Source organism: Salvelinus alpinus, chromosome 6, assembly GCF_045679555.1.
Source record: "Salvelinus alpinus chromosome 6, SLU_Salpinus.1, whole genome shotgun sequence".
In the NCBI taxonomy this organism is placed as follows: domain Eukaryota; kingdom Metazoa; phylum Chordata; class Actinopteri; order Salmoniformes; family Salmonidae; genus Salvelinus; species Salvelinus alpinus.
Window position 1 is genome coordinate 32,369,632 of NC_092091.1, and position 102,784 is coordinate 32,472,415.

General features: G+C 42.9%; 1 protein-coding gene across 3 annotated transcripts; it reads left to right on the forward strand.

Moving 5' to 3' along the window:
* Positions 1-35,801: 35,801 nt before the first annotated feature.
* kita (KIT proto-oncogene, receptor tyrosine kinase a) lies at positions 35,802-76,150 on the forward strand. Of its 3 annotated transcripts, none has more exons than XM_071406369.1 (21): positions 35,802-35,945; positions 48,473-48,727; positions 50,470-50,754; positions 50,839-50,978; positions 51,459-51,654; positions 51,865-52,051; positions 52,773-52,888; positions 53,678-53,792; positions 59,870-60,054; positions 63,805-63,911; positions 64,113-64,239; positions 64,815-64,919; positions 66,604-66,714; positions 67,072-67,219; positions 67,540-67,637; positions 67,812-67,942; positions 68,625-68,747; positions 71,266-71,377; positions 71,474-71,573; positions 71,999-72,104; positions 72,851-76,150. In XM_071406369.1, the coding sequence occupies exons 1-21, from the start codon at positions 35,891-35,893 to the stop codon at positions 73,052-73,054; spliced, it is 3,006 nt and encodes a 1,001-aa protein (XP_071262470.1). In that variant the 5' UTR covers positions 35,802-35,890; the 3' UTR covers positions 73,055-76,150. The 3 variants fall into 3 exon arrangements, with proteins under 3 accessions (XP_071262470.1, XP_071262472.1, XP_071262473.1); XM_071406371.1 differs by having other exon boundaries at positions 51,486-51,654; XM_071406372.1 differs by lacking the exon at positions 48,473-48,727 and having other exon boundaries at positions 35,809-35,945.
* Positions 76,151-102,784: the final 26,634 nt, after the last annotated feature.

A 102,784-nucleotide genomic window follows, 5' to 3' on the forward strand; every position in this document is an offset into this window, starting at 1 on the left:
ATCTTCTTGCAACTCCGAAACACTGAAATAAACGTTCTACACCATGCAGCTAAGATGCCTGCTCAAACATATTCTAAATATTTTCTTTCTATGGAATCTATTTTTATCTCTAGGAAATGTATTGACGTGTACGGGAGACCAATTAAACCCGAAACCCATGCATTTTGTGTCCTTCTAGCTCAGGGTTTGGTTAAGAGGGAAAATGGATTGTTAACACAAACAAAAATTGGTCCTGAAGATCAAGTTGAATCATTTGGACTGACCTGGCACCTTGGTCTGGGCAGTAGTGCTGGTGTTGCAGCACCTTTAGTGATTTAGCACTGGGCCAGCCATGGGCTGAGAAGACGCTCCAGGCGCTCCTTTCATCCACGTGCTCTTTCTTCTCATCCACGAGGAATGCAAAACTATCCCCCTTTCCAATTCCTTCCAGGTCCACTGCCTTCTTCTCAGTCCTCAGAGAAACAACATGGCTACCGTTTACTGATAGTAAAACTCATTGGTCCTGGTAGTTCTATTAGGCCTGCCACTTTTCTTAATTTTTTTCTCTGTCTTCACACTGTGGAGCAGAACAGTACTGTTTGTATATCAAACACTGTGTTGCACAGTCATAGTACAAAACCATTCAGACACACGCATCAACCTGATCTTCCCTACTGTCATGCTTAATAACAAAAGAAAATGTTACTAAACCTAGCTTCGACTTGTTTGCTAACAAATACCGAAACGAGGAAAGTCATTGTATGTGATGAATGGGAACTATTTAGAGTAATTATTCTCATACACTAATTAAGGAGGAAAGAGTTGGGTAGCACTTTATAATAGTTTATCCATCATTATGGATTTTTACATTTTTAAATGTTAGTAAGGTAGTTATTCACACAATTATAAACAACTTTTAAAGTATGTCAAAAATGATTAATAATTTAATTCATGAGATGTTTAATATAGGTCCTTAATAACCATTAATTAATCAATAGTAAAGTAATCTAAAGGGAGGGCTATATATAATTTATAAATACTTTATAAATGTTTGGAGTGACCAGTGTAGTTTCTCACAAAAAGATGGACATGCCTTTGGTAGAAATTCCAGCAGTACCTGATGCTCGTTAAAGGAAAAATAAAACATACAAAAATAAAAATGCTCCTGACGCTCCACTCAAAAATTATATTTTTGTATTTTTTTCATACAGTCCCAAAATATTTTGCATGTCAGCAGTCAAGTTTTCAAGATATTGGCCTTTCAAGAAGCAAAGTGTCACTTGCCACATCATTATCATGATGCCAAATGCATCATCATGTCTCAAAATAGCCTAGACCATATCAATTGTAAAATAATAAGGACAACACAGGAAAAATATTGAACACTTTATTCATAAAAACTGCTATAAAACAACTGTTTCAAGGACGTGAGGAAGAGTTGTAACGCAAATCTTTTGCTAGTGTTGTCAACCTCACGAATGTGAACTAATCATAAAACAGGGAGACAGTAGCTTACACAACAGCTGGCCGGACTGGAACGTTTTTCTTCATTCCTTCATTACTTTATTGCTTCATTACTTTTGATGTCTGATTGAGGTAGACATGTTACATGTATGATTTGCAGGTGGAAATGTGACATGTATAACCTTTAAATTCTTCCAATGCTTCAGTCTTTTAATGTCAATAGGTTTGTTTGATGTCTCTTGCACAAGGGTAGACTTAGTGCATGTTAGCTTTGCTGAATAGACAGAAGTGTAGAACTTATCAGGGTATTGGGACATGGCCACAAGTCTACAGCTGGTTTGTATGGGTATTTTGGCTGAGATGAGGTTGTATATCTGCTTAATAATAGTATTGGGAAGTATACCTATTTTTATTACAATTGCGGTTTTATGGTTTCATGTTTTTTTTACATATTGGGTTAGTTGTACACCTGGTCTGTAAGAATATTGGGGTTAAAGTACAAGTGTAGACCTGGTTTGAAGCTTGGGTACTGGGGTAGACCTGTTTTATATGAGAATGCACATGGATTTACCTGGTTTATATGAGTAATGGTGTGTAAGGATACAACTAGCTCTCACAGTCTCACATCAGAATTAGACGTTCATCCATGTTTCTCAAATGTCAAATTCTGAAGTTGTTGTAAACGTCAAATTTTGAAGTGTTTAAAGTTAAGTTTAGCCATTAACTCCGGATTTTTAAGGTTAGGGTGAAGTTTCAGCATTAACTCCGAAATATTAAGGTTAGGCATTAATTCTGAATGGTTAAGGTAAGGGTTAAGGTTTGGGATAGGCTTAAAACAAAAATCTCAAAAACAACTTTCTATCACTGGATTCAAAATTGTAACCAGAGCCAGATAGAAATAGATGGTGCTGCTTTTTAACTTTTTTTAACCAATCAACCAGAGCTTAAATATTCAACATGTAAAATGAAATGAAAGATATAATGTGAGTCATTGTAATCTCTAATGGATTGTGTCCCTTCTCTTTACAGAGCACAATGACAGTTTTACTACTGCAAAACCGCTGTGTGTGTTTGTTGTACTGTGGGAACTGTGGCATTACTGTACAGAGAGGTATTAATGTGAAATGAGACATGTTATTGTGCAGGGGCGTATATAATGCAGGGAAATAGCGCTTGCTATTTAAACTTCATGCATACTTTCACTCTATCTTCTATTTTTAATGCCTCTCCTATTAGGCCTACTCCCCCAAAGCCAGTGCAACAATGCTCTTGAGTAAAATCACATTTTGTAATTGACATCCGAAAGGCTGGTGAAATAATGTGACCCAGTGAAAATATGAGCTTAGTCTTTCACAATCACAGACACACATCGGTGGAAAACCACTGTGAATAAATGGATGAAATGCATTTGTTTGAGACAAATCCATTTTCACCACTTTGAGGCAGTAAGTAAACACTAGCACAGACTCCGCGGCTGTCAACAAGCTAAGATATGGTTCTAGGGTAAGATAATGCCTATTCTACCTCCAAAGTCAAAGTTTGAGAGATAGTTTCAATTTGGAAGAGAGAGAGAGATAGATAAAGTATATGCAGAGAGAGGTTACAACTGGATTTGAACTTGCAACCTTTGGAATCATAGGCAGATGCTCACAGGTGCAGACTTTGTTGGTATGTAAATTGGAGGTGAAGTACAGGTGTTGACCTGGTTTGTTTGAATATATGGACTGAAATGTAGGAGTATACCTGTTTGTAGACAATTGCGGTTTCAAGGAGTAGACATGTTTTTATATATATATATATATATATTGGGTTAGTTGTACACCTGGTCTGTAATTAAAGTACAAGTGTAGACCTGGTTTGAATTAATGTTGAGGCTTGGGTGATGGGGTAGACCTGTTTTATATGAGTATGCCCATGGATTTACCTGGTTTATATGAGTAATGGTGTGTAAGGATACAACTAGCTCTCACAGTCTCACATCAGAATTAGACGTTCATCCATGTTTCTCAAATGTCAAATTCTGAAGTTGTTGCAAACTTCAAATTTCAAAAGTGTTTAATGTAACGGTGGTCCTCCTCCTCTTCAACCGAAAAGGAGGAGTATTGAGGGAACCAAGGCGCAGCGGGTTGTGAACACATAATATTTATTAAAGACAAGACGAAAACACGAACTTCACTATAAACTAACAAAACAACAAACGGAGTAGACAGACCTGAACGACGAACTACATTAAACACGAGAACGCACGAACAGGGAAAATAGCCTACACATAAAAATGACGATGTACAACACAAACCGAACAGTCCCGTATGGTGCGACAAACACTGACACAGGAGACAACCACCCACAACGAACACTGTGAAACAACCTACCTAAATATGACTCTCAATTAGAGGAACGCCAAACACCTGCCTCTAATTGAGAGCCATACCAGGCAACCCTTAAACCAACATAGAAACAGACAACATAGAATGCCCACCCAAACTCACGTCCTGACCAACTAACACATACAACAAACTAACAGAAATAGGTCAGGAACGTGACATAACCCCCCCCTTAAGGTGAGAACTCCGGGCGCACCAGCAGAAAGTCTAGGGGAGGGTCCGGGTGGGCATCTGACCACGGTGGTGGCTCAGGCTCTGGACGAGGTCCCCACCCCACCATAGTCAATCCCAGCTTACGTTTACCCCTTATCATGACCACCCTCTTATTTCCCCCACCTAATTTAAGGGGCAACACCAAGATAAAGGACAGCTCCGGGATAAGGTAGCTCAGGACAGAGAAATAGCTCAGGACAGAGGGATAGCTCAGGATAGAGAGGTAGCTCAGGATAAAGAGGTAGCTTAGGATAGAGGGGCAACTCCGGACTGAAGGGCAGCTCCGGACAGAGAGACAGCTCTGGACTGAGGGGCAGTTCTGGATTACTATCCGCTTCTGGCTGAGGGGCAGCTCATGGCTGACTGACGGCTCTGGACGCTCATGGCAGGCTGACGGCTCTGGACGCTCATGGCTCGCTGACGGCTCTGGACGGTCATGGCTCGCTGACGGCTCTGGACGGTCATGGCTCGCTGGCGGCTCTGGCAGATCCTGTCTGGCTGGCGGCTCTGGCAGATCCTGTCTGGTTGGCGGCTCTGGCAGATCCTGTCTGGTTGGCGGCTCTGGCAGATCCTGTCTGGTTGGCGGCTCTGGCAGATCCTGTCTGGTTGGCGGCTCTGGCAGATCCTGTCTGGTTGGCGGCTCTGGCAGATCCTGTCTGGTTGGCGGCTCTGGCAGATCCTGACTGACGAATGGCTCTAGCGGCTCCTGACTGACTAACGGCTCTGACGGCTCGGGACAGACGGGCGGCTCTAATGGCTCGGGACAGACGGATGGCTCAGACGGCGCTGGGGAGACGGATGGCTCAGACGGCGCTGGGGAGACGGATGGCTCAGACGGCGCTGGGGAGACGGATGGCTCAGACGGCGCTGAGGAGACGGATGGTTCAGACGGCGCTGAGGAGACGGATGGTTCAGATGGCGCTGCGGAGACGGATGGCTCAGACTGATCCTGTCTAGCGGAAGGCTTTGGCTGCTCCTGTCTGGCGGAAGGCTCTAGCGGCTCCTGTCTGGCGGAAGGCTCTAGCGGCTCCAGTCTGGCGGAAGGCTCTGTAGGCTCATGGCAGACGGGCGGCTTTGCAGGCTCATGGCAGACGGGCGGCTTTGAAGGCTCAATACAGACGGGCAGTTCATGCGGCGCTTGGCAGACGGACAGTTCAGGCGCCATTGGGCAGACGGCAGACTCTGGCCGGCTGAGACGCACTGTAGGCCTGGTACGTGGTGCCGGAACTGGAGGCACCGGACTGGAGACACGCACTTCAAGCCTAGTGCGGGGAGCAGGGACAGGGCACACTGACCTCTCAAAGCGCACTATAGGCCTGGTGCGTGGTACCGGCACTGGTGGTACCGGGCTAAGGGCACGCACCTCAGGGCGAGTGCGGAGAGAAGGAACAGTGTGTACAGGACTCTGGAGACGCACAGGTGGCTTAGTGCGTGGTGCCGGAACTGGAGGCACCGAACTGGATACACGCACCATAGGAAGAGTGCGTGGAGGAGGAACAGGGCTCTGGAAACGCACTGGAAGCCTGGTGCGTGGTGTAGGCACTGGTGGTACTGGGCTGGGGCGGGGAGGTAGCGCCGGAAATACCGGACCGTGCAGGCGTACTGGCTCTCTTGAGCATTGAGCCTGACCAACCTTACCTGGTTGAATGCTCCCGGTCGCCCGACCAGTGCGGGGAGGTGGAATAACCCGCACCGGGCTATGTAGGCGAACCGGGGAAACCATGCGTAAGGCAGGTGCCATGTATGCCGGCCCGAGGAGACGCACTGGAGACCAGACGCGTTGAGCCGGCCTCATGACACCTGGCTCAATGCCCAATCTAGCCCTACCAGTGCGGGGAGGTGGAATAACCCGCACCGGGCTATGCACACGTACAGGAGACACCCTGCGCTCTACTGCGTAACACGGTGTCTGCCCGTACTCCCGCTCTCCACGGTTAGCCTGAGAAGTGGGCGCAGGTCTCCTACCTGCCCTTGGCCCATCACCTCTTAGCCCCCCCCCCAAGAAATGTTTGGGTATTACTAACGGGCTTTTCGGGCTTCCGTGCTAGACGTGTCCCCTCATAACTCCGGTTCTTCACTCCGGTAGCCTCTGCTCTCCTCAGTGCCTCCAGCTGTTCCCATGGGAGGCGATCCCTTCCAGCCAGGATCTCCTCCCATGTGTAGCAACCTTTACCGTCCAATACATCGTCCCAAGTCCATTCCTCCTTCTTGCGCTGTCCCTTACTCCGTTTACACCGCTGCTTGGTTCTGGTTATTTGGTGGGTGGTTCTGTAACGGTGGTCCTCCTCCTCTTCAACCGAAAAGGAGGAGTATTGAGGGAACCAAGGCGCAGCGGGTTGTGAACACATAATATTTATTAAAGACAAGACGAAAACACGAACTTCACTATAAACTAACAAAACAACAAACGGAGTAGACAGACCTGAATGACGAACTACATTAAACACGAGAACGCACGAACAGGGAAAATAGCCTACACATAAAAATGACGATGTACAACACAAACCGAACAGTCCCGTATGGTGCGACAAACACTGACACAGGAGACAACCACCCACAACAAACACTGTGAAACAACCTACCTAAATATGACTCTCAATTAGAGGAACGCCAAACACCTGCCTCTAATTGAGAGCCATACCAGGCAACCCTTAAACCAACATAGAAACAGACAACATAGAATGCCCACCCAAACTCACGTCCTGACCAACTAACACATACAACAAACTAACAGAAATAGGTCAGGAACGTGACATTTAAGGTTAAGTTTAGCCATTAACTCTGGATTTGTAAGGTTAGGGTGAAGTTTAAGCATTACCTCCGAAATATTAAGGTTAGGCATTAATTCTGAATGGTTAAGGTAAGGGTTAAGGTTTGGGATAGGCTTAAAACAAAAATCTCAAAAACAACAATGAAAGATAGAATGTGAGTCATTGTAATCTAATGGATTGTGTCCCTTCTCTTTACAGAGGACAATGACAGTTTTACTACTGCAAACTACAAACTACTTTTACTACTGCAAACCAACCTGTGTGTGTTTGTTGTACTGTGGGAACTGTGGCATTACTGTACAGAGAGGTATTAATGTGAAATGAGATATGTTATTGTGCAGGGGCGTATATAATGCAGAGAAATAGCGCTTGCTATTTAAACTTCTTGCATACTTTCACTCTATCTTCTATTTTTAATGCCTCTCCTATTAGGCCTACTCCCCCAAAGCCAGTGCAACAATTCTCTTGAGTAAAATCACATTTAAGCTCCTCACACGATAAGCTCACTTGTCTTGCCCACGTTAAGGGAGAGGTTGTTGTCCTGGCACCACACTGCCAGGTCTCTCACCTCCTCCCTAAAGGGTGTCTCATCGTCGTCGGTGATCAGGCCTACCGCCGTCGTGTCTTCGACAAACTTAATGATGGTGTTGGAGTCGTGCGCGTCCACGCAGTCATGGGTGAACAGAGAGTACAGGAGGGGACTGAGCATGCACCACTGAGGGGCCCTCGTGTTGAGGGTCAGCGTGGCGGATGTGTTGTTGCCTACCGTCACCAACTGGGGGCGGCCTGCCAGGAAGTCCTGGATCCAGTTGCAGAGGGAGGTGTTCTGTCCCAGGGTCCTTAGCTTAGTGAAGACTTTGGAGGGCACTATGGTGTTGAACGCTGAGCTGTGATTAATGAACAATATTCCCCCTAGGTGTTCCTTTTGTCCAGGTGGGAAAGGGCAGTGTGGAGTGCAATAGAGATTGCGTCATTTGTGTATCTGTTGGGGCATATTGCGAATTGGAGTGGGTCCACGTTTTTGGCATTGTGGTGTTGATGTGAGCCATGACCAGCCTTTCAAAGCATTTCATGGCTACAGATGTGAATGCTACGGGGAGGTAGTCCTTTAGACAGGTTACCTTGGCATTCTTGGGCACAGGGACTATGGTGGTTTGCTTGAAACATGTAGGTACAGAATGGGTCAGGGAAAGGTTGAAAATGTAATCTAAGACACTTTGCCAGCTGGTTAGTGCATGCTCAGAGTATGCGTCCTGGTAATACGTCTGGACCTGAGGCCTTGTGAAGTGATCATATAATTAATTTAGCTCGTCTGGTTGGTTCGCGTCACTGGGCAGCTCTCGGCCGGGTTTCCCTTTGTAATCCGTGAAAGTTTGCAAGCCCTGACACATCCGAAGAGCATCAACGCCGGTGGAGTAGAATTCGATCTTAGTCCTGTATTTACACCTTGCCAGTTTGATGGTTCGTCAGAGGGTGAACCGGGATTTCTTATACTGTAAGTGTCCGGATTAGTGTCCCGCTCCTTGAAAGCACCAACTCTAGCCTTTAGCTCAGTGCGGATGTTGCCTGTAATCCATGGCTTCTGGTTGTGATATGTACTTACGGTCACTGTGGGGACAACGTCGTCGATGCATTTATTAATGAAGCCATGGCTGATGTGGTAAACTCCTCAATACCATCGGATGAATCTCAGAACTTATTCTAGTTTGTGCTAGCGAAACCGTACTGTAGCTTAGCATCCGCTTCATCGGACCACTTCCGTATTGACTGTGTCACTGGTATTTCCTTTTTAAGTTTTTGCTTGTAAGCAGGAATCAGGAGGATAGAGTTATGGTCAGATTTGCCAAATGGAGAGTGAGGGAGAGCTTTGTATGTCTCTCTGTGTGTGGAGTAAAGATGATCTAGAGTTTTTTCCCTCTAGTTGCACAGTTGACAAGCTGGTAGAAATTAGGTAAAACAGATTTCAGTTATCCTGCATTTAAATCACCCACCACTAGGAGAGCAACCTCTGGATGAACATTTTCTTGTTTGCTTATGGCTCTATACAGCTCATCGAGTGTGGTCTTAGTGCCAGCATAGGTTTGTGGTGGTAAATAAACAGCTACAAAAAATACAGATGAAAACTTTCTTGGTAAATACTACATTCCACATCTTATCATGAGGTATTCTAACTCAAACGAGCAGAACCTCGAGACATCCTTAATTTTAGAGATTGTGCACCAGCTGTTGTTGACAAAGAGACCCCTCTCTTGTTCTTACTGGACTCTGGCGTTCTGTCCTGCCGATGCATAGAAAAACCAGCTATAGTTGTTCACATACACATACGTCATTAAAACTCGTTTTTCAACCACTCCACAAATGTTTTGATAAACAAACTATAGTTTTGGCAAGTCGGTTAGGACATCTGCTGTGTACATGACACAAGTCATTTTTCCAACAATTGTTTACAAACAGATTATTTCACTTATAATTCACTGTATCACAATTCCAGTGGGTCAGAAGTTTACATACACTAAGTTGACTGGGCATTTAAACAGCTTGGAAAAATCCAGAAAATTATGTCTTTGAGTCAATTGAGGGTCTACCTGTGGATGTATTTCAAGGCCTACCTTCAAACTCAGTGCCTCTTTGCTTGACATCATGGAAAATCAAAAGAAATCAGCCAAGACCTCAGAAAGAAATTGTAGACCTCCACAAGTCTGGTTCATCCTTGGGAGCAATTTCCAAACGCCTGAAGGTACCACGTTCATCTGTACAAACAATGGTACACAAGTATAAACACCATGGGACCACGCAGCCGTCATACCGCTTAGGAAGAAGACGCGTTCTGTCTCCTAGAGATTGCAAAAGAGTGCAAATCAATCCCAGAACAACAGCAAAGGACCTTGTGAAGATGCTGGAGGAAACAGGTCCAAAAGTATCTATATCCACAGTAAAACGAGTCCTATATCGACATAACCTGAAAGGCCGCTCAGCAAGGAAGAAGCCACTGCTCCAAAACCGCCATAAAAAAGACAGACTACGGTTTGCAACTGCATATGGGGACAAAGATCGTACTTTTTGGAGAAATGTCCTCTGGTCTGATGAAACAAAAATAGAACTGTTTGGCCATAATGACCATCGTTATGTTTGGAGGAAAAAGTGGGAGGCTTGCAAGCCGACGAACACCATCCCAACCGTGAAGCACGGGGGTGGAAACATGTTGTGGCGGTGCTTTGCTGCAGGAGGGACTGGTGCACTTCACAAAATAGATGGCATCATGACGTAGGAAAATGATGTGGTTATATTGAAGCAACATCTCAAGACATCAGTCAGGAAGTTAAAGCTTGGTCGCAAATGGGTCTTCCAAATGGACAATGACCCCAAGCATACATCCAAAGTTGTGGCAAACTGGCTTAAGGTAAACAAAGTCAAGGTATTGGAGTGGCCATCACAAGGCCCTGACCTCAATCCCATAGAAAATTTGTGGGCAGAACTGAAAAAGCTTCCAAATTTAATAAAGCATACGTGGTCCCGTTCCCATTGTATTATTTTTTGGGGTACATTTTCGTTGAATAAGGCAGCTACAAAATGCAGGTGTTTCAGCCACACTCTGTGCTTTCTGTGGTGGAGCGCAGAATGTTGCATATTGTTAACCGAGCCCATTTGGAACAGGCAGGCAGACGCACGCAGTATCGCAATATTGCAGAACGATTACTAGCTAGTTTACTCTATTAAAGTATGCTCGACTGCTGTAGTCTTCCATGCAATAAGAGCTAAAGATATCGGCGGTAGCCATTAACTGATCATAACCCAAATGTTATAACATTTGTGCGTGTGGCTCAAAACTAATTTCTGGGATTGGTTATTACTAGTGCATTCAATGTGTAGCCACTGTAGTGTACTGGTTTCAATGCACATGAGCTTTGATTGATTGACTTTGCCCCACCAATATTTTCATGTTAAAATTGCCACTGGTGCTTGTGGTAATTGTCTTGCTGGAAGATCCACTTGCGGCCAAATGTAAGCCTTCTGGAAGAGGCAACCAGGTTTTGGCTAAAATATCATGGTACTAGGTAAAGTTCATGATGCCATTGATCTTAACAAGGGCCCCAGGATTTCATGCTTGCTTAGTTTATTTTTTGTTTATACATTCTTATTTACAACAATGAGTAGGATTTAGTTCTTATTTTAATATAAGTTCTGATACAAATTCGGATATAAAAGCACCAACAAAATAAAAACGCTTCCTCTTTCAATGGTAACCTTTTTCAGTCACATCGCCATAAATGCCTCTTCATCCGAGCTAAAAATGACATGCCTGGGAAACTTCAGATATGACCCCTGTATGATATAATATATCATATTATCTGTCAGAAGTCACATTCACTGTGGCCCAGAGTACAGTACTATAGAGGCAGACCTCACTGCTACTTACTTTCCCTCTCTCATGGCAGTTCGACGTGTTAATTACTGCTCATTAGGCCCATGATGACGGGTTTACGACAGATAACAAACACTTCATTCTGTTGGGCAGAGATAGGGACAGGATCATTTTTACAGTACTATGGAAGAAGTTTGCTCCCGTACACAAATAGTGTTATAGCACTTCCTGCTATAGGTGTCTTTCTGTCACCTCAGATTAAAACGTATTTTAACACCAACCTCCTGTCCTTCACCTCTCTGTTTCTACTCTTTTATCCATTGAGTTGTGGGAGGGTGTGTGGAACACAAATATCTCTAGTAGTGTTTGGACAAGCGAGAGGAACAAAGAGGAGTTGTTCCTGTGTCAGATTCACAGCCACTGACACGGGACTGACGGGAGAGGAGACTCCTCGGTGGATGTTCACTAAATCCCATACACAACAACTATAACAAGCCCTATCTCCCCTTCTTTCCATTTCAACCATGTACAGCTTGCAGAATGCTGCTATTATGTTAACCATGGCAGCCATGTCACAATGCAGTACATACTGTATGTCTACAGGTTTGATGTTACTGTGGCTATGACGTTGTTACTAATGATCAACGTGGGGTAAACAGAGAATGTGAAAAGCGTTCCATCATTCATACCGGCGTGCCATGGAATCCTTCATGCAGTAGACTAGAGTAATGTATATTTCTTTGTATGTCGCCACCCATCATCACTGGTATTCATCACGACAAGACTGACTACCATGGTGTTCAGTTACAACATCATTTTTATATGTCTCTCACCCTGTTTCTCTTTGTCTTTCATTTTTCCTCTCCCTCTAACCAAACGCACACACATGCGTGCGCTGCATACATGCAGGCTGTGGGGATTGGAAAGGGTCATGTGAGAGAAGCATGTGGCATGAGGCACAGTAGAGGCTCTGTTTTAGGGGGGATAGTGGGCGGCGTCAATGTCCCCTCAAAGAAATGTCTTTACTTCATTTAAGTGTGCTTGCTAAAAGCAAAAACAACTTTAGAAGGCCGACATACTTCTTCTTATTATTTGCTGTAGCGCCAAAACCATAAAAGCTACTTTTCACACTACGACAATATTTGCATAAATCCCAATGCATTTCAATGGCCGTAGACTTGAATAGGAAAAATTCAGGTCGTAACTAGTCTTCAACCATTTAAGCTAGAAACGCCATTCAAATGTTAAAACATGCAGACTGGTCCAGAATAGGTTGCTTGTATAAAGATTTTTGATACCATTTATAAATGTGAACTATAACCTATTTATATTTGCATAAAAGCTCCATAGGCTTCAATGGGAAGTATTTGGATTAACCACTGCTCTTGAACTTTTAAAGCTTGATGGATTTTCACCCCTAAGGTCTAAATGGGGAACTGGACCTCATGTTTTTTCTAATAATGTGTCTAGACTTTAGCTGTGTCTTCTTAAGTGCGTGTCTACTCTAAATTTGTAGCCTACAGCACTGATGTTGTATGACAGTGTCTCACTTGCGCAGGTGAAATATATTTTAAACCTCCTAATCCAGGCACTTGTCATCTCCCGTCTGGATTACTGCAACTCGCTGTTGGCTGGGCTCCCTGCCTGTGCCATCAAACCCCTACAACTCATCCAGAACGCCGCAGCCCGTCTGGTGTTCAACCTTCCCAAGTTCTCTCACGTCACCCCGCTCCTCCGCTCTCTCCACTGGCTTCCAGTTGAAGCTCGCATCCGCTACAAGACCATGGTGCTTGCCTACGGAGCTGTGAGGGGAACGGCACCTCAGTACCTTCAGGCTCTGATCAGGCCCTACACCCAAACAAGGGCTCTGCGTTCATCCACCTCTGGCCTGCTCGCCTCCCTACCACTGAGGAAGTACAGTTCCCGCTCAGCCCAGTCAAAACTGTTCGCTGCTCTGGCACCCCAATGGTGGAACAAACTCCCTCACGACGCCAGGACAGCGGAGTCAATCACCACCTTCCGGAGACACCTGAAACCCCACCTCTTCAAGGAATACCTAGGATAAAGCAATCCTTCTGCCCCCCCCCCCCCCCCTTAAAAGATTTAGATGCACTATTGTAAAGTGGCTGTTCCACTGGATGTCATTAGGTGAATGCACCAATTTGTAAGTCGCTCTGGATAAGAGCGTCTGCTAAATGACTTAAATGTAAATGTAAACCAACTAAAATAATTCTACAAGGAGCTGTTCAACTACAGGAGAATAGCATCTAAAGTTTTTTCCAAATACTGGTACAGTAGATTCAACAAACAAAATAAAATCTCCAGCCCAGGAGACAGACCCCGTTGATAGTGGTACAATTCCTGAGGTACAAGGAAAAGGTGGCTGTTATGGAGAGCCCAGAATATGAAAGAAATCATTATCTTCCCCAACGAGAACTACTCTGAAGCTGTGATCCCAGCCATGAAGACTGCCAGCATGGGGACATACGCTACGACAGGCTCATCGTCCACCCTCCCTCCCTAAAGCCTGAAAGGGGTAAGAGAGCCAAGCCAAAGGGTCCATGGATTCAGCCCTGCATCCTGATTGACTGCTTGCTTGGTTTTATTTGTTTTCCATATCAGGTATATCTCTAAAAAGCTACCCATAACAGCCCATAATAATATATGTAGCCTCAGAAATAAGGTTAATGAAATCCAAAACTTGCTCACTTCATGTAACATTCATATATTGGGCATCACTGAGACTCACTTAGATAATTCCTTTGACAATAGGGCAGTAGCAATACAGGGATATAATACCTTTTGGAGGGACAGGAATACATATGGGGGAGGTGTCACTGTATGTTCAGAGCCATATTCCTGTGAAGCTCAGAGAGGATCTCATGCGAAAGGTTGTTGAAGTGTTGTGGTTGCAGGTTCACCTTTCAGGGCTCTTCTTTTGGGGTGCTACTATCAGTCACCAAGTGCTAGCAGTCAGTATCTGGGTAATATGTGTGAAATGCTTGATAATGCATGTGATGTTAACAGAGAGGTCTACTTTATGGGTGATCATGACCTGAATATAGACTGGTTTTCATCAAGTCGTCCGCTCAAGAGGAAGTTGCTCACAGTAACCATTGCCTGTAATCTGGTTCAGGTTATTATTCAACCTACCAACGTGTTTACAACCAGTACAGGAACTATATCATCCATGTGTATTGGTCATATTTTTACTAATGCTGCAGAATGTTGTTCCGAAGCTTTATCCGCACCAATTGGATGTAGTGATCACAAAACATAGTATCTAGAAAATCCAAAATTGTTAATCTTATGCTGAAGCTGTAAAAACTATTTTTTGGTCTGATGTTTGTAATGAGAGGCATCCAAATGCTGCACTTCATTGTGACAATAGCGCCAGAGAAGATGGCTGCCTTTTTACGGTCTCCTAACCAAATGTGCTATTGTGGTTTTTTTTGCGTTATTTATAACTCATTTTGTACATAATGTCTCTGCCACCATCTCTTATGACCAAAAAGAGCTTCTAGATATCAGGACAGCGATTACTCACCCCGTACTGGAAGAAGATTTTTTCTTTAACGAGTCGGATGCGAAGGATTTACTTCAGACACCCGACAAGGCCCTCATCCCTGTCATTTGCAGGAGAAAGAGACGGCGATATAGGGGACATAGGTCGGGGTGCCTTGTAAGGATGTAGACCATCTGGCAAGTGTCTTCACTGACATGCCAACATGTTTCAAGCAGGCTACCATAATCCCTGTGCCCAAGAACACTAAGGTAAGCTGCCTAAATGACTACCGACCCGTAGCACTCACATCTGTAGCCATGAAGTGCTTTGAAAGGCTGGTCATAGCTCACATCAACACCATTATCCCAGAAACCCTAGACCCAGTCCAATTTGCATACTGCCCCAACAGATCCACAGATGATGCAACACGCCGTATAGGACTCTGATCCTCAACATGGGGGCCCTTCAGGGGTGCGTGCTCAGTCCCCTCCTGTACTCCCTGTTCACTCATGACTGCATGGCCAGGCACGACTCCAACACCATAATTTAGTTTGCCGATGACACAACAGTGGTAGGCCTGATCACCGACAACGATGAGACAGCCTATAGGGAGGTCAGAGACCTGGCCGTGTGGTGCCAGGATAACAACCTCTCCCTCAATGTGAGCAAGACAAAGGAGATGATTATGGACTACAGGAAAAGGAGGACCGAGCAAGCCCCCATTCTCATCGAAGGGGCTGTAGTGGAGCAGATTGAGAGCTTCAAGTTCATTGGTGTCACCATCACCAACAAACTATTATGGTCCAAACACACCGAGACAGTCATGAAGAGGGCACGACAAAACCTATTCCCCCTCAGGAGACTTAAAAGATTTGGCATGGGTCCCCAGATCCTCAAAAAGTTCTACAGCTGCACCATCGAGAGTTGCATCACCGCCTGGTATGGCAACTGCTCATCATCTGACCGTAAGGCGCTATAAAGGGTAGTGCGTACGGCCCAGTACATCACTGGGGCCAAGCTTCCTGCCATCCAGGACCTATATACTAGGCAGTGTCAGAGGAAGGCCCAAAAAACTGTCAAAGACTCCAGTCACCCAAGTCAAAGACGGTTCTCTCTGCTACCGCACGGCAAGCGGTACCGGAGCACCAAGTCTAGGACCAACAGGCTCCTTAACAGCTTCTACCCCCAAGCCATAATTAATCAAATGGCCACCTGGACTATTTACACTGCTGCTACTCGCTGTTTATTATCTATGCAAAGTCACTTTAACCCTACCTACATGTACAAATTACCTCGACTACCCTGTACCCCCGCACATTGACTTGGTACCGTCCCCTGTATATAGCCTTGTTATCATTATTGTTATTTTATTGTGTTACTTTATTATTTAGCTTTTTTTTTTTTTTTTTATTAGATTTGATTTGAATTTGAATGTATAGTAGTAGGCATATTAAGATGGGCTATGTCAAGAATACAGTATACGTATACATAAACTGAGTGTACAAAACATTAGGAAGAAATTAATTGTTCAAACTATTGTATTTTTTCTCGTTGAGTCAACTACTCACCACATTTTATGCACTAGCTAGCTACATGCTAGCTAGCTACATCTTATGCTTTCAGTACTAGATTAATTCTCTGATCCTTTGATTGGGTGGACAACATGTCAGTTCATGCTGTAAGAGCTTATACATAGAGGAGGATGGAAACTAGCTATCCTCTGGCTACACCATGGTGCTACCCTACAGAGTGCTTTTGAGGCTACTGTAGACCTTAATTGCAAAACTGTGTGTTTTAATCAATTATTTTTTATATATGTAGTATAGTTTTATCAAAAAATTATAACTTTTTTAATTTTTCACTATTATTATTTGTATTTTATATGAAATTGACAGAGTTTTCTTCACGTCAGGGGAATTTACCTGAGTGTGCTGCACTCCATACTAGTCAAGGTTGCTCCCTTTATGTCAGGAGAACATAGCAGGAGTGAAATTTAGGTTAAACTCCATACAATATACAATGCCTTCGGAAAGTATTCAGACCCCTTGACTTTAAAAAAATGTTGTTAGGTTAAGCCTTATTATAAAATTGATTAAACAGTTTTTCTTTTTTTCATCAATCTACACACAATACCCCATAATGACAAAGCAAAAACAGGTTGTTACATTTTTTTGCAGATTTATATAAAAGCTCTGTCAGGTTGGATGGGGAGGGTTGCTGCACAGCTATTTTCAGGTCTCTCCAGAGATGTTCGATCAGGTTCAAGTCCGGGCTCTGGTTGGGCCACTCAAGGACATTCATAGACTTGTCCCAAAGCCACTCCTGCATTGTCTTGGCTGCGTACTTAGGGTCGTGGTCCTGTTGGAAGGTGAACCGTCACCCTGGTCTGAGGTCCTGAGCGCTCTGGAGCAGGTTTTCATCAAGGATCTCTCTGTACTTTGCTCCGTTCATCTTTGCCTTGATCCCAACTAGTCTCCCAGTCCCTGCCGCTGAAAAACATCCCCGCAGCATGATTCTTCCACCACAATGCTTCACCGTAGGATGGTTCCAGGTTTCCTCCAGACATGACACTTGGCATTCAGGCGAAAGAGTTCAATCTTGGTTTCATTAGACCAGAGAATCTTGTTTCTTATGGTCTGAGACTCTTTAAGTGCCTTTTGGCCAACTCCACGTGCATTTTACTGAGGAGTGGCTTCCGTCTGGTCACTCTACCATAAAAGCTTGATTGGTGGAGTGCTGCAGAGATGGTTGTCCTTCTGGAAGGTTCTCCCATCTCCACAGAGGAACTCTAGAGCTCTGTCATTGGGTTCTTGGTCACCTCCCTAACCAAGACCCTTCTTCCCCGATTGCTCAGTTTGGCCGGGCGGCCAGCTCTAGGAAGAGTCTTGGTGGTTCCAAACTTCTTCCATTTAAGAATGATGGAAGCCACTGTGCTCTTGGGGACCTTAAATGCTGCAGACAGTTTTTGCTACATTCCCCAGATCTGTGCCTCAACACAATCCTGTCTCTGAGCTCTACCAACAATTCCTTCGATCTCATAGCTTGGTTTTTGCTCTGACATGCACTGTCAACTGTGGGACCTTATATAGACAGGCTTGTTCCTTTCCAAATCATGCAAAATCTATTGAATTTACCACAGGTGGACTCCAATCAAGTTGTAGAAACATCTCAAGGATGATCAATGGAAACAGGATGCACCTGATCTCAATTTCGAGTCTCATAGCAAAGAGTCTGAATACTGTAAATACGGTATTTCTGGTTTAGTTTTTTTATACATTTGCCCAAAAATTCTAAAAACCTGCTTTCTTTTTGTCATTATGGGGTATTGTGTGTAGATTGCTGAGGATTTAATCGTTTTTATAATAAGGCTGTAACGTAACAAAATGTGGAAAAAGTCAAGGGGTCTGAAAACTTTCCGAAGGCTCTGTAATATGTGGTTTTGTTCACGATAGGGGAACTGAGCAGGAGTTAACAACTTTGGTGAAACTCCACATGATTATTGTATTTCCATTTTAGTTTTCGTGTGTTGCACATGCATTCAATTGCATCTATGAATCACATGATTATGCATAGTATTGTTGTCAATCGGAAGAACCAAGGACACAGATGTTTCCTGATGTTGTAAAATGCTGTCCGGTGTTTATAGAACAACTTGTGCTGTGAGATTAGGATATCAGGATTCAAGGTTGCTGTGAGATTAGGATATCAAGATTCAAGGTTGCTGTGAGATTAGGATATCAGGATTCAAGGTTGCTGTGAGATTAGGATATCAGGATTCAAGGTTGCTGTGAGATTAGGATATCAGGATTCAAGGTTGCTGTGAGATTAGGATATCAGGATTCAAGGTTGCTGTGAGATTAGGATATCAGGATTCAAGGTTGCTGTGAGATTAGGATATCAGGATTCAAGGTTGCTGTGAGATTAGGATATCAGGATTCAAGGTTGCTGTGAGATTAGGATATCAGGATTCAAGGTTGCTGTGAGATTAGGATATCAGGATTCAAGGTTGCTGTGAGATTAGGATATCAGGACCTGCTTAGACAAAGCAATTGTAACAGTAGAGCAAAGGACCACAATATATGGGGAAATTATTTGCTGCAGCATTGCTGTTATAATGAGCACATGATGCATGGAATGCCAAGGCATAAATGTATGAAAGCGTGTATTCTTTTTTTTTAATGTATGTAGTTCTGTCCTTGTGTTGTACTTGTCTATTAATGTTATTTATTATGTCATGTTTTATGTTTTGTGTGGACCCCAGGAAGAGTAGCTGCTGCTTTAGCAGTAGCTAATGGGGATCCTAATAAAATACTAAAATACTAGAAGCAGCTACGCATTTTAGCACTTTGCTCTTTCACCTTTTGTATTCTTTCGAGCATGGATTATATTAAGTATATTTTTGCATCTCTGCCTCTTTGGTTTTTCCTTTAAATGGCTTGATGGTGAGTACCTTTTGAACACTTCATTCTAGCCTCAGCGCAAACCCTCATACTTGCTTTCAACTTGCCCGGCTGCCATGGATTCCGTAACTCCATCCATCTTTCACTTAACAATGGGGCCTACTGGAATTCTTTGCAGCTTTGCTGTTTTCAACTGTTAAGATCCCTTGCCCTAGGCAATAGAGCAACCCTTAAGGTCAATCCCTGATTACTACTGCCGTCACTACTACTACCTCCTCTACAACTATTTCACAACTATAAATACTTCAAGACTAGCAGGCACACATATTTTCTTTAGGAAATGTTATTTTCTAGTTATAATTATTTTCATTAATTACTTGTTTAAAACATTTATGAAAAAGCAATAAATGTATGTCATATCTTAAAACTGTTCAAAACTGGTCCTATTCTGTAATATCTGATAGGCCTACATTTTGTATACTTCTGGCCCTTCTTTGGACACTGTATTAACTAACCTCCAGACGAGCTTCAATGCCATACAACTCTCCTTCCGTGGCCTCCAACTGCTCTTAAATGCAAGTAAAACTAAATGCATGCTCTTCAACCGATCCCTGCCCACAACTGCCCGCCTGTCCAGCATCACTACTCTGGACGGTTCTGACTTAGAATATGTGGACAACTACAAATACCTAGGTGTCTGGTTAGACTGTAAACTCTCCTTCCAGACTCACATTAAGCATCTCCAATCCAAAATTAAATCTAGAATCGGCTTCCTATTTCGCAACAAAGCATCCTTCACTCATGCTGCCAAACACACCCTCGTAAAACTGACTATCCTACCGATCCTTGACTTCGGCGATGTCATTTACAAAATAGCCTCCAACACTCTACTCAGCAAATTCAATGCAGTCTATCACAGTGCCATACGTTTTGTCACCAAAGCCCCATATACTACCCACCACTGCGACCTGTATGCTCTCGTTGGCTGGAACTCGCTTCATATTCGTCGCAAAACTCACTGGCTCCAGGTCATCTATAAGTCTTTGCTAGGTAAAGCCCTGCCTTTTCTCAGCTCACTGGTCACCATAGCAGCACCCACCCGTAGCACGCGCTCCAGCAGGTATATCTCACTGGTCACCCCCAAAGCCAATTCATACTTTGGCCGCCTTTCCTTCCAGTTCTCTGCTGCCAATGACTGGAACGAACTGCAAAAATCACTGAAGCTGGAGACTCATATCTCCCTCACTAATTTTAAGCACCAGCTGTCAGAGCAGCTCACAGATCACTGCACCTGTGCATAGCCCATCTGTAAATAGCCCATCCAATTACCTCATGCCCATACTGTTATTTATGTTATTTATTTTGCTCCTCTGCACCCCAGTATCTCTACTTGCACACTCATCTTCTGCACATCTATCACTCCAGTGTTTAACTGCTAAATTGTAATTATACTCTGGCCTATTTATTGCCTTACCTCCCTTATCGTACCTCATTTGCACACACTGTATATAGACCTTTTCTATTGTATTATTGACTGCATGCTTATTTATTCCATGTGTAACTCTGTGTTGTTGTTTGTGTCGCACTGCTTTGCTTTATCTTGGCCAGGTCGCAGTTGTAAATGAGAACTTGTTCTCAACTGGCCTACCTGGTTAAATAAAGGTGAAATAAAAATAATAATAAAACATCCAACTGATACACCAACAGATAGGCCTAATGGATTCTATTGTTTGTATATAAGCTGTCTTTTTCAATGGGGATGGTGCATATTTGATTGATTTGTATCACATCTGTTGAAATCCATTAGGAGAAAGATCTGTTTGAATAGTTACAGCAAATCGATGGTTGGTGACATGAGCGTTCATCTGAGGGGATCTAAAGGGGGGTTAATTGTATGAGATGGTCAGACTGAGTTGTAACAGGGGTCAGGTTTCATAGTATGTTAGCCACCTGACCCAGCAACAGGGGTCTGTGCTCAAGTCATCTAAACTGAGCTGAAGTGTTAGGTCCATAGGGGGAGTAGCAGCGGAGAGGAGGGAGCAGATAGCTGACCAGTGGTGGGTATTCAGCAGTCTGATGGTCTGGGGGTAGAAACTATTGGCCAGTTTTCCAGTTTTTGCCATGATACTCCTGTACTGCCCACATCTGAGTGATGGAAGCGGGGAGAACATGGCTTGGCTCAGGTGGCCGGGGTCCCTGATGATCTTCTTGGCCTTCCTGCGGCACCTGGTTACTGTATGTAGGTGTCCTGGAGGGCAGGCTGTGTGCACCCAGTGGTGTAAAGTAATTAAGAAAGAATACTTGAAAGTAATACTTAAGTAGTTTTTTTTGAGTATCTGTACTTTACTTTACTATTTATCTTTTTGACAACTTTTACTTCTACATTCCTAAAGAAAATGATGTACTTTCTACTCCATACATTTTCCCTGACACCCAAAAGTATTCGTTACATTTTGAATGCTTAGCAGGACAGGAAAATTGTCTAATTCACAGACTGGTCATCCCTACTGCCAATGATCTGCGGACTCACTCACATGCTTAGTTTATAAATTATGTCTGAGTGTTGGAGCGTGCCCCTGGCTATCCGTAAATTTAAAAAATCAAGAAAATGGTGCGGTCTGGTTTGTTTAATATAAGGAATTTGAAATGATTTATACTTTTACTTTTAGTTTTGATACTGAAGTATATTTAAAACCAAATACTTTTAGACTTTTACTAGGTGATTTTCACTTTTACTTGAGTGATTTTCTAATAAGTTAGATTTATTTATACTGAAGTATGACAATTGGATACTTTTTCAACCACTGTGTGCACACAAGGGGGCGTTCGGCTGCTCGTATAACCCTCCGAAGCGCCATGTGGTCCGCGGCGGTGGAGTTGCCGTACCAGGCTTTGATGAAGCCCAACAGTATGCTCTCGGAGGTGCTCCTGTAAAACACTGTGAGGGCCAGGACAAATTGAGGTTGAAGAGTCTCTGCCATGTCGTCTTCCCCATGGTGTCCATGTGGTTTGACCATTTCAGCTTCTCTGAGATGTGTACACTGAGGAATTTGATGTTATTGACCGTCTCCACAACGGCCCTGTTGATGAGGATGGGGGCGTGTCCAGCCTGGTTCCTCCTGAATTCCACAATCAGATCCTTTGTTTTGCTGGCGTTGAGGGAGAGGTTTTTTCCTGGCACCATGCCGTCAGAGTGCCTACCTCCTCCCTGTAGGCCGTCTTGCCATTGTCGGTAATCGGGCCTACTACTTGTGTCGTTAGTGAACTTGATGATGGAGTTGGAATTGTATGAGGCGTGGGTATACAGGGAATACAGGAGGGGACTGAGGACGCAACCTTGTGGGGCCACAGTGTTGAGAGTCAGTGTCAAGGAGGTAATTTTGCCTTCCTTCACCACCTGGGGGTGGCCCGTCCCCAAAGTCCAGGACCAAGTTGCATGAGGAGGAGTTCAGACCCAAGGCCGTGAGCTGTGTAATGAGCTGATAGGGCACTATGGTATAGAAGGCCGAGCTGTCGTCGATGATCAGCATCCTCACATTTGCATTCCTTTTGTCCAGGTGGGTAAAGGCAGTGTGCAGTGCAATGGTGATTGCGTCGTCCGTGGATCTGTCAGGGAGGTAGGAGAATTGTAGAGGGTTGAGTGTGTTGGGGAGGGAGGAGGTGATATGGTCTTTGACTAGCCTCTCGAACCACTTCATGATGACGGAAGTAGGTGCTACTGGTCGGTAGTCATTCAGTTCAGTTGCTTTCCCTTTCTTGGGCGTGGGGATGATAGTGGACATCTTGAAGCAGGTGGGTATAGCGACCTAAGCTAGAGAGATTTAAAATATCAGAGAACAGCCAGTTGGTCTGCACATGCTCTGAGGGCACAACTAGGGATGCTGTCTGGGCTGTCAGCCTTGAAAGGGTTAACATGTTTGAATGACTTACATATGACCTGATTTACAAGACTGTGAGTATGTAGCCCCCATTGTTATCAGGGGCTCTCCTCGGCAGCTCTGGGTCATTGTGCTCCAATCGTGAGAAAAAGGTGTTTAACTCGTCCGGTAGGGTGGCGTTGGTAACTGCGATGTGGCTGGCTTTCTTTTTGTAATCCGTGATTGTTAGGAGCCCCTGCCACTGTAACCGATGTGAAATGGCTAGCTAGGTAGCGGTGGTGCGCGCTAGCAGCCTTTCAGTCGGTGACGTCACTTGCTCTGAAACCTTGAAGTAGTGGTTCCCCTTGCTCTGCAAGGGCTGCGGCCTTTGTGGAGCGATGGGTAACGATGCTTCGTGGGTGGCTGTTGTTGATGTGTGCAGAGGGTCCCTGGTTCACGCCCGGGTTGAGGGGACGGATGTTTAGTTATACTGTTACACCACATACGCCTTGTGTCCGACCCGCTGAATTGCTCCCTATACTTGTGTTTCGCCACATACGTCGTATTTGTACTATTTAACCAAAGTGGTGTTCCTGGTAAACTTGCCTTGTTTATGAGCAGCATCTCTCTGTTTCAGTTTCCCTACAAGGCTGCCATCAATCCACATTTTTTGATTTGGGTAAGTTTTGAAAGACACTATAGGTATCACTTCATCTATGCATTTTTTGATGAATCCAGTACTTATTGATGTTATCTCCAGAGGCGACCTGGAACATATTCCAGTCCACGTGATCAGAACAGTCTTGGAGTAGGAATTCTGATTGGTTGGCCCGACACTGTACCGATCTGACCAACGGAACTTCCCTCTTGAATCTTTGTTTGTAGGCGGGGTGCACTTGTAGTCGATAACAAAACTTTTCTGTGGAAAAGCCAACGATAAAGGCCTGCGCCTTCATTTTATTTGTGTTGAGCTGTTGGCAGTAGGTGCACTTGATTCAGAAGCCCTGCACACCAGGATGGCAAAGTGTTCCCATTTTGAACGATTTCATTTGTCTGAAAAGACAAACTCAGCTCATCCTGTAGACGGAATATCTGTGGTTAAATTCAGTGTGCCTACTGTGCTGTAACTAGGAATCTGGTGCTGGTGTGCGGGTGGTGGAGGGGAGGAGGGGGAATAGTGTGTGCTGACCAATTCGCTAGCTCAAAAGCCTACAGCTTCCACTATCCCGGTCACAGCAAAGTTTGATACTAGCCTATGTGAGATTTCAGAACTTTTAAAACCATGACCAGAGACTGTCAAAGAATACAGCAAAGAGCTGCTGTTTTATGAGTGAGTTCATGTCAATTTTTTTATTTAGCACTGTCAACCCTGTTTTTATTCAACACTATTACAAACATAAAACGCGCTTCTCCCTACTTCCACTTGCATTGCAGCTGCAATGAATGAGTAGCCAAGTTTAAAGATAGCCCTGTGTTTGTATTATTATTAGCAACTTGTCATGTCTATTTTAATATCAAGGAATATTTCACTTTCTCTGGTCATAGGAACAACATGAAAATGTGCATAAGCCAGATGCGGTGTGACTCGAATTTTGCCATCAGGTGGAAAACAGTGTCCCCTCTCTCTGGTCAGTCTCACCAGAGGAAAGGAAGGAGAGCGCAGGGACCGTGAGAGGACCCTCTGTTGATCTCTACCTACCTCTGCTGAGAGTAAGGGAGTGTACATTATTTAAATAAGGGTTACCTGGAGAAAATCAGACCTCTCGGAAATAAAAATGGATGGCCCTCCCTTCAGCAAAATATATTTCAACTAAACCCTCCCTGAACGCTTGAAAAAAAAACAAGTGACCCTCCATTGTAACCAAAATAACTAAAATTTAAAGTGGATAGCAGAGAACATGCTTACTGTTTAACCCTCACTTCTGAGACAGACCAGAGACTTACATATACTGTTATTTGTCCTGTAAGCATTACATGGCAATGCAGGAATGTTGATAGTGCACAGGGCTGCGGGCCAGAAGGTTGTGGGTTCGCAGACCACCTTGGACAAGACCAAGGCTGGAAAGATCTTCTTTATGATAAAAGCATTGCATGAATATTTCATTCAATTCCACATCACTGGAGACCTTACATCGTACCCAAACCGGACGCGCGCCTGCGCCATCGTGCGCAAATTGATTTTGTCCCCCCACACGAAACACGATCACGACTCGCAGGTTGACATTTCAAAACAAACTCTGAACCAATTATATTATTTGGGGACAGGTCGAAAAGCATTAAACATTTATGGCAATTTAGCTACCTAGCTTGCAGTTGCTAGCTAATTTGTCCTGGGATATAAACGTTGAGTTGTTATTTTACCTGAAATGCACAAGGTCCTCTACTCCGACAATTAATCCACACATAAAACAGTCAACCAAATCGTTTCTAGTCATCTCTCCTCCTTCCAGGCTTTTTCTTCTGTAGACTTTATATGACGATTGGCATCTAAACTTTCATAGTATTACCATGACGACCGACGAACTCAGTTCGTCTTTCAATCACCCACGTGGGTATCTGCTTCTATAAACCAATGAGGAGATGGGAGAGGCAGGACTTGCACCGCGTTCAGCGTCACAAATAACAGACTTCTATTTTAGCTCTTGGCAACACAGACGCTCGTTGGCTAGCGCGAGCAGTGTGGGTGCAATAATTGAATACCATGTATGTGTACATTTATTTTGCAACGCTTGCGCACATGACGCGAGCGGTGTGGTCAGCATGTTAGCAGAATCTTTTTTTAAATTACAGGCAAAGAATGGACAGAGATAGGGCTATGCGTTCATCTTATCATATTTCTCCAATGCCAAATCAGTGTGTATTGTTTGCAATGAAATTCAATCTGAGACATCACCATGAATCTAAGCATGGTAGGCTACTTTCAAAAGTTAGGCCTACCTTTCCACTCCAAGAGTGGAAAGGTAGGCCTAACTTTTGAAAGTAGCCTACCATGCTTAGATTCATGGTGATGTCTCAGATTGAATTTCATTGCAAACAATACACACTGATTTGGCGTCATGTGCTACTGACATAATTATTATAATTTTTTAAATGTAAGCTTTAGCTGCTGGCTACTCTTCTTCTGTGGCTTATCCCAACAAGCGAAGCTCACAAGTGCTTCCCTAAAAGCTTATAGAAAGTGAATAGCTCAATCAATTGATAGCGACATAATTAGATGCAAAGTACTCCAAAGCAAAGTACATTTTGTGTCTCGCTATAGAAGGTTGTAGCTCAGGTAATGAATGTCATAGAAACTAAACAAAGATATCCCCATATGCATTCGGAATCTTTCCTGGGTATTTTACAGCTGTTATATATCACTTTATAGAATCGGATCCGTTTTATATTCTTCAAAATCTTAAGCTAATAAAGTGTAGGCCTATGCTTTTTGCCATTTTCTTTAACAAAGAGTAGGCCTATGGCATACCCTCTCATACCCCCACCATTAGAGTCCTGGTTTTTACTTCACTGACACGGAGGAAGGCATATACATTCCAAGATGGCGTAGCAGTCGGACGTGTGTTTTGTCTTGTCCCGTCTTGTCCCGTGTAAATAATCGTTTTCCTCGTTTTTTCCGTTTATATTTTAATCTCACTTTCCATCTACGGACTGAATATACTCTCCTGCAACCCCCAACACCCAATGTGGTACGGATCTGCTATTTTTATACTTTAGAACCGGAACCCCCATCAGAAGCTAGCCAGCTAACTAACTACTAGCTAGTTATCAGTTAGTCACTGCTAGTGGTCTTTACCGTTAACTCGGACACCAGCCAGCCTCAGCTTGGTCAATACATGCCAGTCTGCACAGCGCGATATCAACCCAGAGAATATCGGACTGCTTTTTCTCTACCAAATCTCCAGATTACTACCGCAAGCTCTGGACCTTTACACCGGATCACCGCAGATAGCTAGCTGCAATCTGAGTGGCTACTCCTGGCTAACGTCTCTGTCCCGAAGCAAGCAACAGTTAGCCTTGAGCTAGCCTCGAGCTAGGCCAATCTCCCGGCTAGCCGAAGAGGTCCTCCAGCTAATTCTTGTGCTACAATACATATTTTGCCAATTGGCCTGGACCTTTTTTTGCCGACACAGAGCCCTGCCAATCCATCACAACTGGTCTGCCGACATAATCGTCCGAGGTGTTTTCAACAGGCTTTTCCGTTGCGACATCGCCAAAGATCCATCTGCTGGCCACAGCCCGCTAGCTTTCTGAACGCCGTGTCTCCAGCTCGCCAAGCATAGTAGCGACTACCGAACAGCTCCCTGACTCACCTATTGCTGCTCATTGGACCCTATGATCACTCGGCTACTCATGCCTCTCCCTAATGTCAATATGCCTTGTCTACTGCTGTTTAAGTTAGTTATTATTATTATTATTATTGTTTTATTTCACTATAGAGCCCCCAGCCCCGCCCTAAATGCCTTAGATAGCTCTTTTGTCGCACCCTCCACACATGTGGAGACCTCACCTGGCATAACTGGTGCCTCCATAGACGCAAATGCTCTCATCATCACTCAATGCCTAGGTTTACCTCCACTGTACTCACATCCTACCATACCCTTGTCTGTACATTATGCCCTGAATCTATTCTACCACACCCAGAAATCTTCTCCTTTTATTCTCTGTCCCCAACGCACTAGACGACCAGTTCTTATAGACTTTAGCCGTACCCTTATCCTACTCCTCCTTTGTTCCTCTGGTGATGTAGAGGTTAACCCAGGCCCTGTTACCCCCAGCACCACACCTATTCCCAAGGTGCTCTCATGTGTAAAAGCCTTATTTCATGCATGTTAATATCAGAGGCCTCCTCCCTAAGTTTGTTTTATTCACTGCTTTAGCACACTCCGCCAACCCTGATGTCCTAGCCGTGTCTGAATCCTGGTTTAGGAAGGCCACCAAGAATTCAGACATTTCCATCCCCAACTACAACATTTTCCGACAAGATAGAACTGCCAAAGGGGGCGGAGTTGCAGTCTACTGCAGAGATAGCCTGCAGAGTTCTGTCATACTATCCAGGTCTGTGCCCAAACAATTCGAGCTTCTACTTTTAAAAATCCACCTTTCCAGAAATAAGTCTCTCACTGTTGCCGCTTGTTATAGACCCCCCTCAACCCCCAACTGTGCCCTAGACACCATATGTGAATTGATTGCTCCCCATTTATCTTCAGAGTTCATACTGTTAGGTAATCTAAACTGGGATATGCTTAACACCCCAGCTGTCCTACAATCTAAGCTAGATGCCCTCAATCTCACACAAATGATCAAGGAACCTACCAGGTACAACCCTAAATCCGTAACCATGGGCACCCTCATAGATATCATCCTGACCAACTTGCCCTCTAAATACACCTCTGTCGTCTTCAACCAGCATCTCAGCCATCACTGCCTCATTGCCTGCGTCCATAATGGGTCCGCGGTCAAACGACCACCCCTCATCACTGTCAAATGCTCCCTTAAACACTTCAGCGAGCAGGCTTGTCTAAACGACCTGGCCCGGGTATCCTGGAAGGATATTGACCTCATCCCATCAGTAGAGGATGCCTGGTTGCTCTTTAAAAGTGCTTTCCTCACCATCTTAAATAAGCAAGCCCCGTTCAAAAAATGTAGAACCAGGAACAGATACAGCCCTTGGTTCACTCCAGACTTGACTGCCCTTGACCAGCACAAAAACATTCTGTGGCGTACTGCATTAGTATCGAATAGCCCCTGCGATATGTAACTTTTCAGGGAAGTCAGGAACCAATATACAGAGGCAGTTAGGAAAGCTAAGGCGAGCTTTTTCAAACAGAAATTTGAAGTCCATGGAGAATAGAGCACCTCCTCCCAGTTGCCCACTGCACTGAGGATAGGAAACACTGTCACCACCGATAAATCTACGATAATTGATCATTTCAATAAGCATTTTTCTATGGCTGGCCATGCTTTTCACCTGGCTACCCCTACCCCGGCCAACAGCTCTGCACCACGCGCAGAGACTTGCTTAAGCCCACCCCCGGTTCTCCAGACAGCTGATGTTCTGAAAGAGCTGCAAAAACTTGATCCCTACAAATCAGCTGTGCTAGACAATTTGGACCCTCTCTTTCTAAAATCATCAGCCGAAATTGTTGCAACCCCTATTACTAGACTGTTCAACATCTCTTTCGTATCTTCTGAGATCCCCAAAGATCCCCTCTTCAAAGGGGGAGACACTCTAGACCCAAACTGTTATAGACCTATATCCATCCTGCCCTTCTAAAATCTTCGAAAGCCAAGTTAACAACAGATCACCGACCATTTCGAATCCCATCATACCTTCTCCACTATGCAATCTGGTTTCCGAGCTGGTCATGGGTGCACCTCAGCCATGCTCATTGTCCTAAACGATATCATAACCGCCTTCGAAAAAAGACAGTACTGTGCAGCAGTCTTCATCGACCTGGCCAAGGCTTTCAACTCTGTCAATCACCGCCTTCTTATTGGCAAACTCAACAGCCTTAGTTTCTCAAATGACTGCCTCGCCTGGTTCACCAACTACTTCTCAGATAGAGTTCAGTGTGTCAAATCGGAGGGCCTGTTTTCCGGACCTCTTGCAGTCTCTATGGGTGTGACACAGGGTTCAATTCTCGGGCCGACTCTTCTCTGTATATATAAATGATGTCGCTCTTGCTGCTGGTGATTCTCTGATCCACCTCTATGCAGACGACACCATTCTGTATACATCTGGCCCTTCTTTGGACACTGTGTTAACAAATCTCCAAATGAGCTTCAATGCCATACAATACTCCTTCTGTGGCCTCCAACTGCTTTTAAATGCTAGTAAAACGAAATGCATGCTCTTCAACCGATTGCTGCCTGCACCCGTCCGTCCGACTAGCATCACCACTCTGGACGGTTCTGACTTAGATAATGTGGGCAACTACAAATACCTAGGTGTCTGGTTAGACTGTAAACTCTCCTTCCAGACTCACATTAAGGATCTCCAATCCAAAATTAAATCTAGAATCGGCTTCCTATTTCACAACAAAGCCTCCTTCACTCATGCTGCCAAATATACCCTCGTAAACTGACTATCCTACCGATCCTTGACTTCGGTGATGTCATTTACAAAATAGCCTCCAACACTCTACTCAGCAAATTTGATGTAGTCTATCACAGTGCCATACGTTTTGTCTCCAATGCGCCATATACTACCCACCACTGCGACCTGTATGCTCTCACTGGCTGGCCCTCGCGACATATTCGTTGCCAAACCCACTGGCTCCAGGTCATCTAAAAGTCTTTGCTAGGTAAAGCCCCGCCTTATCTAAGCTCACTGGTCACCATAGCAGCACCAACCCGTAGCACGCTCTCCAGCAGGTATATTTCACTGGTGATCCCCAAAGGCAACACCAAATCGTGCCGCCTTTCCTTCGAGTTCTATGCTGCCAATGACTGGAACGAATTGCAAAAATCCCTGAAGCTGGAGACTTATATCTCCCTCTCTAACTTTAAGCATCAGCTGTCAGAGCAGCTTACCAATCACTGTACCTGTACACAGCCCATCTGTAAATAGCACAACCAACTCCCTCATCCCCAACTACCTCACCAACTACCTTATTAAATGTTTTTTGTTGCTCTTTTGCACCCCAGTATCTCTACTTGCACATCATCATCTGCACATCTATCACTCCAGTGTTAATGCTAAATTGTAATTACTTCGCCTCTATGGCCTATTTATTGCCTTACCTCCCTAATCTTACTACATTTGCACACAATGTACATAGACTTTTTCTATTGTGTTATTGACTGTACATTTTTTTATCCCATGTGTAACTCTGTGTTGTTGTTTTTGTCGCACTGCTTTGCTTTATCTTGGCCAGGTCTCAGTTGAAAATTTGAACTTTTTCTCAACTGGCATACCTGGTTAAATAAAGGTGAAATAAAAAATAAAACATTTAAAGAGTGCATGGTGGGTGGAGGAGTTGGCCGACAAATCTGTGTATAACAGCCTATAGCCTAATTTTGTCTGTCAAGCAGGTAAGCCTACCTCGTATTTCTTAAATAGGAAGAAACAGGCTCCAACACAAAGCCCTCTTGTTGTTCGTAAAGTTGAATTCAAATGAGGACGGTTTAAATGAATTAGGCCTACTCGAACGTCGCTATTTTCAGCACCATGACCTGTTCATTTCCAATTGATTGTGCTGCGGCTGCCGCTTGCAGTTTCAACACCACAATGTAAATTACTCGATTCCGGTTTATTGTGAGCTCAATAACTCTGATAAATACCTTCATCATGGGCAAGACAATTAGGCCTATTATTTTTATTTTAATCAATTATAGTAGTAACAAGCTATCAAATTTGACCTCCGTCCTTCTCATCTTCGCACACTCCCCCTCAAACTGAACAGAATATAGGCTAGTCCACGCGCACGATATAGATATTTTTTCTTACTAATCCTAAATTATTTTCGGAACAAGCCTTTGACCCTTCGCCTGTACTGCCACCGTAGGCCTACACAGCACAAGATTTTGTTCAGCAAGAGCAGAGTAGGCCGGTGCTCAGGGTTGGAATATCCATTGCAGAGTGTAATGCAGCCTAGTTTTATTTACACCATCCCAGCAGCGCAAAAGACTTGGAAAGAAAGTTAGTTTTCTTAGAAATATAACTTTGCTCTGTACTTCTTCGAGCATGCACTTCGTATTGCCTAGGCTATGGATTATTTGATTGAGACTACACTAAATAGCCTACAGGCGCACTTGATATTGCGTGTCCAGCGGAGAATCAGAGATGAGGTGCGGCATCGGGTACACATCGATATATAGCCTAGATAATAAGCAACTTATTCTTAAACACTGAGAAATATTGAAATTACATCAATTACAAATTATATGACCCTCCCCTGGATTAAATAACAAAAATCCTAAACCCTCCCCTTGACTGAAATTGAAAAAGCATGACCCACCTCCATTTTCCTCCAGGTCCCCATTCTGTACATTTTGAACCATCCATAATGCAGTGTTGAAAACAACTGGAAACTCAGAATTCAGAAATCTCCCCGACTTCCGACTTCAGTGCGTTCAAGACATCCGGGAACTCGGAAAAAAAGAGATCCGACTGTGAAAAATAATTTTGAATGGTCATCCAACTCGGAATTCGAAGTTGGAAACTCATTCCGACCTAAAGATCGCTGATGTTTTTTTTCCAAAGTTCCCAGTTGTCTTGAAAGCACCATGACCATCAGATGCAGGTACCATCAGTCAGCTGTGCCTCAAGTGCTACACCAACTGATCTATTTTCTTGTCAAAGCTTGAGTTTTGGAAAATGATCTGGTCTCAGAAGAACAATATTGGCAGAACAGACATATAGCCAATGTGCTGTGATAATGTATTTTTTATTTTATTTTACCGTTATTTTACCAGGTAAGTTGACTGAGAACACGTTCTCATTTGCAGCAACGACCTGGGGAATAGTTACAGGGGAGAGGAGGGGGATGAATGAGCCAATTGTAAACTGGGGATTATTAGGTGACCTTGATGGTTGAGGGCCAGATTGGGAATTTAGCCAGGACACCGGGGTTAACACCCCTACTCTTACGATAAGTGCCATGGGATCTTTAATGACCTCAGAGAGTCAGGACACCCGTTTAACGTCCCATCCGAAAGACGGCACCCTACACAGAGCAGTGTCCCCAATCACTGCCCTGGGGCATTGGGATCTTTTGTTTAGACCAGAGGAAAGAGTGCCTCCTACTGGCCCTCCAACACCACTTCCAGCAGCACCTGGTCTCCCATCCAGGGACTGAATATTAGGCCTAATGCACAAACTTTATTCCTACAGAACTGTTTTTATTAGGTTAATGTTACATTTTTAAAGTCATGTTTTTTTTTAAATGCTGATCAGTAGATCTCGGCTTGCTTTTTGACTGCGAAAGTGATCTTGACTCAGAAAAGGTTGGTGACTACTGGTCTATACACACCACATATTTAAATTCTGGATTCTCACACATGCTCACTCTAATACACATGCTTACTCTAATACACATGCTCACTCTAATACACATGCTTACTCTAATACACATGCTCACTCTAATACACATGCTCACTCTAATACACATGCTCACTCTAATACACATGCTCACTCTAATACACATGCTCACTCTAATACACATGCTCACTCTAATACACATGCTCACTCTAATACACATGCTCACTCTAATACAAATGCTCACTCTAATACACATGCTCACTCTAATACACATGCTCACTCTAGTACACATGCTCACTCCAGTATACATGCTCACTCTAATACACATGCTCACTCTAATACACATGCTCACTCTAATACACATGCCCACTCTAATACACATGCTCACTCTAATACACATGCTCACTCTAATACACATGCTCACTCTAGTAGACATGCCCACTCTAATACACATGCTCACTCTAATACACATGCTCACTCTAATACGCATGCTCACTTAAGCAGAGAAAACTGTGCAAAACACGTGACCTGGAACTAAAACTCTGCGGCAACAACGTCAAAGCCACAAAATTGGTCTACAGTCACTAATCTTTTCTAGATTAGCTTTGTTTTAGATGTTAAATCCCTTACGGAAAAAAACGGGATCTTAGGCACTTACAAATTCATAACATACAGTACGATTTGGAATTAGTAACATACCATACGAATTGCAAAAACAAAAATCTCTATATATTTTGTTTCTTTGCAAGACGTAACATACTGTATCAAACGAAATGGATGACGTGTAGTACAAAATTGTGCACGATGTTCAGGGACCCGTTTTGGCTCATGAGCACTACGTCAAAAATACTGGCTAAAATTATACAAAAGATCTGGAGAATCACTTTAATATGACTGTCTCAAGAGTATACCATGACCTAAGATTAAACAGCATTTTGGAAGTCCTCCAGGTTTGCATAAGGTGTTTCTAGATTTTAAAATTAGAACATGCCTAGTAAGCTATACCAAACCCTCATACTGTATGATTTTCGTTGTTTGCTCTATAACCTGTTAGTACATATGCCTTGCCATCATGTTATATCGGCCTAAGGCCGAGACAATAAGAAGGCACAGTGTCAGAATAAATTCAACCACACCTTTGTTTCATCACAAAACCGCAGAGCAACTTTCAGGTGAAGTCCACAAGGCATATTGCATATAACAAACAGTAACATGACCTATAGCGTGGTCAAGCAAGTTAATGTTTCCAACATTTTTGGACTACTAAACAACTATGGATTTAGAACCACAGAGAGTAACAGCAAGTCGCAAAGAAAACAGGATCTGCCTCCACTATTCCAGCACCATTTCATCTTCAACATTTCAGCATCATCAAAACACCTATGCTTAGTCTAATACAGTGACAACTAAAAGATACCAAAAACAATTTAATCCAATCAACGTAAGCTAAATATGATGTGGTTCTGATTTCTCTCTCTCTCTCTCTGTGTGTGTGTGTGTGTGTGTGTGTGTGTGTGTGTGTGTGTGTGTGTGTGTGTGTGTGTGTGTGTGTGTGTGTGTGTGTGTGTGTGTGTGTGTGTGTGTGTGTGTGTGTGTGTGTGTGTGTGTGTGTGTGTGTGTGTGTGCGTTCCTGCAAGTAGAAAAAACATGTTGACTCACCCTACTTGTAGAAACGCCAATGCCATCCTCCTTTCTTTTATCTTGACGAAACAGCACATGCTTTTAGTTGTTGTCCTAGGCTACCTGGCTAAAATGCTTACTCGCTAGCCTAACATCCTATCATGGGCAACGATGAGTCATCTAGTTAACATTAGCCTACTACATCTAGCAACATATTAAACTTCCATCCTCTCAGGCCAGGGGCACAATGTATTCATTTATGGTTGGATCATAATCACCATTATCATCATTGGCCAGTACGGAGATTTAAGTAAAACCACAAGTCCAAATCCCTATCGCCATCCATGGCTAATTTAGGAATGGGACGATTTTAACTAGCTAGCTAGGCACAAGAGGACAACAACACAACGAGATGCAACAATTCAAGTTTTTTCTGTCAATGACGTTTTGCTTTTGACGTGATGTGATTGGTGTGAAGCCAAATCCCGTGGACACTTTTTTTTTTGGTATGCCAGGACCATTCACAGTTGAGCTCACTCAATTTAGCTCGACGCTGACAGGCTATTATTTCATACTGTAATGACCTGACTATATCATAAAGGAACAAGATACCCCACAAGCCAACTGTGACCTTCTCTTGTGAAGCCCAGATGTAAGAGAGAGAACAATGGCTAAACCTGGTCTTAACTTCCAATGCAATACAATACTTTTTTTATCAAGGGAGGACAAATGCTCGCTGGCTTCCCTTGCACTTAATGCTACGGGCGGCAACAATGTCATACTCTTTTTGACCAGACAGCATCAGATAGATGGGCTACACATAGAGAGACAGGGGGCGCTGTTTCGCTTGGTCGAACGCTTTATCCTGTGAGATACATTCAGCCTCTTGCGAATTGAAGGAACATTCTGAAACACAGAGAGACAAAATATAAATGATATATATATATTTGTTGTAAATTTTTTGGGGAAGCCTGGATTCCCTTGGCAGCCATGAATACATGCCAATGTCTACTGAACCAGTCTATTGCATACACATTACTACTATCTGTCAGATCAACTATTGGTGGACTTTATCCCCAGGCTGCCAATGCAAATTGTGGCTGCAGGCAATGAATCTAATTGAAATGCTTGTTGTTATTGTTATAGCTGTCTGCTAACGACCTCCGGATTCAGTCCAACACAACGTCAACACCAGTTGATCCTAGTACTTCAACGCAATACCCCGCTGCTGCACTGTGTCTTTAAGACATTCAACTGCATGTGTAGCAAGCCTTCACTCAGCCATTTACAAGCGCGAGCACTTCAGAGAGTAGACACTGATAAAGCACCGCAATATAGATGGAATTGTAATAATGGAATACCACTGGGTACTGTTTTCTGTCTTGTTGCAGTTAACCTTCCAAACAGGTAAGGCATAATATTGGTCAACATTGTCTCTCTGCCAACTGTTGTGGGCTAGTTGTTGTTTTACAGAAGTTTATTGATCACACTTCACGAACATGATCACCTTGGTCACTACACTAAATTGCATTTTTGCCACTGTTTGGTTCATTGTAATTTTGTTAGTTTTTCATGTGGACTATAAATATGTAATTTCTATTCAGTTAAGGATTGTATTGTAGCCTAAACTACACACATTTTCAGCAGGTTATAACTTTGTATAGTCTATAATTTTGTCAACACAGGTCGTTCGGGATGTAGAGATAGCCTGCCTACCTGTTGGTTACCCTGTAACGTTACCTTGACAATTTTCAGTTAGTCACTGAAACCTAATGAGGAAATTGGATATTTGTGCGCTGAGCATCAGTTTGTGTTCCTCTCAATTATTAATCTAGCAGGCCGTGCACAGTACGGAGACATTGGCAAAAAGTAAATAAACAGCGATTTATTTATGGAGAGATTTATAATTGACCTCATTGTGGGGTAAAGTAAAGATTTAGACATTACAATTAGGAATCGTTCTTCTTAAAATAATGAAACTTGTTGTTTTGATAAACTATATGATTTGGGAATAGGACAGGTATCCTAGTCATAATGCACAACATTAGTTCAACAGCCAAGTATTAGGCGTATATGTATATGCTCGCTAAATTGCTATTTTCCAAGAGCATCGGGACATTGGCGTAGAAAGCGCTGCGCTGATCAGTTGCTGTTGTCAAGTCTTGTCATCTCAGGGATGACTGTAATTATGGAAATGTATACGAATTCCTTGGAAGTATGAAAATTAACACGGGCAGTGGAATTGTCGACAAATTGGTTTTGCATAGACCTACTGTCGGCCTGTGAATGTTTATAGATTTTTTGATAACCATTATACAGAGGCTTTTGTCATAATTTTTTATATCAACATTCCCACTAAAACTCAGTTTTGTACGCCTTGGAATGGTGTTTTGATGTTGGGACTTCAGGTGCCATGAAAAAAGTATTTGACATGATTTACAACATGCCTCACCTGTGAATGAGCAGTATTGAGCTGTGAGTGGTAGGCCTATCTCCTATGCTTGTAATTGCTTACATCGTTAAAGAATCAATCCAAACACCCACTTGAAAACACAACAGGCAAAGGCAGATACAAAATGTCAGTGATCCTGTGAAGGGATGGGGGAGTTTGTCTACAGGGTGGGTGGGGGTTGGTTTGTGGTCTGTTACAAAGAGTGGCGCGAAGTGCGTTGTCCCTGGTACGTCTTTGTCCTGGATGTACAGCCCAGGCAAGTTCTGCTTCTCGCCTGTGCAGGGGTTATTTTCACCAGTTGTATTCTGCAGGTGGAGTTTATTTTGTTCTGACTGCAGGTGATTTTCCTTTTCCACATACATTCTGCTAAATTCAATTTAGGCTGTATTCCAGTGGTGGTCAGGGAGGATTTATTTTAATTGTTATGAGTGTGCCCTTATTTCCACTACAGCATATTGGATGGCCGTCATTCATATTCCACTCACCCAGCTCAATGTAACATCAATAGGTTTAGACTACTACATGATACTATACTTCAATTAGCCCTATACCCATCATGAAGTTGCTACAACCTATCCTACAAATTAAAGTGTATAACGGTTGAGAGACAAATTGGAGTAATCAAGGTAACAGATAGAGACACATTCAATACCACCTTGCACAATCTTGCCTGCATCTATCTAGCCCAGGGATGGGCAACTCCAGTCCTCGGGGGTCTGATTGGTGTCACACTTTTGCCCCAGTTCCAGCTAACACACATGAGTCCAATAATCAACTAATCATGATCTTCAGTTTAGAATACAATTAGTTTAATCATGTGTGTTTGCTAGGGATGGGGAAAATCTGTGACACCACGCCGGCCCCGGAGAACTGGAGTTTCCCATCTAGCTGATCTAGGGTGTAATCATTAGTCCAAACAATGTGCCAAATTCAGTTAGGTCCCTCCCCATTTCGTTCCGTTTAAGAATTTGTTTTTGCAACAGAATCGGGGGAATGAATACACCCCTGATCACCCGCACATAGCAGTCACATACAGCATCATCACTTTGCTCGATGTCTAATTCCTTCTCAAATCTACGTGCTCTATTCCTCTCACCTTTTCCCTTCGTTTGTGGACTTCAGTGCACAACACAACAGCTGTCTGTGACCAGGCGCAAAAGCATATCCAAGACAAACCTTCAAACTCTAACTGCTAACCGCTACACAGTTTACACTGTTGTCACCAAATGAACGTTATAGTCAACAAACTAGCGCTAACGCGTCAGTAAACCCACAATCCAATCCATGTGTAAAATCACGCAGTACAGTGTACGGTAAGGAGTTTAGCAGTTACACCAGCTGGTCGCGGTGGCAATAAATTAATAAAATCGAAAGCTTATCTTGGCTTGGAAGAGTTGCAGTGTTGGATAGCCTTGGCCAGCTAGCTTTCATAAATAACATTCATCTCTGTTTGAGTCAGGTTGAGTAAATCAAATCAAATGTTATTACTTACAAGCCCTTAACCAACAATGCAGTTTTAAGAAAAATAAGAGTTAAGAAAATATTTACTAAATAACCTAAAGTAAAAAAATTCATGAGTAACAATAAAATAGCAATAACGATGCTATATACAGGTACTGGTACCGAGTCATTGTACAGATTGGTCGAAGTAATTGAGGTTATATGTACATGTAGGTAGGGGAAAAGTGACTATGCATAGATAATAAACAACGAGTAGCAGCAGCATACAAAAAAAAGGTGTGATGGGTCAATGCAAATAGTCCGGGTAGCCATTTGATTGGCTGTTCAGCAGTTTTATGGCTTGGGGGTAGAAGCTGTTAAGAAGCCTTTCGGACCTAGTCTTGGCACTCTGCTAAATTAGCGCCATTATCTAAGTAAGTGAAAGGTAAACTAAGAAGAAAATAAATCCAACTAAATCTCTCTCTCTGCTGCTTCTCCTTCATTTTTGAAGAAATGAATTTGTTCAAAACTGTTCAACTATTGTCTTTCCCTCCCTTTGAGTCAACTACTCACCACACTTGATGCACCACAGTGCTAGCTAGCTGTAGCTCAGTGAAGTCGTCATAATTGCTGTGTAAATCTATGGAAGGGGGTGAGAACTACAGATTAACATGGTTAACCGGGATCCCAGGACTGTCCCAGGAAAACTACACATTTCCCAAAAATTAAATGACACGACCTGGGAAATTTTCCCAATGTCACACTAATGCCATTCCACAAAATACACAACCTGCGCAGCAGCAGATGAGCAAAAAATAAAATAGCACATTATCCAAACAGGTTGTCACATGGAAGCCTTTAGCCTAGTGTATCTACTTCACACAGTCACAATCAATTCAAAGAACACGCATCATTGACACTGCAGGACTGCACATGCAACCCGCATGCAGATAGTAAACCCTACAGGAAACTTATACAGTATAGCCTATAAAATAGTGTGTGCCTCTTTGAGCTGTCATTGTGACTCTTGACAGTCACAAATTTGATAAGCCTATGTTAGGGCTGGGCTATATGGCCTAAAAATAATATCTCTATTTTTACTAACTTGTACAGTTGAAGTCGGAAGTTTACATACACCTTAACCAAATACATTTAAATTCAGTTTTTCACAATTCCTGACATTTAATCCTAGTAAAAATTCCCTGTCTTAGGTCAGTTAGGATCACCACTTTATTTTAAGAATGTGAAATGTCAGAATAATAGTGGAGAGAATGATTTATTTCAGTTTTTATTTCTATCATCACATTTCCACTGGGTCAGAAGTTTACATACACTCAATTAGTATTTGGTAGCATTGCCTTTAAATTGTTTAACTTGGGTCAAACGTTTCGGGTAGCCTTCCACAAGCTTCCCACAATAAGTTGGGGGAATTTTGGCCCATTCCTCCTGACAGAGCTGGTGTAACTGAGTCGGGTTTGTAGGCCTCCTTGCTCGCACATGCTTTTTCAGTTCTGCCCACAAATTTTCTATAGGATTGAGGTCAGGGCTTTGTGATGGCCACTCCAATACTTTGACTTTGTTGTCCTTAAGCCATTTTGCCGCAACTTTGGACTTATGTTTGGGGTCATTGTCCATTTGGAAGACCCATTTGCGACCAAGCTTTAACTTCCTGAATGATGTCTTGAGATGTTGCTTCAATATATCCACATAATTTTCCTTTCTCATGAAGCCATATATTTTGTGAAGTGCACCAGTCCCTCCTGCAGCAAAGCACCCCCACAACATGATGCTGCCACCCCGTGCTTCACGGTTGGGATGGTGTTCTTCGGCTTGCCAGCCTCCCCCCTTTACCTCCAAACATAACGATGGTCATTATGCCCAAACAGTTCTATTTTTGTTTCATCAGACCAGAGGACATTTCTCCAAAAAGTACGATCTTTGTCCACACGTGCAGTTGCAAACCGTAGTCTGGCTTTTTTATGGCGGTTTTGGAGCAGTGGCTTCTTCCTTGCTGAGCGGCCTTTCAGGTTATGTCAATATATGACTCGTTTTACTGTGGATACCTTTACCTGTTTCCTACAGCATCGTCAATAGGTACTTTGCTGTTGTTCTGGGATTGATTTGCCCTTTTCGCACCAAAGTACATTCATCTCTAGGAGACAGAACGCGTCTCCTTACTGAGCGGTGTGATGGCTGCGTGGTCCCATAGTGTTTATACTTGCATACTATTGTTTGTACAGAGGAACGTGGTACCTTCAGGTCTTTGGAAATTGCTTCCAAGGATTAACCAGACTTGAGGAGGTCTACCATTTTTTTCTGAGGTCTTGGCTGGCTGATTTCTTTTGATTTTCCCATGATGTCAAGCAAAGAGGCACTGACTTTGAAGGTAGGCCTTGAAATACATCCACAGGTACACCTCCAATTGACTCACATGATTTCAATTAGCCTATCAGAATCTTCTAAAGCCATGACATCATTTTCTGGAATTTTCCAAGCTGTTTAAAGGCACAGTCAACTTAGAGTATGTAAACGTCTGACCCACTGGAATTGTGATGCAGTGAATTATAAGTGAAATAATCTGTCTGTAAACAATTGTTGGGAAAATTACTTGTGTCATGCACACAGTAGATGTCCTAACCGACTTGCCAAAACTATAGTTTGTAACAAGAAATGTGTGGAGTGGTTGAAAAACTAGTTTTAATGAAAAAAAATGTTTTCCCTACACAAACTTTGTTGTACAGTTAAAGGTCAAATACACTGCATTCCAAACAGTGAGCAATAATCGAATTAATTCAGGGCATGTGAAATTATACCTACGCTAAGTATGAGCCTTCCACAACCTTAAGACCCACAATTTTTTTTATTTAACTAGGCAAGTCAGTTAGGAACAAATTCTTATTTACAATGACGGCCTAGGAACAGTGGGTTAACTGTCTTGTTCAGGAGCAGAACAACAGATTTTCACCTTGTCAGCTCGGGGATTCAATCTAGCAACCTTTCGGTTAATTGCCCAACGCTCTAACCACGAGGCTACCTGCTGCCCTAATAACTAAATGATTTTATCAAAATAGTTTAACCTGCTTTTTTGCAATAATCACTGATATGGCTTTCAAGTCTGTCTATTAAAATGCCTTTTTTGTTAAAAATGTAACCAGAACCATGCATAATGCACATTCACTAATAATGACTAACGTCTTGTAGCAGTCATTATAGAAAATTAACACCGGTCTCATAAACAATCTCTTAAGCACAAGCCCACGAGCTAGTGAGGAAGTAGCCAGGTAATCTTTATTTTTCAAGTTTAGCCCCCTTGGATCTACTTGCTAGCTAACAAGGTAGAACAGTTGAATTGTTATGAACACACCCTTCTGTCCATCTCCAACTGTTTGAACAGCATGCTAACCTGTCCACTTTGTTCAGATGTTGAAATCAAATGGCCTACATAATTTCTCAGAATAAGAACGAGTTGCCAATTTTTTGTATAACTATGCTTTATGCTTATTGCACATTTATAAAACACAGACTAGACAGCTAGCATAACGGTCTTTGTCTGAAATGCTGCTGTGTTACATGGTACCACAATGCCACGCGCGACAAACTGAGCAATAATTATCCAGAATCTATGTGAATTGATACTCCTGTTTTAGTAGTGTCTGCTCTCTATGCAGTTTGAGATGTTGCGACATAAAAAGGGTATTGTTAGAAATGTTAACCTGTCTGGGAACGTTCCGCTAGCGGAACCCCTCGCCAACAGCCAATGAAATTGCAGGGCGCCAAATTCAATCAACAGAAATCTCATAATTCAAATTTCTCAAACATACAAGTATTAGACACCATTTTAAAGATAAACTTCTCGGTAATCCAACCACAGTGTCTGATTTCAAAAAGGCTTTTCGGCGAAAGCACCACATATCATTATGTTAGGTCAGCAACTAGTCACAGAAAGCATACAGCCATTTCCAACCAAAGAGAGGACTCACCAAAAAGCAGAAATAGAGATAAAATTAATCACTAACCTTTGATATTCTTCATCAGATGACACTCCCGGGACAACATGTTACACAATACATGTATGTTTTGTTCGATCAAGTTCATATTTATATCCAAAAACCTCAGTTTACATTTGGCTTTGCCTCCAAAACATCCCGTGAATTTGCACAGAGCCACATCAATTTACAGAAATACTCATAATAAACTTTGATAAAAGATACAAGTATTATGCACAGAATTATAGATATACTTCTCCTTAATGCAACCGCTTTGTCAGATTTCAAAAAAGCTTTACGGAAAAAGCAAATCATGCAATAATCTGAGTACGGCGCTCAGAGACCAAAACAAGCCAAACATATAGCCGCCATGTTGCGGAGTCAACAGAAGTCAGAAATAGTATTATAAATATTCACTTACCTTTGATGACCTTCATCAGAATGCACTCCCAGGAATCCCAGTTCCACAATACATTTTTGATTTGTTCGATAACGTCCATAATTTATGTCCAAATACCTCCTTTTTGTTTGCGCGTTTAGCCCAGTAATCCAAATGCTCAATGCGCGATCGCTTAGTTCAGACGCAAAGTCAAAAAAGTAATATTACAGTTCGTAGAAACATGTCAAACGAAGTATAGAATCAATCTTTAGGATGTTTTTATCATAAATCTTCAATAATGTTCCAACCGGAGAATTCCTTTGTCTTCAGAAATGCAATGGAACTCAAGCTAACTATCATGTGAACGCGCATGGTCAGCTCATGGCACTCTGCCAGACCACTGACTCAATCCCCTCTCATTCCCCCTCCTTTACAGTAGAAGCATCAGACAAGGTTCTAAAGACTGTTGACATCTAGTGGAAGCCTTAGGAAGTGCAATTTGACCCCATAGACACTGTATATTTGATAGGCAAAGAGTTGAAAAACTACAAACCTCAGATTTCCCACTTCCTGGTTGGATTTTTCTCAGGTTTTCACCTGCCATATGAGTTCTGTTGTACTCACAGACATCATTCAAACAGTTTTAGAAACTTCAGAGTGTTTTCCCATCCAAATCTACTGATAATATGCATATATTAGCAACTGGGACTGAGTAGCAGGCAGTTTACTCTGGGCACGCTTTTCATCCAAACGTGAAAATGCTGTACCCTATCCCAAACAGGTTAACTTCTCAATGTGTTTGTGTCCATATGACCGATTCTGTTGGACCAAAACTCAAATGCAAATAGTGAGTTGAAACCTCTTGTCAGAGAGGAAGAGGTGACCTCTCATCTTTGTTGTTGTGAGTGGCAGGGGGAGGATCTTGGTGTGTGTGTGTGTGTGTGTGTGTGTGTGTGTGTGTGTGTGTGTGTGTGTGTGTGTGTGTGTGTGTGTGTGTGTGTGTGTGTGTGTGTGTGTGTGTGTGTGTGTGTGTGTGTGTGTGTGTGTGTGTGTGTCTGTAATCAGAAAGGAAGATGCAAAGCGAGAGGTTTCACTCCAAAATAAGCCCACTGTTGCCTGCCTTCCCGCCTTTGGGACAATGACTCCCATTGTTGGGGCGGAGACATGAACATCTCAACATTATATACAGATCTCTGGTGTAGGGAAGGCACAGAAAGGAGCAAAGGAGACGAGACCAAAAATACATGAGAAGAAACGGGCATAAACGCTCATAAAACATTTTACTCCCCAAAAAACTTGATTCTTGCGATACAGGCATTTGGAATTTAATGTGCAAAAACATACATTTGAATTAATCAAATGTATTTTATATATCGCCCTAGCCTATGCACAAAAACTACATAGGATCTCTGTCACAGACATGAAGCCTGTTAACAATTCAGAGAGGCATGAGGGAAAATTCTGTCTCCTGTCCTAGAGCCTATTTCCCTATCCAATCCCAATCCCACTGAAACCCAAAATCCTGACTCCTGTATTGCATGAACATTCCTAACCTTTTTCTGTAATCCATAGGTTATATTATCAAAGCATGTCTCTCACCTATGCATGTTAAAATACCGCTATAAGATGTCTCGTACTTGCTGCCCATATGAGAGCTTCGGTAGAGAATGTGTGATCAACAAACAGTATAATAGTAGATATGGATATTTTTTTTAACACCGTTGGTCCCCGTTAAGATACTTTTGGCCATGTTGTGTATCAAGGTATGTGGACATCTACTCGTCGAACATCTCATTCCAAAATCATGGACATTAATATAGAGTTGGCCTCCCCTTTGCTGCTGTAACAGCCTCCACTCTTCTGGGAAGGCTTTCCACTAGATGTTGGAACATTGCTGCGGGGTCTTGGGCTCTGTGCAGGCCAGTCAAGTTCTTCCACACCAATCTCGACAAATCATTTCTGTATGGACCTCGCTTTATGCACGGGGGCATAACATTTCCCTTCACTGGAACTAAGGGGTCTAGCCCGAACCATGAAAAACAGCCCCAGACCATTATTCCTCATCCACCAAACTTTACAGTTGGCACTATGCATTCGGGCAGGTAGTGCTCTCTTGGCATCCGCCAAACCCAGATTATTCCCTCGGACTGCCAGATGGTGAAGCGTGATTCATTACTCCTGAGAACGCGTTCCCACTTCTCCAGAATCCAATGGCGGCGAGCTTTACACCACTCCAGCTGACACTTGGCATTGCGCATGGTGATCTTAGGCTTGTGTGCGGCTGCTCCGCCATGAAAACCCATTTCATGAAGCTCCAGACAAACAGTTCTTGTGCTGACGTTGCTTCCAGAGGCAGTTTGGAACTCGGCAGTGAGTGTTGCAACTGAGGCACTCTGCGGCCCTGTTCTGTGAGCTTGTGTGGCCTTATACTTCGCAGCTGGGCCGTTGTTGCTCCTAGACGTTTCCACTTCATAATAACAGCACTTACAGTTGACCAGGGCAGCTCCAGCAGGGCAGAAATTTGATGAACTGACTTGTTGGAAATGTGGCATCCTATGACTCTTCAGTATTCTATCATTAGTAAATATCAGTTTCATTTGCTCTGTAATCTTTACATAGTGGTACAGCCAAGCCGACACAAAGGCGCAAGCGCTGGCATAGTAACCATATCTTGGTTTAAACGGTATAAATGGGCACTTATGTTTTTTGCTGTATTTCTCTGGATAAATATGAATTATTCCCGGTATTGAAACTTGGTAGATTTTCGGGGAAATATGAATCCCTAGTGAGAACAATGAGGAGGAGGATGGAAAATAGCTGTCCTCCGGCTACTCCGGGGTGCTACCCTAGAGGGTGTTGTTGAGCTACTGCAGACCATTGCAAAACTGTGTTTTAAATTAATCAGTTAGTTTGTGACGTGAATATATTTGGTATAGTTTTATCTAAAAAGGATAACTTTTTGAATGTTTCACTATTTTTATGAAATTCATTGAGTAATATGGTCCTCATCCTTGCTCGTCTGAGTAGCCTCCATTGCTATATTAAGTGATCTGGTTTTTACTATTTTATACAAAAAAGAAAAACATTTCAGTCGGTTTGAGAGCCAAAGGGTGCCTAGGGAATGGAACGGGAGAGAACTTGGTTGGCCTTCAAAGCAAAATCAATATGACTCTCTGCCAGTGCTGATATTGCTGCAGGTAGATTTCAAGTTGTGCTAAGAATTGTACATGGTGCATAGTTTTACATCTTTGCCAAAGCAATAACTCTCCTGACATTTTTCAGTCATGAAGTGGTGTCAATATATTGATGGGAGGGCTATGATAATGAGTTGTATTACTATCAAAATGCATGCAAAACAAGCTGAGATGAGGCTCTCATCTACCCATCCTCTGTATTGACATATATTTCTAACCGACTATTACTGTTGAAGTACCTGCTGTGCACTCTTTGCTGTTAAAGATACAGGTAACTGCTAAAATAAAGGAAATACTTGAGAAAAAGGGATACAAAATATATTGAAAGCAGTTGCTTCCACATAGCTGTGGTTCCTGAGTTAATTAAGCAAATAACATTCCATCATGCTTAGGGTCATGTATAACATTTTGGCTACAATGGCTAGAAGAAGAGGCCTCAAGTCTCAAAGGAGCATAGGGGGTTTAAAGGGTGTTTGTGTGTGCGTGCGTGTGTTAGAGTATGTGAGTGATTTTATCTATGTGTGTCTCAGTCACCAGATCTCAACCTAATTGAACACTTTTGGGAGATTCTGGAGCGGCCCCCCGAGACAGCGTTTTTCTACCACCATCAACAAAACACCAAATTATGGAATATCTCGTGGAAGAATGGTGTCACATCCCTCCAATAAAGTTCCAGGCCCTTGTAGAATCTATGCAAAGGTGCTTTAAAGCTGTGCTAGCGACTCGTGGTGGCCCAACACCCTATTAACACACTTTATGTTGGTGTTTCCTTTATTTTGGCAGTTACTTATTTACTCCGTTCTGTGAAACATACCTGTACTCTTAACGTTTTACCCATCTAAACACAAATGAGAGTGAAAGCCTCCCATGTACAGTAAAACTGAATTACCATTAGCCTATAGATACTGATCAAGGTCCATTGGAAACTAACTGTTGTCAGTCGTGAGGACTGTGTGTGTTATAATAAAATGTTCAGCAGTGGTGTAGTGGTGCCTGGAGAAATGGGTATACTCTAATTTTGCCCAGAATTTTCCAGCGAAGGAAAGGCGCCCTGTGTGAAAAATTCTATGAGAAAGAGTGACACACTGAATGACCTAAAATTATAAATCCCATGTTGGTCTTTCACAGTCAGGCCAATTCAAGCTGTACTGTGCAAGTAGACTTATAGTAGGCCTACTATTGAAACAGATAAATGAGGCTGTCAACTGAGTCAGAAATTCACCGGTTTCAGATTTTACAGGTTTTAATGTTTTTGTTCTCAAAGTAACACTTTTTTTAACAGAAAAACAACCAAATGGAATGTTCTAAGTCCATAACAATGCTTAAACCACATCAGGAGACCACTTTTAAGGTCTGGGAAAACTCAGAGAATTTTAGATTTTTTAGTGTAGTTACCCTTTAATTCAAGTGTGCAGGCACCTAGAACGGTTGTTTGGTTTGCAGTGTTTTGGTAGCACATGAAAAGGTTTGAAAAATAAATGCACACTGGATTGATGCAAATAATGATATCATTCTACTTTGTAGCTAGTTTAACTGAGAAGGTTTTTGGGAAAGCCTTTCCATCTACCAGAAGACTGTTAGGCCTATCATTAGCTATCACTATATTTTCCTGTTCCTTAATTGTTTGAAACCTGTACGTTTTACTTCATATTATGAGGCATGTCTTACCTTGCTTCAAAGTAACCTATAGCCAAAATCCCACCATAGAAATGTGGAGGCAATATATTTTAAAAAGACTTACTCATATGCATTCTCCTGCTCTAGGCTATTGGTTTTCATTAAACTTTCTTTCATTGTCTAGCAGCCCAAAGCATTATCCTAATCATATTAGCAACTCATGATAGTTGTTGCTTCTTTAAATCCCCCCCCTTTCCAATGGATACTTGCATCTCTGTCCATAAAACCGCTCACATGTGTTGGGTACATTTTAGAACGGTGTTTTCCTGCAAATTGCATTTTGGAACAATCACACGTAGGCCTACTGTCCTGTGTACATTGCTGCGCCTAAAATGTGAAGAAATAATAGTTTATCAACATGTTAAGCTAAACATTCTGATCTGTTCCATCAGCCCTATTCATTGATAAGGTGTATACCTCCACTATCACTACTTTGATATGTATCAGTGGGGATTAAGAAGTGGGTATACGCAATGCCCACTGAAAAATAAGTGGGTATACGGTGTATACCGGGATATACCCTGCACTACACCACTGATTTTCAGTGATTCTGTGTATGATATCCAGAGCACAGGAGGTTGGTGGCACCATAATTGGGGAGGGCGGGCTCGTGGTAATGGCTGGAGCAGAATAAGTAGAATGGTATCAAATACATCAAACACATGGTTTTCATGAGTTTGATGCCATTCCATTTGCTCCGTTCCAGCCATTATTATGAGCCGTCCTCCCCTCAGCAGCCTCCACTGGTCCAGAGCCTGTTTTATCTATACTGTACTGTAATGAAGATCCCGACCATGTTACTACAGGCAGCTCCAGGCCCACCATCACCCCCAGCAACCCCTACCTGGTCATTCCACTCAATGCCCCCTTCAGTCTGCGTTGCCAGGGTGACCAGGTGATGCGGTGGCAGAGGGAGGACCGTCCAAAGCTGAGGGGCGAGGTGCGGAGTAATGGGGCGTCTGACCTGGAAATCCCCAAAGCTCAGCCTGTCCACATGGGCCGATACATCTGCCTGGAGGAGAGCAGCGGAGAGCAGAGCTCTGTCTACGTCTTTGTCAAAGGTGTGTGTTTCTGACTGAACATACATGCCCACACAGGCACACAGGGCCATGAATGTGAGATGTGTATGTGAGATGTGATATGTTTGGGTTTTTATGTGTATCTGGGTATGAGGGAGTGAGGGAGTGAGTGAGCGATCAAGCAAGCTAGAGAGAGAAAGAGAGGGGTGGGAGAAAGAATGCACATGAGAAAGGTACTTGTTTTTCTCTGATCTTGTAAAACATTTTTTGAGGCAGAACAAGTGATAAAACCTTTTCTTAGAGGGGCATTGTTTGTGGTTGAGTTTGTGCATGAAGGTTTTTACAAGTGTCTCCTGGATTGATAGGTATTTGGATCAGTTTTCAACACTACTTAGACAAGTGCCATGACTGTAGGGCAGTACATCTAGATAGAACTGCTTATTACTTGGAAAGTGCCTACTGTGTGTGTGTGTGTGTGTGTGTGTGTGTGTGTGTGTGTGTGTGTGTGTGTGTGTGTGTGTGTGTGTGTGTGTGTGTGTGTGGTGTGTGTGTGTGTGTGTGTGTGTGTGTGTGTGTGTGTGTGTGTGTGTGTGTGTGTCAGTGATTGATTGATTATTGCCTAAAGAGCAAACTGGATCTGTATCAATGTTTGGCTAACACAATTAGCACTATCTCCTAATCTGTTCTCTCAGTATTATACATACTATCTCCTAATCTCTTCTCTCAGTATTATACACACTATCTCCTAATCTGTTCTCTCAGTATTATACATACTATCTCCTAATCTCTTCTCTCAGTATTATACACACTATCTCCTAATCTGTTCTCTCAGTATTATACATACTATCTCCTAATTTCTTCTCTCGGTATTATACATACTATCTCCTCTCCTAATCTCCTCTCTCAGTAGTATGCATATTATCTCCTAATCTCCTCACTCAGTATTATACATACAGTACATACACTCTGTACATCTTTCCATATACACTGTAAAAAAAAAGTGGAACAACGCTGATTGGAAGGATTGAAATCAAATAACACATTTGACAGATCAATGTGATTTTTGGAATTTAATTGAATGAAAGCTTCTGAATTGCTTCCAACACTTGTGGTGGGGGCAATGTAGCGGCGGCAGCCTAGCAGAAGATTTGGAGGCGTGGTTTACTGGGGGCATGGCTTTCAGGTTGTTCTTTTTGGCTACCCATGAGAGTGAATGTCATTCCAGTTTATGTGCTCTATTGTAATCGACATTCAAACTTAAACTTCTACTCTGCCAGGTTTTGTACTGATACTGGCATAACTGCATGTGATACTGAAGAGTGTTTGGTTACAATATTGTGGCTACTAAATATAAAAATATTTTGTAAAAAATGTTTGTAAACATTATTGAACAAACATTCTACATTTACAGGGAGTATAGTTAATTGCTTGTAACCCAATTGAAGAAATATGTAATTCCAAATAAAAAAATGTAACGAGATTTTGGACAACATTTGATGTATTTACATGAAATATTAGTTTGTATGTGTTATTTTGTAGGTTGAACCAAAGGGGAAGTGTTGAAAGAAAGAAATAAGTTGCAACTTGAAATATAGGTTTGATAATAATAAAAACAAAACAGTTGCCATTAAATAATATATTTGGTTTCAGAAAATGTAGTATTTATCAATTGAGAAAACCTAAGTGATTTAAAAACAAAAAGTTGATCCAAAGATAATTTTTGTACAGTCTACCTGTGGTTGTTTTCATACCACACTGTTGATTTTAAGTTGTTGTTTTGGCAGATCCTGATAATGCCTTTAGAAAGACTATGGTGTTCAGTATCCTAACTCGTGCGGGAGACAGCGCCTCCATCCCCTGCCTAGCAACTGACCCGGGCGTGGTCAACCTGAGCCTGGAGCCGTGTCATGGCGGTGCCCTCCCTACTGGCCTCCACTATGTTGCCAGCCTGGAGCGGGGCATGGTTATCTTCGACACTAAGAAGGCCTTCGAGGGCTGTTATATCTGCACTGGCAGACTTGGCGGCGCCCACGTTAAATCACATCACTATGATCTGACTGTGCGCCCAGGTAAAAAAACATGATATGTGTGTTATAGGATGTGAAGTACAGTATCCAGATCTTTTATTTGATATTCAACATTTTTTATCTCAGTCCCAGACGCCGCCCCTGTGATTGAGATGCGGGAACCCAAGAGGGTGATCCTGACACGGGGCCAGACTCTTACCTTGACCTGCAGCACCACCAACGTCAACGGAGACATCAAGCTGAAGTGGGCCGCTCCGCCGGGCACGGTGAGAACCCTTTGCCCTCTCTCTGGGGGGTTGGCCAGGGAAGCTGGAGGGATACCATGGACAGATCTCCAACAAATTGACTGAAAGAGAGATTGAGATTGGAATTTTATTGGAAAAGCTTAAAAGATACATGTCAAATTCGGGGATATGAAGTTATAACAAAAGCTCTCCGAATAATGTTTATAAGATTTAAAAGGGACTATACGAGTTATGAAGGGTTTACAAGAGTCCAAAACGCTCCAAGACTGAAACTTCAGTATCTTGAGAAACCAGTGTGAAGGGAGGTTGCAGGACTAAGTTTGTGTGTATATTTACTGAGTCTCAGGCTCGTCACGGTGAGGTGTGTGTTTACACCTGTGTGTGTGCGTGTGTGTGTGAGAAGTTAGCCCTCCTGTCCCCCTGGCCGGAGAGGGAAGGAATGCAGCCCAGGCCAGGATTAACAGGGTTCATCTCTAGACATCTCTGGGTGTTGATTGACAGGATGCCGTGTGGGCTTCGTATCCACAGCAACCGGCGGTGGAGAACGCCTCACGCATCCTGACTGAGCCCATCAAACACGTCCGTAGCGCTAGGCTCTACATCAACTCTGTCAGGGCACGGGATTCTGGGAGATATCGATGTGAGGGTCAGAATGAGAAGGGGATCAACTCTGAGTCAATCTGGCTGGACGTCTATGGTGAGTAAGGCATTACAGTGTATGGTCAATTATGTAAAACTACTGCTGATCAATATTGAAATTCTCAATTTGAATGGGTTGCATTATGTATTTCCATGACGTGAAGCTATCGCGACACTAATTTGAAAACCTAAGTGGAAATGAAGTGGTTTTGTTTAGAATACATCAAGGACATTGTGATGTCTGACGGGTGGGTTGTTTGTCTTCCAGATAGAGGATTCATTAATCTGACTCCGTCAGACAACGGTACAGTGCGTGTTCGTGCTGGTGAGAGTCTGTCCCTGCATGTGGACATGGAAGCCTACCCCAAACCACACACCTTCACCTGGAGCTTGTCAGGCCAGCAGCTCAGGAACACCTCCGACCATGTCATCACCACACAGAACCACCAACACAGGTACACACACACACACACACACACACACACACACACACACACACACACACACACACACACACACACACACACACACACACACACACACACACACACACACACACACACACACACACACACACACACACACAGTCTTGTGCAGCTAACCTTGTGGGGACATACAATTCAGTCCCATTCAAAATCCTATTTACCTTAACCCCTATCCCTTACCCTAACCTTAACACCAAGATGTAACCTTAACCCTAAACCTAACACTAGCTCCTAACCCTACCTCCTAACCCTAAACCTAATTCTAATCCCTAGAAATAGCATTTGACCAAAATGTCCCCAGTTGGTAAAATGTTTGTTTGTTTACTATTCTTGTAGGGACTTCTGTTCCCCACAAGTATAGTTAAACACATCCACACACACACACACACACACACACACACACACACACACACACACACACACACACACACACACACACACACACACATACACACACATACACACACACACACACACACACACACACTAGAAATGAATTAGTGCCTCAGAGCTTTAAGTGAGTGGAAGTATTGTGCAGCTAAACTGTGGGAAAAGAACTGTCTTTCTGGTGGTAAATATCCATGGGGCAGTTTCTGACCTAGGCAGAGCACTGGTGGCTTATTTAAAAGAAATCAGCTTCTATAACGTGAGTTGTTTTTAAAAATGTTGTTGTTGTTGATTCAATCACCAGGTACAACATTGTGCTGAGGCTGGTGCGTTTGAAAATGTCAGAGAGTGGAGTCTACACCTTTTATGCCTCCAATGGTGACGCAACAGTCAATCAGTCGTTTTCGGTCTACGTAATCAGTAAGTCGTAACATTATATTCTCTAAATGTTTTCTGTGCCCTGGAGCCACACATACATTATGTAAGGAAATGGGCAGTTAGAGACTTAATTTCTACATGCTATCAATATGATTTAATTAATCATTAACATGATGTGACATTTATGACTAGATTTTCACAGATCATTCACCATGTTAAAGCCCAACCACTTATTCCCCTCCTCCCACCAACCATCAAAACAGTAAATCAGAGCATTACAGTTAATTAATGTACAGGCCCATAACTAGGGAAAATAGTTGAAGATATTAGTTTGCCAATTTACTTCTAATCAATTTTTTATTGTCACATGCTTTGTAAACAACAGGGGTACACTAACAGTGAAATGCTTACTTATGGGCCATTCCCAACAATGCAGAATACAATAATTAAAAAATAATAATAATAATAATAGGAAGGGAAAAAAAAATAACACAAGGAATAAATACACAATGAGCAATGATAGCTTGGTTATATACATGGGGTACCAGTACCAAGTTGATGTGCAGGGGTATGAGGAAATAGGTAGGGGTAAAGTGACTAGGCAACAGGATAGATAATAGACAGTAGCAGCAGCGTGTGTGATGAGTGTGTGTGTGTGTGTGTGTGTGTGTGTGTGTGTGTGTGTGTGTGTGTGTGTGTGTGTGTGTGTGTGTGTGTGTGTGTGTGTGTGTGTGTGTGTGTGTGTGTGTGTGTGTGTGTGTTGGGGTGTAAGTATGTGTGAATGTGAATCCCCACCTGGCATCGTCACTAACATCTCTGTGCTCCTGTCAGGTAAACCAGAGATTGTATCTCACGAGGGCCCGGTGGACGGACAGGTGCGATGTGTAGCTAAGGGATACCCCGCCCCACAGATCACCTGGTACTACTGTGAACAGCCCTATATGAGGTGACAACACACACATACTCACAATTGCATGCTATGATTGGACTTCGTTGATAGATCAAGGGAATTTTGAAATGTAACTGTAATTACTTAATGTTACTCTGAGAAGATATTTGTTTCAACCCTCAGTAAGAGGGTTTCAACATGGTCTAATTATCTTGACCTTCCAACAGTAGAAGCAGATGTGGGATTGGACAAGCATGACTTGCTGGTGGACTGAAGGGAGATTACCCTTATGTGATTAAGGATTGGGCAGAGATGATTTGAGATTGGTTTGTTGGCTTTGCACGAGAGGACTGTGTTATGATTAGGGGATTGGACAGTATGTTCTAGGAAGTTCCCTTTCAGTCAGTCAGTCAGTCAGTATAACATACTATGGGGAGTCAACGACCAATCCTATTCAGCTAAAGCAAACTGAAATCACGCCCAACGGGGTTTTCAGAGTATGAATTGGATGATCTCAGTCCGGGGCAGCCAGAAGCCCCGGCTTTGGATTCGGCGGGGAGAGTGAACCATTGGTGGTGAATGCACCTTTGGTGTTTTTCTCCCCCTCAGTGGAGTTCCTCCAGGTTTGGGGGAAGGTGTTTACCTCCTGTCCCTGCAGCAGTGACTCGTTGCTTACCCCTGTTTAAAGATTCTGCCGATGAGTGGCGAGTTACTTAGCTCCAGAGGCTAACAAGGGGTCTATTCCTAGCTCAGAGGTCCCTGAACCGGGTGTGGGCGGGGTATCAGAACACCTAGTTCCTTCCCCACATTCGGACACGCGGTTGTCAAGAGTGGTGGATATATAATTTTTTTATTATCCCAGTCCTCAGGGTGGCATTCTGCCCCTTCAGGATATAATATATGGGAGACTGGCAGCGTGTTCTATCAAGTGGCGGGCAGGCGCAGTTTCACCATGGTTGATGAGGACAGTGGTGAGGGGCTACGGTCTGCAGTTCGCTGTGCATCCTCCTCCTTTTCGTGGCGTCATTACGCCATTGGTCCTCAAGGTCCTAGCGCCTGTCTTGAGAGATGCGATTTCCTCTCTCCTTCAAATGCAGGCTATTCGGGTGGTTCCCATGTCAGAAGTACAGAGCGGTTAGTGCAGCCTGTACTTCTTAGTTCCCTAGAAAATTTGAATATTGCATCCTAATCCTGGACTTACATATTTTAAACAAGCACATCAAAGTTCAAAATGCTCACACTATGCTGGCTATTGCAGTCGGTACATCCCAGCGATTGATTCACATCCATAGATCTGAAGGATGCATATTTTCATGTGCTATACATCCTCCCCACCTATCACCCCACACCTTTTCTATGGCGGTGGAGGTGGCTTTGGCACCGCTTCGGTGCCAGGGGTCGGAGTATTATCTGGACGATTGGCTGGTCATATCCGAGTCAAGTGAACAGGTGGAGCTCCACACTGCCACGCTGGTTTTGCATATTCAGTCTTTGGGGTTTATAGTGAATCCCCAGAAAAGTTGTTTGACTCCGGCTCGGCGGATTCAGTTTCTGGATCTGGTAATGGAATCAATTCTGAATTGTGTTTTTGTCCCAACAAAGAAGGGTCGCATTCAGGCTCTGTCTGGCACAGTTTCAGCTGGGGCACTTGGTGCTTTTCTTGCTTGTGCCTGTGGTTATTGGGTCTGATGGCCTCTATGATAGCTGTGTGGCCTCTGGGACTTCTGTTGATGCGTCTGTTTCAGCACTGGGCGCATCTCGCCACTGCCATCGGTTGCTCAAGGTATTCTGTCATGCCTAAGGGTGTTGACTCCTTGTAGTGGTCCGCAATTGCTGTTTCAGGGGATTCAAATGGGCCGGGTAGTGTCCCGCAGGGGTGATCACGACAGACGTATCCTTACTGGTATGGGGAGCGCTGTGTGTTGGCTACTCGGATTTGGTCAACAGCGCAAAGGCCGCTGCATATCAACTACCTAGAGCTACTGACTGTTTTGCTAGCGCTGAGGCATTTCCTTTTGATGTTGGAGGGCCAGCATGTGTTGGTAAGGTCCGACAACAGGACGGTGGTGGCGTACATCAACAGGCAGGGACGGACGCTGTCTCTCAATCTCCTAACCTGGCCCATTATCTGCTCGTATAGAGCCGTGTGCATGCCCTGTTGCACAGGGCAACATATACAGTGGGGAGAACAAGTATTTGATACACTGCCGATTTTGCAGGTTTTCCTACTTACAAAGCATGTAGAGGTCTGTAATTTTTATCATAGGTACACTTCAACTATGAGAGACGGAATCTAAAACAAAAATCCAGAAAATCACATTGTATGATTTTTAAGTAATTAATTTGCATTTTATTGCATGACATAAGTATTTGATACATCAGAAAAGCAGAACTTAATATTTGGTACAGAAACCTTTGTTTGCAATTACAGAGATCATACGTTTCCTGTAGTTCTTGACTAGGTTTGCACACACTGCAGCAGGGATTTTGGCCCACTCCTCCCTACAGATCTTCTCCAGATCCTTCAGGTTTCGGGGCTGTCGCTGGGCAATACGGACTTTCAGCTCCCTCCAAAGATTTTCTATTGGGTTCAGGTCTGGAGACTGGCTAGGCCACTCCAGGACCTTGAGATGCTTCTTACGGAGCCACTCCTTAGTTGCCATGGCTGTGTGCTTCGTGTCATTGTCATGCTGGAAGACCCAGCCACGACCCATCTTCAATGCTCTTACTGAGGGAAGGAGGTTGTTGGCCAAGATCTCGCGATACATGGCCCCATCCATCCTCCCCTCAATACGGTGCAGTCATCCTGTCCCCTTTGCAGAAAAGCATCCCCAAAGAATGATGTTTCCACCTCCATGCTTCACGGTTGGGATGGTGTTCTTGGGGTTGTACTCATACTTCTTCTTCCTCCAAACACGGCGAGTGGAGTTAGACCAAAAAGCTCTATTTTTGTCTCATCAGACCACATGACCTTCTCCCATTCCTCCTCTGGATCATCCAGATGGTCATTGGCAAACTTCAGACAGGCCTGGACATGCACTGGCTTAAGCAGGGGGACCTTGCGTGCGCTGCAGGATTTTAATCCATGACGGCGTAGTGTTACTAATGGTTTTCTTTGAGACTGTGGTCCCAGCTCTCTTCAGGTCATTGACCAGGTCCTGCCGTGTAGTTCTGGGCTGATCCCTCACCTTCCTCATGATCATTGATGCCCCACGAGGTGAAATCTTGCATGGAGCCCCAGACCGAGGGTGATTGACCGTCATCTTGAACTTCTTCCATTTTCTAATAATTGCGCCAACAGTTGTTTCCTTCTCACCAAGCTGCTTGCCTATTGTCCTGTAGCCCATCCCAGCCTTGTGCAGGTCTACAATTTTATCCCTGATGTCCTTACACAGCTCTCTGGTCTTGGCCATTGTGGAGAGGTTGGAATCTGTTTGATTGAGTGTGTGGACAGGTGTCTTTTATACAGGTAACGAGTTCAAACAGGTGCAGTTAATACAGGTAATGAGTGGAGAACAGGAGGGCTTCTTAAAGAAAAACTAACAGGTCTGTGAGAGCCGGAATTCTTACTGGTTGGTAGGTGATCAAATACTTATGTCATGCAATAAAATGCAAATTAATTACTTAAAAATCATACAATGTGATTTTCTGGATTTTTGTTTTAGATTCCGTCTCTCATAGTTGAAGTGTACCTATGATAAAAATTACAGACCTCTACATGCTTTGTAAGTAGGAAAACCTGCAAAATCGGCAGTGTATCAAATACTTGTTCTCCCCACTGTATTCCAAGTTTTCTCAAGTTTTCTTGAGTGCAGATTTACTTTTAAGGGAAGGTCCGGAGTGGGGACTGCACTCCTCGGTGGTGGCACAGATTTGGGACCGGGTCTGCATGGCCGATGTAGATCTTACGCATCGCGAGTAAACACGCATTGTCGTCTGTTCTTCTCAATGAGGGATCTGGGCGCTCCTTTGGAAACGGATGCGTTGGCGTATCAGTGGCCTGCTCTATGCGTTCCTCTAGGGGATCTGATTCAGGCCACCGTGCAGAGGGTCCGTCAGGAGGGTCTGTTATTGATTCTGGTGGCTCCCCGTTGGCCCAGACAACCCTGGTTCCCGGAGATCATTCGCCTGCTGAGCGGGGACACGTGGGGGGTTCCATGTCGTTGGGATCTATTGTCCCAGGCGCAGGGGAGGATTTGGCACCCATGACTGAACGGTTGAATTTGATGGCTAGGGGCTTACCCGCAAACGTGATTACAGTCGGCCTGTGTGCCTCTACGAGAGAGTTATATCTATAAGTGACCTGCATTACAGGGTTGGTGTCAGAGGGAGTTTCTCCTTTTCAGAGCTCTTTGGTGGACATTTTGATGTTCTTGCAAGAACTTTTTGAGCAGGGCCCTTCTTTTTCCACATTGAACATTTATATGCCAGCCATTTCAGCGTGTCATGTAGGGATGAACGGCTCTGCCCCAGGGTCTCTTCCTCTGGTGGTGCGGTTCCTGGAAGGCGTGTGTGCGCTCGGAGCAGGGTCAAAGCCTATGGCACTGACCTGGTGTTGGTCCTGGATGCTCTGTGTGAGCCTTTGTTTGAACCATTAGAGTCTGTGGACCTGAAAGTCCTTTCCTACAAGACTGCCCTGCTATTTATGGCCTTGGTGTCAGCCAAGCCCGTTGGGGGATCTCCATACGCTATCAATACACCTTTCCTATTTGGAGTTTGCGCCTGTTGACTCCAAAGTGAGTTTACATCCTAATGCAGTTGCTCCCTAGGTTATGCCTATGTCTTACACTTCTTCCCTTTCTCACCTTCTCTGTTTGCTTTGTAGCATGGCCTGTGTCCGGTGCACGCTTTACACACGTATATAGATTTGAACAAGGATGTCCGTGTTGCGAACAGCTTTTCACTAATCCAGCTCGGGGTAGGCCGTTTTCTAAGCAGCATCTTTCTCCCGGCACTGCGCAGATTGTGCATTCATCCGGGTTACCACAGTTTCCCTGTGGGGTTGAGCCTTGGGCTGCCGTGGTTCGCCGATGAGTCGGCCCACGAATGCGCATTATCAAGTTACTGCATTTTCCCTGTTGTTTTGGACAACGGTTCCTTGTACGAGTGTTGACCGTTCCTGTGTGTTTTCCTGTGGGCTGTCGTAGTTCATCAACTCTGGTCAATGTTATGCAGCTCGCGTGTGAGCGCTTTACCAAATCACCACAGGTGTTCTCGTTTTAGACTTGCGATTACAGGTACGAGTTCTGACATTTCAGGCTCGTAATGTAAGTATTGTTCTTGGAACCATGGGGTCTATGGATTTGGGTTGCAGTGACAGCGTGTCAGTGTACATAGCCATGTTGCACGAAGTTCTCATGTCCCCATAGTATGTTATACCGAGTGACCAACTGAAAGGGAACGAACAGTTATGAATGTAACTACTGTTCCCTGAAGGCGGGAACGAGGTATAATATTTTGGCCTGTGCCGTCAGGGGGTTTGGGTTCGCTGAAGAGCGGTATTGAATTGAGGAAATGGATGTGAGCCCCGGTATTATAGCCAGGAAGGAGGAGCTTCCGAGCCTGGCTCTAGTCATTATCCTATCGCTTTCAATTATGATCAAATCGACTTAGAGAGCTGTCCAACTCAAACAAACATGTGTACAGTTACCTTTGAAATGTTTGTTTACATAAGGCACAAGGGTGATGGTATGGAATGTACCCCCCCCATATATTTGTTTTATAGAGATTGTTTTCACTTCCTGTACCTCTAAGGTATTGTTGTTTTAGTAGATGCTGGAGGAACATATCCTTTAGTTTGGTGTGGAAGACTGGCATTGTATGGGGATGGACTGATTTAGCCTGGCACAGTGAGCTTTTATTTAGACATTTAAGACTGTACGCGTCATGCCCCAGTTCTGTCCAACGACTCTCTGTACCTGGCTGTTGTTTTGAGGGCACACATGGTGAACACATGGTCAACAATTCCTTAGTCTCCTGTTTGTTTACTCATAACAGCACCATCATCCTTTTTACATTCACAACTGCTGTGTTTATAGAGCCACATGAAACAAGCAACATTGCATTAAATCTACTAAGAATGACATCCAAATGCAGTCACATTAGTTTGGTTGACAGTTTGTCCCATCCCTCAGGTGCTCCCACCAGATGAACGCCACTCAGGAGGAGCAGGACATTGTCACAGTGACATTGTTGAGTCCCTCCTTTGGGAAGACGGAGGTGGAGAGCAGGCTGAACATCACCACGGGAAGATTCCACACGTTGGAGTGTGTGGCCACCGTGGAGGGAGAGCAGGCCTACACACTGTTCTCTATCAGTGGTGAGTTGTGGTGACATGCGCGCACACACACACATAGCAATATACAAATGAGTGGAGAGTTGTTGAGGGGGAGCTTGTAGATTTTTAAAATATATTTTTATAGATAATACTCAATACGAAAAAACTGAATTAATGTCAGTAATGCAGTACTAATTAAAGTCTAGGCTGTGTTACATTCAGGTCAATGTCACGTGTGCCTCCTCCCCGACCTCTAGGTCACCAGGCTGCTCGTTATGGCGCTCACCTGTCACCAGCGTTACTCGCATAATGACACTCACCTGGACTCCATCACCTCCTTGATTACCTTCCCTTTATATGTCACTCCCTTTGGTTTCTTCCCCAGTCGTCATTGACTCTGTTTCGTGTCGCTGCGTGGTTTGTGTTTCGTGTTTATTGTTTTGTTTATTTATTAATACACTCACTCCCTGTACTTGCGTCGCGACTCTCAGCGCACTCACTACAGTCAAGTCCATTCAGGTCGGACTGCTCAGCTCAGTCCTGCTCCCATTATGTCTGAGCTGAGGTGCAGCGTTACAGCTGGTTCTCTTTATGTGGCTCAAGGTCATGTAAGTGATCCGCACCATCAACACTCTTCAGTTCAACTCGAAGGATTTCGCAATTATAATCCGCTGAATGTTTACGAAAGACTTGGGTTTTTGACATAGATCTTTCCCATACACAGAGGTGCAATATTAAACATTGATTATAGGGCTGGAGTCTGTTATATAAACATAGGTGAGGAGAGATAACACAAACCTGTGTGATGTGTGATAATGTCTCATCACTTACTAGCAGAAATGATCATCAGTGGTAGGGGCATAGTGTAATTTTGGACCGCAAATTCAACTTTCTAGAACATCCTGATTATATACTGTCTGATGCGCTAGTCTAGTATGACGGCAGTTGAAACCAGAGTGAGAGGAGAGTTGTCTTAGCGTGGGTATGGAGAATGAGATTGTGATGGTGTAGAGGAGGAGGGGACGCTGCCTGGACACATCGGCCATGTGGGTGGCATTATGGACGAGGAGTGTGTAGCCAGGCAGGACAGGCTTGTGGGAGCTTGTGCCCAGGCCTTAGTGCTCATTGGAGCAGGGAAGACACGCAGAGACTTGCAGGGAAGTCTGGACAACAGTTGGAGTCTTTGCCACCCTGAATGTTTAAACACTGTGGGAATTTTGGACGTGGCCAGCCAAGGAGGCAGGAAGCTGTAGGGAAAGAATAAAGGGATGGAGGGAGAGCTTTAAAAGCCACTGACAGGTTTACAGAAGATTAGTTCCTGCAGACTCTGCATTCTGAGATGATTTGAAATGGAGAGAAATCCTCTTATGGCTAAAGAGCTTATTACACCTAGTGTACAGAGCTAGGAAAACAATAACACCACAAACCGCTACAGTACACAAAGGAACAGACGACTTATTATACAGCAGTTTTACACAACAACAGCAGCAGTACTGCGTCATGCTGCACAACACCACAGCATGCTACATACTGTGCAGTGCCTTCGGAAAGTATTCAGACCCCTTGACTTTTTCCACATTTTGTTTGGTTACAGCCTTATTCTAAAATTGATTAAATAATTTTTTTCCATCCTCAATCTACACACAATACCCAATAATGACAAAGTAAAAACTTTAATTTTATTTTTTGCTAATTTATTATAAATAAAAAACTGATATCACATTTAAATAATTATTCAGACCCTTTACTCAGTACTTTGTTGAAGCACCTTTGGCAGCGATTACAGGCTCAAGTCTTCTCGCCCTGACCCGGGCACGAACCAGGGACCCTCTGCACACATCAACAACAGTCACCCACGAAGCATCGTTACCCATCGCTCCACAGAAGCCGCGGCCCTTGCAGAGCAAGGGGAACCACTACTTCAAGGTCTCAAAGCGAGTGACGTAACCGATTGAAACGCTATTAGCACCACCGCTAACTAGCTAGCCATTTCACATCCGTTACACTCACCCCCCTTTCGACCTCCTCCTTTTTCCGCAGCAACCAGTGATCCGGGTCACGGCACCAATGTAACAATATAACTTTACGTCCGTTCCCTCGCCCCGGGCGCAAACCAGGGACCCTCTGCACACATCAACAACAGTCACCCACGAAGCATCGTTACCCATTGCTCCACAGAAGCCGCGGCCCTTGCAGAGCAAGGGGAACCACTACTTCAAGGTCTCAAAGCGAGTGACGTAACCGATTGAAACGCTATTAGCGCGCCCCACTGCTAACTAGCTAGCCATTTCACATCCGTTACACTGGCACACCTGTATTTGGGGAGTTTCTCTCATTCTTCTCTGCAGATCCTCTCAAGCTCTGTCTGGTTGGATGGGGAGCATTGCTGCACAGCTATTTTCAGGTCTCTCCAGAGTTGTTCGATCGGGTTCAAGTCTGGGCTCTGGCTGGGACACTCAAGGACATTCAGAGACTTGTCCCGAAGCCACTCCTGCGTTGTCTTGGCTATGTGCTTTGGGTCATTGTCCTGTTGGAAGGTGAACGTTCGCCCCAGTCTGAGGTCCTGAGCGCTCTGGATCAAGTTTTCACCAAGGATCTCTCTGTACTTTGTTCCATTCATATTTCCCTCGATCCTGACTAGTCTCCCAGTCCCTGCCGCTGAAAAACACCCCCACAACATGATGCTATCTCCACCATGCTTTACTGTAGGGATGATGCCAGGTTTCCTCCAGACGTGACACTTGGCATTCAGGCCAAAAAGTTTAACCTTGGTTTCATCAGACCAGATAATATTGTTTCTCATGGTCTGAGACTCTTTTGGTGCCTTTTGGCAAACTCCAAGTGGGCTGTCATGTGCCTTCTACTGAGGAGTGGCTTCCGTCTGGCCACTCTACCATGAAGGCCTGATTGGTGGAGTGCTGCAGAGATGGTTGTCCTTCTGAAAGGTTCTTCCATCTCCACAGAGGAACTCTAGAGCTCTGTCAGAGTGACCATTGGGTTCTTGGTCACCTCCCTTCTCCCCCAATTGCTCTTCCTAGATACAAACATTAGCTCTAGGAAGAGTTTAGGTGGTTCCAGACTTCCTCCATTTAAGAATGACGGAGGCCATTGTGTTCTTGGTGACCTTCAATGCCGCAGACATTTTTTGGTACCCTTCCGCAGATCTGTGCCTCAACACAGTTCTGTCTCTGAGCTCTACAGATAATTCATTCGACCTCATGGCTTGGTTTTGCTGTGACATGCACTGTCAACTGTGGACCTTAAATAGACAGATGTGTCCAATCAATTTAATTTACCGCAGGTCGACTCCAATCAAGTTGTAGAAACAGAGCTCAATTTCAAGTTTCATAGCAAAGGGTCTGAATACTTATGTAAATAAGATATTTCTGTTTTTAATTTTTAATAAATGAGCTAACATTTCTAAAAACCTGTTTTCGCTTTGTCGTTATGAAGATTTGTATTTATTTGATCCATTTTAGAATAAGGCTGTAACATAACAAAATGTGGAAAAAGTCAATGGGTCTGAATACTTTCCAAAGGCACTGTAACTATAACAGGAATTATGTCGGTAATAATATACAAAGACATTAACAAAATACAGAAAATAAAGTTTGACTCAAATAATAGGATTACTTTAGAGTGATTACCACATAGCACTCTCCACATCAGAAGCCTAATATAAAGCCAAACATTAGATCTGATCTCTTTCTGTGTTTCTGTCATTCTCTCCTCTCTCTAACGTTCTTCACTGATATCTCTTTATCTCTCTGTGTTGTGTGTTTGTCCCTACAGAGAGAACAGTGCCCCATGAGCTCTTCACCCCTCTGCTGATTGGCTTTGTGTCAGCAGCAGTCCTCCTCTGTGTCATCCTCATAGTGCTCTTCTACAAGTACCTGCAGGTAACTCACCTCTTCTCATGCATGTCACACCCACTTCTACTGCTGGTTACACACCTGAGTATAAAAATGACACACAGTAACTCACAGCCAACAATAAGGTACAGTAGCTCACCATAAACTGTGCTGAAGTACCATGATTGATGTGAGTTTTGTGGCATCCTCTGTGCTTCTCCTAATATAAACTCCCTGCTTGCCTCACAGAAACCCAAATACCAGATCCAGTGGAAAGTCATTGAAGGTATCCACGGAAACAACTATGTGTATATTGACCCTACCCAGCTCCCATACGACCACCAGTGGGAGTTCCCCCGGGACAAACTGCGTTTCGGTGAGTTCCTTGGCTTTCATCACACTCAGGAATATCACAGTTAATCATCACCAAGCAGGGAGGTTGCCCCAGACATTTTCTACAGTATATCCATCTCTAATACAGGACTGTATGATGTTTAGTTTGTTTTTAGTATTTCCCAGGTCTATTTAAGATGTGTAGTATCAAGCCATAGCAGCCATAGCTGTTGAAAGTCTGTTTTTGTTTTGGTATATGGAGCCAGCCAATGTATCTTTGCGGTCTCATAATGATGGATGCACACCCTATTTGCAGACCAATTGGTTACAGTTTTACACTTTTACAATAGCTGTGAGCACACACTAACTGCACGATGTATTTAATGTAGCTGTTTTCTTTTAAAAACAACCTCAACCCCTCCCTTTAAGCAAATGTTCTGTTGTTTAAAAAAAAAATTGAAACCACCCCAAACAGGATTCTGCGTGTCCTGGTGTCTGCTTGCCCCGCCCTTGCAGGGTAAACCTGGTGATCGTTGGTGCAGGAAGCAGGGGCTAGGATGTGGGAGGGGAACACGATGGAATAACATTAGTCTGTCTGTGTTCCATGTCTGTCTGCAGGGAAAACTCTGGGCTCCGGAGCCTTCGGGAAGGTGGTGGAGGCTACTGCTTATGGAATGTCCAAAGCTGATACAGTGATGACAGTGGCGGTCAAAATGCTCAAACGTAAGACCGAAGTGATGACACAAGTGATAATAAAACATTTCAGAGTAGCTGCGTTGACGAATTCTCTGGAGTCTTCTTCCGGATAGTTAAACAACCGAAGCTTCTGCGTATGAGCGGTATTCTCTCCCCATCCGCTGCAGCAACATATCAAAGACACGCAGGACACAGACAGGCAGTCTAAATAGTGATTTAATGTTGTTTTTTCATCATCATTGCAAACATTGATTGATTAAACAGGAGGCAGAGGCAGTCAGTTTTTAACGGTTCTATGTTAGTTGTGGTTAAAACGCTGATTGTTTTTGCCCCAATGCAATGTGTAGACTGTGTCCTGCTTGTGCTACTGACATATCCTTAATAACAACACACAGAGAAAGTTATAACCTACATCCTAAATTAGCCTACAAAATACACTGAGTGTACAAAACATTAAGGACACCTTCCTAATATTGAGTAGAGTTGTCTTAATGCTTAAAAATCCTTCTTTGGCCTCCTGAGTGGCGCAGTGGTCTAAGGCACTGCATCGCAGTGCTAGCTGTGCCACTAGAGATTCTGGGTTCGAGTTCTGTCGCAGCCGTCCGTGACCGGGAGACCCATGGGGCGGCGCACAATTGGCGCAGTGTCGTCCGGGTTAGGGGAGGGTTTGGCTGGCAGGGATGTCCTTGTCCCATCGCGCACTAGCGACTCCTGTGGCGGGCTGGGCGCAATGCACGCTGACACGGTCGCCAGGTGTACAGTGTTTCTTCCGACACATTGGTGCGGCTGGCTCCGGGTAAAGTGGGCATTGTGTCAAGAAGCAGTGTGGCTTGGTTGGGTTGTGTTTCGGAGGACGCATGGCTCTTGACCTTCGCCTCTCCCGAGTCCGTACGGGAGTTGCAGCGATGAGACAAGACTGTAACTACCAATTGGATACCATGAAAAATAGGGTAAAATACAATTTAAAAAATAATGAATCCTTCTTTAACCGGTCTCCTCCCCTTCATCTATGCTGATTGAAGTGGATTTAAGTGACATCAATAAAGGATCATAGCTTTCACCTGGATTTACCTGGTCAGTCTGTCATGGAAAGAGCAGGTGTCCTTATTGTTTTGTTCACTCAGTGTATATATATTTGTGGAACGTTCGTTCAAATCGCAGCTAGTTTTTATATCAGCTGTTCAGAAATAGAGACATAGGCTACATCATCATGTCGATCAGATGACTTGATGATAAGGGTTCAGAAGAGGGTGAGTAAAGTGAACACATGCGCACAACGTGATTCGGTTCTTTAGCTCTGGGGAAGAGGCTTCCAGGGTGGCGGTACGGGGTGGGTTTCCTTCGGTCGCGCAGCCTCAGACAAGTTTAATAGCAATAAAAAGAGACACATTTTGGTGACAAATCTGTTTATTTTATGGTGTCTGACTAATCAGACCTGGTCAATTCACAGTCAGAGACAACCCCTGGCCCTAATTATGAGTGGTGAACACCCTCAACAGATATTTGACTAAATATATTTCAGTAGCTATTGAGTGTGTGTGTGTGCGTGCGTGTTTGCATTGATGCATGTACGCTTGTGACACCGACAGCGGCCAGAGGTGTTTGTGCTAGCACGAGGTGAAACTAGCACAAGCAGATTTCCTTTGATGTTTTCTTTGATGATGACTTTGAAGCACTTTAAAATGATCACGTTCTGATGGTTTTTCCACAGCCAGTGCCCATGCCACTGAGAAGGAGGCGCTGATGTCAGAGCTGAAAGTTCTCAGTTACCTTGGAAACCACATGAACATCGTCAACCTGCTTGGAGCCTGTACTGTTGGAGGTAAGGGGCAGAAGGTCCGGAGGAGGAGAAGAAGAAGAGTTTATTCAAGACTAGAATTAGGGTTAAGTCTATGGTATCATCAATCTGAATGGTGTGGGTAACTGGTTTGTCAGAGGTTTTTGAGAAACAGTAATAACCTGAACACTCCCCCCTTTTATCACCTATGCTTGTATGGCTTGTTGAGCATTGGATCATGCTTTATGATGTAGGAGTGGTGATCCTGAAACTTGCTGTGATTGTATTGGTGTGTCTATACATCAGAGTATTTTGTTTATCTATGTTTGTCTTTTGTGTGTTGCTTCTTTGTGTTCTATTTCTACTCTCATGTGACATGGCAATTGTGCTCCTTGTCTTCAGGCCCAACCCTGGTGATCACAGAGTACTGCTGCTTTGGTGACCTCCTGAACTTTCTGAGAAGGAAGAGAGAGACGTTCTTTTGCTCCAAGCTAGGGGACGACTGCTACTACAGGAATGTCATGCTGCAGAGGGGAACAGCTACAGCTGGGTCAGTATGGACTTTTTACAATTACAAGGAGAGGGTGGTAGTTGAGTGGTGTATAATTATCACAGCACAGTATGTAAGGTATGTATGTACTGTTGCTTATGTCATCTCATAAGTAAATACCACTGTCGTTTTTGAAAATTCCCCAATTGAACTTAGCATGAAGCACTCTTTGTTGTTATTGAGAAAACATACTTACAGTAAATGTATCTGGAGATTCATAATTTATGTAAGGGAGGATTTCCTACCCAGTGTGTAGGAGTAATATGTAGTATTGGCATGGCAGCTGAACTGAGATCAGACTGCTCCTTTCCTCCTCACAGAGACAGCAGGAATGGCTATGTGGATATGAGGCCTTCTGTCACTGGCGTCCTGCCAAATGGCTTCTCCTCAGAGAAGAGGCGCTCGATGCGCAAAGCAGGCAAGCCATCCACTCTGATATTCATTGATAATTGTCACATTTATCATTTCAGAGTGAATTTATACAACCTGCAATGTATCTCCCTCTATAAACAATGAAGCTACCTTTCTACACAATGCTGTTCACTCTATACATCTCTCTAATTATTTTGCTCCACCTCTCTCCTTCTCTCAGGTGGTTCCAGTAGTGAGCCAGATGTTGTGAGTGAGATGCTCCATGAGGACGGTCTCTCTCTGGACACAGAGGATCTGCTCAGCTTCTCCTATCAAGTGGCCAAAGGCATGGACTTCCTGGCTTCCAAAAATGTAAGCCCTTCATGTCCTCACCGAAGATCTCCTGTCCTAATAAGCTCCTGAAACCCCTCACCACCAGCTTTCTAGAACAACAGGTCTATTTTGTACTCTGCAATTCAGTACAGCTAGTTAAGTCCATGATGGTAGATCATGTTAATGTCCAACCATTCTCTGGAAAGCACCCTTTCCACTGGTATTATTGGTTCATTGTATGAGATTGAATTTAGACACACACACACACACACACACACACACACACACACACACACACACACACACACACACACACACACACACATTAGTTCCATCCTCTTTCTTTCCAAACAACACCAGGATCACATTTCCATGGCTGGTCAACAGGTCCAGGATGCATGTTTGAGCATGCTACTGAAAAATGTATAAGGCATTAAGGCAAGCAGACACCAGACTACAGCCAGGCCCTGTATTAGTAGCTGGGTGTGTATGGAACAACTTTTGGGAAAGGAAATTCTCTGTCACAATGTATTAGTAGTATTGAGTGTTCTACAGTATGTTATGTTACCTTATGCTGTCTTATTGCATTATGTTTCATTGTGTGTGTGTGTGTGTGTGTGTGTGTGTGTGTGTGTGTGTGTGTGTGTGTGTGTGTGTGTGTGTGTGTGTGTGTGTGTGTGTGTGTGTGTGTGTGTGTGTGTGTGTGTGTGTGTGTGTTCAGTGCATCCACAGAGACCTGGCAGCCAGGAACATTCTCCTGACCCAGGGACGAGTGGCAAAGATCTGTGACTTCGGCCTTGCTCGTGACATCACCACTGACTCCAATTATGTAGTCAAAGGCAATGTAAGTCTGCCCCATCACTCGCTGTAGATCTCAATATGAGTTATAGATACTGCTTTGGACATTTTGCAGTGAAAACCGTCAAGCACAGGCACTGTATTGATATAAAGTGTGTTTGTCAGCTACAGTGCCTTCAGAAAATATTCCACATTTTGTTGTGTGACATAAAAATACAAATGTCACCCATCTTACACACAATACCCCATAATGACAAAGTAAAAACATGTTTTTAGAAATGTTAGCAAATGAAATACATAAATATCTCATTTACATAAGTATTCACACCCCTGTTATGGTTTCCCACATCATGGTTTCCCAAATCCAGTCCTGGGGCCCTGGGTGCATGTTTTGGTTTTTGCCCTAGCACTACGCAGCTGATTGAAATAATCAACATTTGATGATGATTGGTTATTTGAATCAGCTGTGTAGTGCTAGGGCAAAAAACGAAATGTGCACCCAGGGGGTGGGGGTCCCAGCACCGAGTTTGGAAAACCCTGCAATACATGTTAGAATCACCTTAGTCTTTCTGGGTATGTCTCTAAGAGCTTTGCGCACCTGGATTGTACAATATTTGCCAATTATTATCTTCTAAATTCTTCAAGTTCTGTCAAATTGGTGGTTAATCATTGCTAGACATCCATTTTCAAGTCTTGCCATTGATGTTCAAGCAAATTTAAGTCATAACTGTAAATCTGCCACTCAGGAACTTTCACTGTCTTCTTGGTAAGCAAATAAAGTGCAGATTTGGCCTTGTGTTTTAGGTTATGGTCCTGCTGAAAGGTGTATTCATCTGTTTCTGGTGGAAAGCAGATTGAACCAGGTTTTCCTTTAGAATTTTGCCTGAAAATAGCCTACTCTTCATGACTAATGTTCAAATTTAGACGTTCAACACTATCAAGGTTCTGGTCTAATGCTTCTAAAAATGTTAGGCATAACCGTGTTCATGGAGCTCTCAACTAGCCATTCCGTTTCTTTTTTATCCTGAAGCACTCCCTTCCTCTCCGGCAACTGAGTTAGGAAGGATGCAGACACCTGTATCTTTATAGTGACTGGGTGTATTGATATACCATCCAAAGTGTAATAATATCCCATGCTCAAAGAGATATTGAATATCTGTTTGTTCTACCCATCTACCAATAGGTGCACTTCTTTGCGAGGCATTGGAAAACCTCTCTGGTCTTTATGATTGAATCTGTGTTTCAAATTCACTGCTCGACTGAGGGACCTTACAGATAATTGTATGTTTGGGATACCGAGATGAGGTAGTCATAAAGAAAATTGGGTAGAATACTTATTGACTCATTAGATTTCAGCTTTTTAGTTTTAATACATTTGTAAAAATATCGAAAAACGTAATTCCACTTTGACATATGGAATATTGTGTGTAGGCCAGTGACACAAATTATTGACACCCTTGATAAAGATTAGGAAAAATTACTGTATAAAATAAATAATTCAAATACTGAACTATATTGTATGCCAAAAAATTTGGAAAATATATTATGGTATACTAATACATTTAACAAGTAATATTTGTATTTCTCAAAAGGTAAGGGTAAAAATGATTGACACCCTTTCAATACCTCACCTTGCGAAGGTAACATCACTGAGCCTTTAAAGAAAGGCTTAACTTAAGGTCAATGGCATCATGAACATTTTAGCCAAAACCTCATTACCTCTGCCAGGAGGCTGAAACTTGGCTGCAAGTGGATCTTCCAGCAAGACAATAACCCCAAGCACACAGCAAAATCCACAAAGAAATGGTTAATTGGCCACAAAATCTATATTTTTCAATGGCCAGCTCAGACTCCAGACTTGAACCCCATTGAAAACCTGTGGTCTGAATTGAAGAGGACAGTTCATAAGAGCAGACGAAAGGATATCAACTATCTGTAAAGATTCTGTATGGAGGAATGGTCTTAAGATCCCTCCCAATGTGTCCTCCAATCTCATGAAACATTTTAGAAAAAGGCTCGGTGACGTTACCCTCGCAAGGTGAGGTATTGAAAAATTAAAATATGACTTGTTAATTGTATAACATAATATAATTTCCCCCAAAATGGTGCATACAATATAGCTCAGTATTTGAATGTATTTTATACAGTCATTCTTGCTCATCTTATCAAGGATGTCAATGTTGGTTCCCAGTGTATATTTGGTGAATGTGGCATTTTAATGCGCACTCTGAGACAGCTGTGTGTTTCTGAATTACTTGAAATGTCACTGGTATGGGGTCACCAGATACAAATGTCTCAAACATTCAGCACCTTATGGGAGTTTTGACCTAGGAAACACATCTCCTCTCATACTAACACAAAAACAAGCAATGCTGAACATTGGTTTGAAATTCCAGATCAGCAGAATCTGCATGAACCATTTCCCCTCACCGGTCCTCAAGCCTCCACAGCTGAAGTGATGGAGATGATGGACTACCTCAATAGATTTGCTTTGATGAATTTTCTGAATACATGGAGTGCGTCTGACATATTTGACTGGCTGTGATGGTTTGTGTTCCACGCAGGCTCGTCTCCCAGTCAAGTGGATGTCTCCGGAGAGCATCTTTGAGTGTGTGTACACATTTGAGAGTGACGTGTGGTCCTATGGCATCTTGCTCTGGGAAATCTTCTCACTCGGTACTTACATACACATTATTCTCCGTGTGTGAGTGTGTGTGTGTGTGTGTTTCTTTTCATTTATTTTTATTACCTTATTTACTTTTTGGCCTATAGGAAGCAGTCCATATCCTGGGATACCTGTGGACTCAAAGTTCTACAAAATGATTAAGGAAGGATACAGAATGGATGCACCAGAGTTTGCACCGAGTGAAATGTGAGTGTGTGTGTGTGGTGTGCGTGTCTAAGTATCTTGAGAAAGAATCAGGGAGTAGGAGCAGTGTATGTGTGGGTGTACTATGCATGGGTGTGAATATGTGGGATTTGAGCAGATGGCAGATTTTATGAATTTGTCTTCACCATAAAAGTTCATATTAAAACAAAAAAATGTTACACTTAGAGAAAGAACAGGTGTGTGCAAATATTTTTATTATTTTAGTTAACTAAGTCATTTAAGAACAAATTCTTATTTTCAATGACGGCCTAGGAACAGTGGATTAACTGCCTTGTTCAGGGGCAGAACGACAGGTTTTTACCTTGTCAGCTCGGGGATTCGATCTAGCAACCTTTCGGGTTCCCGGCCCAACGCTCTAACCACTAGGCTACCTGCCGCCCCTGAACATGTGCGTGCTGTGGTTTCAGGTATGAGATAATGAGGTCGTGCTGGGAAGCAGACCCCTTTAAGAGACCCTCCTTCAGCAAGGTGGTGGAGAGGATCGAACAACAGCTGTCAGACACCACCAAACACGTAGGTCACTCTCATCTAACCTGCTTGTGTACACATGTTTACAGACTATGGATTTAAGCTATTCACCAGCAGTAAATTCCATTTCTATATTCTGAGATTTTTTTTTTAAGTGCCAAAAGGTCACCAGATTAGACGTAGAAGCACCTTGAGATTTTGCTGTATTTAATAGTAGTGAACTACTATACAAATTCAATAAAATATTACCTGCCGTCTTGTTTTAGTAGCATACAGAACATGACTGTGTGCTCCTCCACCGCAACCACCAAGGGCCACATGTTAAGGATACCACCAGACTAGTCAGCCCTCCATCTGTATAGCAGTTGACACACAGAAATGTGTCAACCCTCCATTAATGCACGCACACTCACACTCAGTACCCATTGAACGTGACACGAAAGCTAGAGGAGGAGATTAATATGATTGATCGATCACTCGTGCCATAATCACCTCACCTGTGTCATGTCCTTTCTGGTGCGAGTGACAGGGGTGTGAGGTCAAACTAACAGTGACGCCCTCAGGCCTCTCCTCATGAACTCGGCTCATCTCTCACTTCTGAAACATGCCAGTGAGCTCTGAACACAGAGCAGGTCTTCTCTTTTCACGTCTTCCCCTTCACACCTTCAGACCAGAGGGCTACACTGTCATCTCCTTTCCTCACCATGCTGCATGTTGCTTACGCAGTATGTAGAACTGCAATGAAAACACCTCTCCAACACTCTTTCGCTCTGTTTCTCTTCTCTGTGTAGATCTATCTGAATTTCAGCTCCAAGTTTCCGGTTACAATGGGGCCCCAGGGTACCAATGTGGACCAGGGGACACAGAACGCCAACGTCCTGCGTCTCAACTCGGTGGGCAGCAGCAATGCCTCCACTCAGCCCCTATTGGCCAGCGCCAGCGATGACGTCTTCCTGGAGGAGATGAGCACCAGGCTCAGGGTCCACCGGGTGTAAGGCCACACCCCCACGATGGCTGCCACATAAAGTGCCTGTTTAGTGCAGCCCAAACACCCCACCACACCTATCCCAACCATATACTATGTCTAGCTATTAGCCACCCCCTTCCAACCGTATGTCTAGCTATTAGCTTCCCCCTTCAGACAGAGGCTTGAAGAAGGACTAGGTCCTCTCGAAACCTCTGCTCCTGGCGCCTTTAGTGCATGGACGAGACCTGTCACCTACTGTCTCCATAGTATCTGGCCCTGTCTCTCACAAGCTTGGATATAGTCACACTGTCTTTACTCTCCAGGCCATTGAGCTACTGTGTATCACGTTTGTGCTGTTAGAAATGGACACTGTATTTTATAGCTCCATAGTAGTGCTATTTTCTGTGGACTTTTCTCAATGTTGCTTTCACCGTTTCTAAATATGTTTCATACAGTGTTTATGTTTGCTTCACATTTCTGTTGTCAATGTTAAACTGAATTACTTTGTTTTTTGTTGTTGTTTTGAATTACGTTTTATCTCAAACTAAATCATATAGCATTTTCAATGGTTGGAGTACAATTATTATTTGAGGTGAAGGCACTTAAATTTGAACATCATTCCAGATGTAGACATCATGTAATGACGCTTTCACCTTTTGTCTGTTCCACCTTTTAAAAATTAATGTCAGTATTATTCCACATGTTCAGTTTTGGTGACTATGTGATGGAGAGACATTTTGTCAGACATTTCTAGGGCCAATGGTTTAAATGATATTCAGTAGGCTAAGTCTTATCACTTGATTAGATTGAGATGTTTTAAGTATGGTACTATGACTTCAGCTTTTAGTTGATGTCCCTGTGTATATATGTACATATTGACCTTGGGTATGACTAGTAATAAGTGTATGATGTGAGAGGTAGCATTAGCTTAGATTCCGCCTGGGAGGCTGCCTGCTGGAGATTCCTTGTAAATATGTAAATATGTTTCTGGTGTCGGCACCTCTTCTGTCCTGTAGCGTATGTGTGACCCTTGTTTACATTTGTCATCAGACAGGTACTGCTGTATCACCGGGGTGTTTACTTAGTACAAAAACTGTCTCCAAAGATGGGGAAGGCTGAAACAGTGCATGGTTATAATGAGCATACTGTACAAGGAAACAGGCGATCACTATTCAAGGTATTAGCCATTTGATCTTTTCTACTCATACAGATTGTCAAAGAAGGCTTTCTGTTTTGAGGTGAAGCCAATGATGCTTGTTTCAAATGCCAATGTGGAGCTTGCAGTACAGACCAAAAACCATTAAGCTAACTGTTCTGAGAAAAAGCCAATTTGAAAGTTAGATGTTAGAGGTGTTTAGTCAGACCAGGTGGTGACATGTCTTATAGTTCCCAACAGTCCTGTGGATAGTAGCGTCAGTGCTCCCGTCCCAGCAGTCAGTAGCTGATTTCTCAGCCATCCCTCTACTCTTTGTGTCCAGCTGCTTCCTCTGATGGAAGTGCTACTTCCACCATCTCTCAACCAGGGCTCTGTATCACTCCAGACTCCCATCACTAGGACTTCCCTCTTCCCACACTGAGATATTGTTGTGAAGAGCACCTGGAAAATGCTGTCTGAATGACTGAAAGGGTGTGTGTGTGTGTGTGTGTGTGTGTGTGTGTGTGTGTGTGTGTGTGTGTGTTTGTGTGTGTCTGCATGTGTGCATCTGTGTGTCTGCATGTGTGCTATTTGTAGGTGCCACTGAATTAAATGTATGACATTTACCCAACAAACTGTTCAACCCTGTCCTTCCCAAAGCTGGATATTTGTAAATATGTGTGTGAATACAATGTAAGTAATGTGGATGCTGTCTTAATGTTTTATTTTATTTTCTATTGATATGGTACATTTAATGCACAACTCTGATATGCTGTAATATGAAAAATGTCTTACCAGAAATAGATGACACAGACACAGATGCGTACACCCACATAATATTTACTGTACATCTTCTTCTTTGGAGATAAGCTGCTTGTTTTTCTGTAGATGTGGTAACTACTGTAAACGTACTGTACCTATACATAGTCTTTCTTTGGGCTTTGCTGTAGAATGTATTATTCCTTGTGTAGTGTAATTTTCCCCTTGGCTTGGCACTAACCATTGCATTCTGTCTTCAACAAGCAAGCCAAAACATTTATTTCTTTTTAAACGCTTATGGACAGCTTTGCCTTACAAATCAAGTTGGTTTTCAACCCCAAAACAGGAATGCCTTGTACTTTCATGGAAATGGCAAATATTGTCTAATTTTGCTAATTACAAGAAAGGACAAGTAGAACTGGAGGGCAATAACTTACATCAATACTCTGCTCTTTCCTTTATGCCACATAGAATAGAAAACATAAAAATAGGTAATTACACAGTAATAACACTGTAGTTACATGGTTATATCTGTGCCATTCATCACGCTGTTAAAAAGCACAATCAAAATATTGTTTGATTATCCCTAACAATTTTACTCTATAACGGTTGATATAATATGACGGCTGATACAATATGACGGCTGATACAATATGACGGCTGATACAATATGACGGCTGATACAATATGACGGCTGATACAATATGACGGGTGATACAATATGACGGCTGATACAATATGACGGCTGATACAATATGACGTGGGATACAATATGACGGGTGATACAATATGACGGCTGATACAATATGACAGCTGATACAATATGACGGCTGATACAATATGACGGCTGATATAATATGACGGGTGATATAATATGACGGCTGATACAATATGACGGCTGATACAATATGACGTGTGATATAATATGACGTGTGATATAATATGACGGCTGATATAATATGACGGGTGATAAAATATGACGGCTGATACAATATGACGGCTGATACAATATGACGGCTGATACAATATGACGGCTGATATAATATGACGGCTGTTTTAGAAATGTTAGAACACTTGTATATTTCCCTATACAACGTTTATTTTGTGCATTTAGTTGTATATTTATTTTACAAGAGGCAATGTTTGTTGTGCACATTTGCAATGGGTTGCTGTCTCTTGTTACTGTAATATAAATAAAATAAACGCATACAATTGTTTTGTTAATCGTGATTTGTATTAGATTAGTATTTCTTTTTTCATGCCATTTATTTTATATGTGTGCAGGTTAGTTGTTTTGGGTGGCATTGCTGTCTTCTTTTTTGATACAGTTTGATAATGCGGTGGAGTCATTTTATTTAGACTGACATGTCACATATTGAATTGTCCCTCATAGATCTGAGGGACATATTGTCAGCCATCTGTGTCGAGCCTATGAGCAGGTGATGCCTCGGGGCACTGCCACTGACGAGCTCCTTCCCATGCTAGTGTACCGTCATTCTAGTGTATAGCCATGGACTGTATCTGTTTTTAAAATCATGTTTCCTGCTCCAGAATGGTCAGGGTCTTTGGCTTGGGTCCAGCAGGGGACATCTGGCTTTAGGGGAACACCGCGAGGACAGTGGTTTGTCCAGCAGGCCAGGCCGGTGTACGGACAGACGGAGGGGCTTTGTGCGTGTCACTGCGTGGGCTGAGTCCATTGTTCTAGCATATATCTGATATGAGGGACAGGAAATCCCGCCATTGAAACTGAGTGGTTGAATGAACACATTTGTGAGACTGAGTGGTCGCTTAAAGTAAAAAACAGCTGAGAGAGAGGGAAGAATCTTCTCTGTAATATTTCATCACATGTTTTGTAGATCATTGAGAGACTGAACTTTGACAGCAAACGCTGCTCACCCTTGAGCTACTGTACTGTGGGTCTGGTATGGATTTCTATATGGCCCAGTTGGGATTTTGATTGTATTGCTGTCACAATACAGTCCAATTAGGCTCAGTGTATTGCACCACTCTTTTTTTCTCTCTCCATCTTCTGTCCTTCTGTCTCTCAGTAAGGGTAGAATTCTGGTCAGGCCCTCATTCCAGCACAATAGTCTCATTTGTTTTCTAACAGCCTCTGGTAAATGATACTTCTGACCAAGATGGAAAAACAAACACCCAATTGTGTCATGGCAGTTCCATTGCTTTTTCTCTAGCATGATTGGGTTACAAGGGCAGAGTGCCAATACGTGACACACTACACTGAGTATACCAAACATTAGGAACACCTTCCAAATATTGAGTTGCACCCCCCCCCCCCCCTTTTGCCCTCAGAACATCCTCAATTCGTCGGGTCATGGATTCTATAAGGTGTTGAAAGCATTCCACAGGCATGCTGGCCCATGTTGACTCCAATGCTTCTCACAGTTGTGTCAAGTTGGCTGGATGTCCTTTGGGTGATGGACCATTCTTTATACACACGGGAAACTGTTGAGTGTGAAAAACCCAGCAGCGTTGCAGTTCTTGACACAAACCGACGCGCCTGGCACCTACTACCATACCCCGTTCAAAAGCACTTAAATCTGCACATATACACAATCCATTACTCAATTGTCTCAAGGCTTAAAAGTATTTATTTAACCTGTCACCTCCCCTTCATCTACACTGATTAATGTGGATTTAACATAGTGACATCAATAAGGGATCATAGCTTTCACCTGGTGAGTCTATGTCATGGAAAGAGCAGGTGTTTTTAATGTTTTGTACACTCAGTGTACAGTATGTCAATAATACACATAATGTGTGCGTGCGTGCGAGTGATTATTTATTTGACATTTTGCAGTATGAAATCTCTTGAGGTGCAGCATCTTAATTTCAAGAGTGCCCCCCCCCCAAAAAAATGTATACTTAGGCCTAGATTCAATAAGATCAAGGCTTAACCGGCGATAGACGACACCGCATAGCTGATGTTTTGGCAGTGTCAGAGGCTCAAGAGCAGTTATGCAATCTCTACTGCATTCCACACTGCCCTTTCATACCTGGACAATGTGAGAATGCTATTCATGACTACAGCTCAGCGTTCAACACCATAGTGCCCTCAAAGCTCATCACTAAGCTAAGGACCCTGGGACTAAACCCCTCCCTCTGCCACTGGATCCTGGACTTCCCGACGGGCTGCCCCCAGTTGGCAAAGGTAGGTAACAACACATCCGCCATGCTGATCCTCAACACGGTTGCCCCTCAGGGCTGCGTGCTCAGTCCTCTCCTGTACTCCCTGTTCACTCATGACAGCACGGCCAGGCATGACTCCAACACAATCATTAAGTTTGCCGATGACACAAAATTGGTAGGCCTGATCACCAACAACGATGAGACAGCCTATAGGGAGGTCAGAGACCTGACCGTGTGGTCCCAGGACAACAACCTCCCTCAACGTGATCAAGACTAAGGAGATGATTGTGGACTACAGGAAAATGAGGACCAAACACGCCCCCATTCTCATCAATGGGGCTGTAGTGCTTCAAGTTCCCACATCACCAACAAACTAACATGGTCCAAGCACACCAAGACAGTCGTGAAGAGGGCACGAGGAGACTAAAGATTTGGCATGGGTTCTGTAAGGTTCTACAGCTGCACCATCCTGACTGGTTGCACACTGCCTAGTACAGCAACTGCTCAGCCTCCAACCACAAGGCATTACAGAGGGTAGTGCATACAGCCCAGTACATCACTTGGGCCAAGCTTCCTGCCATTCAGGACCTCTATTTTTTAGCCTTTATTTAACTAGACAAGTCAGTTAAGAACAAATCCTTATTATCAATGACAGCCTAGGAACAGTGGGTTAACTGCCTTGTTCAGGGGCAGAATGACAGATTTTTACCTTGTCAGCTCAGGGATTCGATCTTGGAACCTTTCAGTTGCTAATCCAACACTCTAACCACTAGGCTACTTGCCACCCCTATACCAGGTGGTGTCAGAGGAAGGTCCTAAAAATTGTCAAAGACTCCAGCCACCCATGTCATAGACTGTTCTCCCTGCTACCGCACGGCAAGCGGTACTGGAGCGCCAAGTCTTGGTCCAAGAGGCTTCTAAACAGCTTCTACCCCCATGCTATAAGACTCCTGAACATCTAATCAAATGACTACTACCCCCCCCCCCCCCTTTACGATACTGCTATTCTCTGTTATTACCTATGCGTAAGTCATTTTAATATCTCTACCTACATGTATATATTACCTCGACTAACTGGTGCCCCCTGTATATAGCCTCAAATGTGTAATTTTACTGCTGCTCTTCAATTATTTGTTACTTTTATTTCTTATTTTTCTTTGGGTATTTTTCTTAAAACTGCATTTTTGATTAAGGGCTTGTAAGTAAGCATTTCACTGTAAGGTCTACACCTGTTGTATTCGGCACATGTGACAAATATAATTTGATTTGATTTGACCCAACACACCTCCAGGCTGTGTAAGGGCTATTTTACCAAGAAGGACAGTGCTGCATCAGATGACCTGGCCTCCACAATCCTCCGACCTCAATCAAATTGAGATGGTTTGTTATGAGTCGGGCCGCAGAGTGAAGGAAAAGCAGACAACAAGTGCTCAGCATATGTGGGAACTCCTTCAAGACTGTTGGAAAAGCATTCCAGGTGAAGCTGGTTGAGAGAATGCCATGAGTGTTCAAAGCTGTCATTAAGGCAAAGGTTGGCTATTTGAAGTATCTCAAATATAAAATATATTTTGATTTGTTTAACATTGTTTTGGTTACTACATGATTCCATATGTGTTACTTCATAGTTTTGATTTTTTCACTATTATTCTACAATGTCAAAAACAGTAAAAATTAAGAAAAACCCTTGAATGAGTAGGTGTTCTAAAACGTTTTGACCAGTAGTGTACATATTTACAAATATCTTCACATGGTGATGTTTCTGTTAGTTAAAAACACAAACAGTTTGTTCTTAACATTTGAAAAACGTCTTTCTTAAATTCCCTGTGTGAATTAATGCCCTGATTTCTATAGGTAAATTGAGATACTTAGTCATTTGCACAACTGAATGCATTCAACCAAAATGCATCTTCCACATTTAACCCAACCCTTTTGAATCAGAGAAGTGCGGTGGGCTGCCTTAATTGACATCCAGATCATTGGCGCCTGTGGAGCAATTGTTGGGGGTTAACTGCATTTTTTAAGGGTAGAACGGCAGATTTTTCCACCTTGCCGGCTCAGAGATTCAAACCAGCAACCTTGCGGTTATTGGCCCAACACTCTTAACTGCTAGGCTGTTATTCAGGTCAGTTGGGCCTTTGTATCTGAAAGATCTTACTCCAACCTCATGATGTACCCTTGGAATTGTGTCATTTCTTCTGCTATTGTCGAAAGGAGTAGTGTGAGTCTTGTAAAGTTAGGTGTTCCATAATATATAGGGAAATTTAAGTTCATACATTTGAAAATAAATTGGTACCAATGCAGTTGTCTTCTGTTGGGGAGTGACAACCAATTTAGTGATTCATACATTGTGCAATGATGTGTCTTTTAATGGCATCCAATAATTAATCTGCAAAGATTGATTTAAATGACATTGATTCGCAAAGTAAGGTCTTACTTGTGTTTGGATAGATGACATCACCATAGTCTAGGATAGGAAGCAGCAGATGGGTTACTAAGGTCTTTCTAATGGACACAGTAAAACAATTCTTAGATCTGTATAGTAACCCAAGCTTAGAGTTCATTATTTTATAATATAATCAATATGCTTTCCAAAAGGTCATTCAGAATCTATCCTCAAACTCAGATTTTTCAAACAATCAACATCTTCAAGCAGGGCTCCCGAGTGGCGCAGCAGTTTAAGGCACTGCATCACAGTGCTAGAGGCATCACTACAGACCCTGGTTTGATCCCGGGCTTTATGACAACCGGCCGTGATCGGGAGTCCTAAAGGGCGGCGCACAATTGGCCCAGCATCTTTAGGGTTTGGCCAGTGTAGGCTGTCATTGTAAATAATCATTTGTTCTTAACTGACTTACCTAGTGACATAAAGGTTCAAATGAAAGCACTGTTCCATCACTTGCATGCATTTTGAAATTGCCAGCAGTGGAGTTTATTCTTTGCCGGGTGCCATGTGTTAATAATACTTGCATGTTTGTATTTGGGAGTGGGTGTTTGTACGTACTTTTCTAAAAACATATCTGCATATAGTGTCTGATGTGCAGATTTTAAGTTCTGATGTGAAACTGTGGGGCTTTATAATTATTTATATTGTTATTTATATTGTACAGTATATGTTTTTGTATTATGCTCCTTTAGTGAAAACTCCAGTGCTAGTCTGACAGAGTTTGATAGCTGCTATTGCTAAACCCCATTGTGTAACATATTGTGGTTATGTTTTAATGAGTGTTTCATTGTGGTGACTGTGGCAGTTTGGCCTGAAAAAACAGGGAGGATGGGGACGGGGAGATGTTGTTGAGCTGAAGGATAGGTTACAGAGAAAGAAGAGAGAGAGAGAGAGAGAGAGAGAGAGAGACATGTGAGGTAAAAACAGCCCAGGAGAAAGATAGATACATGTAGGGAAGAGTTGGTTCTAATGGATGAGGAACCATCAAATAATTCAGCTGGGCTTCCCTGGAAGCAAGAGAAGGCTGAGGCTCTTGGTAAACACCAGATTCTCCCAGACAGCTGGGGAAATGACACGTCAGAACTAAAATAACTTGAGATGAATGAGTGATTTTTCATGCTCCCTTCAAAGGGGTTGAATCTCACCCCTTCCCATGGGAATGACAGGTGGAGTGTGTTCGCTCTGCATCCTGTGTTGTTTGGGTGCCTCCTTGTCTTTTCAGAGTCTACATTTCAGCCATTTAGCAGACACTCTTATCTACAACAACTAGGGTTAAGTGCCTAGCTCAAGGGCACATCAACAGATATTTCACCTAGTCAGCTCTGGAATTCAAACCAGCAACCTTTTGGTTTCTTGCCCAATGCTCTTAACCACTAGGCTAACTGCGGCCTATGTCTATCATTAACCAGTCCCTCCAGGATTTCGCTTATTTTTAACGTGATTTTCTCCAAAAATGCTTGATTTTGCAGCAGATGTTCTGAAATTCTGCGATACATTTTGCAATGTTTTTTTTCACGTTAATTTCATATAAAGCAATAAAAAGTCATATGTGCTCAGTTTTAGGACGATTTTAAGCAGAATACATTATACAAATACAATTAGAAACATCTAAAGTGCTCAATTTTGTTTATTTTTCAGAACAAACAGCTCTGTCATAATCCACTCACACATTCACTCACACACACCTCTCCTCTCCATCAGGCTTGGGGCTTGATATCAACACAAGATGCACCTCCCATTCCCACTCACACTCTCTCTCTCAAAAAACCCCCAAATAGATTCAAAGCTGATCAATCGCTTTCCATTTGAGGATCGATATTTATTTCGCATAAATTGTCTTCAAAATAGTTGAGATTGTGATTTTTTCTGAAAGGGTCGAAAGGGAGATAAAGAACAGAAAACGTAAAAAAAATAGTGTATTGTGGTTGATATGTACTTTTAAAACAGTATTACCTTTTTTTAAATCCAGAAATATTGTGCTTTCGTGATCCGTATGAAGTTTTACAGAGAGTTTAAAATGGCAAAGCTGACAAATTGCACTCAGTGCTTTGAGCAGAGCTCTCCATAGACATCCTGGGGAGAACAGAGAGCCGACCACCCCACTAAAGCCAAGGTTAGCGGAGTAAAAGTTTGAGTAAAACACCACTCACCATGATTCTTTCAGCGCTTGCCCCAGTCTTCCCTGCTACCACTTCAGTCATGGTGATCTGCCACTGCTGTGGGAACTGTTCTGACTTTCTCATATGCTTTGCTGATTCGAAGTTACTGTTTATTGTCGACTGCCGCCACATTATCCTGTGCAAAAAGTGAGGCTTCACAACACATGATGTCAATACATTGCAGTAAATGGCAAAAGATGAGCATTAATAAATTGACACTTACGTCAATACAAAGATGCTCATCACAGCATTGAAGCTTATGACAATACATTGCATTCAATGGGAAAAGATGACCATCACCAAATTGATGCTTATGTCAATACATTGTATTCAATAGGAAAATATTACCATCACAGCAGTTGACATGTATGTCAATAAATTGCTGTCAATGGGAAAAGATGGTGATAAAGCTGGAATGAGTAAATTGGTGAAAGACTTAGACTAACAGACAGATGGATAAACGCACAGACATATAAACTCAAAGACATAAACTCACAGACAGACAGACATGTCTCTCTCTCTCTCTAATCCCTCGTCTCCCTCTCTCTCTCTCTCTCACTCTCTCTCTCCTCTCTCCTATCTCGTGTTATTCTCCTGTCTTATCTGTTGTCCTGTGTGATCCAGTTTCTGCTGCTCTGCCTGTAGCTATGGAACCCTGTCCCCAGTCCACCCGGTCGTGCTGCTGATCCAGTTTCTGCTATTCTGCCTGCGGCTATGGAACCTAGACCTGTTCACCAGACGTGCTACCATGTCCCGGACCTGCTGTTTTCTCTAGGTTTCTTCATAGGTTCTTGCCTTTCTAGGGAGTTTTTCCTAGCCACTATGCTTCTACATCTGCTTTGCTTGCTCTTTGGAGTTTTAGGCTGGTATCTGTCAGTGTTGCGTTTGAGACCACCTAAAGCGAGACCGATTCAAAACCAAGACCGGAGCAAATCAAGTCAGAGTCAAAACCAAGCACGGAGGGGGGAAAGCAATGGGGTCCAAGACCGAGTAAAGACCGAGACCAGAATAATGTGAGTCCAATTCAAGGCCATGGTTGTAATTTTGTCAAATCACCACCATAATAAGAATTCAAAATATCCAGTATTTCTGTGATTATATTTCAGAACAACATATGGTTTCTTTAGACATTCAGAATGGTGAGAAAATACATGCTGATGGAAAATAGAGCCACTCTACAAATTATTACTAACCCAAATACAGTGCTGAACACTGGGCCTTCTACGCCGTCAGAGAATTTCATTATTATTTTCAATTATGTTCTGATTTAATCTCTTCAGTTTTTATTGGAAAGGGAGGGTTAACACTGAAGAGAAAAAAAGATCCAATCAAGATTCTTCTTTGCTGGTCTCTGTGGAGATAAATCTGGCTAGCTAAGTCAGTCATTGCCTAGGCCATCAGACACTAAAGGCATCTGCCATTCAACTGTATTAGGGCAACATTTTGGAGTGACAGTGGAATCAACCAATCACATTTTGACTTAATGAGTGGGACCGTTTTTACAAATACGTATGGAAACTTCTGCCTTCTTGAAGGCCAACAGGTCACTGCGCAATAGCGAGCAGTAGTTCTTGTTGACAGCTAGTTTGCAGCGGCTGCAGCAAGTGTTATCAAAGAGGATTTTGTTATCCCTTTTCAAGAATAACTTTCAAACTGAAACTGTGGAACTGTGGTTGTTATTGCTGCGCGCTTGCTGTTGTTATCTATTTGAAAATACATTCTCTTGCATTTCAAGAGGAACTGACAGCATTTTAGCAACATGAAATCTTATTAAAATCTGTTCATATATATTATACCCCAGGAAGAATACTTTTTTAATGTTTTTTATTTAACCTTTATTTAACGAGGCAAGTCAGTTAAGAACAAATTCTTATTTACGATGACGGCCTACCAAAAGGCAAAAGGCCTCCTGCGGGGACGGGGGATTAAAAATAACATAAGACCTAAGACAACAACATAGCAAGCCAGCAACACATGACAACACAGCATGGTAGCAACACAACATGGTAGCAGCACAAAACATGGTACAAACTTTATTGGGCACAGACAACAGCACAAAGGGCAAGAAGGTAGAGCCAACAATACATCACGCAAATCAGCCACAACTGTCAGTAAGAGTGTCCATGATTGAGTCTATGAATGGAGAGATTGAGATAAAACTGTCCAGTTTGAGTGTTTGTTTGCGGCTCATTCCAGTCGCTAGCTGCAGCGAACTGAAAAGAGGAGCGACCCAGGGATGTGTGTGCTTTGGGGACCTTTAACAGAATGTGACTGGCAGAACGGGTGTTGTATGTGGAGGATGAGGGCTGCATTAGGTATCTCAGATTGGGGGAGTGAGGCCTAAGAGGGTTTTATGAATAAGCATCAACCAGTGGGTCTTGCGACAGGTATACAGAGATGACCAGTTTACAGAGGAGTATAGAGTGCAGTGATGTGTCCTATAAGGAACATTGGTGGCAAATCTGATGGCCGAATGATAAAGAGCATCTAGCCGCTAGAGAGCACCCTTATCTGCCGATCTATAAATTACATCTCAATAATCTAGCATGTGTAGGATGGTCATCTGAATCAGGGTTAGTTTGGCAGCTGCAGTGAAAGAGGAGCGATTACAATAAAGGAAACCAAGTCTAGATTTAACTTTAGCCTGCAGCTTTGATATGTACTGAGAGAAGGACAGTGTACCGTCTAGCCATACTCCCAAGTACTTGTATGAGGTGACTACCTCAAGCTCTAAACCCTCCTTGTGGGGAGAGGGGCATTCTTCTTACCAAACCACATTACCTTTGTTTTGGAGGTGTTCAGAACAAGGTTAACGGTAGAGAAATCTTGTTGGACACTAAGACTGCTTTGCTTTGATACTTTGATATGATACTTACAACAACAACAACAATCTGACAAGCAACAGAATTTAGATATGGTCATTTTCATGTTTTCATAAATTCTTAGAATGTTTGGGAATTACGTATACTAAGGCATATGTGAAAATTCTATAGCAACATAGAGTGGGAATGAGGCTGTGCGTTTGGACAATTAATAGACACCGCAGTAAATAAAACTGGCAAAAAACATCTGTCTTGTTCAGGACCGGAGTCTACACAGACCGGCAGTGGTGGAAAAGGTACTCAATTGTCATACTTGAGTAAAAGTAAAGATACCTAATAGAAAATTACTCAAGTAAAAGTGAAAGTCACCCAGTAAAATGCTACTTGAGTAAAACTCTAAAAGTATTTGGTTTTAAATATGCAAAAGTAAATGTAATTGCTAAAATATACTTAAGTATCAAAAGTAAAAGTAAAAGAAATCATTTCACAGTACAATTTTCAGTTTTTTTAAATTTACAGATAGCCAGGGGCAAACTCCAACACAATTTACAAAGGAAGCATTTTGTGTTTAGTGACAGATATGAGGCAGTAGGGATGACCAGGGATGTTCTCTTGATGTGGGTGAATTGGACTAGGGAAATGTATGGAGTAAAAAGTACATTATTTTCTTTAGGAATGTAGTGGAGTAAAAGTTGTCAAAAATATGAATAGTAAAGTAAAGTACAGATACCCCCAAAAATTACTTAAGTATTTTTACTTAAGTACTTTACACCACTGCAGACCGGTGTGCTATAGCCAATCAGAGCTACAGTAGACCGTTAGACAAACAAGCCATTTGCCACACGGGCCTGCCATCATTCACTATGAACTGGACTGTGTGTTTACAGGCAGTTGCAACAGCGCGACTTTAGATCATTAGAACGCATTTGCCATATGCCACAAAATACACCTGAATGGATTTCTACAAATAAGTAAACACCACGGGAGTCCTCTTACATTTGGGAACCGTACAGTCCTATTGATCAAGCAACCATGAAAAGGTAGGCTCTCTCTCCCTCACTTATGCACATCAACAACAACAAGATCAACAACTAATGCTAGCCAGAACAAAATGAGCTAAAGTCAAACCTTTTCAGCTAGTTGGCCGTCAAAATTGCACTGATAAAGATGGGGAATTGTTGCCTCCTCATCCTTCTGCAGCTTGCTTGCCAATGCATTCTTGTCCCAACCAAGCACCCAAGCTAACTGGCTAAAGTTGGCTAGCTAGCTACTTCCAGACACAAATGAGAGAACACCTCACTCTGACCATTTTACTTGCCGAAGCAGAGCTGGTTAAGCTGTTTACATGTCATTTAGAGCGTTCTTGACTAACAACGACTTTTTTGCCTACGTTTACTGAAACCAGTCATATTCAGCAGGTGTTGCGCGTTTGTAAATCCATCAACTGTTCTGCACACTGGCATACTCAGACGAGAGTGCTCTGATATCAGAGTAGATAGCCAGAGTGAATTTGCAAATGCAAGAGATATGCTAACTGTATAACAGTCGTTCAAGTTCAGGCTAGCTAAAAAAATGACACCTGAATCTCTAGCTGTGTATAGCCACTGAAAAACGATATGATGGGAAAGAGTCAGTCAGTCACTCACTCCTCCAATGGCATGACATGACATCCTCCTAGCAGCTAGCTATCTAGCTAAAGTTAGGCTCTGTGTTTTTAGCTTTCTACATAAATAGATACGCTAGCCTATTAGCCACATGACTGACTTGTGGTCATTGCCCTTGCTAGTTTGATTGTATTGACATTCCCAGCCTTAGTTACATTCGTCCATTTTTGTCCAGAATATTGAGTTATTGAAACTGAAACAGTGCATCCCCTAATGGAGGCAGCAAACAATGTACCAGTCCAGAGGTGATTTACAACCTTATACAGTAGCAATATTTTTCTGACTACCAAGAAATGTATTTGGTGAATTATATTAATCATGCATTGAACTGCATCCATCTATTCTGCCAACAATGTACGTCAGTATACATCATGAAACGTTGAATCAAATCAAACCTATTTTTATAACCAAATAAAGTTGGTTATGTAGCATAAACTGGGAATTTGATATTTTTTACTGATATTATGATTGTCTGTTTGTTTCATATATGCAAATTAGTTCAAACACTGTCAGTTCCACTTTGGACTTTAGGTCACCGGTTACTTTGTGTGCTAAAGGTGAAATGTTTTTTTGCAATGGGAAGTAATAGTTGTACATTTCGATTGGGAAATGCTTGATGGTTGTGTTTTTGTATTGTTATGATTTGGACCTAGTTTATTGACTGCTTATCCTTCAACATCGTGCTTTGTGTGACTCGTGTCTTTCCATCGGCCCTGTGTAGTGGTGCTTGGAAAAGTGTGAATACTCAAATGTTGCACAAAAGTTCCCAAACGGCCCACCTAGCGAAGGAAAGCCACCCTGTGTGAAAACAAATCTGTTTTTTATTAGTTTTCCTACAGATTTTTCAGATGTTCACTCTCAAATTCACACTTTTTAAAAATTATTTGTTATAATTTTTTTTAAATATTTTGATGGTCTGAGTCCACAACAATGTTTAAACCACATCAATCTGATTGGGTGGGCCTGTCAGGGCCTGGCTCCTCAGTGGATGGGCCTCTGTCCACCCAGGCCCATCCATGTCTACGCCACTGATGCAAACAGCGTATGATGACAATTGCACATCACAAATAGCCTACTAACCAACACTTCGGGCTAAACTTTATCATTACCTGGTTTGCATACCCATTGTTTCCTTAGTTAGCATTTACTGGTAGATATCATAAGTTGAAACGTCTTTCCTACCCTAACGGCTACCGATGTATTTCTTCTGTGAGCTGCTTCGTGCCAAAACCAGTTGAGAGCTGCACACTCTTGCTGCCTGCCTGCAGATGATATTCAGCTGAAACTACGCTATGTATACAATACGCATGAGAATATATTACACGTGCGTTGCGATTTTCTAGGCTACTTTGAGCATGATTTCTCTATTGTACTACATAATTGATAAGTCGTATACCTCAACTACACTACTTTGATACGCATTAGTAGGGATTAAGAAGTGAGCATAATTAATGCCCACTGGGCAAAAAATCTGTATACGGTTTATGACTGCGTATACCCTCCAATACACCACTGGCCCTTAGTGTTTTACAAAAAGTGCATTCCTACATTAGTGAGCTGGTATTACGTTTGATGTCCTTTCAGAATCATGAACCTGTCACACATTGAAGGCCTATAGGTTCGCCACTGCACAAATGTCTAGGAAGAAATTGAATCCTCGTTGTCCGATGCGCTGACTGAATGGAAGCTGATAACTATGAAGGTTTTACTCCGTTGGTCTCAGGAAGAAATTGAATCCTCGCTGTCCGATTCAAGACCGAGTACAAATGAATCAGACACCGAGACAAGACCGAGACACTCAATATGTCGTCTCAAAAGCCGACTATAGACCGAGTACTGCAACACTGGTATCTGTATAAGCACTTTGTGGCAACTGCTAACATGATATCGGGAAACATCCTATGACAATTTTGCAAAAAGTTAGGCATCACAACACATTATGCTTATGTCAATACACTGCAGTCAATGGGAAAAGATGAGCGTCACCATGCTGATGCTTATCTGAGTACATTGCAGTCAATGGGAAAGATGAGCGTCACCAAATTGAAGCTTATATCGCATTCAATAGGAAAAGATTAGCATCACAATGACAGATTTGACAATAGCTCATTATCTTAAACTCCCATACTTAAACAGGTGGGTATAGGGACCAGCTATACATCCCCACTATAGGAACCTATTCCCTATCCTGCTTTTAATTGCCTGGGGCAAGGTACATAATGCGCTCTCCAATGTGAAAAATCTATGCCTGTACTCCACTTAAATCAACAGGTGACCGGTGACAACAAGTAAAGAGAATTTGCTGCACTGTACATCCTGTACATTCTGATTCTTTACTGTATATATATCTTTTTTAAATTTATATTTTTGTTGATCATTCTTGAATTTGATCAGTTAAACGGTGAGTATGGAGAGGAGGTAAGTGGGAGGATATAAGGATATGGGAGCGTTTGTGGCTCACCACCACTTCCCACATTCACCCAGCTGCTCAGGAAACATGTGCCTCTGTGTGTGGGGGGACTGTGTGGCGACGGGCAGTGGGCATGGGGGTGACACTACAGCCTGCCAGCCAGAAGCTCGAAGATATAAAAACCGCAGTGGGGTTAAAGGAAAGAGATGGGCAAGGGGGGCACCAGGGGGTGGGGGAGTACAGTAAGCATGATTTATCTAAGGTACACTGCAATTCTCCTGTGGTACACCAGACACCTCCCTCCTGCTCCCAGCCCCCTGTGCTTACACACGCATACATAGGGAGGGCACAGGGTAGACACAGTCCCAGTCTGGGATGACCCAGAACAACAGTAAATCAGTAAAGATAAAGAAATGGATGGGGATTACACTGAGACTGGGGTGAAGGTGGAAAGGTTTTTTGCTTTCTTTCTGTACATGTACTTTATATTCAAATGCGTGCTCTGCCTGGTATAGAGGTCCTGGATGGCAGGAAGCTTGGCGCCAGTGATGTGGGCCGTACGCACTACCCTCTGTAGTGCCTTGCGGTCGGAGGCTGAGCAGTTGCCATACCAGGCAGTGATGCAACCCGTCAGGATGCTCTCGATGTTGTAGCTGTAAAACCTTTTGAAGATCTGAGGACCCATGCCAAATCTTTTCAGTCTCCCGAGGGGGAATAGGTTTTGTTGTGCCCTCTTCACGACTGTCTTGGTATATTTGGACCATGTTAGTTTATTGGTGATGTGGACACCAAGGACTTGAAGCTCTCAACCTGCTCCACTCCAGCCCCGTCATTGAGAATGGGGGCGTGCTCGGTCCTCCTTTTCCTGTAGTCCACAATAATCCTATTTTTCTTGATCAAGTTGAGGGAGAGTTTGTTATCCTGGCACCACACGGCCAGGTCTCTGACCTCCTCCCTATAGGCTGTCTCATCGTTGTCGGTGATCAGGCCTACCACTGTTGTGTCATCGGCAAACTTAATGATGGTGTTGGAGTCGTGCCTGGCCATGCAGTCATGAGTGAATATGGAGTACAGGATGGGACTGAGCACGCACCCCTGAGGGGCCCCTGTTTGGTGGATCAGCGTGGCAGATGTGTTGTTACCTACCCATACCACCTGGGGGTGGCCCATCAGGAAGTCCAGGATCCAGTTGCAGAGGGAAGTGCTTAGTCCCATTGTCCTTAGCTTAGGGATGAGCTTTGAGGGCACTATGGTGTTGAACGCTGAGCTGTAGTCAATGAATAGCATTCTCACATAGGTGCTCCTTTTGTCCAGTTGGGAATGGGCAGTGTGGAGTGCAATAGAGATTGCATCATCTGTGGATCTGTTGGGGCGGTATGCAAATTGGAGTGGGTCTAGGGTTTCTGGGATAATGGTGTTGATGTGAGTCATGACCAGCCTTTTATAGCACTTTATGGCTACAGACGTGTGTGCTACGGTTCGGTAGTCATTTAGGCAGGTTAACTTAGTGTTCTTGGGCACAGGGACTATGGTGGTCGGCTTGAAACATGTTGGTATTACAGACTCAGTCAGGGACCGGTTGAAAATGTCAGTGAAGACACTTGCCAGTTCGTCAGCGCATGCTCGGAGTACACGTCCTGGTAATCTGTCTTGTGAATGTTGACCTGTTTAAAGGTCTTACTCACATCGGCTTCGGGGAGCAGGATCACACAGTCGTCCGGAACAGCTGATGCTCTCATGCATGCTTCAGCCACAAGGAGTCACTAGAGCGCGATGAGCCAAGTAAAGCCGCACCGGCCAAACCCTCCCCTAACGACACTGGGCCAATTGTGCACCGACTCCCAGCCACGGCCGGTTGTGGCACAGCCCGGGAAATTAACCCGGGTCTGTAATAACACCTCTATCACTGCATGCGATGCAGTGCCTTAGACCACTGCGCGACTCGGGTACCCCTGACTTTCACTTTTACTTTAGTGATTTTCTATTAAGTTATCTATACTTTTACTTAAGTATGGCAATTTAGTACTTTTTCCACCACTGATCGTTTTTCCACCATTCAATTTTCCCATAGGGGATTTTAGAAACACTTAAAATAAGGGCAGTGTTTCGTGTAGGCTTACCCTGGCGTAACATTTTGATAACCATATAAATCTCTCTTGGACAAGATTAATTTTTTCAATAGGCTTTATTCGGCTTAATTTACTCTCAGATTGGAAAATACTAATTAGCATCAAAGCAGATATCATGCAAAACTACATCCCTGCAAGCTCTAGCTGACACTTTTACTAACAAGTATTGTGTCAATTTAAAACTTGCTGTCACGTCCTGACCAGAGTTCTTATGTGTTGTGCTTGTTTTAGTGTTGGTCAGGACGTGAGCTGGGTGGGCATTCTATGTTGTGTGTCTAGTTTGTCTGTTTCTGTGTTCAGCCTAATATGGTTCTCAATCAGAGGCAGCTGTCAATCGTTGTCCCTGATTGAGAATCATATATAGGTGGCTTGTTTTGTGTTGGGGATTTGTGGGTGGTTGTTTCCTGTGTCAGTGTTTGTGCCACACGGGACTGTGACGGTTAGTACGTTTGTTGTTTTGTATTTTGTCTAGTTTTCTTGTTATTAAATCATGGAAACTTACCACGCTGTACATTGGTCCTCCGATCCTTCTCGCCTCTCCTCGTCCGATGAGGAGGACGACTTAGACTGCCGTTACACTTGCACAAGACAGTTCACAGAATTGTCAATTTAAAGAATTGTAGTCAATTTATTCATTACTACATTTAGCTAAATCACACCCGCACCAGAACGCATCAGTTAGTTGGAGGGGCCTTTGATTTCCATAGCTGGGCCCTTTTTTTTAAGGGAACTCCTATGTGTCAATGCACTTGCACGCATTTTTTAAATGGGTGTAATAGTAAAGACGATAGGCAGCTCATGAGTTTTAAGTTTGGGGAAGCTTGCATTTTATCTTACCATTTCTACCGATCTGCGTGCCAGTCACGATCTGCGTGCCAGTCACGATCTGCGTGCCGATCTGTGTGCCAGTTATTTTTATATGCGCATTTTAATTGAACAGTTTCATTTCAATAATATGTTTTTGTTTCTCAAGATCATTGTCATGTGGTTAATCATAACAATCTGAAGTAAAATGATAAAAATCTAAAAGTTAAAATTAAACTATGGCGAGAGCACTAGCCTCTGCCATATGGACACATTGTAAACTGTGATCCATTGGCGGCTAAAGAAATGAGAGCATAGAACTCAGAGATAGCCAATGGGTAGTTGCGCCCCACCTGTTTTGAACCCCACCTGTTTAGCTAAAAAAATATGTGTCACATATTAATTTGTGTCACATATCAGTTTGCAAACAATGTATTTAAAAAAAAAAAAAAGTTAATAAAGCTGCATACAAACATGGTCTCTGTTTTGCTTTCTTGAATAAGGCAGCCCCAAAATGCAGGTGTTTCAACCTAGCTCAGTGCTTTCTGTAGTGGTGGGGCAGCCAGCAGAAAATATGGAGTGTAGGGGTTGGTAATGTTCTCTAGTTGCGCCGTGATTGGCTCAGTGTTCTGTCACTCCTGGGGACACTACGTCACTGAAAAATCTACAGGTAGAGCTCGAAAAATTCAATTCCCTAGGGTGCTGCCAAAGAGTTACATTAGAAGTGCCCATCCAAGAAGGCTCAAGGTCATTGGCCACAAAGAAGATGAGTCAAATCACATTACATCTACCGTAGCCTTGATTGGACTGATCATGTCAATATCATACTTTCAAAATCTTAGCTAGCAAGCTAGTAGTCATGAATCAAGTTGACAATCTACTGGCAAATCCTTTTCAAACCTTGTCATATGAAGAGAAATGATGAAGAGAAATTATAGATAAAACGCATCAGTGCTCACTGGCTATTGGACATAAACATTACACAATAAGTTGGAAATTGAAAATTCAACAATGAGTTGTTTGGAAGGTATCAGCGGCTAACTGCAAGGTTTGCAAAGCAATCACTAGCCTGCTATTCAATGGAGTAGGTGTGTGGTCCAAGTCTGGGTTTAAGGGTCTCTTTTCCAAGCTTAAAAAGATAAACATTCAACACCATGGGCCATAAAAGTTTAAATACATTGGCCATGCTGTCAATCCAACATGACATCTGCCACTTTCTCAGTGAGTTCAAGACTGGGAACTCGGAAGAAAACGTGCTCCGACTGGGAAAATACGGTCATCCAACTCAGCCCTCTTTCTAGAGCTCCGACCTGAAGATCACTGATGTCATGATTCAACCTTGTTTTTTTCCAAGTTCCCAGTTGTCTTGAAAGCATCATAAATCCAGAGAATGCCAGACTTTGATGACAAAATTTGCCCACAAAGGACCACCGCACCACCTTCCTGTTCAAGTGAGCACAACAAGGTGAGTCCAAAAATATATTGTATGCTGCTGCATAAATTATGTAATATGCCAGGGAGATATGTATACTGTGCCTAATAAAGTAATACTAAGTGTATGTTGTGTAGTAAGCTGTTAGTAGCCTGTGTGCCTCACCGTAATAATTTGGTCAATATCCCCCTCATAATTTAGCCTACTGTTCTGACTTGGTAGTGCACATATAGCCTGTTTTAGAGAAATGTAATCATTGAATATTGTAAAAGCTTTTATTGTCTGCTTATATGTCCCCTTTATTTATCCTGCGGTTCTGACTTGGTGTACAGGGAGAATACTGTAAGAACGGCCCATGTTCTGAATTATGTTGCTGTACATTTCAAAAGTGCTGAACAAATAGTTATATTGACTATGTACGTCCTAGCTGGGTCATTAATGTCTTAATCGAAATTACAGATTGGCTCTTATCCTATCTTTGTTCCCTTATGCCATAGTTTGTACACCTTAATTGTCAGTAGAAACCACATTTGTTTAAGTAAGTCAGCCATATCAGCTATGTTTTTTTAAAGGCTGTAAATGAGGCTGAATGAACTGTTTCACTGCCAGACAAGGCTCTGCTGTTAGCCAGGTATAGCAGTAGTAACGATTCACTACATGGTGCTGAAAAGAAAGCTATGCTGTTGGGACAGCTTTAAGAGTTTGTGGGCACCGTTTGTCACTGTTATAGTGCAATTAATGTATTGTGTTGTGTAGCTGGCATGCATCTAAATGTATATTTATTTGCCCCGCCAAGATTTACATGCTAAAATCGCCACTGCCTACAGTCCAATGCAGCAGTAGTCCTATAACTTACATCATCAACTAAGTAAAATATATAGGCCTAAAGCCTATAAAATAAAAACAGTAGAAAACATCTGGTTCTTTCAATCACGTTCATCTCTCTTCTCCACCTGTCTGCCTCCCTTTCTATGTCTTGAGCTATTGCTAGTGAAGTTCAACATTGTATCTGTCATGCCGTGGCCCTTTCTGGGTGTAGATCGTGGCTTCCCTCTCTCTCTCACTCTCTCCTACACCCAGGTTCCGTTATCTCAGGCCATAAATTCCTGGCGGAGACTTGCTCCACCTGGTCATGCAGAGAGAGAGACCACAGAGAGAACAAGGGATTTCACTTGGCCAAACTCCTAAATCCCCAAAATGGGAGAATTAAACAATATGTCCACTTTTGAGAGTGTGGGAATGGTCCATGGACACTTAAGGGACAGTTATGTTGAGTGTGTTTCATTTGGTGACCTCATGAAGGACAGGAAACACACACAACTATATCTCTGAATGTGTACATTTCTCAATTATGAGGTTTGCATCTAATTCTTGTATAAAATGAATGAGTAAAGATTAAACTATTTGTGAAATGATGTAATGTGATGTTAATCTTTTATTTGAGAGAATTGTATTCCCTGTAAAGTTTAACTAGTCAGTGGCCATGCCCCTGTGAACCATGACATGATCAGGCGTCATGGAACCGCCCTTTTCTATTGTTACGAATAAAACCTCCTGAGGTAATTCTCATCAGACTAAGCAAACCCCCAGCGTGAGCTGTGTTTGCGAATAGTTAAGACCACGCAAACCCCGGTGTAAGCTAAGGTTGCAATGGTTGTTGAATTCCTAACCATACCACGTGGAGCATTGGCTACACGGCTGGAAATGGTTAAACTCTGAGACTATCGATCCCTACAGACTAAGAGCAAATCTTAGATACTAATTACTAGACTGCCTAGAAATAATGTAAACCTAGAATGTGAATACCGCCGAAACAACTATTCTAAAAACAATGGACGCCTGACGTATCCATTACAACAGACACTATCAGGAGCTGCTGATAAAGCTACCGCCATGAAAGACATGGTGACTTCTGGCAAAGTAACCAGAGACTCTCTGATGAACTGACTCTCCAGCAGATGGACCGACGATTCCAACAGAGAAGACAACAATGACATATGGGCGTAAATATATTGATTGCAATTATTCCCGAACGAGCAAGCATTCATGTGCAAAGGATTAGCATTTCAATTAATATAATTATCCACTGTGTGTAGTGATCCATTTTGTCTTTCCCGCTCCTTTATCGGTCCACACCCCCTTTTCTATCAGACCTCAGGATAAGACCCAGATGCAGACAGTTCTAAGTAACAAATGGTTATTACAAAAACAGGGGGCAGACAATTGACAGGTGAAGGGCAGGCAGAGGTCAGTAAATCCAGAGCAGAGTCTGAACGGTACAGAACGGCAGGCAGGCTCAGGGCAGGCAGAATGGTCAAAACCGGAAAAACAAGAAAACAGGGACTAGAGTGAAAACAGGAGTACAGGAAAACCGCTGGTAGGCTTAACAAGACGAACTGGCAACAGACAAACAGAGAACACAGGTATACAGGGGATAATGGGGCAAATGGGCGACATCTGGAGGGGGTGGAGACAAGCACAAAGACAGGTGAAACAGATCAGGATGTGACAAAGTCATGCTCCCCGGTGAGGTATTTTGAATGCTTTTATTTAGACGCAGGAGTAATTATATTATTTTAGCGAAATATCAATTTACTTTAGGGCAATCCGGCACTGTACACCGGCCAACCATCCTTTACAATTCGCAAAAGACTGAAACCAGAGATCTGTAAAATGACGAGATGCTCATGTCTCCGCACTAATAATTGGAGTCTTTGAATAAAGACGGCAAGGCAGGCGACAAGTTTAGGTCTGCATATTATTCCCATAGAAACGCATTGGTTTATACTGGACAGATTTTAGTGAGAGTGAGCCCTTTCGCTTCGCCTCTTCCTCTATGCTAAAACTATATGACCGGAGAAAGCATTTGAGCGAGCGAAACAGCGCCCCTCTATATGTGCTGTCTGGACTGAAATATTATGACATGCCATACTATTTTGGTCCAGACAGCATCAGATAAATGGTCTCCACATACTTAGACAGAGGGGCACTGTTTCGCTCGCTCTAATTCTTTAACTGAGATTGATGCGTCTTTCTGTGGGCGCATCTCGGTTAAATATATGATCAATATTTTATTTGGACGGGCAAGGAGGTACAGTAGGGCGGGCTAAGCCCCCCTAAGGCCTGCCCATAACGCCGGCCCTGGCTAACATTAGTTAGATAATCCAGAGATTCTTACTTTTGCCTCTTTTCGGCATTCTCGTCCAGATCATCATGGCATTTGTAGTTCTTCATGATACCACATTAGCAGCTAATTAGCATTTCATTTTTGGGTGTCAAATACAAGTGAATATGTTGATAAATGTCACCTTGTCCTAGAGAGATTTACACGGTTATCAAAATGTCATGGCAGGGTAAGCCTACACGAAACCCAGCCCTTATTTGAAGTGTTTCTAAAATCCCCTATGTGAAAAATGAATGGTGGGAAATTATTCGAACCATTTCCCTGTTTGACCACTAGGTTTGATGGGTATTATGACTCATACTGTGGTACTCTATTTAGGTCAGCTAATACAGGACTAGTAAAGGCCCAGTGCACTACTTTATTTAAAAATATATATTTTGCACCCCCCAAAAAACTTTTTTACATTTGTATTATTCCGATTTTTCAGGGACATCACCCCTACTTCCCGTGCCTTCAGAAAGTATTAAAATAGTGGTAGACTATATAGGTCTGCTAATAGAGGACTAGTTAAGGCGCAGTGCACAACTTTAGTGTTTTTTATTTTTACAATTGATATATATTAAGTTTTTATTATTCCGATTTTTCAGGTGGTGCTGCAGCTCCCTCAGCACCCCTACTTCGCGCGGCTATGTATGCAGTGCCTTCAGAAAGTATTCACACCCCTTGACTTTTTCCACATTTTGTTGTTATAGCCTGAATTTAAAATGGATTAAGTTGAGATTTTGTGTCACTGGCCTACACACGATACCCCATAAGTGGAATTATGTTTTTAGAATTTTTGTTTAATTAATAAAAAATTAAAAGCTGAAATGTCTTGAGTCAATAAGTATTCAACCCCTTTGTTATGGCAAGCCTAAATAAGTTCAGGAGCAAAATTGTGCTTAACAAGTCACATAATACGTTGCATGGATGGACTCTGTGCAATAATAGTATTTTTTAATGACTACCTCATCTCTGTAGCCCACACATACAATTATTTGAGTAGTGAATTTCAAACACAGATTCAACCACAAACACCAGGGAGGTTTTCCAATGCCTCGCAAAGATCGGCACCTATTGGTAGATGGGTAATACAAAAAAAGCAGACATTGACTATCCCTTTGAGCATGGTGATGTTATTAATTACACTTTGGATGGTGTATCAATACACCCAGTCACTACAAAAATACAGACGTCCTTCCTAAATTGCCGTAGAGGAAGGAAACCGCTCAGGGATTTCACCATGAGGCCAATGGTGACTTTAAAACATTTACAGAATTTAATGGGCGTGATAGTGGAAAACTGAGGATGGATCAATAACATTGTCGTTACTCTACAGTACTAACCTAAATGACAGAGTGAAAAGAAGGAAACCTGTACAGAATACAAAACATGCATCCTGTTTACAATAAGGCACTAAAGTGAAACTGCAAAAAAATGTGGTAAAGAAATGAAATTTATGTCCTGAATACAAAGCGTTATGTTTGGGGCAAATCAAACACAACACATCATTCAGTACCACTTTTCATATTTTCAAGCAAGGTGGTGGCTGCATCATGTTATGCTTGTCATCGGCAAGGACAAGGACGTTTTTGGGGATAAAAAGAAACGGAATAGAGCTAAGCACAGGCATAAACCTACCGGAAAACCTGGTTCAGTCTGCTTTCCAACAGACACTGGGAGACAAATTCACATTTCAGCAGGACAATAACCTAAAACACAAGGCCAAATATACACTGGAGTTGCTTACAAAGACAGCATTGAATGTTCCTGAGTGGCCTAGTTAGTTTTGACTTAAATTGGCATGAAAATTTATGGCAAGACTTGAAAATGTCTTTCAAGCAATGATTAACAACCAACTTGACAGAGCTCTAAAAAAATAAATAAAAGAATAATGTGTAAATATTGTACCTTCCAGGTGTGCAAAGCTCTAGAGACTTACCCAGAAAGACTCATAGCTGTAATCGCTGCAAAAGGTGATTCTAACATGTATTGACTCAGGGGTGTGAGTACTTACGTAAATTTAATATTTCTGTATTTCATTTTCAAGAAATTTGCAAAAATGTCAAAACATGTTTTCACTTTTTCATTATAGATTATTGTGTGTAGATAGGTGAGTTTTTTTAATCCACTTTGAATTCAGGCTGTAATACAACAAAATGTGGAATATGTCAAGGTGTATTAATACTTTCTGAAGGCAATATCTTTTCTGCTTTCTATCTGGTTTTGGTCGTTTAAGTTTACACTGAAACTGTTTTTCCATTCCTAAAATTACCACTTACCTCTTAGATGGCCCGTCTAAGAGTTTTCTATAAAGAAAAAAACATGTCATTTGCTCCAATGACTGTAATTTCATCCATATTAACCCCCTAGATTCGAATTAGCATAATACAAAAATCGCCTTAGCAAGCCGTCTTTTTAAGCAACAGATACAGTGCCTTCAGAAATTATTCAGACCTCTTGACTTTTTCCACATTTTCTTAGGTGGCAGCCTAATTCTAAAACTGATTTAATAAAAAAATATATACTCATCAAAATACACTCAATACCCCACAATGACAAAGCAAAAACAGTTTTTCTGACATTTTGCTGATTTATTAAACATAAAAGACTGAAATATCACATTTAAATAAGTTTTCAGACCCTTTACTCAGTACTTTGTTGAAGTACCTTTGGCAACGATTACATCCTCGAGTCTTCTTGGGTATGACGCTACGGCTGAGTACTTAGGGTTGTTTACCTTTTGGAAGGTGAACCTTTGCCCCAGTCTGAGGTCCTGGGCGCTCTGGAGCAGGTTTTCATTAAGGATCTCTCTGTACTTTGCTGTGTTCATCTTTGCCTCGATCCTGACAAGTCTCCCAGTCCCTGCCACTGAAAAACATCCCCACATCCCCATACCTGCATGCTTCACCGCAGGGATGGTGCCAGGTTTCCTCCAGACGTGACACTTGGCATTCATGCCAAAGAGTTAATTCTTGGTTTCATCAGACCAGAGAATATTGTTTCTCATGGTCTGAGATTCTTTAGGTGCCTTTTGGCAAACTCGAAGCAGGCTGTCATGTGCCTTTTACTGAGGAGTGGCTTCCGTCTGGCCACTCTACCATGAAGGCCTGATTGGTGGAGTGCTGCAGAGATGGTTGTCCTTCTGGAAGGTTCTCCCATCTCCACAGAGGAACTCTAGAGCTCTGTCAGAGTTCCTCTGACAGAGGGTGGCCTGGGTGGCTGGGTGGCCAGCTCTAGGAAGAATCTTGGTGGTTCCAAACTTCTTCCGTTTTAAGAATGATGGAGGCCACTGTGTTCTTGGGGACCTTCAATGCTGCAGGAATGTTTTGGTACCCTTCCCCAGATCTCTGCCTTGACACAATCCTGTCTCTGAGCTCTACGGACAATTTCTTCAACCTCATGGCTTGGTTTTGGCTCTGACATGCACTGTCAACTGTGGGACCTTATATAGACAGGTGTGTCCAATCAATTGAATTACCACAGGTGGACTTCAAGTTGTAGAAACATCTCAAGGATGATCAATGGAAACAGGATGCACCTGATGCACACTTCGAGTCTTATAGCAAAGGGTCTGAATACAAGGTATTCCGTTTTTTATTTCTAATAAATTAGCAACAATTTCAAAACCTCTTTGCTTTGTCATTATGAGGTATTGTGTGTAGATTGCTGAGGATTATTATTTTTTTAATCCATTTTAGAATAAGGCTGTAACATAAAAAAATGTGGGAAAAGTCAAGAGGTCTGAATACTTTCCAAATGCACCGTATCTGTTTTTTTGTCGGTTGCGTCTCAATCCACCACATCTGCTGATGTTGGTCATCCGCATCTGTGGCAGAGCTACAGTGGAGTTTGTCAGACCATGAGACATCCCGAAAATCGGTCTTCTCAGGAAAACGTCTGTAGCGTCTAAACTGTTTGGCCTACAAACTTATGATCCCTCCATGAAAGATGAAACTCTCATGAGCATGATGGTGTTCTCCACAAGCGTCATGGGACTAGTCTGAAGTGGGTACCGCCGATCTGCCAATTTCTGTCTGTAGTGTCCAAAGAGTTTGGGCTACACACTAATATGACCCCTCTCTGGAAAGGTGAGACTCTTACGAACACATACAAGCTTCACAAGACTCTTCTGAAGGTAGAACGGTACCAGTAGAAAAAAATATGGAAGTATGTATGAAAGTAGTTTCGTGCCTAAAAAGGAGATAAATCCACTACATGGCCAAAAGTATGTGGACACTCATTCAAATTTGTGTATTCAACGATTTCAGCCACATTCATTGCTGACAGGCATAATAAATCGGACACACAGCCATGCAATCTCCATAGACAAACATTGGCAGTAGAATGGCCCGTACTGAAGAGCTCAGTGACTTTCAACGTGGCACCGTCATAGGATGCCACCTTTCCAACAAGTCTGTTCCTTAAATCCCTGCCCTGCTAGAGCTGCCCCGGTGAACTGTAAGTGCTGTTATTGTGACGGGGAAACATCTAGGAGCAACAACGGCTCACCTGCGAAGTGGTAGGTCACACAAGCTCAGAGAACGGGACCACTGCGGTGTGCTTAGCTTGTAAAAGTCCTCTGTCCTCAGTTGCAACTATCACTACCGATTTCCAAACTGCCCGTGGTAGCAACGTCAGTACAATAACTGTTCGTCGGGAGCTTCATGAAATTGGTTTCCATGGCCATGGCAGCCAGACACAAACCTAAGAACACCATGCTCAATGCCAAGCGTCGCCTGATGTGGTACAAAGCTCGCCACCATTGGACTCTGGAGCAGTGGAAACACTGGAGCAGTGGACTCTGGAGCAGTGGTTTTCTGGAGTGATGAATTACGCTTCACCATCTGGCAGTCCGACGGACGAATCTTGGTTTGGCGGATGCCAGGAGAACGCTACCTGCCCCAATGCATAGTGCCAACTGTAAAGTTTGGTGGAGGAATAATGGTCTGGGGCTGTTTTTCATGGTTCGAGCTAGGCCTCTTCTTTCCGGTAAAGGGACATCTTAATGCTACAGCATACAATGGCATTCTAGACAATTCTGTGCTTCCAACTTTGTGGCAAAAGTTTCTGTGAGGCCCTTTCCTGTTTCAACATAACAATGCCCCCATTCACAAAGCGATGTCCATACAGACATTTTTTGTCGAGATTGGTGTGGAAGAACTTGACTGACTTGCACAGAGCCCAATTAGGCCCAGCGACTGCAAGCCAGGCCTAATTGCTAAACATCAGTGCCTGACTTCACTAATGCTCAATGTTCCAATATTTTGTGGAAACCCTTCCCAGAAGAGTGGAGGCATTTATAGCAGCAAAGGGAGGACCAACTCCACATTAATGCCCATAATTTTGGAATGAGATGTTCGATGAACTGGTGTCCACATACTTTTGGCTATGTAGTGTATTTGTCAAAAATATATATGTATCTGTTTCTGCGTTTCTATGGGCTAATAGCAGTAAGCCCAAATTCAATGTTTTCATATTTTGGGCCTCCCGAGTGCTTGAGGTGTCACTACTATTTTGTGAAGTGCACTAGGTCTCCTGCAGCAAAGCACCATTTCCCAAGCTGTTTAAAGGCACAGTGAACTTAGTGTCAACTTCTGACCCACTGGAATAGTGATACAGTGAATTATAAGTGAAATAATCTGTTTGTAAACAATTGTTGGAAAAATGACTTGTGTCATGCACAAAGTA

What these genes read in the sequence shown, in the direction of transcription:
- kita (XM_071406369.1), top strand. Translation starts at nt 35,891, where the DNA reads ATGGAATACCACTGGGTACTGTTTTCTGTCTTGTTGCAGTTAACCTTC. An exon ending in TCTTCTACAAGTACCTGCAG is followed by an intron (nt 63,912 to 64,112) that starts GTAACTCACCTC and finishes CTTGCCTCACAG; the next exon opens with AAACCCAAATACCAGATCCA. An exon ending in CTGGGAAATCTTCTCACTCG is followed by an intron (nt 71,378 to 71,473) that starts GTACTTACATAC and finishes TTTGGCCTATAG; the next exon opens with GAAGCAGTCCATATCCTGGG.